This window comes from Salvelinus alpinus, chromosome 9, assembly GCF_045679555.1.
Source record: "Salvelinus alpinus chromosome 9, SLU_Salpinus.1, whole genome shotgun sequence".
NCBI classification, from domain to species: domain Eukaryota; kingdom Metazoa; phylum Chordata; class Actinopteri; order Salmoniformes; family Salmonidae; genus Salvelinus; species Salvelinus alpinus.
Window position 1 is genome coordinate 31,273,234 of NC_092094.1, and position 144,179 is coordinate 31,417,412.

Below are 144,179 nucleotides of genomic sequence, written 5' to 3' on the forward strand. Positions count from 1 at the left end.
AGCAGGGTGAAGTAGGGGCTTCCCGGGGGGCAGCGCAGGGGCAGGCCTAACAGGCAGAGTACAGATATCAGACCTAATGCAGCGAACACAGATCCCAGACCGTAGATGTGGACCTCCCAGGCAAAGCCCCAGGTGGCCAGAGCTGAGTTCCAATCAGAATACAGAGGCACGAAGAGAGGAGGGGTTAGAGACAGAATGGGGCGCTGGGATTTATTTGAGATGATGTCATCAGGGTAAACAGGGCTCCAGGATTGATTTGTGTTGCAGGGTGTGGCCTTGGTCTCCAGGCTGCAGTCGAGGATAGGTGTCTCATTGGTGGCTGACTTAGGCCACACCTCCTCTGGAGACACACCTGTAAAACAGAAACAAAGATGGTTGAAACTGATGCCCAAATCAACTCCTTGCCCCTATCCCCAGATCTGAGGGCTTTCATAGGGTGAAACATCAGCGAGTGTGGTGTAATCTATTGCAAAAGTACATGCTTGTAACTGGGAATCTCTAACTGGGTCAGAGAGAGAGAGAGAGCCAGGGTAGAGAGAGCAAAGGAGGGAAAGAGAGACTGTGTGGGCAGATTAGGTAGTGTTGACCCCATTGCTTTTCTCATTTGTGAACTATTTATAGATCGCAGAAACTGGCACACTCACTAACATTACATAATTTATTACATACTATTGTAGGTGCACATACCCTTTCCATATGTCTGTCCCCTATGATTACATACCATCTGAATGATGTAGACGCTTCTATTCCCTATGTGCCTGCCTACTGCCTCTTCATAGAGAAATACAGTAAATACAGTACAGGAATAGGAGCTCTGTGACAAGACCTCTGGTCCCTCCTCTTCACATGCATGTGTGTGTGTGTAACCGATGTGAAATGGCTAGCTAGTTAGCGGTGGTGCGCGCTAACAGCGTTTCAATCGGTGACGTCACTCGCTCTGAGACCTTGAAGTAGTTGTTCACTTTGCTCTGCAAGGGCCGCGGCTTTTGTGGGGCGATGGGTCCCTCCTCTTAACGATGCTTCGAGGGTGACTGTTGTCTGTGTGCAGAGGGTCCCTGGTTCGAGCCCAGAGAGGGACGGAAGGTGAAACTATTACATTGATGCTGTTCACCCGGATCACTGGTTGCTGCGGAAAAGGAGGAGGTCAAAAGGGAGGTGAGTGTAACCGATGTGAAATGGCTAGCTAGTTAGCAGTGGTGCGCGCTAATAGCGTTTCAATCGGTGACGTCACTCGCTCTGAGACCTTGAAGAAGTTGTTCCCCTTGCTCTGCAAGGGCCACGGCTTTTGTGGCATGAAGGGTAACGATGCTTCGAGCGTGGCTGTTGTCTATGTGTGCAGAGTGTGTCTGGTTCGAGCCCAGGTAGGGGCGAGGAGAGGGACGGAAGCTAAACTGTTACATGTGCGTGTGTTTGTTTTATCTTTATTTTATTAACAGGGAAGTCATGTTGAGATTTAGGTCTCATTTCCAAATGTGCCCTGTACAATACAACACAAATATACACCCTATACCCAACATACAGTTGAAGTCGTAAGTTTACATACACTTAAATACACTCATCAAAACTTGTTTTTTAACCACTCGACAAATTTCTTGTTAACAAACTATAGTTTTGGTTAGGTCGGTTAGGACATCTACTTTGTGCATGACACAAGTCATTTTTCCAACAATTGCTTACAGATTATTTCACTTATAATTCACTGTATCACAATTCCAGTGAGATAGAAGTTTACATACACAAAGTTGACTGTGCCTTTAAACAGCTTGGAAACTTCCAGAAAATTATGTCATGACTTTCGAAGCTTCTGATAGGCTAATTAACAAAGTTTGAGTCAATTGGAGGTATACCTGTGGATGTATTTCAAAGCCTACCTTCAAACTCAGTGCCTCTTTGCTTGACATCATGGGAAAATCAAAAGAAATAAAGCAAGACCTCAAAAAAAATGTAGACCTCCACATTGACCTCCACAAGTCTGGTTCATCCTTGGGAGCAATTTCCAAACGCCTGAAGGTACCACGTTCATCTGTACAAACAATAGTACGCAAGTATAAACACCAGGGGACCACGCAGCCGTCATACCGCTCAGGAAGGAGACGCGTTCTATCTCCTAGAGATAAACGTACTTTGGCGCGAAAAGTGCGAATCAATCCCAAAACAACAGCAAAGGACCTTGTGAAGATGCTGGAGGAAACAGGTACAAAGTATCTATATCCACAGTAAAACGAGTCTTATATCGACATAACCTGAAAGGCCGCTCAGCAAGGAAGAAACCACTGCTCCAAAACCACCATAAAAAAAGCCAGAATACGGGTTGCAACTGCACATTAGGACAAAGATTGTACTTTCTGGAGAAATGTCCTCTGGTCTGATGAAACAAAAATAGAACTGTTTGGGCATAATGACCATCGTTATGTTTGGAGGAAAAAGGGGGAGGCTTGCAAGCCGACGATCACCATCCCAACCGTGAAGCACGGGGATGGCAGCATCATGTTGTGGGGGTGCTTTGCTGCAGGAGGGACTGGTGCACTTCACAAAATAGATGGCATCACGAGGAAGGAAAATTATGTGAATATATTGAAGCAACATCTCAAGACATCAGTCAGGAAGTTAAAGCTTGGTCGCAAATGGGTCTTCCAAATGGACAATGACCCCAAATCATACTTCCAAAGTTGTGGCAAAATGGCTTAAGGACAACAAAGTCAAGGTATTGGAGTGGCCATCACAAAGCCCTGACCTCAATCCTATAGAACATTTGTGGGCAGAACTGAAAAAGCACGTGCGAGTAAGGAGGCCGACAAACCAGACTCAGTTTCACCAGCTCTGTCAGGAGGAATGGGCCAAAATTCCCCTAACTTATTGTGGGAAGCTTGTGGAAGGCTACCCAAAATGTTTGACCCAAGTTAAACAATTTAAAGGCAATGCTACCAAATGCTAGTTGAGTGTATGTAAACTTCTGACCCAATGGGAATGTGATGAAATAAATAAAAGCTGAAATAAATCTTTCTCTCTACTATTATTCTGACATTTTACATTCTTAAAATAAAGTGGTGATCCTAAATGACCTAAAACAGGGAATTTTTACTAGGATTAAATGTCAGGAATTGTGAAAAACTGAGTTTAAATGTATTTGGCTAAGTGTATGTAAACTTCCGACTTCAACTGTATATACATACGCACACACACACACACACACATATATATATATACACATACTACTGTTCAAAAGTTTGTGGTCACTTAGAAATGTCCTTGTTTTTGAAAGAAAAGCACATTATTTGTACATTAAATTAAAACAACATCAAATTGATCAGAAATACAGTGTAGACATTGTTAATGTTGTATATGACTATTGTAGCTGGAAACAGCAGTTTTTTAATGGAATATCTACATAGGCGTACAGACCATTATCAGCAACCATCACTCCTGTGTTCCAAAGGCACGTTGTGTTAGCTAATCCAAGTGTCACGCCCTGACCATAGTTTGCTTTGTATGTTTTATGTTTTGTTTGGTCAGGGTGTGATCTGAGTGGGCATTCTATGTTGTATGTCTGGTTTGTCTATTTCTATGTGTTTGGCCTGATATGGTTCTCAATCAGAGACAGGTGTTTTGCGTTGTCTCTGATTGGGAACCATATTTAGGTAGCCTGTTTTGTATTGTGGGTTGTGGGTTATTGTCTATATGTAAGTTGCCTGTGTCTGCACTTGTCATTTATAGCTTCACGTTCGTTTTCTTGTTTTGTATTAGTCTGTTTAGTGTTTCTCTTCGTTTATTAAATAGAAGTATGTATTCGTATCACACTGCGCCTTGGTCCTCCTCTCTTCCACATTACGACGATCGTGACAGAATAACCCACCATCAATGGACCAAGCAGCGTGAAACGGAGGAACAGCGCTTTGTGGAGAAATGGACTTGGGAGGAGATTCTGGACGTTAAGGGACCCTGGGCACAGGCTGGTGAATATCGCCGCCCAAAAGCAGAGCTGGAGGCAGCAAAAGCGGAGAGGCGGTGGTATGAGGAGGCTGCACGTAAGCGCGGCTGGAAGCCAGAGAGGCAGCCCCAAACATTTCTTGGGGGGGGGCACACGGGGAAGTGTGGCTAAGCCAGATAGGAGACCTGAGCCAACTCCCCGTGCTTACCGTGGAGAGAGAGCGACCGGGCAGGCACAGTGTTATGCAGAGATGCGCACGGTGTCCCCGGTGCGCAGGCATAGTCCGGTGCGGTACATAACAGCACCTCGTATCGGCTGGGCTAGATTGGGCATCGAGCCAGGGGCCATGAAACCGGCTCTACGCATCTGGTCACCAGTGCGTCTCCTTGGGCCGAGGTACATGGCACCAGCCCTACGCATGGTGACCCCGGTTCGCCAGCACAGCCCAGTGCGGGCTATTCCACCTCGCCGCACTGGCCTGGCTACGGGGAGCATTCAGCCAGGTAGGGTTGGGCAGGCTCGGTGCTCGAGACCTGTAGTGCGCCTCCACGGTCCGGTTTATCCGGTGCCTTCTCCACGCACCAGTCCGCCTGTGACAGCCCCTCGCACCAGCCCAGTACCACCAGTGCCTACACCACGCACCAGGCTTCCTGTGGGTCTCCAGAGCCCTGTGCGCCCTGTTTCTCCTCCCCGCACTCGCCCGGAGGTGCGTGTCCCCAGCCCAGTACCACCAGTGCCAGCACCACGCACCAGGCTTATAGTGCGCCTCGGGAATCCAGTATGCCCTGTTCCTTCTCCCCGCACTCGCCTTGAGGTGCGTGTCCCCAGCCCGGTACCACCAGTTCCGGCACCACGCGCCAGGCCTACAGTGCGCCTCGGCACGCCTGAGCTGCCCGTCTGTCCAGCGCCGCCTGAGCTGCCCGTCTGTCCTGAGCCATTAGAGCCATCCGTCAGTCAGGAGCCGCCAGAGCCGCCCGCCAGTCAGGAGCCGCCAGAGCCGCCCGCCAGTCAGGAGCCGCCAGAGCCGCCCGCCAGTCAGGAGCCGCCAGAGCCGCCTGCCAGTCAGGAGCCGCCAGAGCCGCCCGCCAGTCCGGAGCTGCCCGTCAGTCCGGAGCTGCCCCTCAGTCCTGAGTTGCCCCTCAGTCCTGAGCTGCCCCTCAGTCCGGAGCTGCCCGTCAGTCCGGAGCTGCCCCTCAGTCCTGAGCTGCCCCTCAGTCCTGAGCTGCCCCTCAGTCCGGAGCTGTCCCTCAGTCCGGAGCTGCCCCTCCGTCCAGTGGCGCCCTCTAGGATGGTCTTCAGTTCGGGACCCGCTGCAAGGGTCCCCGCTCCAGAGGCGCCACCAAAGCGGGTTATGACTATGGTGGAGTGGGGTCCACGTCCCGCGCCGGAGCCGCCACCGCGGACAGATGCCCACCCAGACCCTCCCCTATAGGTTTAGGTTTGCGGCCGGAGTCCGCACCTTGAGGGGGGGGGGGGGGGGGGGGTACTGTCACGCCCTGACCATAGTTTGCTTTGTATGTTTTATGCTTTGTTTGGTCAGAGTGTGATCTGAGTGGGCATTCTATGTTTATTGTCTGGTTTGTCTATTTCTATGTGTTTGGCCTGATATGGTTCTCAATCAGAGACAGGTGTTTTGCGTTGTATCTGATTGGGAACCATATTTAGGTAGCCTGTTTTGTATTGTGGGTTATTGTCTATATGTAAGTTGCCTGTGTCTGCACTTGTCATTTATAGCTTCACGTTCGTTTTGTATTAGTCTGTTTAGTGTTTCTCTTCGTTTATTAAATAGAAGTATGTATTCGTATCACGCTGCGCCTTGGTCCTCCTCTCTTCCACATTACGACGATCGTGACACCAAGTTTATCATTTTAAAAGGCTAATTGATCATTAGAAAACCCTTTTGCATTATGATAGCACAGCTAAAAACTGCTGTTCTGATTAAAGAAGCAATAAAACTGTCCTTCTTTAGACTAGTTGAGTATCTGATCTCATACAACGCTGTGTACTACTCCCTTCTCAGAACAGCGCAAACTGGCTCTAACCAGAATAGAAAGAGGAGTGGGAGGCCCGGTGCACAACTGAGCAAGAGGACAAGTACATTAGAGTGTCTAGTTTGAGAAACAGACACCTCACAAGTCCTCAATTGGCAGCTTCAATAAATAGTACTCGCAAAACACCAGCCTCAACGTCAACAGTGAAGAGGCAACTCCGGGATGTCCCACAACCACCAGTCCAGCTATGTTTTGCCATTCATCTCATTTACTGTTATTCACATGGAATTCATTCACAGTCTCCCTCAGTTTAGCTGTTTAAGAAGACAGGACAGCAGGGGAGGGAGATAGTGTGTCTGTGACAGAGGAGAGAGAGGGAGTGGTAGAGATGAATGGGAGATGAAGGGGGGATTGAAAGAGGGGAGAAGAGAACGGGGATTGAAGGAGTGGGAGATGAGGAGGCGTTGAGTAAACTGCCCTGTGAATATAAAACAACCGTGTTTGCTGGCAGAATACATACCACACACACACACACACACACACACACACACACACACACACACACACACACACACACACACACACACACACACACACACACACACACACACACACACACACACACACACACACACACACACACACACACACACACACACACACACACACACACACACACTGTGGCACAGAGAAGACACAGAGCAGGCAAGTCCCATCGCTTTCCAACACACACTTCAACAGAAAACATACTACCACTACCATGTACTGCTACAGAGGTATGTACACATTTCCTGACGTCAGAGGTAGCATGTCATGAAGAGAAAATATATAAGGGGATACTCGTCACACTTCCACAGTAAATCAGTTAATTCACCACCAGTGTTGTACAAAATAGAAAAATAGGACAATTATTTCTGATCAATATCCTATTCTTTCTTACTAACATCCTGAGGGTATTGTAAAAGCGGACATATAACTATTAGACGGGAATGGGGGTTGGATTTGAGAAGTTCGTCTTACCTGTGTCTGTTCCTGTATCTGTGAGGTTTTCTGTGTAGTCCTCCAATTCTGAGAAGTCTCCAGTCTCCATCACGATATCTCCTTCCATCATGTCTCTTTGTGGGGTGGCTGGTTGGTCCAGAGATAGCAACCCTTTGTCTGTGGCCAAGGCTATGGGTTGGTCTTGGTTCGGGTCAGTAGTGGAGCCTAGCTGTGCTGTCACTGGGGTTGGTAAAGTAGGCCTAGTGAGTGGATTAAAGCCTGGGGTCTCTGTATAGTCAGAGCGAAAGAGGATGGGTGTTGGTCTACCAATACTATCTCCATTCTGTGGGAGTGACAGATATATCAGAGGAGTCTGTCCATCCTGTGAAGTTATTAATGGGGATCCAGCCTTCTCCCTGGTGTTGCTCTCTTTCAGCTTGTTTTCAGGATCTCCATCCTGGATCCAGTCTGGTAGTCCATTCCTAAATAAGGTCCCAATTGGAGGTTTGATTTCCATCCATGCAGTGACACTGTCTGCCTCTGTGAATCTGAATGTCTCCGGCCCTGTTTGTCTGGGGACAGTTTTAGGTGACTGCTCAGGGCTTTCCAGCAAATCATGGTATTCACCGATAGTTCCTTGAAACTCGTCTGTGTAGTCCTGTTTCTCAGTTTCCTCAGGTTCCAGTATGGAGCCCCTCAGCCCTGGAAACCAACCCAGAGAGTCGGCCATTCTGGCTCCAGCGTTGAGGCCTACCAGAGCCCAGGAGGCCCCTAAAGGGCTGTGTGAAACCTGTACATCTGTCTGTGTGTCTGTGTGTGGGTGAGGTGGTGCCTCTGTGGCCAGGGGGAAGGCATGCAGATGGAGGAGAGGAGTGAGGGAGAGGAAAAGGAGGAGCAGGAAGAGGAGGAGAGAGATACACATCACAACAGCCATAATGGAGACCCTATAGTATAATCTTCTCTGTGTAGTCACATGATGCAGGTAAACATCGCTGTCCAATCGCATGATTCCCAGCGAACTCCTCTTTCACCTCGACCCCACACACCTTATTATCAGCTCACCTGCAGAACACAGACAACACACACCTCAAAGTCAGCATACAAAAAACTGGAGTCATATCCCTCTCCTCCTCCACTAGAAAAAAACATACCCTTCAATGTATGCACGCATACCCCGTTAGATTATTCCATGCCTCTCTCTGCCAATGCTCTCAGGAAGTAGCACAGCAGTCACCATATATATTCCTACATACCCAGCTAGCACATTTGGTTCCTTGGAAATTGTGGGAACCTACGTCTTTGGTTTCCCACTGGTTCTGGGAACGAAGTCATACGTTTCCTGACCGGTAAAGCTGAAAGTTTTTTAAACATGTTCTGGGAACGTTAATTTTTAGGTTGCCGGGAGGTTCTGAGAACATTTTACTATGGATTCCTGAATGTTTTCCTGGGAGGTTTTGTTAATGTTCTGAGAACAGAAATTAGAGGTTATTTTGAGTTTTTTTTGTATAACTTCCATAAAACATTCATGGAATTTTTCAATAGCACTGCTAGCTTAGGTTAACGTTTTGAACTCCAGGTACAGATCGGACACATGGAAATGAATTTGCTTAGGCATTAATAATTTGTGGCACAGCATCAGTGAGATTTGAACCTATGATCTTCTGTTCTCTATCCATGGAAATAGTCCACTGCACCACCAGGATGGAGCTAGTATTTTTTTTAACTCATACTAAGCTGTTCATTTTGGTCTATTCAAACAGACCCCATTTCAAAGGAAACAAGCACTCATTAAAATCAGGTGTGGACAATTAGTGGGCTCGACCAACACACCTGAACACACTTAACAAGATATAGGATAGAGAGAGTTTTGTTGATGCAGAGGACGGAATGTATAGGATTTTCAATATAATAATTAAAAAGTTATTTGAACATTACTAATGTTTTCGTGTCGTTTTTATGGAACGTTTTCTTAATATTCTGAGAACATGACATTAAATAGAACCACAAGAAAACCTGAAGAACATTGTTTCTCAACGTTGTTACATTTTTTGGGGAACATTACTTAAAATAGAACCATGAGGAAATCTGTTGGAAACGTTTTGCTGAAGTATTGAAATTCCAACAGGAGAACATTGTTTCTTCACATTTTCTGAACTAATTGAGAAAATTCTCAATGTCAAACCAGTAGGCGAACAATCCTAGAACATGACAAAAAAATATATTAAATGTAACCATGTTTGAAATGTTCTGTTAAAGTAACGAAATACCAAGAAAATCATGTTATTTTGTCACGTTCCTTAAATGTCCTGAGAAATGTTCCAAAGCCAAGCAACTATCCTGCACCATTCCCAGAACATTGTGGGAAGGTTGTATGAAAAATAACCATAGGTCAACCCCGCCTTCACCAAGTGCTAAGAAATATATGCTGTGTGCTAGCTGGGCACACAGCAACACCAACAATTTCGATCTCTTCCTCTCGATCATTGTCTCTCTTCCTTAACCCTTCACAACTCCCCAAACCCTACCTCAATCTATATCTTCTGGATACACACACACACACACACACACACACACACACACACACACACACACACACACACACACACACACACACACACACACACACACACACACACACACACACACACACACACACACACACACACACACACACACACACACACACACACACACACACAGCCTGTAGTACTCACTGTGCTGCGTCCCTCTGCTCTCCATCAGACAGACAGGAGAGGGAGAGGACAGGTCCCAGCTCAGCCAGACAACATCCCCCTCTGTCCCACACCACGCTCCTGCTGCTTCCGTTGCTGCTGTAAAGATCCCTCCGTCTGTCTGTGTGTGTGTGTTAGACTGAGTTACAGGTTCACTCTTCTCACTCCTCTTCTCAGTATCACTCACACACTCAGTATGCTCCTTCTATCCCGCCCTCCCTCGTTCAAGGGGGTGTGTGTGTCTCTCTCTCTATGATGTGTGTCAGGAATGCATGGTTCCCGTGGATACACCTCACTGGGCAAATAATTCATCAGTGCGGTCTGGTCGTATTATGGGATGGGAGCCAGTGGGGGACAAAAAGGGTTGGCGCACACACACACACTGCAGATAAATATGCCTGTAAGAACGAATCGTTAACAGGAGGGTGGTATTGTGCATAGAATTAACTATCAGATCAATATAGTGTAATGGATGTAATTTGCAGCTGGAGTTGAAACCAACCCTTTCTGTCATGATTAACATAAAAGCAATAGTCAGTGTGAGAGTGAATCCAGTACATCACAAATTATAGAACAAACATCACAAGGAATTTGGAACTTCTTTGTGAGCTAAGAATGCACAACTTGTGATTTTGCATTGTAATGGTGTTAGTTTGGCATCTTCCTTCTGTTATCACACCATCTCTCTCTCTCATGTCTTATATACATACCCACTTCTTGCTCTGTCTTTAACTATCATTATCTCTCTCCTACTCAACATGTTGATGTCATCAGACTCTGATAGATATAGTACTTTATCTCCCTGCGGGGTAAAGTCCAGGCTCCTGTCCTCATTTAATTCCTCTCTGGATACTTTAAAATAGACACTGATCCACATACTGTACCTTGTTAATCTGTGTACATCTTCAATCTGCACTCGGTGACTGTCCAGAGTGGAATAGGACTCCACATATGGGCCATTATGCTGTATCTATATTATAGATCAGCTCTGCTAGTATACGACTGACTGGGGGTTGGATTATGGGTGAGCATAATTGATTACAGCAGTGCATTCACAGGACATGAACCAATACATCTAGCCTCTGTCTATTCAATATCATACATAGATAGAGCAATAACAAACACGCTTTGGTATACAGTATTCCAGTATCTTGAATTTACATTAATACTGACCAAATATCAATTGGATTTAGAGCAATGAAGAATGGATCATCTTCAGCATCAATATCTCCTCCGTCCCTCCTGCTGTTGGTCAGACAATCAGGCAGGTTTATGATATATAAAGCTCTTATTTATCCCTGGCTGTAGTAGATACAGTAGAGCACTCTGTCCCTCCCTTACTTACCCCAGTGAAATATAATACAGGCAGACAGACGGGCAGACAGACAGATGGTTTCATGTGATCACGTGATCTTATGTGAAGTTAATGTCACAACATGTAAAGCAACATGTGATAACATGAAACTACACATGTGAAGACGCGATCACATGTGAAGTGTTCCGAAAACACATGTTTTCACTTGATTTCACATGGGAAATTTCTCGGGAAATCATGTGATTTTCCACATGTGAAATCATATGTTTTTTCTGAAAGGCCAGTGTAAAATGAGATAGAGTTTGGTCTCAGGGTTGTAGCATTATCTGTCCCTGTGGATCAGCAGAATCATTGATCCATAACCAGAGATAGGACCAATAATTTATCAATGATGGATCAATAACAGTCACTAGGACCTGCGCACAGTAGGTCAGCCTGGGGGTGAAGGGTCACAGAGTATTGGATAGTTAGCTGGGGTAAAATACTAACCGGGCATTCAACCAGGGGTGTTCTGTACCACATTTAAAACTGTTCGTCCACTGAGCTAAAGCCCCGAGACTCAACACAAGTCTTCCGGATTCCGACAACAGGTGGCCAAATGTGCTGTAGTGGGTTAGGAGAGCCACACCAGAGCCGACTGACACCCGGTGTGATGACCGCACAGGAAGGCACCAACCAGCCAGAACTAAAGGGGTCCGGAGTGGAACAATGACTGACCAAACACATGATCTCAGCGTTGGGCATGGCAAACCAGTATTGGGCACGCCTCACACTGGCTATACAAACCCCCTACACACACTTAAACACAGGAGGACATACACACACAGGCTTGCACAGGAACACGACACTCGGGAACACAAAAACATACTCACATACACAGCTACACGCACACACACCACGGACACACACACACACATTGTCTGCCTGTATGGTTGCTGAGTCAGGTTTGACAGGGGATGACTTGTCCAAACAATGGGGCAGTGTCCAAATGTCAGTGTGTGTGTGTGTGTGTGTGTGTGTGTGTGTGTGTGTGTGTGTGTGTGTGTGTGTGTGTGTGTGTGTGTGTGTGTGTGTGTGTGTGTGTGTGTGTGTGTGTGTGTGTGTGTGTGTGTGTGTGACTGTGTGTGTGTGTGACTGTGTGTGTGTGTGTGTGTGTGTGTGACTGTGTGTGTGTGTCATAAAGGCAGAAACCCATTTGCATGCACAAGAGATACTATGATTCAGATCATACCTGATCATGAGGATTGTGCCCTCTGCTGCAAAGCGCACTGTAGCAGCCATTTGAATGAATATAATACTCTTAAAACACATGGCTGTTTCAACTATGCGAAAACAACACGTTTAAAATGATCGAGGATAAAAACGTAATAAAAAAGTCATTTTCTGAAGTAAATTTGGGTGCTTGCTAGTTTTGAAGTATTTATGGTTGTGAAATAGTAGTAGTAGCGGTAGTGATGGCAGTAGTAATGGTAGTAGTAATAGTAGTAGTAGTAGTAGTAGTAGTAGTAATAGGGTTTTCATAGTGTAACGACTCTCGTGGGTTGAAGAAGGAGACCAAGGTGCAGCGTGGTAGGCGTTCATGATTTTTAATAAAACTGAACACCGCAACAAAATAACAAAGTAGAAAACGAAAGCGAACAGTTCTGTCAGGCAACAAAACAGCTAAACAGAAAATAACTCCCCACACAACCCAAATGGAAAATCACAACTTATATATGCTCCCCAATCAGAGACAACGATAGACAGCTGCCTCTGATTGGGAACCACACATGGCAAAAACAACAAAGAAATAGAAAACATAGAATCTCCCACCCGAGTCACACCCTGACCTAACCAAACATAGAGAATAAATAAGGATCTCTAAGGTCAGGGCGTGACACATAGGCTACGGGCTAGTTATAGTATAGTGACCTATTCTGGGATGGTTTGTAGGTGTGGAATTATTATAGTGGGTACTATAGCATCATAAGACAAGGAATGTGTTTACGCTCTCAAAATGCTTTAGTTTGAACAATCTTGTCACGCTCTGATCTGTTTCACCTGTCCTTGTGCTTGTCCCCAGCTCCTCCAGGTGTCGTTTATTTTCCCCAGTGTATTTATCCCTGTGTTTCCTGTCTCTCTGTGCCAGTTTGTCTTGTTTGTCAAGTCAACCAGCATTTTTGTTTCTCAGCTCCTGCTTTCCCAGTCTCTCTTTTCTCACCCTCCTGGTTTTGACCCTTGCCTGTCCTGACTCTGAGCCCGCCTGCCTGACCATCTGCCTCCTGTGTCTGAATTTGGGTCTCGTCTTGTGCCCTTATAGTACGAACTGGCCATGACAGACCCAGCAGACTTGGACCAGCTCCGTCACACTGTCTCCCTGCAGGGAGCCATCATTGGGAGGCATGAGGAGTTACTTCGGTACCTTTTGGAAGGGCTTCGTTCCCTGACGGAACGCCACGACCAAGGGTTTAAGGTGATAATGGAGCAAATCCGTGAAGTAGCTCATAGGCAGCATGCCACATCTGAAACCTCCCAACTTCCCAACCACCCAGTAACCTTTCTACTAGTTGTGGATTGGTTCAACCTACCCCGGCTCCCCAAGAACCCTGCTTACCTCCTCCGGAGTGTTATGCAGGTGATCCTGGTACCTGCCGGGCATTCCTTTCCCAGTGCTTCCTCATTTTCGAATTCCCCGGCACCACACCACCTCGTGGCCGGCTATATTCTCTATCCGGGCAGGAGACCAAGGCCATGGAGGAGTTCATAGAGGAGTCTCTGGCTACTGGAGGCATCCATCCGTCTGCATCTCCTACCAGCGCAGAGTTTTTCTTTGGAGAAGGACAATGCGTCCGTGCATTGACTACCGGAGTCTTAATGATATAACGATCAAGAATCGTTACCGCCTACCACTCCTCTCCTCGACTTTCAAACTTCTCCAGGGGGCCACCATTTTTTTCCCAAGCTGGACCTTCGGAATGCCTACCACCTGGTTTGGATACGCAAAGGAGATGAGTGGAATACAACATTTAACACAGCCAGCGGACATTATGAGTACCAGGTCATGCTGTTTGGACTCACCAATGCCACCACTGTCTTCCAGGCCCTGGTAAACAATATGCTCCAGGACATGTGAAATAATTTTGTGTTCGTCTACCTTGACGATATCCTGGTCCTTCAGCGCCTCCTGGAGAACCAGTTGTTTGTGAAAGCTGAGAAGTGTGAGTTCCACCGCTCTACAATCTACTTTCTGGGATATGTCATCGCTGATGGAAATGTCCAAATTGATCCTGAAAAGGTGAAAGTAGTGGTAGATTGGCCTCAACCTAAGTCCAGGGTGCAGTTACAATGTTTCCTGGGGTTCGCTAACTTCTACCGCCGTTTCATTCGGGGCTACAGCACGCTGGATGGTGCTGGAAGAGTGGAGGCACTGGCTGGAAGGAGCAGAACAGCAATTTTTGGTTTGGACTGACCATAAAAATTTGGAATATCTCTGTACAGTCAAGCGCCTTAACTCCAGGTAGGCCCGGTGGGCTTTGTTGTTTTCAAGATTCAACTTCACCATTTTCTACCGCCCAGAGTCCAAAAATGTGAAGCCTGACGCCTTCTCCCACCTATACAGTTCCTCTGCCACACCCTCGGTCGCCAAGACCATTCTCCCTACCTCATGCCCTGCGGCTTCAGTGGTTTGGGGTATTAAAACCCTGGTTAGCAAGGCACAACGTTCCCAGCCTGAACCTGAAGGGCTGACCGGTTGTTTGCCCCAAACTCAGTCCGGTCCCAGGTCCTGGAATGGGCTCATTCCTCCAGGCTGACCTGTCATCCAGGTTCCCGTCGAACCCGAGCTTTCCTCCGACAATGTTTCTGGTGGCCCACAATGGTTCCTGACGTCTCTGCCTTCATCGCCGCGTGCACTGTGTGTGCTCAGAACAAGACTCCACCGCAAGCTCCATCTGGCCTCCTTCAGCCACTACCTCTCCCTCATCATCCCTGGTCCCATATCTCTCTGGACTTTGTCACTGGGCTCCCTCCGTCTGATGGCAACACCGTCATTCTGACGGTAGTGGATCGGTTCTCCAAAGCTGCCCATTTTCATCCCTCTCCCCAAACGACCCTCTGCCAAGGAGACGGCCCAGCTCATGGTGCAGCACGTCTTCCGGATCCATGGACTCCCGGTGGACATTGTCTCTGACCGGGGTCCTCAGTTCTTGTCTCAGTTCTGGAAGGCGTTCTGCACTCTTATTTGGTCGTCGGCCAGCCTATCCTCCGGATTCCATCCCCAATCCAACGGCCAGTCGGAACAAGCTTACCAAGACCTGGAAACCACCCTACAATGCCTGGTCTCAACCAACCCCACTTTCTGGAGCCGGTAACTGGTCTGGGTGGAGTATGCCCGGAACACCCTTCACTGTTCAGCCACGGGACTCTCATCTTTGGAGTGCTCCATGGGGTATCAGCCTCCGATCTTCCCAGAACAAGAGCAGGAAGTCAACGTACCCTCGGCCCAGATGTTCGTCCGCCACTGTCGAAATACCTGGAGAAGAACTCGTGCGGCACTTCTCAAGACCAACTCCAGGTATCATCAACAAAAGGATCGCCGCCGGACTCCAGCTCCCCGCTACCGCATTGGGCAGAGTGTATGGCTTTCCACACGGGACCTGCCCCTTCAGGTGGAGTCCCGCAAACTGTCCCCCCCATTTCATTGGTCCTTTTTCCCATCTCTAGAGTCCTTAGTTCCACTGCTGTTCGTCTCTTGTTACCCCGTACCCTCCGTTTTCACCCTACTTTCCATGTGTCTAGGATTAAGCCCGTGTCTCACAGCCCTTTGTCATCTGTCTCCAGGCCCACCCCTCCTCTCCGTGTCATCGATGGCCATCCGGCATACACGGTAAAACGCCTCCTGGGTGTTCGACCACGAGGCAGGGGTTTCCAGTACCTGGTTGACTGGGAAGGTTACGGCCCGGAGGAGAGGTGCTGGGTTCCCACTAGAGACATTCTGGATACAGCCCTCATCGCAGACTTCCACCGCCGATACCACGGTCAACCAGGTATGCGCCCAGGTAGGACCCCAGGTGGCGCCCCTAGAGGGGGGTTGCTGTCACGCCCTGATCTGTTTCACCTGTCCTTGTGCTTATCCCCACCCCCACCAGTTGTCGCTTATTTTTCCTGGTGTATGTATCCCTCTTTCCTGTCTCTCTGTGCCAGTTTGTCTTGTTTGTCAAGTCAACCAGCTTTTTTGTTTCTCAGTTCCTGCTTTCCCAGTCTCTTTTTTCTCGCCCTCCTGGTTTTGACCCTTGCCTGTCCTGACTCTGAGCCCACCTGCCTGACCATCTGCCTCCTGTGTCTGAATTTGGGTCTCGTCTTGTGCCCTTATAAATCTTAAGGTTTTGGGCTGTGATTTCAGTTTAGAATGTTGAAGCCTGCATTCCGCCATTGAAATGAATAGGGATACAACAAGCTTTAAAGTTCATGAATTATGAATGGTAGAAAAAAGCTGTGTTGATGCCATCTATGTTGAGACAGTCTGCACATTTGGGTTGGTGTTTGTAGCTGAAACGGATCAAGAACAGTGGCAAATAAATGTTTTACCTTTAGTCTATGGAGCTTTAATACAAATGTAAAACGGTTATAGTTCAAAAAATACAAAAGTATCTACAATCTTCTTTACAAACAATCTAAGTTGAGTTTGTCTATACATGTCAATGTTGGCTTGGTGTTTGTAGCTTTAATGGTTCAAGAGCAGTGGCGGATCGAAATATTTTCCATTCAAGCCTATGGAGCTTTTATGAAGATTTAAAATGGTTATAGTTCAAAGAGTATGTGGTATCAAAAGGCTATATACAAGCAACCTATTCCAAGCAACCTGCATGTTTTAAAGTTTGAATGACATTTCTAGCTTAAATAATTGAAGACTAGTATGTGTACCAGTCTTTTTAGCTAACAATCCACTCCTTGTCACTCCTGTCATTTGCCAAAGAAACTGGCTGTTAGAGCTGGAGAACAGAAGATGGCCGACCTTCCACAAGATCGGGTGTCACCTGATTTGCCGCCTTTCACCCATGTGGGCATAGATTACTTCGGCCCCATAGAGGTGAAGCGAGGCCGTGTTCATGTGAAGCGGTATGGTGTGATCTTTACTTGCCTTGGAGTCGAGCTGTCCATCTAGAAGTTGCTAGTTATCTGGATACTGATTCCTGCATCAATGCCCTGCGCAGGTTCATCTGTCGAAGGGGCCCAGTAACAAGTATAAGAACCGACAATGGCACCAACTTTGTTGGAACACACAGAGAGCTAGGAGAAGCTCTGAAAGAGCTGGATCACAACAAGATTCAAAATGAATTACTGAAGGAAGGAGTGACATGGTCATTCAACCCTCCCTCTGGAGCCCACCATGGGGGGGTATGGGAGAGGTTGATCCGACTGGTGAAAAAGATCCTCTATTCAGTCCTTAAAGAACAAGTACTGGATGATGAGGCTTTGCAGACAGCCTTGTGTGAAGTTGAGGCGATTATGAACGACAGACCAATCACTACTGTAACAAATGACCCTAATGATCTAGAACCCCTGACTCCGAACCATCTGCTTCATCTGAAAGCAAAGCCAGTCCTGCCACCAGGATTATTCCAGAGAAGTGACCTATACTCACGAAGGAGATGGAAGCAAGTACCATATATCACTGACCTCTTCTGGAAGAGATGGATCAGGGAGTATCTTCCACTTATGCAGGAGCGGAACAAGTGGAACAGAACTAAGAGAAACTTCAGTCCTGGTGACCTTGTGGTCATCGTCGATGACACCGCCCCAAGGAACTCTTGGCTAATGGGGCATGTGGTGAAGGCTTTGCCAGGGGCCAAAGGTCTTGTCCGGAGTGTCATGGTTAAGACTAAGACCAATATCTTACAGAGACCTATCAATAAACTCTGTCTGCTCCTTGAGGCGACGGAGTGACACACACACACACACACAGTGCTCCATTTTTGAATCACGTGCACCTCTGATTCGTTGATGTCGTACTCTTACATTCTTTGATGTCATACATTTTTTGGACGTCAAACTCTTGACATTTTTTGGAAGTTGAACACCTTTACACTTCAACTCAGACTGAGATCTATGGACTATTTTCCTATATGGCACCTTGTATATTTGTATATAACTGTGAACTGTAATAGTGCTCTGGTATAGAATGTTTTGTGTATTGGCTCTACGTTTGAATATTGAGTAATTGTTGTGCATTCGGTGCAGTCAACAATTAGGGGCCGGTATGTTAGAGCCGATTTGGACATATTTGTATAAAAGACTGAACATACTGAGCTCCATGTACATGTGTGTAAATATATTAAATATTAATGTATATGATGAAATATTAGGTACGTACCTTTATGATTTATATTTACCTGATTGAGATATATTCATTTGTTGTTAGTGTAACTCAGTTTTTGGCCCCCCCTCTTGCCCATTCATTGTACTGTGTTAAATGTGTTAGTATAAAGGCAGGAAGTTGGGCCTTCGGGGGAGGGAGTCCTTGCTAGACGTGGGAGCGGTATAGTTTTTTGACCATACAGACAGGTCATATTATGTATTTGCATTTCAAGTAATCTCTGCTTTAAGTTGATTGGAGAATACTTTTTTGTTAGATATAAGAAGAATAAACATTTTTTGTTGCACCATATCTCTGGATCTCATTGAATGTTTGGCCGTTTGGAAACCTTGAGTGTGGACTGTATGCGTCCGAAACAACCCCGCTTCAGGCTTGGGCAGTGGCTATGGTACAGAGGAAAGGAAGCCACTACACTGGCCTTTCAGCAGTCTCAATGCTAAATATGCAGCCAGCGCAGTAGCTGATTGGTAATTGGAAACAACATTAATCTTTTCCATGACAACTGGCCAGGAGTTGTGCAAAGTTGTTATGCTCTCTCATTGTGTTGTTGTGTGGTCAGTGGTTGGTTGGGTGTGGTCAATAGTTATGTGGATATGGTCAGTAATTGTAGTTGTGTGGTTAGTTGGTTGTGGTTCAGTAGTTATGTGGTTCAGTAGTTGTGTGGATGTGGTCAGTAATTGTAGTTGTGTGGTTCAGTAGTTGTGTTTCAGTAGGGTTGTGGTCAGGAGTTGTGGTCAGGAGTTGTGTGGTTGTGGTCAGGAGTTGTGTTCAGTCATTGTGGTCAGTAGTTATGGTCACTAGTTGTTGGGTGGTCAGTAGTTATGGTCACTAGTTGTTGTGTGGTTCAGTAGTTGTGTGGTCAGTAACTGTGTTGTGTTCAGTAGTTTTGGTAAGTACGTAGGTGTGTGGTTCAGTCGTTGTGGTCAGGAGTTGTGTGGTTTAGTAGTTGTGTGGTCAGTAGTTGTGTGGTTGTGGTCAGTTATGGTCTCTAGTTGTTGGTGGTTGGTTGTGGTCAGTAGTTGGTAAGTATGTAGGTGTGTGGTTCAGTAGTTGTGTGGTCTCTAGTTGTGTGGTCAGTAGTTGTTGTGGTCAGTAGTTGTGCTCAGTTGTTGTGATCAGTAGTTACGGTTGGTAGTTGTGATCAGTGGTTGTGGTCAGTAGTTGTGGCATTATGGTCAGACTTGGTCAGTAGTTATGGCCAGTAGTTGTCAGTAGTTATGGTTCAGTAGTTGTGGTTCAGTAGTTGTAGTTGTGTGGTTGCGGCCAGGAGTTGTGTTCTGTATTTTTTGTCTGTATTTTTGGTCTCTAGTTGTGTTGTTGTGGTCAGTAGTTGTGTGGTTGTGGTCATTATTTGTGTGGCTCAGTAGATGTGTGGTTGTGTTTAGTAGTTGAGGTCTGTAGTTGTGTTGTGGTCTGTAGTTGGGTGGTTGTGGTCAGTAGTTTTGGTAAGTATGTAGGTGTGTGGTTTAGTAGTGTTGGTATGTATGTGTATGGGTCAGTAGTTGGGGTCAGCAGTTGAGGTCTGTAGTTGTTTTGTTGTGGCCAGTAGTTCTGTGGTTGTGGTCAGATGTAGTTGTGTATTCAGTAGTTGTGGTGTTATGGTCAGTAGAAGTGGTCAGTCGTTTTGTGGTTCAGTAGTTGTGTGATTGCGGCCAGGAGTTGAATTCAGTATTTTTGGTCTCTAGTTGTGTGGTTGTGGTTATTAGTTGTGTGGTTCAGTAGTTGTGTGGCTCAGTATTTGTGGTTGTGGTCAGAAGTAGTCAATTGTGTTGTGGTCAGAAGTAGTCAATTGTTTTGTGGTCAGTAGTTGTGATTAGTAGTTATGATCTGTAGTTCAGTTGTTGTGGTCAGTAGTTGTGTGGCTGTGGTCAGTAGTAGACATTAGTTTTGTGGTCAGTAGTTGTGTGGTTGTGTTCAGTATTTTTGATCTCTAGTTGTGTTGTCGTCAGTAGTTGTTTGGCTGTGGTCATTATTTGTGTGGTTCAGTGGTTGTGGTCAGTCATTTTGTGGTCTGTAGTTGTGTGGTTCTGGTCATTAGTTGTGTGGTTCTGGTCAGTAGTTGTGTTGTGGTCTGTATTTTTTGGTAAGTATGTACAGTGGGGAGAACAAGTACTTGATACACTGCTGATTTTGCATATTTTCCTACTTACAAAGCATGTAGAGGTCTGTAATTTTTATCATAGGTACACTTCAACTGTGAGAGACGGAATCTAAAACAAAAATCCCGAAAATCACATTGTATGACTTTTAAGTAATTAATTAGCATTTTATTGCATGACATAAGTATTTGATACATCAGAAAAGCAGAACTTAATATTTGGTACAAAATCCTTTGTTTGCAATTACAGAGATCATACGTTTCCTGTAGTTCTTGACCAGGTTTGCACACACTGCAGCAGGGATTTTGGCCCACTCCTCCATACAGACCTTCTCCAGATCCTTCAGGTTTCGGGGCTGTCGCTGGGCAATACGGACTTTCAGCTCCCTCCAAAGATTTTCTATTGGGTTCAGGTCTGGAGACTGGCTAGGCCACTCCAGGACCTTGAGATGCTTCTTACGGAGCCACTCCTTAGTTGCCCTGGCTATGTGTTTCGGGTCGTTGTCATGCTGGAAGACCCAGCCACGACCCATCATCAATGCTCTTACTGAGGGAAGGAGGTTGTTGGCTAAGATCTCGCAATACATGGCCCCATCCATCCTCCCCTCAATACGGTGCAGTCGTCCTGTCCCCTTTGCAGAAAAGCATCCCCAAAGAATGATGTTTCCACCTCCATGCTTCACGGTTGGGATGGTGTTCTTGGGGTTGTACTCATCCTTCTTCTTCCTCCAAACACGGCGAGTGGAGTTTAGACCAAAAAGCTCTATTTTTGAATCATCAGACCACATGACCTTCTCCCATTCCTCCTCTGGATCATCCAGATGGTCATTGGCAAACTTCAGACGGGCCTGGACATGCGCCTGCTTGAGCAGGGGGACCTTGTGTGCGCTGCAGGATTTTAATCCATGACGGCGTAGTGTGTTACTAATGGTTTTCTTTGAGACTGTGGTCCCAGCTCTCTTCAGGTCATTGACCAGGTCCTGCCGTGTAGTTCTGGGCTGATCCCTCACCTTCCTCATGATCATTGATGCCCCACGAGGTGAGATCTTGCATGGAGCCCCAGACCGAGGGTGATTGACCATCATCTTGAACTTCTTCTATTTTCTTCTATTTTCTAATAATTGCGCCAACAGTTGTTGCCTTCTCACCAAGCTGCTTGCCTATTGTCCTGTAGCCCATCCCAGCCTTGTGCAGGTCTACAATTTTATCCCTGATGTCCTTACACAGCTCTCTGGTCTTGGCCATTGTGGAGAGGTTGGAGTCTGTTTGATTGAGTGTGTGGACAGGTGTCTTTTATACAGGTAACGAGTTCAAACAGGTGCAGTTAATACAGGTAATGAGTGGAGAACAGGAGGGCTTCTTAAAGAAAAACTAACAGGTCTGTGAGAGCCGGAATTCTTACTGGTTGGTAGGTGATCAAATACTTATGTCATGCAATAAAATGCAAATGAATTACTTAAAAATCATACAATGTGATTTTCTGGATTTTTGTTTTAGATTCAGTCTCTCACAGTTGAAGTGTACCTATGATAAAAATTACAGACCTCTACATGCTTTGTAAGTAGGAAAACCTGCAAAATCGGCAGTGTATCAAATACTTGTTCTCCCCACTGTAGGTGTGTGGTTCAGTAGTTGGGTTCAGCAGTTAGGGTCTGTAGTAGTGCTGTTGTGGCCAGTAGTTCTGTGGTTGTAACGACTCTCGTCGTTGGTTGAAGGAGAGGAGGACCAAATTGCAGCGTGGTATGTATCCATATTTATTCGAACACTTATTCAACACGAACAAAAACAATAAACAAAACGAAACCAACGACGCTACAGTCCTGAACATGTGAACCTATAAAACAAAGAATGCAACGAACAGGAACAATCACCCACAAACAAACAGTGAGAACAGCCTACCTTAATATGGTTCCCAATCAGAGACAACGTAAAACACCTGCCTCTGATTGAGAACCATATCAGGCTAGTTAGACAACCCTAAACCAATGAAAACACATAACATGGAATATACCCACCCAGCTCACGTCCTGACCAACTAAACAAAGACTAAACAAAGGAAATAAGGTCAGGAACGTGATAGTGGTTGTGGTCAGCAGTTGTGGTTCAGTAGTTATGTATTCAGTAGTTGTGGGATTGCGGCCAGGAGTTGTGTTCAGTATTTGTGGTCAGTATTTTTGGTATCTAGTTGTGGTCATTAGTTGAGTGTCTCAGTAGTTTTGGTCTGTAGTTCAGTTGTTGTGGTCAGTATTTGGGGTCCATAGTTTTGTGATAAGTAGTTGTGGTGCTGTGGCCAGTAGTTGTGTAATTGTTTTCAGTAATTGTGGTCAGCAGTTGTGAGGTCAGTAGTTTTGAGGTCAGTAGTTGTGGTATTATGGGCAGTAGACCTCTACTGTAAGTCGCTCTGGATAAGAGCGTCTGCTCTTGGCCGGTAGGGATATCCTTGGCTCAGTATGTAAAAATGTAATAAAATGTATGCACTCTACTGTAAGTCGCTCTGGATAAGAGATTTAATGCCTATTTACCCTTTATAGAGTAGGCTCTTCAACTCGCCATTGCTCTATAGGGTTCCCAAAAAGTAGGCTCTTCAACTCGCCATTGCTCTATAGGGTTCCCAATTACTCTTGTATCTAGACAAACGATTTACGATTTAATACCTATACCCGTCGGTTAATACTGCTTGAATATTAATACAGAGTAACTTTGCTTTTTACAATATAAATGAGTTGGCTGTCCAATCCTTTAAATTGTCTTTTGTGTAGAAACTAGACTTGTTCCCCCAGATCTTGGAGTGTCAGAGGTGTTCTCTCCCCTAGGGTTTTGGGTCTAGTTTCTACCTTTTATTCAATATTTGCAAAGCATACACGTCATTACAGTTTCTTTACGTCCTTTCCATAAAACATCAATAATCATCAAAACACTTGAACTCTTCATGCCTTATCTATGTATTACAACAAGCGGTTAATTACCTTAGCGTAGGTTGACTTCATTGGTCTTTAAAGAGTATGCTCTTCAACTCACAATTTCTCTATAGGGCTTCCCAATCACTCAGTATCTGTTTCTCCTGCTAGAAGTTGTACTTTGACTTTTTCTTTTTTTATATATATTTTTTGAACTGATTAGTAACGAGACTGCTTTCGTAGATCAAGACCCTTTGTAACACCTCCAATGCTATTTATCTACTCCGGTTAAGGGGTGGATGTATTCAGCACTGGGAGTGTATAGGGTATTTGTCTCAGTAGGTCTCGCCCAAAAATCAGCCGTCAAAAGATACAATTGTTCTAGAGTATGAAAGTCAGATATTACCTTTTAGGTTGATGGTAGTTTGAAGTATCACGGGTTCAGTGATAAGTCAAGTAGCACTACCATGCCTTCTCTTGGGAAGGCATGCTTCTTATATACTATTTTCCGGGACCAAGTCAGCCTTATCGCTCAGTTACATTCTATTTTTGTAAGCGACTGCGGCAAGCTGTCACTGTGAATATATTACTAGTGACAACGCCTATGCGTCATCTAAGTCTAAACTTTGCATCAATTTAACCCAAACAAACTCTACTGTTGGTCTGGCTTCCTCCTGTTTGATTGATGACTCGCCTTCTGCCTCTGCTGGGGGTGGTGATTGGATGTGAGATATCTCATCCACCAGTCGTTTGTCTCCCACTCAAGAGGCAGAGCCAGTGGTGAAGATGTGGGCGGATCCAGTAAGGGAGGTGTCATCAGAGCCCTTTTTTGCTCTCCTGCATCAAACCCTGACCTGTTCACCGGACGTGCTACCTTGTCCCGTTAGAGGAAATGTCTTTGACATGGGTAGTTAAACAGCTGTATCGTTTGATTGGTATAATATATTTTGGTTCTGAGTTCAGATTTGAAAAGCAGAGAAGTGGATGAAGATGTGATTAACTTTTTGTCTCAGTTGTTGGCAAAGTGGTCAAAGTGAATGAAGATGGGCAAAAAGGACAAAAAGTCTAACCTTCAGTGGCGATTTTAGCTTGTAAATCTTGGTGGGACAAAAAAAACAAAAAAAATGGGGGTTGCATGCCAGCACAGCCACTACACTACACAACACAACACTAACCAATACATTCATTGGACTATAACGGTGTCAAACGGTATCCAAAAACGGTTAGGGCCTACATAAAGCTGTCCCAACAGCAGAGCTTTCTTTTCAGCACCATAGAGTGAATCCTTACACCTGGCTATCAGCGGAGCCTTGTCTGGCAGCAAAACAGTTCATTCAGCCTCATTTACTGCCTTTAAAAAAAGGGTTGGGCAGGCTCGGTGCTCGAGACCTGTAGTACGCCTCCACGGTCCGGTCTATCCGGTGCCTTCTCCACGCACCAGTCCGCCTGTGGCAGCCCCTCGCACCAGCCCAGTACCACCAGTGGCAACACAACGCACCAGGCTTCCTGTGCATCTCCAGAGTCCAGTACGCCCTGTTTCTCCTCCCCGCACTCGCCCTGAGGTGCGTGTCCTCAGCCCGGTACCACCAGTGCCGGTACCACGCACCAGGCATCCAGTGCGTCTCCAGGGTCCAGTACTCCCTGTTCCTGCTCCCTGCACTCGCCCAGAGGTGCGTGTCCCCAGCCCGGTACCACCAGTTCCGGCACCACGCACCAGGCCTACTGTGCGCCTCAGCAGGCCAGAGTCTTCCGTCTGTCCAGCGCCGCCTGAGCTGCCCGTCTGTCCAGCACCGCCTGAGCTGCCCGTCTGTCCAGCGCCGCCTGAGCTGCCCGCCTGTCCAGCGCCGCCTGAGCTGCCCGCCTGTCCAGCGCCGCCTGAGCTGCCCGTCTGTCCAGCGCCGTCTGAGCCGCCCGTCTGTCCTGAGCCGTCAGAGCCGCCCGTCTGTCCTGAGCCGCTAGAGCCGTCCGTCAGTCAGGAGCCGCTAGAGCCGTCCGCCAATCAGGAGCCGCCAGAGCCGCCCGCCAGTCAGGAGCCGCCAGAGCCGCCCGCCAGTCAGGAGCCGCCAGAGCCGCCCGCCAGTCAGGAGCCGCCAGAGCCGCCCGCCAGTCAGGAGCCGCCAGAGCCGCCCCCCAGTCAGGAGCCGCCAGAGCCGCCCGCCAGTCAGGAGCCGCCAGAGCCGCCCGCCAGTCAGGAGCCGCCAGAGCCGCCCGCCAGTCAGGAGCCGCCAGAGCCGCCCGCCAGTCAGGAGCCGCCAGAGCCGCCCTTCAGTCCGGAGCTACCCCTCAGTCCTGAGTTGCCCCTCAGTCCGGAGCTGTCCTTCAGTCCGGAGTTGCCCTCAGTCCGGAGTTGCCCCTCAGTCATGAGCTACCTCTCAGTCATGAGCTACCCCTCAGTCATGAGCTACCCCTCAGTCATGAGCTGCCCCTCAGTCCGGAGCTGTCCCTCAGTCCGGAGTTGCCCTCAGTCCGGAGTTGCCCCTCAGTCATGAGCTACCTCTCAGTCATGAGCTACCCCTCAGTCATGAGCTACCCCTCAGTCATGAGCTACCCCTCAGTCATGAGCTGCCCCTCAGTCCTGAGCTGCCCCTCAGTCCGGAGCTGCCCCTCAGTCCGGAGCTGCCCTTCAGTCCGGAGTTGCCCTCAGTCCGGAGCTGCCCCTCAGTCCGGAGCTGCCCCTCAGTCCGGAGCTGCCCCTCAGTCATGAGCTACCTCTCAGTCATGAGCTACCTCTCAGTCATGAGCTACCTCTCAGTCATGAGCTACCCCTCAGTCATGAGCTGCCTCTCAGTCATGAGCTACCCCTCAGTCATGAGCTGCCCCTCAGTCATGAGCTGCCCCTCAGTTCGGAGCTGCCCCTCAGTCTGGAGGAGTTTCCTCAGTCCAGAGGCGCTCCTCAGTCCGGTGGGGCCCTTTATTAGGGTTCCCAGGCCAAGGTCGGCGGTGAGGGTCGCCGCTCAAAGGACGCTAAGAAAGCGGACAAAGACAATGGTGGAGTGGGGTCCACGTCCAGCGTAAGAGCCGTCACCGCGGACAGATACCCACCCAGACCCTCCCCTATAGGTTCAGGTTTTGCGGCCGGAGTCCGCACCTTGGGGGGGGGGGTACTGTCACGTTCTGACCTTTATTTCCTTTGTTTTGTCTTTATTTAGTATGGTCAGGGCGTGAGTTGGGGTGGGCAGTCTATGTTTGTATTTCTATGTTTTGCTATTTCTGTGTTTGGCCTGATATGGTTCTCAATCAGAGGCAGCTGTCAATCGTTGTCCCTGATTGGGAACCATATTTAGGTAGCCTGTTTTGTGTTGGGTTTTGTGGGTGGTTGTTTTCAGTCTTTGTGTGTCTGCACCAGATAGAACTGTTTCGGTTGTCACTTTTATTGTTTTGTATTTTGAGTGTTCACCTTTATTAAATTAAGATGAACAATTACCACGCTGCGCATTGGTCCTCCGATCCTTCTGACTTATCCTCCTCAGACGAGGAAGACGACAGCCGTTACAGAGCTAGGCTAAAGCACCTGCATTTTGGAGCTGCCTTAAGAACGCAAATAAGAGACCATGTTTGTGTGTGGCGTTTTTAACTGAATTAATATTATTTATTACATTGTTTGCAAACTTATATGTGACGGGTATTCAGGGGCGAATGTGATACAAAACAGGGTAGCGGTATACATTAGGACCATGCAGACGCCTCCGAGAGGTCAGGTAGGCTGTTTGGAGTGTTTATCTGACTGGATATTTTTTTTTTTTTATGTCCCCCTCATTTCTAAAACCAAAGTTGCGCCCCTGCATCTATTAATGCCAAAATAACATGCTCATGTATTAATGCCAAAATAATAACTCTGCCCTGAATGACGCTACTGCAAACTACATATTTGAATACTTATTTAATACTTGTACTCAGATTTTATGTTAAACGCTCTGCAACAAAGCTTTCTTAGTGCCCAACAAGCTTTCTCTGCCATTAACCTTGTTCTGAACACCTACAAAACAAAGGTCATGTGGTTTGGTAAGAAGAATGCCCCTCTCCCCACCGGTGTGATTACTACCTCTGAGGGTTTAGAACTTGAGGTAGTCACCTCATATAAGTACTTGGAAGTATGGTGAGACGGTACACTGTCCTTCTCTCAGCACATATCAAAGCTGCAGGCTAAGGTTAAATCTAGACTTGGTTTCCTCTATCGTAATCACTCCTCTTTCACTCCAGCTGCCAAACTAACCGTGATTCAGATGACCATCCCACCCATGCTAGATAACGGAGACGTAATTCATAGATCGGCAGGTAAGGGTGCTCTCGAGTGGCTAGATGTTCTTTACCATTCGGTCATCAGATTTGCCACCAATGCTCCTTATAGGACACTGCACTCTACACTCCTCTGTAAACTGGTCTTCTCTGTATACCCGTCGCAAAACCCACTGGTTGATGCTTATTTATAAAACCCTCTTAGACCTCACTCCCCCCTATCTGAAATACCTACTACAGCTCTCAACCTCCACATACAACACCCGTTCTGCCAATCACATTCTGTTGAAGGTCCCCAAAGCACACACATCCCTGGGTTGCTCCTCTTTTCAGTTCTCTGCAGCTAGCGACTGGAACGAGCTGCAAAAAACACTCAAACGGGACAGTTTTATCTCCATCTCTTAATTCAAAGACTCAATCATGGACAATGACAGTTGTGGCTGCTTCACGTGTTGTATTGTTGTTTCTACCTTCTTGCCTTTGTGTTGTTGTCTGTGCCCAATAATGTTTGTATCATGTTTTGTGCTGCTACTGTTACAGGTCCCAGTTTTGGGACTGGTGCCGCAGATAATAGTTCCTGTAACACAGGATAAATTATGAAACAGGAGACTCTTTCAAAGGATCTCTCAATTATTTTATTCAACATTCTCTCAAGTGCAAATCATATTTTTCTGTCTTCATTGTATTTCAATGTTTTCTTTTGTTTTCTTTAAAGTGTATTTAATAATTTGTCTCATAAATCCCTGACATGATTTCATAAACATATCAAAAATACATAAATTCACATATAAAAAATATTACAGTTTTTCCCAATTGCTAAAACACAATTTTGCAAACTAGGCTGGTTTTATCAAAATACTTAACACAATTCACAAAACCACACACCCAAACAGCAAAATACCTCATATATCCTGCAAAATGAAGCACTGCAACCAAAACTACATATAGCATTATCAAAATCAAATGTTTGCACGAAATGGCACACACTTCATTCATATTACCAGATTTTTGTCTAACCAACTACACACTGTTGGGCATAATGAAAAGCACTCATCTTTAGTATGCTTTGCCATAATACTCAAATTGTAGAAAATTCTTCAGATGCACAGAAATATTTGCAGATACACACACATGCTGTTGAAACATTTAATTTTTTACCAAACAAGTCAGTGCAACATATCCACAGCAGATATATTTACATTGGACTGAACAAAAATATGCTCACAAAAAAACAGTGAACTGAAAAAGAAAATTGCAGAAAAAATGTGCAGAAAAATATATAGAAAAAAAGAGGCAAGAAAAATAATTATGCAGCATCTTGCCACAACACCTCGTCCACATCACAGGCAATATCTTCCCTTGCCAGACATTGAGGGAAGAAGCACCTTGAGTGCCTTATCCATCCCTGAATCGCCCCCACATCAATCTCATCACATGCCTCTTCCATAGCCTGCACAAGAAGCATGCGCACAAAGGGCTGCCGGTCGTATACCTTCCACCGCCATGCCGAAAAGAACTCTTCTATGGGGTTCAGAAATGGTGAGTACGGTGGGAGGTATTGCACGAGAAATGGTGGGTGGTCAGCAAACCAGTTTTGGACTGGGCTGCACGATGAAAGCTCACGTTGTCCCATACTACAACGTACCGGGTTCTTTGATGGTCTGCATCATTCATACGCTCTGGTGGTATGAGAATGTTGTGGAGTCTGTCCAGAAATGTGAGAATATGGGCTGTGTTGTATGGTCCAAGGATGGCATGACGGTGGAGGACACCATGCGTATTGGAGATGGCAGCGCACATTGTGATGTTCCCACCACGTTGGCCAGTAACATCTATAATGGCTCTGTGGCCAATGACGTTTCTCCCCCTTCTTCTGGTCTTTGCTAGGTTGAACCCAGCCTCATCTATAAAGATGAACTCATGTGGGATTGCATGAGCATCCATTTCCAGTACTCCCTGAAAACAAAGAACAAAAGCAGTCAATATTGTGTTATCCAGTACACTGGGAAACAATGTTGCATGTAGTGTACTGCAGTCAATATTGTACTTACATCCACATATGCTCGTCTGACCTCTGTTTCTTTGAGAGTTTCTCTCAAACGGCACCTTATAAAGTTGTTTCATTCTGATTTGGTTTCGCTTGAGAATGCGAGCCAATGTGGACAGACTGACTCGTTGAATGTTGTTGAATATGGTGTTGTCTTGGATGATGTGGCTTTGAATTTCTCATAATCTGATTTCATTATTTTCCAAAACCAAGTTTACAATGGCAGCTTCCTGTACCCCGGTGAACATTTGGCCCCTTCCTCCACCATGGTTTGCGTCTCTCAGTCCTTTAGAAAAACAAAAAAACAAAAATATAGGTCTTGGACAATGCAGGCTAAAGATATTTCCCCAACAGTAGAGTAAATTCTACAGGAAATTTGTGCAGTTAGTGTATGACATCAGCCATTCATGAAGTAAACAGGTGTCACCCAACTGATACACTATGACATGGGGTGTACTACATAGTGTGAAAGACATTTTGGTTACATACCTGTACTCCAGTCTAAATGTCCGGGTGACACAGGCAACAGTAAAACGGCTCAAGTTGGGCTGCACTCTCTGTCCAGCCTCTTGCATTGTCAGCCCATGGTTGATGACATGATCAACTAAGATTGCTCTGATTTAATTTCAAAGTTGTTGTCTTCTTTGGCCATGAACTCCTCTACCAGCTCTACCCCTACCTCTCACTCTTCCTCCCCCTCTCATTCTCACCCTCCTTCTTCCTCTTCCTCTCTCTGCAACGGCTTCCATTGTTGTTGTGGTCTTTTCATAGTGCTTACTTCCTGATTGAAGTGGTAACAATTAACCGTTGAGGTGTTTGGCCAGGTGGTACATGTATTGGCCAATTAGCTCATGTAGTGTCATTTTGAATGGCAGTGTTTTGAAATGGCAAACATGTGACTTTATGTCAGATTGTTGTGTCTTATGCAGAGAACCGTGTGCAGTGCATTTAAAAAGTGCCATTTTGAATTGCAAAATGTGTGTAAAGCAGAAAATGTGTTTAGACTTTTGGAGACTTGAGAAGAGGTTTTGCTCTGTGTGTCAGTTTAAATAATTGTGCTGTGCATGTCATTTTAGTGTGTTAGCAATTGGAAAAAAATGTAAATTCCAATCCAATTCACATCCTAAAATTCTTTAACATCCCAGTTACAACATTACATTCTCTAAACCCTTAGGATATTGTCATGAGTGTCGTTTTCAAAAATAAAAATGTTCAGGAGTTAACAATTCGTTTTTTGTTGATCAAAGGAATGCACCGCTATCATTTCATTTTACGCTTGCCATTCGTTTTCTGTCTAGTACGAAGTTATACAATTACTATGTAGTTCAAAACCATTACATTCACTTCAACAGGCAAGTTACAAAACTATATTGTGGTATTCAGTATATGTTGTGTATTTTTGTGTATTTTTGCAGTGTATATTGCACTTTATTGTCCTGTATTACAGGATAAATGATGAAACAGGAGTGCATGGATTCTCTTTCAACGGTTCTCTTAATTATGAGAACACACAGGTGCAGAATCGCATATAGTCCCAGTGCAACGTGAACATGTTTCACTGCCCCCTACTGGCCAACAGTTGTATAAATGCCTCGCAATGGCGAAACCTTGGACTGACATTTAAGTAAAAGCATCCTTTCCCAATACAAAGAAACAATACATAAACACAAATGTGATCATACATTTTGTGTGTGTCACACTACCATGTTGTGCTGCTACCATGTTGTGCTGCTGCCATGTTGTGTTGCTGCCATGCTGTGTTGCTGCCATGCTGTGTTGTCATGTGTTGCTGCCATGTTATTCTGTTGTCTTAGGTCTCTCTTGTCGTGATGTGTGTTTTGTCCAATATATATTTTTTCATCCCAGCCCCCATCCCCGCAGGAGGCCTTTTGCTTTTTGGTAGGCCGTCATTGTAGATAAGAAATTGTTCTTAACTGACTTGACTAGTTAAATAGAAAATAAAAAAATAAATACAAATTGGTCCTTGCTATTTGGGATCCCGAGACTTCCAACTCTGACATCACCCCATTGAAGTTGAAATTTAAAATGGTTAAGGTAAAGGTTAGGTAAGGGTTAAGTTTGGGGTTAGGGTAGGAGTTAAGGTTAGGATTAGTGTTTAGCTAGGGACCATAGAATTCTTATGATGGGATAAAGGTCAGCTATTTTGGTCGGGGAGATGGCCAACCATGGTTTGCTAGTGATTTGATAAGATTTTGTATAAAAAATGAATTTGAATAATTTATCAAAACAAAATCAAATCAAATCAAATCTATTTATATAGCCCTTCTTACATCAGCTGATATCTCAAAGTGCTGTACAGAAACCCAGCCTAAAACCCCAAACAGCAAGCAATGCAGGTGTAGAAGCACGGTGGCTAGGAAAAACTCCCTAGAAAGGCCAGAACCTAGGAAGAAACCTAGAGAGGAACCAGGCTATGAGGGGTGGCCAGTCCTCTTCTGGCTGGGCCGGGTGGAAATTATATATAACAGAACATGGCCAAGATGTTCAAATGTTCATAAATGACCAGCATGGTCAAATAATAATAATCACAGTAGTTGTCGAGGGTGCAGCAAGTCAGCACCTTAGGAGTAAATGTCAGTTGGCTTTTCATAGCCGATCATTAAGAGTATCTCTACCGCTCCTGCTGTCTCTAGAGAGTTGAAAACAGCAGGTCTGGGACAGGTAGCATGTCTGGTGAACAGGTCAGGGTTCCATAGCCGCAGGCAGAACAGTTGAAACTGGAGCAGCAGCATGGCCAGGTGGACTGGGGACAGCAAGGAGTCATCATGCCAGGTAGTCCTCCGAGAGAGAGAAAGAAAGAGAGAAAGAGAGAATTAGAGAGAGCATCCTTAAATTCACACAGGACACCGGAAAAGACAGGAGAAGTACTCCAGATATAACAAACTGACCCTAGCCCCCCGGCACATAAACTACTGCAGCATAAATACTGGAGGCTGAGACAGGAGGGGTCAGGAGACACTGTGGCCCCATCCGATGATACCCCCGGACAGGGCCAAACAGGTAGGATATAACCCCACCCACTTTGCCAAAGCACAGCCCCCACATCACTAGAGGGATATCTTCAACCATCAACTTACCATCCTGAGACAAGGCCGAGTATAGCTATAGCCCACAAAGATCTCCGCCACGCCACGGCACTGGAGTAATATGATCAAATTGTTTGGTTCTAGTCAGGATTCTAGCAGCCGTATTTAGCACTAACTGAAGTTTACTTAGTGCTTTATCCGGGTAGCCGGAAAGTAGAGCATTGCAGTAGTCTAACCTAGAAGTAACAAAAGCATGGATTAATTTTTCTGCATCATTTTTGAACAGAAAGTTTCAGATTTGTGCAATGTTACGTAGATGGAAAAGAGCTGTCCTTGAAACAGTCTTGATATGTTCGTCAAAAGAGAGATCAGGGTCCAGAGTAACGCCGAGGTCCTTCACAGTTTTATTTGAGACAACTTTACAACCATCAAGATTAATTGTCAGATTCAACAGAAGATCTCTTTGTTTCTTGGAACCTAGAACAAGCATCTCTGTTTTGTCCGAGTTTAAAAGTAGAACGTTTGCAGCCATCCACTTCCTTATGTCTGAAACACAGGCTTCTAGCGAGGGCAATTTTGGGGCTTCACCATGTTTCATTGAAATGTACAGCTGTGTGTCATCCGCATAGCAGTGAAAGTTAACATTATGTTTTCGAATGACATCCCCAAGAGGTAAAATATATAGTGAAAACAATAGTGGTCCTAAAACGGAACCTTGAGGAACAATGAAATGTACAGTTGATTTGTTAGAGGACAAACCGTTCACAGAGACAAACTGATATCTTTCCGACAGATAAGATCTAAACCAGGCCAGAACTTGTCTGTGTAGACCAATTTGGGATTCCAATCTCTCCAAAAGAATGTGGTGATCGATGGTATCAAAGGCAGCACTAAGGTCTAGGAGCACGAGGACAGATGCAGAGCCTCGGTCTGACGCCATTAAAAGGTAATTTACCACCTTCACAAGTGCAGTCTCAGAGCTATGATGGGGTCTAAAACCAGACTGAAGCATTTCGTATACATTGTTTGTCTTCAGGAAGGCAGTGAGTTGCTGCGCAACAGCTTTTTCAATTTTTTTTGAGAGGAATGGTAGATTCGATATAGGCCGATAGTTTTTTAAATATTTTCTGGGTCAAGGTTTGGCTTTTTCAAGAGAGGCTTTATTACTGCTACTTTTAGTAAGTTTGGTACACATCCGGTGGATAGAGAGCCGTTTATTATGTTCAACATAGGAGTTCCAAGCACAGGAACCAGCTCTTTCAGTAATTTATCTGCAATGTATGTTTGCTAGCCAGACAGTTTTAGAGATTACATGAATTTTTGTAATTCACTGACAATATGCCAACATTCCACTGAAATCAGTTGATAGGATTTAGACAAGTTGTAAATGCAACAAGTACTGATATTGTATCATATAATAGCGCTCACAGCTTTCAAAGAAAACAAAAATGTTGACATTTATGGTTTGTTTGTATATATTTTAGAGGCTATTTATACATAAAATTGCTATGTTTATTTTCCTAACCTGCTACATAAATTATCCTAACCTGTTACAAAAAAGTCAATTCTTGACGTTAATTTGACAAATGCTGGATCCCTTCTAGCTATGGAACGCCGTTTGGGTCTTTGCGTGTCAAAAAACACTATCTGACGTGTCAAATTAGCTTTTTGACCAATCAGGATCTGAATATGACTGCACGTCACATAATAATTTAATGCGTTCATAAATGTTTTACATAGTTATTACACATTGATTACACTATCACTCATATTTCGTATGTCACAACGATTCATCGATAAGTATGCTATGATGCTGGTAAAGTTGTCTTGCGCACCTACAGTGCTAGTCATAAAAAAGAGCTAGCTAGTTCACGGATGTGTAACCGGTGTGAAATGGCTAGCTAGTTAGCGGGGTGCGCGCTAATAGCTTTTCAATCGGTGACGTCACTTGCTCTGAGACCTTGAAGTAGTTGTCTCCCTTGCTCTGCAAGGGCCGCTGCTTTTTTTATTTTTATTTTTTAAATTTTATAAAAACCTTTATTTAACTAGGCAAGTCAGTTAAGAACAAATTCTTATTTTCAATGACGGCCTAGGAACAGTGGGTTAACTGCCTTGTTCAAGGGCTGAGCGACAGATTTGTACCTTTTTACCTTTTGTGGAGCGATAGGTAACAATGCTTCAGGGGTGACTGTTGTTGATGTGTGCAGAGGGTTCCTGGTTCGAGCCCAGTTAAGGGCGGGGAGAAGTATGGAAGCAATACTGTTCTTCCCCAAAAACATTGCAAAACAACATAATCTGTTTCAGTAGCTAGCTAGCTAGGTGTCATCATCTAAAATAACCCTAATTCGTAAAACAGTTCTTATTTGATTAATGGTGATCGGACCCATCTATGTGAAGCTAGCCACAATAAGGATTGGCCACAATAGTGGATTTTGCGGTTAGCCTTCAAAATAAAAGTATGTAATTGACAGTGATGCAAATTAATACAAATAGTATAATTATGCCATAATTGAATAGATCATGCTAAACGAGGTTGGAATGTTTTTTATATAAAATCAACAAAAGACAATAATTTGTTAATTTGGCAAAAATCTGTTGAAATCACACTGGATGTATTATACTTTAGAATTGCATTGGGGGCATACTTATTTCACTGTACAGCCTTACCTATGGATTGTGGATCAATGACATGGGGTATCAGTCTTCTCAGTGACACCCAGAGATCATTAGTAGTTATTGCGGGACTCTGAAACAACTGTGAATAGAGCCACATTTATTGTCAACCTATGTGTATTGAACACTATTCCCGAGTAAAAACAATAATGCGTGGATGTTTTGGAGTCTGATAATTCTGAGGAGGACGTTGGGAAAAAATATCTTGGGTATTGAGTAGACTGATACCCTATTTCATTGATCCCCAATCCTTATTACATGCTGACCAGACCGGACATGTCGCGTGCGCGAGCGTCGCAAAATAAATGTAGAAATTCATGTTATTCAATTATTGCACCCACACTGCTCGCGCGCGCCAACGAGCGTCTGCGACGCCAAGGGTTAAAATAGAAGTCATTCCTATTTCTGACGCAGATCGCGCTGAAAGTCCTGCCTCTCCCATCTCCTCATTGGTTTACAGAAGCAGGTACCCACGTGCCATCTCCTCATTGGTTATACCCACGTGATTGAAAGACAAACTGTTTTGCCGGTAGTCGTGGTAATACTATAAAAGTTTAGATGCGATCACCATATAAGTTCAAAGATGAAAAAGCCTGGAAGGAGGAGAGATGAATAGAAAAGATTCGGTTGGCCATTTTATGTGTGGATTAATTTGGAGTAGAGGACCTTGTGCAGTTCAGGTAAAATAACAACTCAATGTTTATATCCCAGGACAAATTAGCTAGTGTAACAGTATAACTTTAGACCGTCCCCTCGCCCCGACACGGGCGCGAACCAGGGACCCTCTGCACACATCAACAACTGACACCCACGAAGCGTCGTTACCCATCGCTCCACAAAGGCCGCGGCCCTTGCAGAGCAAGGGGAAACCCTACTTCAAGTCTCAGAGCAAGTGACGTAACCGATTGAAACGCTATTAGCACGTACCCTCTAACTAGCTAGCCATTTCACATCCGTTACACTCACCCCCCTTTCAACCTCCTCCTTTTCCGCAGCAACCAGTGATCCGGGTCACGGCACCAATGTAACAGTATAACTTTAGACCGTCCCCTCGCCCCGACACGGGCGCGAACCAGGGACCCTCTGCACACATCAACAACTGACACCCACGAAGCGTCGTTACCCATCGCTCCACAAAGGCCGCGGCCCTTGCAGAGCAAGGGGAAACCCTACTTCAAGTCTCAGAGCAAGTGACGTAACCGATTGAAACGCTATTAGCGCGTACCCGCTAACTAGCTAGCCATTTCACATCCGTTACACTAGCAACAGCAAGCTAGCTAAATAGGACAAATTAGCTAGCAACAGCAAGCTAGCTAAATAGGACAAATTAACTTTAGTTAGCAAGTGCAAGCTAACTAGCTAAATTGCCATACATGTTTAATGCTTTTCGACCTGTCCCCAAATTAATGTCATTGGTTCAGAGTTTGTTTTGATATTTTAACCTGCGTGTCGTGATCGTGTTTGGTGTGGGGGGACAAAATACATTTATGCACGATAGCGCACGCGCGCAGCCGGTTTGGGTTCCGTGTCAACAGGTAAAGCTGTAAAGCGCAATATGAATGTCAATACACACAATATGCTGATTTGGGAGGTGCTTTCACAGTCACACGATAAGAGCTACTACGCTAATATTTGCGTAAACTCTTCACAGTTGTGTTCTGTGCGTGTCACGGAGTAGATTGATAACCCATTGCATTCATTGCTTCACATTCCAATCTTGTTTAACATGATCTAGTTTAAATATGGCATGATTACACCAATTGTAACCCTCGGCATCACTTTTACTTGTATTTTGAAGGGAAACCGCAAATTACACTATTGTGCCTAATCCTTATTGTGGCTAGCCTCACAACACATAACCCGGGGCCTGTTGCACAAAACTAGGATAAGGGATTAAGCCAGGATATCTTGGTGATCCTGGCTCAATTGATCCGTAATCCGGTTGCACTAAAGATGGATAGGGGGCAGGAGGATATGTTATGGTATAAATTACCATGGAGATTTATTCTGTGGAGCTAGCCTGCTCCAGACCAGGCTAAATTCCAGGATCTATTTAATCTCATCCCTAATGTCAGTCAGCAGTCACCACAAATGGAAACCAATAGTTATTTCACTGCTCACTATACATTGTTATCACATATAACTAGACCCACTGTTATTATTTAAACGTTTGTGATCATTAATTTCAATGATTTTGGATAAAAAATGATTTTTAGATGATGTTGCTATCATTAGATAATTTACAGTTTCCCATAGACTATAAGGCTATATATAAAATGATAGAATATTAGGGCCACAGAGGGGAAAAAAACACAAGTCATAATATTGTAACCAGTTGTTTTAAAGGAGGACAGTTGTTAAAATGACAGATGTGGGGCATTTCGTGAAATTGTACTTCAGTATGGTTTCATAAACAAAGACATGCTGATGTGCCAGAATATTAAGTATCACATTGTCATAAGTATCAAAACAATATGTAGCTTTTCTGCAGAAAGAACCAGCCTCATAAATTTATGACTTTATCCTTTTTCTTCAGTGTGGCCCTAGTACTCTGTCATATAAACAAATACACATTCCATATGAATATAAAAACACAATGTGTAACATTATGTTCCTTTATTGAATAAGGACAAAACAAAGCAGGTAAACCATCAGCTCCTTTCGAAACTGAAGTCACAGTGACTCTACAAGATGGAAAGCACAGAATCCAAGCATATTATACAAAATGATACATACACATTCAAAGGTCTGTATATAACACACCCTGCATGTCTGCACACTAAAATAAATGCAGGACAAATCCATACACATCAACTGAACAGACAAATGAATGGATGCAGTAGCCTCCCTGCAGCCTTGTATTACACACAGTATACCGCACAAACATCATAAGAGGCCAAATTCGTCAAAAAACGAACCCAAAAAAACCCAAATTCCTCTGCCACCGCAGGACATATTTAACCAAAATTGAAAGCACACATACTAACTAAAATAATTCAACACATATTGGTCCCTCAGCAGCCGACCACTGTCGTCATCAGGGAAGATTGCCGGATTGTCCCAGTCCATGGCTGGTGGCACTCTGGGGGCCCTCTCCTTCCTCAGGCAGGCCACATTGTGGAGGACAGCACAAGCCACAGTAATATCACATGCCCTAACAGGGCTGACCCTTAATTTGTGAAGGCAGTGAAAGCGTGCCTTCAGGAGGCCAAAGGTCATTTCAACTCTGGCCCTGGTCCTGGCATGGGCATGGTTGTAGGCCTGCTGTGCTTCCTGGGGGTCTGTGAAAGGTGTCAGGAGAAAAGGCTGGCAGCCATACCCCCTGTCTCCCAGCAACACACCAGAGAATTCACCTGTCAACACAAAATCTCATCATTACTACCTCATAAACACAGTGATATTCTTGACACAGCCATGATGGTTATAAATAGGGGTTGTGTGGCTTACCTTGTGATAGGCACTGATAGATTTCAGAGGCCCGAAAGATTCTGGAGTCATGGACTGAGCCAGGCCATTTTGCCACAACATTGCTGATCACACAGTCAGCATTGCAGACCATCTGAAATCATAAGATGAGGAATATTACACCAATCAATGCACATCACTGGCAATGCAGAGTGTTCGTCAATGGACAATATCAAAAAGTTATGTTCACCTGAACATTAATGCTGTGAAAGGATTTCCTATTCACAAAATCGGCCTCATGGCCACCTGAGGGGGCTTTTATCCTTATGTGTGTGCAGTCCACTGCACCAATGACATTGGGGAAACCTGTCACACAAAGTAATGAGTATCCTACTATGTGTTAACAGTTGTCCTGTAATTTGTAGATCCTCTTACCTGCAATCCTATAGAACTCCTCTTTGATGTCACAGAGTCTTCTGTGGCCAGGGAAGGAGATGAAGACATCTGCTAATGCTTTGATAGCCAGACACACACTCCTTATTGTGCGGCAAATTGTGGCCTTGTTCAGCTGTTCTGCATCCCCCACTGAGTACAGGAAGGCTCCACTAGCAAAAAAGCGCAAGGCCACACAAACCATTTGCTCCACACTCAGTGCATGGCTCCGTGCAGTGCGGTGCTTAATCCTGGGACCCAGTAGTCTGCATAGATACCTGATGCCATCTGCAGAAAACCTGTATCTTTCATATAGATGGTCATCAGGGAAGGCCAGTGGGTCCAACCGGTCCCTGAAGACCCTTTCTCGCCTGAAGGCTCTCCTCAGCACAAGTGCTTCTTCATCCACCACATCTCGCACGAATGGGCATGCCATTGTCAGAGCAGAAAGGAACACACAATTTTGGGCCTTCATATAGGCTAGTGGCCACACCTGGTGCTGGGGGGGTGGGCAAAAGAGGGCGATGCCTTATAACGATGACTTGGTTGTACTGATTGCTGGGAAAATAAAAAAAACCTTAGAAAGATGCCACCGTCCTGTGTGCTCACAATAAGAGCTCATATGTCATGGCTCACTTGACTTTACGAGAATATACCTAATTTTTATTTTGAGCTGTGTCATCTTCTTGGAGCTGGGGGAGGAAAGAAAAATAATGATTAATACATTTGTGTTACAGTTAGCATACAGTGTACATTGAAGGCATATCTCACCTCCCTCTCAAGTTTTTTTATTTCAAGGTCCAGTTTCCTAATTGTCCTCTTTTTTATTTCGGACTCCAGTGCAAGATTTTCCATCTTTTTCTTCTTGTACTGAATGTCTATGTCTGCCAGTTCTATTTGGCGCCGGAGGTGGTTGCCATACAACTTTCTGATAGCTTGTGAGCTCTGTGAACACAATACAATTAGCGCAGCTGGAATTTGGCAGGATGTGGTGTCCTTTTATTAATACGCACTATGTTGCCAGGCTGGTTTTCCCACTGTATAGCATCTGGGTCCTGTAAAAGAAATTAGATTTTTTGATTTTGATGAGGACTCCTCACCATTGTAGAGTAAATAGTACTTTCACAGTCTTAACATGATACCTCATGCCTTCTGGAATCCAGAGAGATGGTCTCCTCCTCATCATCGTCTCCATCATGTGCTGTTGCTGCTGCACTGGGGCCTTCACCCTATCACATTTAATCGGATTCATATTGAAGCTAGTAGACAAGACATGCCAGGCCTACAGTATGCCTTTGATGGAGTACTCACTGGATCAGCATCGTCTGGTGCTTGTGCTGGTGGCTCTAACAGGAACACAGTGCTGCCAGACACTGCAAGGCAATAGGTAAACCAAAGTCAGACAGTCCAAATTGATTCAATATGAATGTGGTTGTATCCCATGTAGAGATGGAAGGACATACCTTGAATGAAGCGGGTGGCATCTTGGGAGGAACCTATGCTCGTCTCTTTCCCCCCAGGGATCCCCTCTAAGACGGGCCTGCCTTTATTTAGCTCCAAGGCCATGTCCTCTGCTGGGGTAAGGTCAGCCTTTGGTGACCCACCACCCGTGCCTTGTCTGTGGGTATTCTTTTTCACTGCTAAAACAGTACAGACAATGTGTGAGCAGGCACCTTCTGGGTACAATATATGCTTGTGCTTTGTTAAATATTAGTCAGGGACCATACCATTCTGCAGAATGTTCTTGTATTTGATTTTGACCTGCTGCCATGTCCGTTTTGGCCCGTTCATGTTTAATCTACACACACACACACACACACACACACACACACACACACACACACACACACACACACATTTAATGGAGTCACACTGCAAAAAATTACTTGGTATTTTTGTCTTGTTTTCAGTAAAAATATCAAAAAATTTATCATAGCTTTATACAGTGTGATGGAGTTACTTTACACAATTTCACTCATATCTGCAGTGCATTTCAATTAAAAATTTAACCGTTTCATAATTACAGTACAACTGCATTTTTGGAGATGTGAATTAAATATTTGAATTGTAATTGTGATGTTTCAGCGGAGCGGTGAGTGTGTAATTGTGCACTACTTACGCATTCAGGCGGTCTGCAATACTTTGCCACGCTTTTTCTCTTTGCTTTATCACTGTGGCGGTGTTGCCTTTCTTCTTAATTATATCTTTTACCTCCTCGTATGCCTCCATGAGGATTTGTGCTTCCGACGGGGAAAAGTACGCGGTTCTAGTTGCCATGGTAAATCAGTTAATCTGTGATCTGTGGCGGGGTCTATTTGAGTGAGCCGTGAGCGCGCACCTATCCAGGATTGGTTTCACCTGGCTTAATGAATCCGTGTCTGCTCATCCTGGCTTGGTCTTTGTGCAACCAATTAAGCCTGGACGCACATGTTTTGGCTTCATTGAGCTCAGCTGAGTCATTTATCCCGGATGTCTTAATTCTACTTTTGTGCAACAGGCCCCCGGTCCGGTCGAGCTTCACTAGCCAGATGAAGCTAGCTGGCTGCTTTTAACGTTATCTTTAGGCAACGGGGTTAATAAGTAGCTGGCTAGCTATTTATTTTCATGAACAGGAGTTCAATTTCAATAGGCGAACAACAAGTTGCTACCTAGCTAATACTTACTCACAAGGATTCCTACATCATTGCTAAGAATAATGAAAAGGACTGCAGTTTCTACTGGTCATTGTTTTCAGTCTGGTTCTATTGGTGCTAGCTAGGTACCAAACTAAAGCTAGCTAGCTAACCCAGGAGTTGCGGTCGAACAAATAATGCTTTATTACCAACGCGGTATTGTAAACACATCGTTCGTGGCCTGTGTTTGCTTGTTTGCAGACATTTTTGTACAGCTTTGACAGTGTTACTGATAGTAGTGGTGGCGCTTGGTTTGCACGTGCAAATTCAGAACACACAACATTCTATAATAGAGCTGTGTTATTTGACGTGTATCTTTTTTGGCGTTCCATATTACACCAGCTCTCGAAGGTGCCCTGACGTAGTCACGTGGGTCACGTGTCAGCCAGGTTTAATTGAACTATTCAAGGCAAATTACAAGTGGCTTTGTTTGGATCAAAATTAGAGTGCTCATATAACCAGGGCATGAATAATGGGTTATGTAGCTCGTTGTTTAAATTCGCTAACCATCAGCGCCCCCATTTTGATGTAGGCACGATTTCACCGGCTGTGCTGCTGATAGTAGTGGTGGCGCTTGGTTTGTACGTATAAATTCAGAACACACAACATTCTATAATAGAGCTGTGTTATTTGACGCGTCAAATGTATCTTTTTTGGCGTTCCATATTACACCAGCTCTCGAAGTTGTCCTGACGTAGTCACGTGGGTCGCGCGCCAGCCAGGCTTAATTGAACTATTCGAGGCAAATACAAGGGGCTTTGTTTGGATAAAAATTAGAGTGCTCATATAACCACAGCATGCATAATGGGTTATGTAGCTCGTTGTAGTGATGGGTCGTTCGCGAGCCGACTCGCATATCAGAAGAGCCGAATCTATTTATATATATATTTAAAAAAAAGATATGAATAATCAAAAGATTTAAATGAATAGAATTAACTTCTTCAAATAACGAATGGATGTTGTTTAACGAGAGAGCAACTGGGGATGCAGCATGAAGGAATCCCTCAGCAGATGCCATAATGGAGGTCCGATCCTATTTGGAGGAGCCCCTCCAAAGATCTGCAGATCCTCTGAGCTGGTGGAAGAACAAGGCCTCTGTCTACCCACGGCTTACTAAAGTCATGACAGGGAGACTCTGCATTGTGGCCACATCTGTTCCCTCTGAGAGGGTCTTCTCAAAAAAGGGACAAACAATTACTGAGAGAAGAAACCGCATCAGCCCCTCGAATGTGAGGCAGCTTGCAATTCTGAATGCAAATCTCTCATAAAAGCAAAATATTGTCAGCATTGCTGTGTGCTGCTGGTTATAACATGGCAATAAAGAAGAGCGAGAAAATAGGGACGTTTACTGTTTTAAGTGGGATGCAGCAGTTTTGCACATTGTTATTTATTTTTCTTTGATATGGTGCAATATTATATTATTATGTTCAGATTGTATTCGTTTTGAATTGTTGCATTTATATGCACTTTGTTTATTTACATTAAAAAACGTATACTTTAAATGCACATGTGTAATAGCATCCTTATTTTTTACATTTATTTCAATTTGTGGGATGCTGCAGTTTTCCAATTTCTTTTTCTTTGATATAGTGCAATATTCTATTATGCTTTTCAGATTGTATTAGTTTTGAATGGTTAGATTTAAATGCACTTTGTTTATATACATTAAAAAGTTATACTTTAAATATAAATGTTTAATAGCATTCTTTTTCATAACAAACCAATGCATTTTAAAATACATTGTGGTTAAGGTCGAGTATGATTTCATTTAATAATTTAATTATAAATGTTTTAACACCAATCATAGTCAAACTATCGCAAACTGTTTGACTTGAAAAATACAAAACATATTTTTTTTAAAGAGCCGTTTGGGAGCCAAAAGAGCCGGCTCTTTTAGGTGAGCTGAGCCGAACGAGCCTGCTCACTGAAAAGAGCCGGAATGCCCATCACTAGCTCGTTGTTTAAAATGGTCTAACCATCAGCGCCCCCATTCGGATCTAGGCACGATTTCACCGGGTTGTCTAAGATATATAACCCCTTTTGTGTGGGTTTGTGACATGTCTCTGAGTACTTTTTCAAATACGTTTTCACAGGTAAGGAAAGTTCTTATGATAGCTAGCTAGTAACATTCCTAAGTGTTGATGTCAATGCTGTATACATGATATGATATATAGCCTTTTGCAACATAGGCAGCTAGCCCGCTAACTACCGATAGTAAGATAACTAGCTAAGTTAGTTTTTCCAGTTTGACCGCTTGATCATACGATTTAAAGTGTTTTTTGAGTTATTGAATTAATCTCGGCCACATTGACCATTAACATGCCTTTTAAAAATATGGAACGATCCATTTTCGTTCATTTGGCCAGCTACCAGCTTTTTAAAAATGATATCAGCTAACCTTTGGTTGTGTTTGCACATGACTGTGTTCTTGAGAAAGTCAGGGGTACGATTTCCCCTTGACTCTCAGACACATTGAACTGTTAAGAGCCCCGATGCTCAATCTGAACACTAACACGCGTCCTTTGCCTCACGGTTTTGGATGCATACGGAGTTTATTTCATATCAGTGAGGAAAAAAATGTATAGATTTTTTAAAATTTAAATTAGTTATCTAGTATGCTCCGAACACCTGCGTGTAAGCTAACTCTGGAAGTGTAGCAGAAGTGTAGTTTGAGGAACTAATAGCTATATGGATCTGTGCAAAACGGCTACAGTACAGTGAGTGTGTGTGTATATATATTTATCTGAAGGATTATTTCTCGCTGAAAGATAAGGGCCATATGTTTGGAAAGCCATATTACAAGCAATGATTATTGACGTTTCTAAACATTAAAACACAGCGTCGGGATTGTAGTTCACGAGAGTCAGTGGTGGGCGGAGCTAATGACTGAACTTTAGGAAGAAGGCAGAATGTTGTAGGCTACGACTAGCCCAATAATGGACTAAAGGAGCCTAACGTTGCTCCTTATAGTCCAAGGACATTACATGTTCCGTTTAAAGGCGAATTGGTTCTAGAAGACAAAACAGTCAAATGCACCATCTAAATATCTCATCAAAATCATTTTCCAAATGCAGTGGTGTAAAAATAAAGTACTACTAAGTCGTTTTTGGGGTATCTTTACTTTACTATTAATATTTTTTGGCAACTTTTACTAACCTACATTCCTAAAGAAAATCAAGTACTTTTTACTCCATACATTTTCCCTGATACCCAAAAGTACTCATTACATTTTGACAGAAAAATGGTCCAATTCACACACTTGTCGAACATCCCTACTGCCTCTGCTCTGACGGACTCACTAAACACAAATGCTTTATCCGTCATTAAAACAAATTACATTTTGCCGTCTAGTTTGCTAAATATAAGGAACTTGAAATGATTTATACTTTTACTTTTGATACTTAAGTATATTTGAGCAATTCCATTGACTTTTTGATACTTAAGTATATTTAAAACCAAATACTTTAAGAGTTTTACTTCAGTAGTATTTTACTGGGTGACTTTTACTTGAGTTGTTTTCTATTAAGGCATCTTTTCCACCACTGCCCAAATGTAAGTACACTGTTTTAACGCCATTGCAGCCAACAGTATTTTTCAGTGACAACACGTTTCGGGCGTCCGTCTTCCGTTTACACACGTGTTCGGAGATGCAGATAGCTAATTAGCATAGGTAGCTAGTCCACTCGGTCTTCCGTCTGTTTTCTGTAAACAACCGCTGTAATATGGAAGTGTGGGAAACCTAACCCTATAAAGGTGTGTATCAATTGAATATATATATATATATTATTTCCCCCTTTATGAAAGATAAGGTCCTTATACTTCCAAACCCTATCTGTAATGTTGCATGTTTAAACAGCAAATCTGTCTGCAAAATATTTTTCTTCCCCTTCCAGACCAAAGCCTTCACCACAGTTGCCTCACCTCCAGGCTCCCTAACCCTGCACTCTGAATCCCTGCTGTCACCATGCAAGCCCGTAGGGTCACCGTTCACCGCATCAGCAAGACCATCACCTTGTACCTGAATGACACAGCCTCACCTAAACCCTCCCCTGGCCCTCTGTCTGCCCTGAACGATGCAGCCAGTACCTCGCCATCCCTAGCCCTTACCTCTGCCCCAACCAAGCCCCTGCTGCTGATGCTGCCCTGGTTGGGGTCGCGACCTCAGGCTGTGGCCAAGTACTGTGAGATCTACTTCCGTACAGGCTTTGACGTGCTCATAGTGGAGAGTGCGGTGAGGAAGGGACAACGTTCATGGGTGGAAAAGCTGTAACCATTTAAACATTCTGTTTAGAATGCTCCTCTCTATGGTCTCCTTTTTCTCTAAAATACCTCTCATATCCCCTCTCCTCTACCCTAGGTGAGTCAGTTCCTGTGGCCTCGCTGGGGCCTGGACTACGGGGCGAGGGTACTAGATCTCCTGCAGAGTGACCTCTTTGTGTCACGCCCCCTGCTCGTGCACGCCTTCTCCATAGGAGGGTACACCTTCACCCAGCTGTTGGTGCATGTGTCCCGCGACACACAGAAGTACTGTGGCTTCACTCAGAGGATCAGAGGCCACATCTATGACAGCCTTGTGTTGGGCTCACTGGAGAGGATGGCTACAGGTGAGTCTGGGGGACAGGGGTTACCGTGAGCGGATACCGACCAGGTGTAACACATCTGACAGCCTAGCATTGTCTAGTATAGCCTGGTTAGAGGTTATAAAGCTAACCAGTGAGCTGATGTTGTCCTTTATCCTCAGGACATTTATACTGAACAAAAATATAAACGCAACAATTTCAATGATTTTACTGAGTTAGTTCATAAAAGGAAATCAGACAATTGAAATTAATTAATTAGGCCCAAGTCTATGGATTTCACATGACTGGGCGGGCATAGGCCCACCCTCTTGGGAGCCAGGCCCAGCCAATCCAAATGAGTTTTTCACCACAAAAGGGCTTTATTACAGACAGAAGTACTCCTCAGTTTCATCACCTGTCCGGGTGGCTGGTCTCAGACGATCCCGCAGGTATGGAAACCGAATGTGGAGGTCCTGGACTGGAGTGGTTATGCGTGGTCTGCGGTTATGAGGCCGGTTGGATGTACTGCCAAATTCCCTAAAACGATGTTGGAGATGGCTTATGGTAGAGAAATTAACATTAAATTATCTGGCAACAGCTCTGGTGGACATTCCTGGAGTCAGCATGCCAATTGCACACTCCCTCAACTTGAGACATCTATGGCATTGTTGTGACAACTGCACATTTCAGTGGCCTTTTGTCCCCAGCACAAGGTGCACCTGTGTAATGATCATTCTATTTAATCAGCTTCTTGATATGCCACACCTGTCAGGTGGATGGATTATCTTGGCAAATGAGAAATGTTCACTAAAAGGGATGTAAACAAATTTCTGCACATAATTTGAGAGAAGCTATTTGTGCGTGTGGAAAAATTCTGGAACCGTAGGACCAACACTTTACATGTTGCGTTTATATATTTTTTGTTCACTACATTTTTTCATTATCTCCTCAGGTCTAGGTAAGAGCCTGTTCCCCTGGCTGGAGAGCCAGGTGAAATGGGCCAGTATGCTCTACTTCAGAGCCTTCAAACACCACACAGTCGACTATTTCAACAACGGCATTGATGTCTTCTCGAATAACCCTGTCACCGCACCCGCCCTCGTCTTCTTCTGCCAGAACGACGCACTGTGCGACCCGGAGGGCATGGAGGAGATCATCGCCTACTGGAGAAAACGAGGGATGGCGGTGACAGACCGGAAGTGGGAGGAGTCAACACATGCAGGTCACCTGAGACGACACCCCCAGGAGTACCTGTCTACCTTGGAGTCCTTCCTAAAGACTCTTGGTATGGTCCCTCTCAAGGCCAAGATGTGACCCTAGGCAGGACCCACACAGCTGTGGTCCGGCCCAGAAACAATCCCTAACCCTATCCACTACCCCTTAGGCCCTCAGCACGGCCCCAAGCAAGGCCAAGTGACAACAGGGCACAGCTGTGGTCCAGTCCAGAAATAGCCTCTAGCCACTACCCCCTAAGCACTCAGGACCCCCTCAAGACCAGGATGTGACTGCAGGATGTGACAGTTTGCACTTCACTTACCTACAAGTTCCACGTTTGAGTACTCTAGGTATAGTGGGGACTTATTGTATACAGTTTTACATTCTTGAAAAACATTCAATTAACTCTTGTTTAGTAGACTTTTCGCAAAAGGAGTCATTGTTTAGATGTTTCGGAATTGTACCAGAAATGTCATGTGATATAGCCTCTGCATTACGTAGGTTACGTAGTGCTCTGAATACCAATTTCTAATAGTATCCACTTCATTTTCAAACGCTTTTAAACACTGAAGCCAAACTTCCTCCACATTATCATAATGTGTATGCGCGCGACTAGAGATCCCTGCATTAGCATGTTTCTGTAAGCTGATCAATCCTGAAAAAATACCCCATATTGCTGGCCTGCTAATGTACTTGGACCTTGAAGGCTAAACATTTGAGGAAAAAAAACAATTGATCCAAATGATTGTCCAATCAGGCAGGCTAGATGCAATCAATTTGAAATTAATATGCATTCAAAACGCCAGGCTTTTGAGCAGTTATTCAAATGACATAGGCTTTTCACTGCAGTCTACAGCCTAGACTAGAGTTTTGTACTCACTTGAAAACAATAACATTCTTCATTACATTGTGTTGTAGGCTACATTTCTTGTCCCTAAAAAGCTGAAACTATAGGGTAGCTTTTCAAGCTGGTACCAGGGGACTGGGAGGGAGGGCACTCAGCGCATCCTCGGGAGCACACTCAGCGCAGCCTCAGGAGCACACTCAGCGCAGCCCCGGGAGCACACTCAGCGCAGCCCCGGGAGCACACTCAGCGCAGCCTCAGGAGCACACTCAGCGCAGCCCCGGGAGCACACAGTGTAGGCTACCTATGATTTTGTTATCTGATAAAAAAATTATATTTTGTTGTGTACATTTACGGGATATATTCACTGCAGTATTGAGCTAATGAATTATGGGCTAATATGCATTTGCTTCTAATTTAGGCTATAGTCTACATCCCAAGCCTGCCTGTCTTTGTTCTGTTGCGCAATTACGCACCTGGCCTCTCTGCTGCATGGATGTTCCTCTTAAATCTTGTGGAGTCCCAGGAAAAGCAAGACTACAAAAGCTTGTTGGACACTTACAGTTGAAGTCGTAAGTTTACATGCACCTTAGCCAAATACATTTAAACTCAGTTTTTCACAATTCCTGACATTTAATCCTAGTAAAAATTCCCTGTCTTGGGTCAGTTAGGATCACCACTTTATTTTAAGAATGTGAAATGTCAGAATAATAGTAGTGATTTATTTCAGCTTTTATTTATTTCATGACATTCCCAGTGGGTCAGAAGTTTACATACACTCAATTAGTATTTGGTAGCATTGCCTTTTAAATTGTTTAACTTGGGTCAAATATTTCGGGTAGCTTTCCACAAGCTCCCCACAATAAGTTGGGTGAATCTTGGGCCATTCCTCCTGACAGAGTTGGTGTAACTGAGTCAGGTTTGTAGGCCTCCTTGCTTGCACAAGCTTTTTCAGTTCTACCCACAAATTGAGGTCAGAGCTTTGTGATGGCCACTCCAATACCTTGACTTTGTTGTCCTTAAGCCATTTTGCCACAACTTTGGAAGTATGCTTGGGGTCATTGTCCATTTGGAAGACCCATTTGCAACCAAGCTTTAACTTCCTGACTGTCTTGAGATGTTGCTTCAATATATCCACATACTTTTCCTTGCTCATGATGCCATCTATTTTGTGAAGTGCACCAGTCCATCTTGCAGCAAAGCACCCCCACAACATGATGCTGCCACCCCCGTGCTTCACGGTTGGGATGGTGTTCTTCGGCTTGCAAGCCTCCCCCTTTTTCCTCCAAACATAACAATGTTCATTATGGCCAAACAGTTCTATTTTTGTTTCATCAGACCAGAGGACATTTCTCCAAAAAGTACGCTCTTTGTCCCCATGTGCAGTTGCAAACCGTAGTCTGGCTTTTTTATGGTGGTTTTGGAGCAGTGGCTTCTTCCTTGCTGAGCGGCCTTTCAGGTTATGTTGATATAGGACTGGTTTCACTGTGGATATAGTTACTTTTGTACTTGTTTCCTCCAGCATCTTCACACGGTCCTTTGTTGTTCTGGGATTGATTTGCACTTTTCGCATCAAAGTACGTTCATCTCTAGGAGACAGAACGCGTCTCCTTCCTGAGCGGTATGACGGCTGTGTGGTCCCGTGGTGTTTTATATTTGCGTACTATTGTTTGTACAGATGAACGTGGTACCTTCAGGCATTTGGAAATTGCTCCTAAGGATGAAACAGACTTGTGGAGGTCTACAAATTGTTTTTTCTGAGGTCTTGGCTGATTTCTTTTGATTTCCCCATGATGTCAAGCAAAGAGGCACTGAGTTTGAAGGTAGGCCTTGAAATACATCCACAGGTACACCTCCAATTGACTCAAATGGTGTCAATTAGCCTATCAGAAGCTTCTAAAGTCATGACATTTTCTGGAATTTTCCAAGCTGTTTAAAGGCACAGTCAACTTAGTATATGTAGCTTCTGACCCACTGGAATTATGATACAGTGAAATAATCTGTCTGTAAACAATTGTTGGAAAATGTACGTGTCATGCGCAAAGTAGATGTCCTAACCGACTTGCCAAAACTATAGTTTGTTAACAAGAAATTTGTGGAGTGGTTGAAAAAATAGTTTTAATGACTCCAACCTAAGTGTATGTAAACTTCTGACTTCAATTGTATTTAAACTACTAATAGCCTATTGGATGAGAGATATACACTTGCTCTTGCTGAATATAAAGTAGTTACAGCATTAAGAATGTGTGGGGAGTTGGAAAGGTGAAGCACATATTTTCCAATAGGCCAATCTTAACACTGGGCTACATTCTGACAAAATACATCAAGAGTGGCCTGCTAATGTACCTTTCTGGACCTTCTAAACTGTTAAGAAAAGACCTAAATGGTTGCATAATCAGGCCTAGGCTGTTGGCCTATGCAGTTATTTCGACATTAAATAAAACAGGACATTTGAGAGGTTATTCAAATTAGCCTACATCACTGCAGATTATAGCCTATGGACAAGAATTGTGTACTCACTTGGTAACAATAAAAAATCCTCATTGCACTGTGTTGTAGCCCAGGTATAATAATACAGTCTAAAAACATAAGCTTTGCGTGCCATGGGGACAACAGCGCAGCCTGGAGGAACGCGCAGTACAGATCTTCCATTTCATAATCTGTGAACCTTTTTTTTTCTTGCACTTTGGTAAATCTTTAGTTTATAGCGCTAATATCTAGGTAATATGCACAACCGGCTATAGCAGGAGTAGGCAACCCTGGTCCTGGGTGCCGCGGGCACTTCATGTTTTGATTTAACTGACCTGGAAGACCAGTTATGTTGAATTTAGGCAGTCATTGAACTGATCAATTAGCTTAGTTGGTCTGGTGTGCTGCCTAGTTGGAACACAATCCTGCAGTACCTGTGGATTGTTGAGACAAAGTACATTGGTGTGCTAACTTTTGTCCGGTTATTATGATAACGTTGTTGCACCGATGCATTATTTGCAGTTTTCACTATGACAATGAACATACCCTGCATTGAATGATCTGAACCAGTGTCTGTGCGTTAGAGACTCCATGAATGGTTTTGTTAACACCTTTATTAATAGGCAGCGTGCAGTATGATGCATTGATCAGTTGATTGACGTAGGACTGCAGAATGAAAAACGACCCTCTTTTCTCTAGTGTGGATGCTCACAAACGTTTTATAGATATGTAGCCTATAGTTATGGGCTTGGTGGATGGCCCTTAACGCTGGCGCGACACAACTAATGTTATCACAGCAGAACTAGCCTAGTAGGTCTAGCTAACGTTGGAGAACTTGGATGAAATAAAAATACACTTATACTTGTTTACTTTTATACTATATCAATTTACTCTTGCAAGTTTGCCACCGGCGCCCTGCAGTAGGAAAGTAAAGCGGAAGTCGAATCATCACTTCTGCTGTGTGGCTGTGCTCATAACAACGTTTGAAATTGAGGTGGACAGTGCAAAGTGTGTTAAATTACTTTTTTATTATGACGTGCTAACACTACATAACTTGTGTTAAATAATCTATGCAATCTTATTAAAATTGTTCAATGGATTTATACGTTATAAGTTTGTCTTGTAAAAGATATGCATACAGAGTGGTATTGTTGGTTATGTAACTAATGAAGAGGACTTTCTCAAACACAACCCAATGAGCGAGCCCCTCCAGTTTGCCAAGAGATTCAAGGACAAATGGGCAGACAGTCTCTAAGCTGAACATGCCATAATTGTACAAAAAATGACCTATTATTTGGGTGACTATGACCTATGTCCTCTTATGATAATCTGCCTTATAAAGCCTTAAGAACACATCCTTGTGTAAACTTTAATATCCAGCATAATACTGCAAACACTAACACTTAGTAACAAAAGCAACATGAATGCTGAGACAGAAGAGCAAATAGGCAGAAGGCGAAAAAACGTAATGACTGATATGCAATTCGCTTACACTGGTGGTTCTCAGAGAATGTATCTTTACACATATTTCCCTGCGCATACAGACTTGTTTTGAAGATCATTTAGAACAGGGGTGTCAAACTCATTCCATGGAGGGCCTACTGTCTGCTGGTTTGTTTTTTAATTTTCAATTAAGACCTAGACAACCAGGTGAGGAGAGTTCCTTACTAATCAGTGACAATCATATCTGTACAAGGGAGGATCGAAAACCCAGACACTTGGCCCTCCATGGAATGAGTTTGACACCTATGATTTAAAAATACTCCATTGTTCCTTATCAAGCAGTTATCAACTTGTTTTCGTCTTACTTGACAAATCCCATAGTTTAGCCTGACTATTATCAGACAGATGCAAGATTGCTTTGTTTCACTATATAGATTTCAATCTGTCGCCAATTGGATGGAAATGTGAATACTCTAGAATCTGCATATTTTCTCACCAGTGGTGTTTTCCCAAAATTGACCTTTTCTCTTAAGTTTTCATGTACTGAATAAAAATCTAAAGTTCAATATATTTCCATCACATTTTCAATTCTACCGATAGTTTTGTCACAAACTGCATTAAATATAAAATGTGCGTCTTGGCACGTGTGCTCCAGCCAACATCTCGCAGATGCTGTGCGGGTATAGTCCACATCAAGGGCGTCTAACTCATTCCATGCAGGACCTAATGTCTACTGTTTTTTTTCTTCCCCCCTTTCAATTAAGTCCTAGACTACCAGGTGAGGGGAGTTCCTTACTGATCAGTGACCTTAATTCATCAATCAAGTACACGGGAGGAGCGAAAACTCGCAGATATTCGGCCCTCCATGGAATGAGTTTGACATGTGGTCTATATGATGAATATTATGGATAAGAGTGAGAATTTTTATTTATCACGTCAAAAGGCAGCTAAGCATCGATCATGTCACCAGAATAAGACCTTTGATATGTATTGGAAAGGAGCATCAAGATCCCAGTGAACTTTCACCACCCTGTGAAGTTTAACATATTGCATCAGTAGCCTAATAAACTGCATGGTTTCCCGAGTCGTAGTGGGAGGACCACACACCATATCATCGCGGGACTCCAAGTTTACTTCGATATGATGGTTATTATATACATATTTGCGCATAAAGGACGTTCCACCGCCATTTCTTGCATAATTTTAAATGCGGATGACACATTTCAGTTGAAGGCATTCAGTTGTACAACTGACTAGGGATCCCCCTTTCCCTTGATTATTTTTACCAACACAAAAAGATCCCACCGTGTCGAACGAACAAATAATCTGTTGGCATTTATAAAATTGTTTCCATCACAGCTGTCATAATTTTAATAGAGTATGACTTTACTCGTATAAAAACTGAATGGAAACGTGGTTTATGATACATTTTCCAGACATGATTAGTCTCCTGTTTATATAGAAACGTAATTTATATTTTGCGTCAGTCTTACCCACCGTTCTATATTAACCAATCAAGTAGCAGTCTTGTTTGACAATCAAATGAGGAACACTAGAACAGGGGTCTTCAACCTTTTCTTGCCCAGGGAAACCGGTGACCCAGGGACCCCCATATGTTAGCAAAAATAAATAAATAAAATGACATCTTGTGTTATCAGGTGAATGATAATGGCAAGGAGAAGTTATCAACATTTTAAAATTAATAGATTTGGTAGATAGTTTTTTTCAATATTTTGACCTGTGAAGGTGTGTGAATCTCTAACATAGCCTATTAGCTAGAAAGATAACTCCAAACACATTTTTGCTAAGAGCAGCTGTTTAGCTGGTTAAGCAAAGGTTAGCAATGTATTGACAAAAATGTATACCCAAGTCAAGAAAGCTTACCAGCAGCACTTGCTTCACTGGTAGCCTATTCGCGGGTGCTTTTTTGAAGCCTATGATACTCCAGTGAGTGTAATTTGCTTAATATTAGGAGTTGAAGCCTTTAGAAGATATTATCCTCTTTTCTACTGTAGGTATGTAATTCAAAAACATGTATTGTTGTTGCTAGTGATATTCATATAAAATCCACTTGTTTTTATATATATATTTTCACCGTCCTCCTGCATTACCTTGGACCCCAGGTTGAATACCCCTGCTCTAGGACCTCCTAAATCTACGGGTATATAATAAATACTCGTATTATCATCCCTGTGTGTATTCTCCTGTGTACATCGCAGTGAAGTTCTGATTGTCTTTGCCGTTCTTTAAAAATAATTATTTTGTTAAGACATACTGCAACTCTTCAATGCAATGTTTTCCAACAGATGTGCCATTTTACTTCAACTGGATAAGTAATTAATTGAGATGAATTTGTCAATGTTACCATTAGTTGATTTTTCTAATATTTACATTAGATTTAAACTGGAAAGATGACAAGTTGACAATGGACAAGATCTTTACATGTTTTTTCCCTCAAGATTTAGCCAATTCTGTCAATTTGTTTTAGTCAAACCTTTATGTTCATGATCCGCCAGTACTGTAGGTCCACCGTGAACACTTGTATTAGAGCTATTGTCATACAGTCTATTTTTGGAAAGCTGGAAACCACTAGACTCGTTTTTGGTCGGAGTCAGGGTTTTGGATGAATGCTACTTGGGAAATCTGTTTAACGTCTCCAGGAAAATCTGGAATGTGTTGGAAGAAAGTGTGGTCAGTGAGAGTCACAAGAAGTGGTCTTATTTAGATTTTTTGTGTGTCTGCGGAGCAGAAGAAGCGTGTGTTAAGACTCAAAAAGATATGGAGTGGAATGTTTCCTGCATGGGTTTTCGTAGCAGGGTGCCGATCAAGGGGGTTATTTCTGGAGTGGTGAAAGAAATAAAGGCAGAGGATATAACTGAAGAATCGATGGAGTGGTTGGTGCTCGTCAATTGACCTGCATGGTAACAGTAGATGGAGAAAAGAAGTTCACTTCCTCTATGCTACTCTTTTTTGATGAAGTCTCTCCCTTCTCATATAAAGTTATTAATGAGATACCCTGTAAGAGCTTCTGTGCACAAGCCCCTTCAGTGTCATAACTGTAAAATATTTAGTCAAGTGTGTGCAGAAGGAAAAAATATTGTATGCCAGATGAAGGGAAATGCTGCAACTGTGGATGTGAACATGCGCCTGAATTCTTGGGAGTGCCCTGTTAGGGTGAAGGAGAATGAGGTGGCAAGGGTAAGGAGTGTTTCCTATCTGGAGGTGGTGAGAAAATTTGGAAGGAACGGGTAGCGGGGAAGAAGCAACGGTAGTAGAGCCACCAAGACCAGTGAAGGTTTCTCATCAATCGAGGGATAGTGAAATGCTACATGTTAAAAAGGTGTACTTTGTATTATTTATTGTAATGGTCATAAACTGTACAGCACAAGCGAAAAATAAGTGTAAGAAAATTGGAATCATTGAATGCCGCTGAACATTTTGTGGGACTTTTGATTTCACAGCCGAGGCGGTGCAAGAAATCCTGTAGGTGAATGTAGCCCCATCACAGGCCCTTGAGCCTGTGTATTTTGGAGTGGACTGTGATTGTTTAAACATCATACTTCTTAATTATTTTAATGTTTTTTAGTTGACGTGTTTTATTTTGTATTATGTTTTTCCCCCTTTCCTGGAATGTTTTTTGTTGTTGTTTCTTATTCAATACCCAGTCCAGTTGATGGCGGTAATGCACCATTAACATTGGATTCCAACCGCCGTTAAACCCCATCGAAGAAGGACTCGAGGACCAGAGTTGGGAACCACTGCCCTAGTAGCTTTGCATGATACACGCACAGTTGCAGTAATGCTCAGACTAGTTTGTTGGCTCACTACTACCATGCGGAATAAGAAGACTTGCTGGTGTCGATGCCATATCTAACTGTTTAATCCTGAATGCTGATTGGTTAAAACCGCATTCCAGACGGTGTCTATTCCAGAAGTTACGACCAGCGAAATCTACAATGTTAAAATGCCTATTTACTCTGTTCCATCTGACTGCGCAATCCACTGTCTCATCAACCCAGCCAGGCACTTTATAAACTTGATCTCCACTATAAAAAGTATCTAGACATTATCTCACATTTATTTGAGACGTTTAGTTTAACTGTATGAAGCTTGCTGTATGTTTCTCTGACGTTTGTATCATTGTTTCAATATTCAAATTCTATCTCCTGCTGTCCCATAGTAATGAACATGTCGGGAGGCAGTGTTTCTCAGCCGGTCGAAATCATGAATCAACTGGCATCATTTATATGGATATATGCAAAGTAATTTCAATAGAAAAAAGGGCAAACTAAACTAAGTGCAGCTAGTTTTCAGTCTTTCCAGCTTCAGTTTGAAAAGATTGTGTTAAATGTGTTGTTGGCTATCTCCTCTGAACAATGAGAGCACATTTTCTATGCCAGGTGAAATTGCGCCTCATTAGCTCATTGTTATGGTTGTGTCCAAATAAATGTCACTAGAAAACAGCTTATGCAAATGCGGCTACTGTTCTAGCTGCAGTGTTTGACGTGACTAAGTTAGCCGTAGTTGGCTAACTAGCAAGCGATGGATAAGAACGTTGCGAGCCAATATGACAATGGAACGTTTAGTACGAACGACTGGGTTGCGTCTATAGATACAGAAAAAAAAGACTGAACGACTGGGTCGTGTCTCTGGCAACCAAACTGATAGAAGGAACATCCAGCCGGCTTGGGTAGCAACCCTAGATTTGTGTCGGGAATTTATCTTGTGGAAGGATGAAATAGTATGAATAAATTCATAAACATAACGTTAATGAAAATGTCAAACATTATTTGAATATGTTGGTAACTCGTTGTATAAAAGTGATAATGCCCTCAAAGCCAGTGTTTGAAGGATATATATTTGTATGTTGGAGTGGACTGTGATTGAAGAAGTATGTTTTTGTAATTTAAAAAAAATATATAAAAACATACTATTTCAATCACAGTCCACTCCAAAATACATATACATATATCCTCCAAACACCGGCTTCAAGGGCATTATTACTTAAACCAAATCAGCCACCGGGCTTCTCCATGCATCGTGCCGACAGAGATAAACACCTCTCTGGGAAGAGGAAGGGCGGGGGTGTATGCTTGATGATTAACGACTCATGGTATAATCATAACAACATACAGGAACTCAAGTTCTTCTGCTCACCCGACCTGGAATTCCTTACAATCAAATGCCGGCCATTTAACCTACAAAGAGAATTCTTGTCAGTTATAGGTCACAGCTGTGTACATTCCCCCTCAAGCAGACACCAAGACGGCTCTCAAGGAACTTCACTGGACTCTATGTAAACTGGAAACCATATATCCTGAGGCTGCATTTATTGTAGCTGGGGATTTTAACAAAGCAAATTTGAGAACAAGGCTACCTACATTCCATCAGCATATTAATTTCACCACACGCAGGGGCAATACACTCAACCACTGCTACTCTAACTTCCACGATGCATACAAAGCCCTCCCTTCGGCAAATCCGACCACGACGCCATCTTGCTCCTACCGTCTTATAGGCAGAAACTCAAACAGGATGTACCAGTGACGAGAACCATTCAACACTGGTCTGACCAATTGGAAGCCACGCTTCAAGATTGTTTTGATCACGCGGAACTGGAATATGTCCTGGTTAACCTCAGAATAACATCACGCTTACTCGGTGAGTGAGTTTATAAAGAAGTGCATTGGAGATGTTGTACCCACTGACTATTAAAATCTACCCTAACCAGAAACCGTGGATGGATGCCGGATTTCGCTCAAAACTGAAAGTGCGAACACCGCGTTTAACCATGGAAAGAGGTCTGGGAATATGGCTGAATATAAACAATGCTCCCTCCGCAAGGCAATTAAACAAGCGAAATGCTGGTACATGAACAAGATGGAGTCGCAATTCAACGTCTCAGATACGAGACGTATGTGGCAGGGTCTACAGGAAATCACGGACTACAAAAAAGAAACCAGCCACGTCACGGACACCGACGTCACGCTTCCAGACAAACTAAACACCTTCTTTGCCAGCTTTGAAGATAATACAGTGCCACCGTCGCAGCCCGCTAATAAGGACTGCACCCCCCCCTCTCCGTGGCCGAAGTGAGTAAAACATTTAAACGTTTTAACCCTCGCAAGGCTGCTGGCCCAGATGGCATCCCTAGCCGCGTCCTCAGAGCATCCGCAGCCCAGCTGGCTGGTGTGTTTACGGACTAATTCAATCGCTCCCTATCCCAGTCTGCTGTCCCCACATGCTTCAAGATGGCTACCATTGTTCCTGTACCCAAGAAGGCACAGATAACTGAACTAAATGACTACCGCCCCGAAGCACTCACTTCTGTCATCATGAAGTGTTTTGAGTGACTAGTCAAGGATCATATCACCTCCACCTTACCGGCCACCCTAGACCCACTTCAGTTTGCATACCGCCCCAACAGGTCCACAGACGAAGCAATCGCCATCACACTGCACACTGCCCTATCCCATCTGGACAAAAGGAATACCTATGTAAGAATGCGGTTCATTGACTACAGCTACGCATTCAACACCATAGTACCCTCTAAGCTCATCATCAAGCTGGAGGCCTGGGACTCAACCCCGCCCTGTGCAAATGGGTCCTGGACTTTCTGACGGGCCGCCCCCAGGTGGTGAAGGTAGGAAATAAAATCTCCACTTCGCTGACACTCAACATTGGGGCTCCACAATGGTGCGTGTTCAGCCCCCTCCTGTACTCCCTGTTCACCGACGACTGCGTGGCCAAGCACGCCTCCAACTCAATCATCAAGTTTGCAGATGACACAACAGTAGTGGGCTTGATTACCAACAACGATGAGACAGCCTACAGGGAAGAGGTGAGGGCACTCGGAGTGTGGTGTCAGGAAAACAACCTCTCACTCAACGTCAACAAAACAATGGAGATGTTCGTGGACTTCAGGAAACAGCAGAGGGCGCATCCTCCTATCCACATCGGAGGGACAGCAGTGGAGAAGGTGGAAAGTTAAGTTCCTCAGCGCACACGACACAGACAAACTGAAATGGTCCACCCACACAGTGTGGGGAAGAAGGCACAACAGCGCCTTTTCAACCTCAGGAGGTTTTGGAGCAGTGGCTTCTTCCTTGCTGAGCGGCCTTTCAGGTTATGTCGATATAGGACTAGTTTTACTGTGGATATAGATACTTTTGTACCTGTTTCCTCCAGCATCTTCACAAAGTACCTTGCTGTTGTTCTGGGATTGATTTGCACTTTTCGCACCGAAGTACGTTCATCTCTAGGAGACAGAACGCGTCTCCTTCCTGAGCGGTATGACGGCTGCGTGATCCCATGGTGTTTATACTTGCGTACTATTGATTCCATGATGTCAAGCAAAGAGGTACTGAGTTTGAAGGTAGGCCTTGAAATACATCCACAGGTACACCTCCAATTGACTCAAATTATGTCAATTAGCCTATCCGAAGCTTCTAAAGCCATGACATTATTTTCGGGAATTTTCAAAGATGTTTAAAGGCACAGTCAACTTAGTGTATGTAAACTTCTGACTTACAGTGAAATAATCTGTATGTAAACAATTGTTGGAAAAAATACTTGTCATGCACAAAGTAGATGTCCTAACCGACTTGCCAAAACTATAGTTTAACAAGAAATTTGTGTAGTAGTTGAAAAACGAGTTTTAATTACTCCAACCTAAGTGTATGTAAACTTCTGACTTCAACTGTAGTTGTTGGGGAATTGTTAGATACTACTGCACTGTCTGTACTATAAGCACAAGCATTTCGCTACACTCGCATTAACATCTGCTAACCATTTGTATGTGACCAATAAAATGTGATTTGATTTTACTAACCGTCGTTCCGATCTGCATCACAAATAAAAGTTTAGGATGCTGCTTGTCTCCCACAACTTTGTTACTATGCCTAACAGGCGCGTGTGAGCAGTTCCCGGGAAAACACATTGCTTGTCGGATCTGTCTCCAAGTTGTGGGAGTGAATCAACATCCCAAACGTTTATTTGTGACGCAGGTCGGCGCGGCGCTCAGTCAGATTTGGTCGGCAGTCAGAACTGGCATCAACACCGGAATCACCGATGACAACTTCCGTACAATTAGAAGATGGCTGCTTTGTTGAGAAAATGTGTATTTACCATTTAGCTACTCGCGGTTACCATTCTTTCATACAGTTTTTATATTATAATAATTGTATCTATGTCTTGGAAGTGAAGATTAGAATTCGCTGGGGAGACAATAACGTTACTTTTGAAAATACCGGAAAGAAAGTTGCCAGTTAGCTCCATTTGACGTTGGTTGACTGGCTAAAAAAAGCAACAGTTATCAGACGAAACTAGCTAAAGATTAGTACATAATAAACAATGTCAGCGCTAACAATTTTCGTCCAGAGTCTGCCAGTAGATGCATCTAACGACCGCTTGGAGGAGATATTCTCTGAGATTGGACCTGTGAAGCACTGTTTTGTTGTCAAGGAAAAAGGTGAAACAGCTACTAACTTAGTTAGCTAGCTTCTTATGGCTGCAAGCCCGATATCGGGACCAATATGACAACAGCAAGTCCAAGTGCAGGGCGCCAAATTCAAAAACCAGAAATCTCATAATAAAAATTCCTCAAACATACATGTGTCTTATATAATTTTTAAGGTAATCTTGTTGTTAGTCCCACCAAAGTGTCTGATTTCAAATAGGCTTTTCAGCGAAAGCACTACAAACGATTATGTTAGGTCACCACAAAACTAAAAAATAATCATAGCCATTTTTCCCAGCTAATGATAGCTTCACAAAAAACAGAATAGAGATAAAATGAATCACTAACCTTCGATTATTTTCATCAGATGACACTCATAGGACCTCATGTTACACAAAAATGCGTGTTTTGTTTGATTCAATTCATATTTATATCAAAAAATCTGAGTTTACATTGAGGCTACAAGATTCCCTAAATGCAAAAACATCAAGTGACTTTGCATAGCCCATCGTTTCAACATGAATACTCATCATAAATATAGATGATAATACAAGTTATACACATTGAATTATAGATATACCTCTCCTTAATGCAACCGCTATGTCAGATTTAAAAAAAACTTGATTTTAAAAAACTTGAAAAATAATTGCACGCTATAATCTGAGACGGCGCTCAAATTAGCATATCACAGCTGCAAAGATAGCGTCACTATAAACAATAAAATATATTATAAATATTTCATTACCTTTGTTGGTTTCGATCAGAAAGCACAGCAGGAATCCCAGGTCCACAATAAATGTTTGTTTTGTTCGAAAAAATCCGTTATTTATGTCCAATTGTTAGCGCGTTTGGTAAACATATCCAAATGCTAATTCTGGTCAGCTTCATATCGGACAAAAACTTGATAAGTGTGCTGGGAAGCTGTGGTTAGCCTTGAGCGAGAACAGTGTGCTTTCTATGCAGGTGCAAATGGCTCAAACAATGTTACAGAGCTGTCTGACCTCAGTCTCTGGGGTGTGGGAGCGTAATCTACACAGCAACAGCGCCGGACACCAAGGAGCGCCAAGAGGCTGGGACCAGCCTGAGCGCCGGCGATAGGCTGAGCAAGTTTAAACCACGCTCAGCCTCTACTGTGATAGGCCAACAGACGGGTTGGAACTACGTCTATCACAGTATAAGAACAGCTGTTTACTTACATCCTGCCAGTTCTCTGTTCTGCCCTGTGAGGTGATACAGAGAACCCGTATATACGAAAATTGCATTTACCATTTATCGCTTGAGTTTAATAAAAATACTTAAAGTATATTCGGTGACTCTGAATCATATTTTGTCCTGATACCAGATTTGAATTGACGCAAATCCCTTATAAGACCATGTCCTGCTTTGTAATAATATTAAAGAATATGTGTGAAAAAACAACTCTGACACATTGTCCCTACAGGAGAAGACAAATGTCGGGGGTTTGGATATGTCACCTACTCCATGGAGGAGGATGCACAGCGCGCGGTTAGAGAGGTGAAAGACTATGATGGACAGAAGATCAACGTGTCGGTGGCCAAGAAGAAGGGAACAACCGGTATAAAAAAAAAACTGTGTATGCTTAGCTGTTATTTAGCTAGATGCCTTCCTTACATTTTTTATGGTGAAATTAGAGGATCAAACATTTGTGGTCTTGTCTTCTACACAGCTACAGGACCAAAATAACCAGTTTTACAAAAAGAACATACATCTCAAGGAGCTTTAAAGAAAAACCGAAGGAAAGCAAGACTGATCATCAGGAATCTCAGTTTCAAGGTTTGACACACACACACACAGACACAGACAGACACTAGTGATGCGGGGGCCAGCTTTTCACCTGCCCGCAATTGCTAACAACCCATCCACAACTGCCTGACACTGTGATACAGTTACAATCTGAGGTCTGCACCCAGGGGTGGATTTAGGCATAGGCGACATGGGCAGCTGCCCAGGATGGCATGAGGCGCCTGCACAAAAACAATATATATATATTCCAAATGGTGACATTTGCGCGATCGATTTTCTATCGCTCATTTGCACGTCATGTCAATGATATCATGTCACCGTGTGGGACTGTAGGTCAATTAACTTTGTCGGAGTTGGTGCCCTGATTCTAGGTTGTGAGCTAGAGAGTGGGGGAATCTATCAAATAGTGCACCTCTAACTTTGTACGGTACTAATGCATTTAGTAATGCAATTCATTTCTATTTGTCTTTGTTTCTACTTTTTGATATTTGAGTCTTTTTGTGTATATTTTTATGTTTATATCGTTTTTTAAATGTTATGATAAAAAAAAAAAAGTGTTTTCCAAATGTCTGAATAAAATTACAATTAGTGCAGAATTGTGTTTTTTTTTGGGGGGGGGGTTGCCCAGAGAGCCATACAAGCTAGAACCACCACTGCCTGCACCTAACTATAACCTGCAAATATAGAAAATGCGCTGCACAGTCAGAGATGGCCAAATTCATTTTTGATGGCATTTTTTTAGATAAGCTTATGTTTTTGCTTATCGTTTCCAACATTTTAGGCTTAGTCAACTTGTCTATAATTAGATACATGCAGCTTCTCTTCTGTCATTACTTCGTCCCCTAGAACACTAAATAAACCCTTGCTCACCAGAATGTCATAAATTTATATAATCTATAGTTTTTTTCTTTCCTCTTTCATCTCTGCTTCTCTCCCGCAGCAAAGATGTTTATGGACCAGGGAGAAAATGCAATAAAAATAAGCTGTACAAGTTATTCTATGCTAAATTCCCAAATGGCATCAGTGACCGGTTTTAAGGAAGTTAGTAGCTGTTAAAACGACCCAACATGTTTTTGATAAGATTACAGTTTGACTCGGATGCATATTTGATGATGCTGATGAAGATGACGCCTTTTCCAGATGGTCCCTAACCGCTCATTTATTATCTCTAGATGCTGAAAGAAAGATCATATTTCCTCACTCCTGATCCAGAGTAAAAATGTTACATTTGGTGTATAATTTTACTGCAAGAAATGCTTAATTCTGAGTTAATATTATTTTAGACATTGTGAGAGGTTGAATTTGTATAGCGCTTCGAAATCATCATACATTCTTCCTCTTTTTACCACTTAATTGAATCTTTCCCAATCATTAGTATACTGTTCTGGCCCTCCCTTCTATTTATTTTCAACTCTCCATTTCGCAGCTTTTCTCTTATTGAATGAAACGCTGCCCTTGTTGCCTCAGTGGATCATCGTTAACTTTTTCTGCTCAAGTTCCCCAAAGCGTTTCGCATTTGGTGTGTATTTGGTGCACGCTACAGTTAGGCTTGAAGTTTAGGCTTAGGCTACGTACCAACAGCAGATAAAAAATTATGAAAGATTAACCTAAATGTAGCCCATAGATATGATTGCACAATAATTATACTAAGTGTACAAACCATTAGGAACACCTGCTCTTTCCATGACACAGATTTGACCAGGTGAAAGCTGTGGTCCCTTATTGATGTCACTTGTTAAATCCATTTCAATCACTGTAGATGAAAGGGAGGAGAAAGGTTCAAGAAGGATGTTTAAGCCTTGAGACAATTGAGACATGTATTGTGTGTGCCATTCAGAGGGTGAATGGGCAAGACAAAATATTTAAGTGCTTTTAAACGGGGTATGGTAGTAGGTGCCAACCGCACTGGTTTGAGTGTGTCAAGAACTGCAACGCTGCTGGGTTTTTCACACTCAACAGTTTCCCGTGTGTATCAAGAATGGTCCACCACCCAAAGGACATCCAGCCAACTTGACACAACTGTGGGAAGCATTGGAATCAACATGGGCCAGCATTCCTGTGGAATGCTTTCGAAACCTTGTGGAGTCCATGTCCCAATTAATTGAGGCTGTTCTGAGGGCAAAAGGGGTGAAACTCAATATTAGGAAGTTGTTCCTATTGTCTTGTTCACTGTGTACATTTATGGATTTTTAATGCATTGTTTTCTCTTTATTCAACCCGCCCGCCTCCCACCCGCCCTTCAGCCACACAATATTTAATTGCCCTAAACCTGCCCACTCCGCTGATATAACCCCAGGGATTGTGGGTTACAAGTCAACCCTTGCATAACTAATACACACAGACAAACAATCTTTCCCTTTGGCCTCCCCTTTGTGCGAGGATGCTTTGTCTGCAGTTAGTTGTTAATGTTTGTCTTGTGTTCCCACAGTGCTCTGAGGATGATCTGAAGCTTTGCCAAGTTTGGGACAGTTCTGGAGGCTAACATCCCCCTTAATCCAGGTACAGACTTCAACTTGAGAGAATCACCACCCAACCACACTAAGCACTGTTGAGCCTTTGTGGATTTAGTTGTGCAAAGACAACTACAGACTAGAGTCAGTAACATGTTTTCTATCTGGTGTCTGACTATTCCTCACTCTGTTTACCTTCCCGTGTGTATTTCATCAGATGGATAGATGCGGGGCTTTGCGTTTGTCCAGTTTAAGAACGTCTTGGAGGCAGGAAAGGCCTTGAACGCAATACACCTAAAGGAGATCAAAGGTGAGACACCTTAACCCGGTGTGTGTGTTAGGAATTGAAAACCTGGTCAAGGTGTGGAGAACTGCTAGATGAAAAGTATAAGGGGAACAACTTCTTAATTATAAGTTGAATTGACAGAGACAGACATATGTATATGTGAAGACAGATATGTTCCTCTCAGAGGTTTGCAGCAAATCTCTCAGGGCTGATCTAAATACTCTAGCCATATCTGTTTGTTGTTTCACGCTTCCGTGCCCGGTGCCAAAACATTTGATCAAGGTGGAGACCTTGGGGTTGAATAGACTATACACTTGAAACATCTTAATCATTTAAGGCCACCTATGGTTATGGCTCAGGGGCCCAGATACCATTTACTGAGGCCTGCTTTACGGTGACCTCTGGCCTGGGAGAGGGTACCCAGAGGCCAAATCTCAATAGGGAATAATCATCAGAAAATAGCATTCTTAACAGTGTGTGTGAGACCTTTTTCTGCCCTGTGAATATCTCTGATAAAGATGGGGCACATCTCAATAGTCTACTGTGGCTTCATCAGCTGCAATCAAGTCATTCTGTCCTTTACAGGAAGGCAGGTAGCTGTTGATTGGGCTGTGGCTAAAGACAAGTTTGTCGCTACTCAGCCAGGAGCTAAGAAAGAGGAAAAGGTCACAGCAGAGAAACCGGCACCTGAAAGTGACTCTGAAGAGGAGGAGGAAGAAGTAGAAGATAACAAGTATGAGCTTTTGCTGTCTTTTTAATCTCTTTCTGCATGTCCTCAGTTTGAGATGGGCTGTAAAGATGTAGACCTTGACATGGATGTAATTAAGAAATAAGGCATGAGAACCTAGGGATTATCGTGTGAATAACTGCCGACTAAGGGCTGTTCGAAGACTCAACACAGCTCGGGGGGTCAGGGCAAACAGCCCAAAGGAGGGTGTTATTCACTATCATTCCTGTTTTAGAAAATGGTTACCAACATATATTTTTAAAGATGAATTACATGTTTTCATAAATGAAAATGAGCAAATTTGTTTCATTTCGTCCTTCCACCAGACGATTTAGTCCTGGCAAAAGCCAGTTGTTAATTCTGAGATTCCGAAGTAGCTAGCCAAACAAGCTTTGTCTATTCCAAACATTCTAAGCAAAATAGGTTGCCATGCAGGCTAGCTACTTCTTCTTTGCTAGCTAGCCAACTAAAGCTAACACACAATCAAATCAAGCAGCTGAAATGACAACAGACATTTGTTTTATGTTTCTTTCTATTTCCAGTTCTTTTGATATATCCATTAAAATGATCCTGATAAATGTATTCGTCTGGCTCAGAGATTGTCAGTCATGTTTATTCTCTCCTATGGAAGGGTGGAGATTGCCCCAAAAAACTGTAACGTTTTTGCACATGTCAGAAAAGCAAGCAGCAAGATTTAGACAAACCCCAACTGTTGCAAACCAAATGCTAGCCTAGTAGAATGAGTTAATAATGTGTCAACTTTTTTCCAGGGTAGATTAAGTTTATAAATTGCCTGGCTGGGCTGTAGGACAGTGAATCTGCATTGATAATTCAAATTGAACTGTTAACAGGCAGTTTACCAATTAGGATCCAAACAACCCATTTTATGTCTAAATTGGTCTTCTTTGGCCAGTCTTTGGTTCTGAGGACTGGAGTATTGCAGCCAGGATATTGTTGAAGTGTTGTGTTTAATAGTTATTCTTTCTACGAAGTCAGCTCTAAGTCAGCTCAGCATCCAGACACCCCGTCAGAGGAGGAGGGTGTTGAGGAGAATGACGATGCAGAGTCTCAGGAGGCAGATGACGATGACAAAAGTGATCTTGGGTCTGATGAAGATGACGATGAAGATGATGACAGTGAGGATTCTGGTATGAAACGGTTGTCTTTTCTCTTGATGAAATATCAGTCAGTATGTTCCAGGTTGCCCTCTGTTTGAACCCCTCCAACGCTCTGGCTCTCGCTCTCTCTGGCTCTCGCTCTCTCTGGCTCTCGCTCTCTCTGGCTCTCGCTCTCTCTGGCTCTCGCTCTCTCTGGCTCTGGCTCGCTCTGGCTCTCTCTGGCTCGCTCTGGCTCTCTCTGGCTCTGGCTCTCTCTGGCTCTGGCTCTCTCTGTCTCTGTCTTTGGCTCTCTCTGGCTCTCTCTGGCTCTGCCTCGCTCTGGCTCTCTCTGGCTCTGGCTCTCTCTGGCTCTTGCTGGCTCTGGCTCTCTCTGTCTCTGGCTCTCTCTGTCTCTGTCTTTGGCTCTCTCTGGCTCGCTCTGGCTCTCTCTGGCTCTGGCTCTCTCTGGCTCTGGCTCTGGCTCTCTCTGTCTCTGTCTTTGGCTCTCTCTGGCTCTCTCTGGCTCTGCCTCGCTCTCGCTCTCTCTGGCTCTGGCTCTCGCTCTGGCTCCTGCTCTGGCTCTGGCGCTGGCTCTCTCTGGCGCTGGCTCTCTCTGGCGCTGTATCTCTCTGTCGATCATGCAGCCAAGAGAAAGCCCCTCCCATCAGACGTCAATGAGGGAAAAACCATCTTTATCAGGAACCTGTCGTTTGATACGGAGGAGGAGGGCTTGGAGGAGGTGTTACTGCCGTATGGAGAACTGAAGTACCTCCAGATCTGCCTACACCCTGACACTGAACACTCTAAAGGTATAGTCCTGGCTCCAACACAACCTCACTCTCTCTCTAGCTCTGTCCCCTGCCCAAACTTAAACAATGACATGAAGTGATGCCAGTCAGATAGTAGATGTCTACATGTTAACATTGAATCATGACTGTGTTGGTTGGTAATGGTTGTTGACTGTGCTCTGTTGTCTGGTCAGGTATTGCCTTTGCTCAGTTCAAGTCTAAAGAAGCAGCAGAGAAATGCATTGCTGCCGCGGAGGACGAGTCAGAGGTGAGACGGAATAGGATAAATTACTCATGTATTCTTCAGGTACATCGCTTCTGATGAGCTCTGAGTTGCTGTAATGTATGTTTGGGGGTAACATGTTTGTCTGTCTTAGAGCGGGGGTATCCGTGTGAATGGTAGGAAGCTGAACATCGTAGTGGCGGTAAGCAGAGAGGATTCCGTCAAACTGAAGGACAAGAAGGTCAAAACACATACAGGGACCAGGAACCTCTACCTGGCTAAAGAGGGATGTAAGTTACACCTCCTTTCTCCTCCCTTTTCCTCTCCTCTCCCCAACCCTCCATCGCATACCTCTTTCTCTCAGTGATACTGGCAGGAACTAAGGCAGCTGAGGGTGTTCCAGCATAATATAATCAATAATTTTGCTCTTAACCATCTTACATATAAAACCTTATTTGTTCATGAAGCATTGTGAATAACTCACCACAGGTTAATGACAAGGGTGTGCTTGAAAGGATGCACATAACTCTGCAATAATTCCAACCACAGTCTGTGCATGTATTTAGTTTTCATGCTAGTGAGGGCCGAGAATCCAATTTCACATAGGTACGTGGTTGCAAAAGGGCATCAGTGTCTAAACAGCGAGATTTGCCAAGGCAGGATACTCTGAGCGCAGCCCGATCCAGAAATCTGGCAGTGGCTTCTGATTACATTTTCACAGAACCGCTTGTTGCAATTTCGATGAGGCTCTCTTCAGGGATGCAAACTAGTCACCTTTCGGCAAAATTCGCTGTTTTGAATCCAAAATAGGTGACCTACGTGATTCGTGTAGATCTGATGAGAAAGGTTTTGGAGGGAGGGGGGGGGCTTTGGATCAGACTACTGGCTGTAAGCGAACAAGTGATGCGCGTTTGGAGCAATACTGGCTGTATCCAAGGCTCAGCCAATCGTAACAGCAGAATGCAGGATGAGACTAAAGAGAGAAGAGACCAAACTGCCAATTACAGCACCAGCGCGTGCTCTGGAAAGACAGCAGAGAGTAGAAAGGCAGTTTTCCATTTACATCAGCTCGTCTCCTGAACGATAACGAAGAGGTAGGTGAGAAGCCTGACCACGGAGAAAGGGGTGAGAAGGTGATGAAGCATACTTCATGAGCTGTAACCGAAAAACAACTGGCATTTGGAAGGTTTGAGGTGAGGGAGAAAGTGTGGTGGAACAAGTATTGTTAGCATTTTAAGTAATGTTATCTTGCTAGCAGGATCAAATTCTCCATTAGCTAAGTTAACCAGAGAAACCTATAGAGGTGAAAGGAACAGCACACACTTTCCCTCTTTCTCACTTTTTCAGTACAGTGGATAAAGATAGGTATGCCATGTGTACTCTGCCTGAAAGAGATCAATTATGCCAACAAAAGGGCCTCATACTCTGCTGCTGGCACATGGTACATTTTCTGCCTGTGGACATCTGTTCTACAATGTAGTAACCTCCAGTGTAGCCCAAAGATATTGTTTTGTTGAACTTGACAGTACCACGTGTGTGAGTGAGGGGGGATTATTACATTTTTTTACTTGGTGAACGTTATTTTTGCACACATGTAGCCTTGTGCACTTGATCGATGTCTACTATAGTGGCCTCTATAATAGAGCAAAAATAGAATGGCTGTTTGTTTCATTCTATTCCTACTTTAGAAGATTTTTTCCCCCAAGTGCAATATTTAGATGTGTGTGTGGTCACACGCGTTCTATTATAAAGGCTGTCATGGTATCAAGCATTCTATTATAAAGGCTGTCATGGCTAACTGCAATATTAGTGTATTGTTTTTTTCTCAAGACTTGAGTGTCATTTGCAGTAAAGTCTAGGCAACATTTTTTTTTTTTAGCTGTGAGTTGGGTTCACATTAACCAATTTTTATTTTACACCCACAGACTGAGCATGTAGATCATATTCTTTGTTGTTTAATTAGTTAAAACTTGCATTTTCCCCTAGCAGGGATTTTTAGCATGTTTCAGTGCAACAAAAAAGTGTCACCTTTTGGGCCCTCACCAGTTTGCATCCCTGTCTCTTGTTCAGATATCGGTAGGTGGACTGGAGGCAGGGCATGAAAGGGATAACAAATCCAGTTGTTTGTGTGATCTGTTTCAGGAAAGTACCTGCGTAATTTCGCACCCAACTCACTCAGATGCTTCGCTATATCACATTTGACATTGTCCATAAGCTTGAGTTCATTTGCACATAAAAAATAATACGATGATGGAAAGACCTGTGCTGTCCTTGTTAATGCAGACAGGGAAGTGCTCCAACTTCTTAATTATAGTCTCAATTTTGTCCCGCACATTGAATATAGTTGCGGAGAGTCCCTGTAATCCTAGATTCAGATCATTCAGGCGAGAAAAAACATCACCCAGATAGGCCAGTCGTGTGAAACTCGTCAAAGTGCAAGTGGTCAGACAAGTGAAAATTATGGTTAGTTAAGAGAACTTTAAGCTCGTCTCTCAATTAACATTTTTTTTTGTCAATACTTTGCCCCTTGATAACCAGCGTACTTCTGTATGTTGTAAAAGCGTTACATGGTCGCTGCCCATATCATTGCATAGTGCAGAAAATACACGAGAGTTCAGGGGCCTTGCTTTAACAAAGTTACCATTTTACCTGTAGTGTCCAAAACGTCTTTCAAGCTGTCAGGCATTCCCTTGGCAGCAAGAGCCTCTCGGTGGATGCTGCAGTGTACCCAAGTGTCGTCGGGAGCAACTGCTTGCACGCGTGTTACCACTCTACTATGTTTTCCTGTCATGGCTTTTGCACCATCAGTACAGATACCAACATGAGCAGCAGCAACGTTTGGCTTCATACGGACCATTAGTGGAATTCCCACGAGAGGGTAACAGTTAATGTGATTGGATGTTAATTATTTGACTAGGCTACCTGTATTTGACATTGTGTTGTTATTTCGCTGAACACTAGATGGTTTTATTTTATTTTTGGCAGTGAAACGAGGCTACTTAGGCGAGAGAAAAAAACTCACCCAAATGTATAGCCCCGTTGGAAAATATATATTGACTGTTTGAAAATGTGAAGGAAAAAAACAATATTTTTACACAATCTTTAAAAAAAATGAATCACATTTTTATTTGGCATACCCCAATGGCATTGCAACCCAGTTTTGGAATACCTGCTCTGGGTGAACTATTAGTGACCACCAGGTAGCACTACAGTGCCTTCAGAAAGTATTCACACCCCCTTAACTTTTTGTTCTAATGGTTTCTTCTTCCTCCTCTTCTTCAAAGTCACTTTCAGGTGCCACATTTTTTTGTTTTACAGCCTGAGTTCAAAATGTATTAAATTGACCCACCCATAATGTCAGTGTAATTATGTTTTTAGAAATGTTTACAAATTAATAAAACATGTAAAAGCTGAAAAGTCTTGTCAATAAATATTCAACCCCTTTGTTATGGCAAGCCTAAATAAGTTCAGGAGTAAACATCTGCTTAACAAGTCACATAATAAGTTGCATGGCCTCACTGTGTGCAATAAGTTTTTAACATAATTTTTGAATGACTACCTCATCTCTGTATCCCACATATAAAATGATCTGTAAGGTCCCTCAGAAGAGCAGTGAATTTCAAACAGATTGAACCAGGAAGATCAGGGAGGTTTTCCAATGCCTCACAAAGAAGGGCACCTATTGGTAGATGGGTAAAAAAAATGATAAAGCAGACATTGAATATCCCTTTGAGCATGGTGAAGTTATTACACTTTGGATGTTGTATCAATACACCCAGTCACTAAGATACATGCGTCCTTCCTACCTCAGTTGCTGGAGAAGAAGGAACCCGCTCAGGGATTTCACCATGAGGCCAATGGTGACTTAAAACAGAGTTTAATGGCTGTGATAGGAGAAAACTGAGGATGTATCAACAAAAAGAATGAACACTGTACAGAACAAAAATATTCCAAAACATGCAGCCTGTTTACAACAAGGTACTAAAGTAATACTGCATAGCAAAAGTGTTATGTTTGGGGGCAAATCCAAAACAACACATTACTGAGTACCATTTTCCATATTTTCAAGCATAGTGGTGGCTGAATCATGTTATGGGTATGATTTGTAATCGTTAAGGACTGGGGAGTTTTTCAGGATGAAAAGAAACGGAATGGAGCTAAGCACAGGAAAAATCCTAGATGAAAACTTGGTTCAGTCTGCTTTCCACTAAACACTGGCAGATTAATTCACCTTTCAACAGGACAAAAACCTAAAACACAAGGCCAAATCTACACTGGCCTTGTTTACCAAAAAGACAGTGAATGTTCTTGAGTGGCCGAGTTACAGTTTTGACTTAAATCTGCTTAAAAATCTATGGATGTCTAGCAATGCTCAACAACCAATTTGACAGAATTTTTAAAAGAATAATGGGCAAATATTGCACAATGCAGGTGTGGAAAGCTCTTCAAGATTTACCCAGAAAGACTCACAACTGTAATCGCTGCCAAAGGTGATTCTAACATGTACTGACTCAGTTTTTTTTTTTTTTTATACAAATGTTACAATTTTTCTTTCTCTTTGACATTTCAGTATTTTGTGTAGATTGTTGATGAAAAAAATGACATTAAATGTGGGAAAAGTAAAGGGGTGTGAATACTTTCTGAAGGCACTGTATTGTCCTATAAAGCTGCCCTGTCCATGTTGAATGGCCTTTAATTTCTCTTTACAACCTCTTTCCACAATTGTCTCTTTGTTTACCATTTGCTTCTCTCCCCCTTTCTTTTCCTCACCATCTCTATCTGTATGCCCCCTCTCTCTCTCGCTATCTCTCTTTCCAGTGCAGGGTGATGTATGATAAGAAGCCAGAGCGGGGTCAGGTGTTAGGCCGGTCGCTAGGTTACGGCTTTGTTCAGTTCCAAGATCATGAACACGCTCTGAAGACACTACGACACCTCAACAATAACCCTGACATCTACGGAAACACCAAGGTGTGTTTGTGTGGCACTGTGTCTTTGTTGATATATCTGTGTGTGTATGCATGTCCTCAACCTTGTACTCGACAGAGTGCAGCTGTGTTTGAGAGGGTGAATGGCAGGTTATGTTTCAGGATGTTGTCTTTGGCTCTCAGTAGCTGATAACAATATTGCGTCTGGACTCAAACATCCTAGTCATCAATATTTATTGTTCCTGAGGAATGTAAAGAGAATGTTGAATTGCACGTACACACATTTGGTTTGGCAACCTACAGCATCTGATCAATATTGACGGTCTTGCTAAATGATGAGAATGTGTTATTGAGAAGACTCTTCACTTTTTTTTTTTCTTGAGTGATTTACTTTGTCTGTCTACAGAGACCCATTGTTGAGTTCTCTCTTGAAGATGGGAGGAAGCTGAAGATGAAAGAAATGCGACAACAACAAGTCAAGGTGTGTCTTCTCTGATGTTTATGTTGGTGTGTGCTGATGGTTAAGATCAAGAGTAACACATTTTCCTGTCTCCATGGTTTCCAGGAGCGTTTTAAGGGGCGTGGCCCTATGGGAAGAGGGAAGATGCAGCCGCAGTCAGGAGGCCGGCTTGGGCCTCAGAAGGGTGTGTCTAAACCCCAGAGTAACATGGTAACAAAGGAGGGGTCAGCGAAGACCCAGACACAGTCGGCACCATCCGGTCAGGGCAGAAAGGATGGAGGTATGACGCTCTACATTTCTGCCCTAACCCTGAATATAACACACACACAGCTGGAACTGCAAATGTTTGTCATTTTTAACATTTCCCTCGTTTTCTGTGTTCTTTTTGCTTTTTGGTTGTCGCTGATATTTCCTTCCATTTCTTTCTCTCTCGTCTAGTACCTCCCCCCCAGCCACAGGCCAAGGCTCAGACCCAGCAACAGGCCCAGAAGCAGGGCCGGCAGTACTCAGGCTTCCAGACCACCTCAGTTCTAGAACACGTAGAACTGGAGGATGGAAAGAAACAAAGGAAGGTTCTATCCCTGCCCTCCCACCGTGGCCCAAAGATAAGGTAATACACACTCACACTCACACTCACACATACACACAGTACCTATCACATTGTAACCCATACTACATGGTATAATTTTGGTCCTGCAGGGCGCGTGATAAGGGGAAGCCTGCTCAGCCTAAGATGCCCAGGATCGGTTCCAGCAGGAGAGAGCGACAGGGAGGAACGTCACTGGAGAAACTTACACAGGTATGCACACAAACATTACCCATGTCTGCATGTCGTGGCCCCAAGATCATGTAGTACATTCGACTGTCTTCATTGGTTTTCCAGAGTACTAAAGGGGCCAAGAGGCGGTTTAGGAGCCGAGAGGATGACCGCTTTGACAATCTGGTTGAAGAATACAAGAGGAAACTGATGGGCGGCAACAAGACTGCAACCATCAAGAAGAACAAGTGGTTCAACAGTTAAGTGTGTGAGATGCCATTTTTTGGCATAACCAAAGAAACCTTTCCTTATGTTGGTTTCGACATCATTTACATTTTGAAACAAAGATTTATGATGGTTGAAATGTTGGTGTAACATTCACCCATGAACTGTGTAGAATAGAGTCCAGCATATTACTGTCCATGTATGTCTGTGTCCTCATGTTATACACAACTTGTGGTGTGCCATCACAGTGGTAAAAGGTGGGGTGTCCGAGTAGTCACTTCCTGAATTAACTCTGACAGAGGTGTGAAGCAGTGTTAAAAAACAAAACAATGTGTGGGTTTGTTTAGTACGACAAACATGTTCAGAACAGATGCTGATGTTTTACTCTACTTTGCTTTATGTTCATGTTAACTATTGGTGAATAACAATGTAAAGAATATCAGAGATTTGAGAAATGTAAATGACTGACATTTTTATTAAAGAACTTGCAAAGACGGAGACAGTTTTAGTTTCTCTATATTTCATATGTTAAGTGATCATCTGTGATATAAGAAAATGTTAATGTATCGATACATTTTGGAAACACCCACACAATGTTCATGTGTAATGTTTGATATACATGTACATCTTCACCCCATGTACCTCTCCCACCCACCCATTTCTGGACATGTTGATGTACTCTGTGTAAAGGTATTGGTGTGTTCAATAAATGGTCATCTTTGATCAAGGTAATGTTCTACCTTAGACCAGTTTCTAGAGTTTGGGAAATGTTGGATAGTAGAAACACTGTCACACCCACACTGTTGATGGCATATTTGGTAATGTTTGCTGACCCTGTTCTTCTCACCCACGTACTGGCCTAGTCAAGGGGAAATTCCGACCCACGTTAAGTGCCTGTAAATGGAAGGTAATTCACTTGTTTATGTACTTTTCTCTGTATTCTTTAACTTAAAGGAAAACAACACCTAAAAAATATATTTAGCTATTTTTTTCATTAGGCCATTGTTGACATAGACCCAAAATGTTTTGCTTGTCAGCAATCAAGTTTAAGATGCACTATATATACAAAAGTATGTTGACATCCCTTAAACATTTGTGGATTTGACTATTTCAGCCACATCTTTGCTGACAGGTGTATAAAATCAAGAACACCGCCATGCAATCTCCATAGACAAACACTGGCATTAGAATGGCCTTACTGAAGAGCTCAGTGACTTCCAATGTGGCACAGTCATAGGATGCCACCTTTACAACAAGTCAGAATACAAAATCATCCCGTGTGAAGCAAAACACAGGATCATTTGATGCATCATACAGGGATGATTCCTGTATTTTGAAAGTTACGTATCTTGAATACATGACAGATCCATTTGGCCATTCGAACAACAGTGCGCTAAAATTCTGTGTTCAGCTTAGCAGCTAGCTAGCCAAGCAGAGAGGTAGCTAGTTATTTTTGCTTTACATAGATAGCCTGGCTTGCTGATATTTAGGCCAAGTCAAAAAGTGTACCCTGTTTCAGGTGCATGTATTTCACGACACTCGTTGGTTACAACAAGTGGCAACTTTGTTTCATCATGGAATTGTAGAGGCACAGTTACCGTGGAAACATTCAACGGCATGTCTTGTGTTCTAGATCTGAATGCCCGTTTTTAGTCAGCTGTTGTACAACAAACATTATACAACTGGCTAGTTTTAACTTTTCATGTCAACTGTTATTTCTGAACTGGCCTTCATTACCTGACGTCTAAACTCTAAAAAATATATTTAAACAGATATGACTATTGTAACGACCCTGGGTTTATAAGCGCGGAAATCGACTCTGCTGCACGAGCATGCTTTTGCGGCACAGTCGATAGCGCGCCGGGCCTCGGGTTAGAAGGTCGAGGGTTTGAGACCTGCTCCCTGCTGTTTCATTACACTGGTGTCAGAAGTGACACCGGACCTTGCATCCACGACAGTGCGTGTGCTTGGCCGGTGAGCGCGTTCCTGTAAAACGTAGAGTCGCAAGCTAGCGTGAGGACGCGCTCTTTGAAAGGAGGGAGTAGTGTAACGACCCTGGGTTTATAACCGCGGATATCGACTCTGCCGTTCGAGCATGCCTCGGGCTAGAAGGTCGAGGGTTCGAGACCTGCTCCCTGCTGTTTCATTACACTATTTTTCTGTCATGACAGGAATTAATCGACATCAATGCCTGGCAAGCCTGTGTTTCTAGCCCAACCATTATCGAGTATTGGCGCAGAATCAGATCGTTAAGCACAGACTTCATCAAAGTACTTTTGACATGTCTGTTCCATCATTGTTTCCCTTAGCTGGCCAAGAATAAAGTTTTAGCTATCGAATAAAAAATTAGACCTAGCCCAAAATACATGTCTTGCGTGTATGAGACTGTAACATGACATTATATTGAATGGTTGGACACATTCAATCTGCCTAATAACCTCCTTGTCCAATGATTAAACAAATCATTGGGGAGCCTGATTGGTGTTACTTTTTCCCCAGCCCCAGATAACAGACTTGACTCCAATAATCAACTTATCATGGTCTTCAGTTTAGAATGCAATTAGTTTAATCAGATGTGATTAGTTATAGGGCTGGGGGAAAGTGTGATACCAATCAGGCACCAGAGAACAGGAGTTGCCATTCCTGATCTATGTCTACATCTGAGCTCGAGACATTCCAGAATCAATTGCTCATGTTCACAATTTGCTTTCCCTTCTCCAGCCTGAGGCTGGAACCCTGCTGGCAGACTTGATGGTTCACGGGAAGTGTGAAAACCTACAGAATACTCAGAATTGTTGTTAAAAGTGGTGGGCCTACAACCAAACATGTAAAAAAGGGAAGTTTGTGTAGGCAACAAAAAACTTGTGTGAGAAATAGTACTTGTGCATTCTTTATCTAGTACAGTTGAAGTCGGAAGTTTACATGCACCTAGGTTGGAGTCATTAAAACTCGTTTTTCAACCACTCCACAAATTTCTTGTTAACAAACTATAGTTTTGGCAAGTCGGTTAGGACATCTACTTTGTGCATGACACAAGTCATTTTTCCAACAATTGTTTACAGACAGATTATTTCACTTATAATTCACTGTATCACAATTCCAGTTGGTCAGAAGTTTACATACACTAAGTTGACTATGCCGTTAAACAACTTGGAAAATTCCAGAAAATTATGTAATGGCTTTAGAAGCTTCTGATAGGCTAATTGACATAATTTGAGTCAATTGGAGGTGTACCTGTGGATGTATTTCAAGGCCTACCTTCAAACTCAGTGCTTCTTTGCTTGACATCATGGGACAATTAGCCAATACCTCCAAAATTGTAGACCTCCACAAGTCTGGTTCATCCTTGGGAGCAATTTCCAAACGCTTGAAGGTACCACATTCATCTGTACAAACAATAGTACGCAAGTAAAAACACCATGGGACCATGCAGCCGTCATACCGCTCAGGACGGAGACGCGTTCTGTCTCTTAGAGATGAACGTACTTTGGTGTGAAAAGTGCAAATCAATCCCAGATCAACAGCAAAGGACCTTGTGAAGATGCTGGAGGAAACGGGTACAAAAGTACCTATATCCACAGTGAAACGAGTCCTATATCGACATAACCTGAAAGGCCGCTCAGCAAGGAAGAAGCCACTGCTCCAAAACCGCCAAAAAGCCAGACTAAGGTTTGCAACTGCACATGGGGACAAAGATCGTAATTTCTGGAGAAATGTCCTCTGGTCTGATGAAACAAAAATAGAACTGTTTGGCCATAATGACCATCGTTATGTTTGGAAGAAAAAGGGGGAGGCTTGCAAGCCGAAGAACCACATCCCAACCGTGAAGCACGGGGGTGGCAGTATCATGTTGTGGGGGTGCTTTGCTGCAGGAGGGACTGGTGCACATCACAAAATAGATGGCTTCATGAGGATGAAAAATTTGGTGGATATATTGAAGCAACATCTCAAGACATCAGTCAGGAAGTTAAAGCTTGGTCGCAAATGGGTCTTCCAAATGGACAATGACCCCAAGCATACTTCCAAAGTTGTGGCAAAATGGCTTAAGGATAACAAAGTCAAGGTATTGGAGTGGCCATCAAAAAGCCCTGACCTCAATTCTATAGAAAATGTGTGGGCCGAACTGAAAAAGCGTTTGCGAGCAAGGAGGCCTACAAACCTGACTCAGTTACACCAGCTCTGTCAGGAGGAATGGACCAAAATTCACCCAACTTATTGTAGGAAGCTTGTGGAAGGCTACCTAAAATGTTTGACCCAAGTTAAACATTTTAAAAGCAATGCTACCAAATACTAATTGAGTGTATGTAAACTTCTGACCCACTGTGAATGTGATGAAAGAAATAAAAGCTGAAATAAATCATTCTCTCTACTATTATTCTGACATTTCACATTCTTAAAATAAAGTGGTGATCCTAACTGACCTAAAACAGGGAATTCTTACTTTTAAATGTCAGGAATTGTGAAACTGAGTTTAAATGTATTTCAAATACATTTATAAAGCCCTTCTTACATCAGCTGATGTCACAAAGTGCTTTACAGAAACCCAGTCTAAAACCCCAAACAGCAAGCAATGCTGGTGTAGAAGCACGGTGGCTAGGAAAAACTCCCTAGAAAGGCCAGAACCTAGGAAGAAACCTAGAGAGGAACCGGGCTATGAGGAGTGGCCAGTCCTCTTCTGGCTGGGCCGGGTGGAGATTTTAACAGAACATGGCCAAGATGTTCAACTGTTCATAGATGACCAGCAGGGTCAAATAATAATAATCACAGTGGTTGTCGAGGGTGGAACAGGTCAGCATCTCAGGAGTAAATGTCAGTTGGCTTTTCATAGCCGATCATTCAGAGTATTTCTACTGCTCTTGCTGTCTCTAGAGAGTTGAAAACAGCAGGTCTGGGACAGGTAGCATGTCCGGTGAACAGGTCAGGGTTCCATAGCTGCAGGCTGAACAGTTGAAACTGGAGCAGCAGTACGGCCAGGTGGACTGGGAACGGCAAGGAGTCATCAAGCCAGGTTGTCTTGAGGCATGGTCCTAGGGCTCAGGTCCTCCGAAAGAGAGAATTAGAGAGAGCATACTTAAATTCACACAAGACACCGAATAAGACAGGAGAAATACTCCAGATATAACAGACTGAACCTAGCCCCCCGACACATAAGCTACTGCAGCATAAATACTGGCGGCTGAGACAGGATGGGTCGGGAGACACCGTGGCCCCATCCGACGATACCCCCGGACAGGACCAAACAGGCAGGATATAACCCCATTCACTTTGCCAAAGCACAGCCCCCACACCACTAGAGGGATATCTTCAATCACCAACTTACCATCCTGAGACAAGGTCGAGTATAGCCCACAAAGAGCTCCGCTACGGCACAACCCAAGGGGTGGCGCCAACCCGGACAGGAAGATCACGTCAGTGACTCAACCCACTCAAGTGACGCACCCCTCCTAGGGATGGCATGGAAGAGCACCAGTAAGCCAGCGACTCAGCCCCTGTAATAGGGTTAGAGGCACAGAATCCCAGTGGAGAGAGGGGAACCGGCTAGGCAGAGACAGCAAGGGCGGTTCGTTGCTCCAGTGCCTTTCCGTTCACCTTCACACTCCTGGGCCAGACTACACTCAATCATAGGACCTATGACTTAAAGGTTGAGACCGAGTCTGCGTCTGTCACATGGGTAGGCAGACCATTCAATAAAAATTGAGCTCTATCGGAGACAGCCCTACCTCCAGCTGTTTGCTTAGAAATTCTGGGGACAGTAAGGAGGCCTGCGTCTTGTGACCGTAGCGTACGTGTAGGTACAGTGGGGAGAACAAGTATTTGATACACTGCCGATTTTGAAGGTTTTCCTACTTACAAAGCATGTAGAGGTCTGTAATTTGTATCATAGGTACACTTCAACTGTGAGAGACGGAATCTAAAACAAAAATCCAGAAAATCACATTGTATGATTTTTAAGTAATTAATTTGCATTTTATTGCGTGACATAAGTATTTGATCACCTACCAACCAGTAAGAATTCCGGCTCTCACAGACCTGTTAGTTTTTCTTTTAGAAGCCCTCCTGTTCTCCACTCATTACCTGTATTAACTTCACCTGTTTGAACTCGTTACCTGTATAAAAGACACCTGTACACACACTCAATCAAACAGACTCCAATCTCTCCACAATGGCCAAGACCAGAGAGCTGTGTAAGGACATCAGGGATAAAATTGTAGACCTGCACAAGGCTGGGATGGGCTACAGGACAATAGGCAAGCAGCTTGGTGAGAAGGCAACAACTGTTGGCGCAATTATTAGAAAATGGAAGAAGTTGAAGATGACGGTCAACCACCCTCGGTCTGGGGCTCCATGCAAGATCTCACCTCGTGGGGCATCAATGATCATGAGGAAGGTGAGGGATCAGCCCAGAACTACACGGCAGGACCTGGTCAATGACCTGAAGAGAGCTGGGACCACAGTCTCAAAGAAAACCATTAGTAACACACTACGCCGTCATGTATTGAAATCCTGCAGCGCACGCAAGGTCCCCCTGCTCAAGCCAGCGCATTTCCAGGCCCGTCTGAAGTTTGCCAATGACCATCTGGATGATCCAGAGGAGGAATGGGAGAAGGTCATGTGGTCTGATGAGACAAAAATAGAGCTTTTTGGTCTAAACTCCACCCGCCGTGTTTGGAGGAAGAAGAAGGTTGAGTACAACCCCAAGAACACCATCCCAACCGTGAAGCATGGAGGTGGAAACATCATTCTTTGGGGATGCTTTTCTGCAAAGGGGACAGGACGACTGCACCATATTGAGGGGAGGATGGATGGGGCCATGTATCGCGAGATCTTGGCCAAAAACCTCCTTCCCTCAGTAAGAGCATTGAAGATGGGTCGTGGCTGGATCTTCCAGCATGACAACGACCCGAAACACACAGCCAGGGCAACTAAGGAGTGGCTCCGTAAGAAGCATCTCAAGGTCCTGGAGTGGCCTAGCCAGTCTCCAGACCTGAACCCAATAGAAAATCTTTGGAGGGAGCTGAAAGTCCGTATTGCCCAGCGACAGCCCCGAAACCTGAAGGATCTGGAGAAGGTCTGTATGGAGGAGTGGGCCAAAATCCCTGCTGCAGTGTGTGCAAACCTGGTCAATAATTACAGGAAACGTATGATCTTTGTAATTGCAAACAAAGGTTTCTGTACCAAATATTAAGTTCTGCTTTTCTGATGTATCAAATACTTATGTCATGCAATAAAATGCAAATTAATTACTTAAAAATCATACAATGTGATTTTCTGGATTTTTGTTTTAGATTCCGTCTCTCACAGTTGAAGTGTACCTATGATAAAAATTACAGACCTCTACATGCTTTGTAAGTTGGAAAACCTGCAAAATCGGCAGTGTATCAAATACTTGTTCTCCCCACTGTATGTACGGCAGGACCAAATCGGAAAGATGGGTAGGAGCAAGCCCATGTAATGCTTTGTAGGTTAGCAGTAAAACCTTGAAATCAGCCCTTGCCTTAACAGGAAGCCAGTGTAGAGAGGCTAGCACTGGAGTAATATGATAACATTTTTTGGTTATAGTCAAGATTCTAGCAGCTGTGTTTAGCACTAACTGAAGTTTATTTAGTGCTTTATCCGGGTAGCCGGAAAGTAGAGCTTTGCAGTAGTCTAACTGTAGAAAAGGCCCATGGAGTTGGTGGAATAATCCTTTAATTCATGGCCACTTACTCAGCTGGGCCACGGGCGCTTTATTAGGTCAGGTGGCAATGACCGACAGATCTCATCCACATAAAAGGAGGAAAACGGCATCGCCTGATCTCGCTGCTTTCTCTTCCTTAACTCCGTCTGCTCGAGAAGTTCTGTGCGTCCATGAATCCACGTAAGTCCACCGACTCTGTTACCTTTCATCTGAACTATCTGTAGCGATCGGGAGAGTGGGCCATCAGTTATTGTTTATAGTTATTATCGCGGAGCGCGGCTTGGAGCGCACGCTTCAAACATATGGTGTAATGTGAATTGTAAATGATCGCGGCCATACGGATCCGCATAGGCCAATTATGCAATCGATATGGTTAATATGTAATTAAATTAATTACATGTACACATGGGAACAATTGAAAGGGTGAAATGAGAAACGTCATTGTTTGCTAACTGATCGACTTTGATATCAAACTAAAGGGGATTATAGATTGAATGACCATTCACTGTTTGTATTTATTTCATGATTATGATAAATAGTTAAGAGCCTAAATGACTCACGGGTGATTACTATTGACTTCTTAATGAACTGGATTGTTGAATTCCCTAATTATGTTAATAATGAATGATTGTTATGATTTGATCTTTGTGATTATGAATTTTATTGGATACATGTTATTTGTTTCCTTTGTTATGCAGCACAGACTACTCAGTAAATATACCACTTTATGGTTAAAGGAATTCCTGCCTCAGTCTCATCCATTCTTCTGTCACCTGACACATGACCACCTGTTCACCTTCACTGTCAGTCATCCTACCTGTCCAGCTACCCACACAGATTCCACTAATCTTTCACTAACCTAGAGGTGACAAAAGCATGGATACATTTTTCTGCATAATTTTTGGACAGAAAGTTTCTGATTTTTGCAATTTTAGGTAAATGGAAAAAGCTGTCCTTGAAACAGTCTTGATATGTTCGTCAAAAGAGAGATCAAGGTCCAGAGTAACGCCGAGGTCCTTCACAGTATATTTGAGACGACTGTACAACCATCAAGATGAATTGTCAGATTCAACAGAAGATCTCTTTGTTTCTTGGGACCTGGAACAGCATCTCTGTTTTGTCCAAGTTTAAAAGTAGAACGTTTGCAGCCATCCACTTCCTTATGTCTGAAACACAGGCTTCCAGGGAGGGCAATTTTGGGGCTTCACCATGTTTCATCAAAATGTACAGCTGTGTGTCATCCGCATATCAGTGAAAGTTAACATAATGTTTCCGATTTACATCACCAAGAGGTAAAATGTATAGTGAAAACAATAGTGGTCCTAAAACGTAACCTTGAGGAACACCGAAATGTACAGTTGATTTGTTAGAGGACAAACCATCCACAGAGACAAACTGATATCTTTCTGACAGATAAGATCTAAACCAGGCCAGAACTTGTCCGTGTAGACCAATTTGGGTTTCCAATCTCTCCAAAAGAATTTGGTGATTGATGGTATAAAAAGCAGCACTAAGGTCTAGTAGCATGAGGACAGATGCAGAGCCTCGATCCGACGCCATTAATTAAAACTTCTTTGGGCTGCAATCCCTACACAGGTACACTTATGACAACATCCAGCTCGAAGTGCAGGGCGCGAAATTCAAAATCTAGTTTGTTAAAATATTTAACTTTCACACATTAACAAGTCCAATACAGCATATGAAAGGTAGACATCTTGTGAATCAAGCCAACATGTCCGATTTTTAAAATGTTTTACAGGGAAGACAAAATATGTAAATCTATTAGCTAACCACGTCAGCAAAAGAGAGCACTTTTCTAACACCATCAGTTTTTACCTCCATCACCAGCTATCACTAATTCGACCAAATAAAGATATATATAGCCACTAACCAAGAAACAACTTCATAAGATGACAGTCTGATAACATATTTATTGTATAGCATATGTTTTTTTTGAAAAATGTGCATATTTATGGTATAAATCATAAATTACATTTCAGCTACAATCAGAAATTGCACCGAAAGCAGCCATAACATTTACAGACACCAACATCAAATACCTAATTACTCCTCATAAAACATATCTGAGAAATACATACTGTGCAGCAATTGAAAAACAGGATTCTTGTGATTCCAGACAATATTTCCGATTTATTAAATGTTTTACAGCGAAAACAAAATGTAGCGCTATATTAGCATAGCCACATTAGCCAGACACACTTGGGCGCGCACGACCAGTTGACATGCACGACAGATATATGAAATAACATTATAAATTGGGTCTTACTTTTGCTGATCTTTCATCAGAATGTTGATCAGGGTGTCCTTTGTCCAGATGAGTCGTTGTTTCGAGTCAGGATGGCAACTTTCCCTTCTCACTTAGCATTGGCACTGGTCGACTGGCACGGATTTGTCCAACGTTAAAAAAGTCAGAGACCGAAACACGGCAAAACTCCCGAAAAAAATTCTAATAATCTGATTAAACTATATTGAAAAAACATACATTACGATGATATGGTCTCATTTATCAAATAAAAACCCAGCCGGAGATTGTTCCCGTCCAAAACAGCAGCAAAACAGAACACAATATCACTCCCAAGTCGCGGGCTTCAGACTTCCGGAAGTGGTCGGTCACGTCAAAGAAATAGCTCTTATTCAACCTCTGAACAAGATATTCACTAAATTTCTTCTCTCATACCCTCTTGACACCCAGAGCAAGGCGTACGGAGTGTACGTAGGGTCTTACGTATAATGACCATGTATAGGCATAACGTTGAAGCGAGCATAGATTTCTGACATTCTACTTCTTGGTCAGGGAAAGTGCTGCCAAATGACTTCTGTACCACTCAGAGAAAAAATTAGAACGGTTTTAGAAACTAGAGATTGTTTTCTATCCAATATTAATATTAATATGCATATTGTAAGAGCAAAAATTGATTAAGAGGCCATTTGAAAATTGGCACATATTTTCCAGTTTTTCCAATACGCCCCCTGCAGCCATAACAGGTTAAAAGGTAATTTACAACCTTCACAAGTGCAGTCTCAGTGCTATGATGGGGTCTAAAACCAGACTGAAGCGTTTCGTATACATTGTTTGTCTTCAGGAAGGCAGTGAGTTCCTGCGCAACAGCTTTTTCCCAAAAAATTGAGAGGAATGGGAGATTCGATATAGGCCAATAGTTTTTTATATTTTCTGGGTCAAGGTTTGGCTTTTTCAAGAGGCTTTATTACTGCCACTTTTAGGGAGTTTGGTACACATCCGGTGGATAGAGAGCCGTTTATTATGTTCAACATAGGAGGGCCAAGCACAGGAAGCAGCTCTTTTAGTAGTTTAGTTGGAATAGGGTCCAGTATGCAGCTTGAAGGTTTAGAGGCCATGATTATTTTCATCAGTGTGTCAAGAGATATAGTACTAAAACACTTGAGTGTCTCCCTTGATCCTAGGTACTGGCAGAGTTGTGCAGACTCAGGACAACTGAGCTTTGGAGGAATACGCAGATTTAAAGAGGAGTCCGTAATTTGCTTTCTAATGATCATGATCTTTTCCTCAAAGAAGTTCATGAATTTATCATTGCTGAAGTGAAAGCCATCCTCTCTTGGGGAATGCTGCTTTTTAGTTAGCTTTGCGACAGTATCAAAAATACATTTTGGATTGTTCTTATTTTCCTCAATTAAGTTGGAAAAATAGGATGACTATTTGGCTAAGGTGTATGTAAACTTCCAGCATCAACTGTAGATATCAATAATAAGTTATATCCGTGTCACCGTAGACTACACTGCTTTCATCCTTACCTCCAAGCGTTTATTAAAATTGGATAATTTTTGGATGCCGACAGCAGTCGCACCATTGGAAGATATAGCTTGTACTGTAGCCTACAAAAGCCTATTCCTGCTCTTTTCCCGCTATCCATCAAACACATTTGGTGTGTCATCATAGTGGTCTCTGACTTGTGGTCAGAAATTTAAACTTGCGCCTTTTTTCAATGCTGATTTGAATGTCATTGTGAAAACAGGGAAGTTTTTTCCGCAAACCACCTTTCTGAATATAAAAGTAATCCGTAATCATCTAGTTTTTAAAAAGTATCTGCAATCTGATTACAATATTTTTGCTGGTAACGGATTACAGTAACCAGTTTTTTTGTAAAACCCTTACATGTAATTCGTTAGACCCCCAGGGCCAGGACTGAGCAGCCCAGCAGCTAGGGACTGCCTGAATATGTATCTCCCCTGACTTGGCATGTTTTCAATACAGACTTCTTTTTGTCATACTGTATTCCATATAAGGCATCCAGATCTTATGAAAGTTGCCCAGTATACCCTTAGTCTGGTAATAAATCAAATCTAGTGATACATAACTTGATATTGTGCCATCCATTATGACATTGCGGGAGGATAACCAACATTCCAGTTAATGACAATGCATTTCTTAGATGATTGTTATCAAACAAAACTGTGTAACCAGTCTCCAGTATCAACATTACAAGTATCAACATTACAAGCAAACAAAAACAGGGAGAAGAGAGAATCTGTAGACATGCTGAGATAAAATATATACTCATCCAGAATTTAGCCAGCCTTTGCAAGACCATAACATATGCAAATATATTCCCTTTTGTGTTTTACACTTCCACCAGAGGAATGACATTTCTGAGTGCATTTTATTCAGTTACACTGGAATATATACTGAACAAAAATATGAATGCAGCATGCACCAATTTCATTGATTTCACTGAGTTACAGTTCATATGAGAATTAGTCAATTTAAAGAAATTCATCAGGCCCTAATCTATGGATTTCACATGATTGGGAATACAGATACGCATCTGTTGATCACAGATACCTTTAAAAAAATGGGTCACACAATGGGCCTCAGGATGTCGTCACAGAATTTTTGTGCATTCAAATTGGCATCGATAAAATGCAATTATGTTCGTTGTCCATAGCTTATGCCTGCCCATACCATAACCCCACTAACATCATGGGGCACTCCGTTCACAATGTTGACATCAGCAAACCGCTCGCCCACACAATGTGGCTGTGGTTGTGAGGCCGGTAAACAACTTTGTGCAGAACATTTGAAGGAGATACGTTTTTTTGTGCAAATGAAACATTTCAGGGATCTATTTTTCAGCTCATGAAACATGGGACCAACACTTTACATGTTGCGTTTATATTTTTGTTCAGTGTAGTACGTTTTATGGATGGTTTTAAACAGCAGTAATTTATGTCTGAGATTATATGAACATGACTGGGCATTCTATCATATCTGTATCCATTCATCATCATCAATAGCTTCTAACAAGTCTTCCTCACATTTGACATGCTTTGTGTCATTGGGAAATGCCTCTATCAACCCTTGTTACAGTTTGGAAATCAATTTTGAAGTTTTGTCAGGCATCAATTTTGAAGTTTTGTCAGGCTGCCTTAAAATAGTTCCAATCTTTGAAGCATCTGGCTTGTCCGGTGTTTGCTGCACAGAGAGATTAAAGTGTTGTGTCTGCAAAAATTCACCTCAGGTCAGTCACAGACTGGTCTTCCCTGGTTGCCTGACTCTGCTGAGACCCGTCATTATCTGATCCTCCTAAGATGAGGCATGACAAAGAATGACCTTGGTGTACATTTATGCATTATATTATCCAATAATATAATCAATGGTTTAATAATTGAAATTACTATTATTCCCAGATCCCAGATTGTAGCATTAAGCTGCTGTCCTGTAGCTACTGTAGGTCTATCCATCAACTGAAGATGGAACTTTGTATAATTTTATATTGTTAATATATATATCGTTAATATACTGCAAAATTCACATAAGCTCCATAGACCTGTCTTCCCTGACTGTCTGATCCTACACCTGTCACCATCTGATCCTGCTAAGACATGATGTTCATAGTGTTGTGTATTGACGGTGCACCACGACAGTGAAGCCTGTAGAGCTGTTTATTACTGTGTCAGTGTTAAAAGTGGGGAATTAGCTAGGGAAACTAACAAATCAATAACATTACATTGTTATACTGATTCTAATAAAAACTCACATTGCACCAAATAAAAATCACAATTATCGGTCTTCAATTATTTGGCCGCTGGTTTCAGCGTTTGATTCGGGCCTATTGTGAATGAGGCAAAAATAATACTTACTTTTGGCCATCTCTCTCTCTAATTGTACATCTAGCTAGCTAATTCATTCACCTCAGTCAAGAGGGGATGAAACATAAGCCAACGTTACATGTTAGTTACACTACTAGCTCAGCACTGGGAATAAACCGTTTCGTTTTTTTTCTCTTGTTAGAAATAGGGGGCGCCCTTTTCACTTTTGGATAAAATCGTGTCCAATTTAAACGGCCTCATACTCTGTCCTAGATCATATGATATGCATATTATTATTACTATTGGATAGAAAACACTCTGAAGTTTCTAAAATATGCACATTTTCGAACAAAACATAAATGTATTGTATAACATGATATCATAAGACTGTCATCTGATGAAGTTGTTCAAAGGTTAGTGATTAATTTTATCTCTATTTGTGGGTTTTGTGAAAGCTATCTTTACGGTGAAAAAATGGCGTTGTGTTTTGGGCTATTGTGGTGAGCTAACATAAATATATGTTGTGTTTTCGCTGTAAAACATTTTAAATATCGGACATGTTGGCTGGATTCACAAGACGTTTGTCTTTCATTTGCTGTATTGGACTTGTGATTTCATGAAATTATATTATATTATATCCCTGTGGCGCTAGGCTAGGCTATGCTAGTCAGCGTTTCTGATGAGAATGATCCCGGATCCGGGATGGGTAGTCCAGAAAGGGTAAAAACAGCAGTTACCTTGCCAGCTACATCAGTCAACTAAAGAGTACCCAGTTTCTGCTCTGCTTGCTTTTACAACTGTGAGAAAGAGTGCAACACAAACACTGACAGCAGCTGCCTCTGTTCAACTCTTCTGTGCTGGTCCAGCCAGCCTTTCGGAAGCTTTGCCTTCACTCAGCCTGTCCGCCCGCTCTGTGGTGTACGCACAGTCCTAAATCCAGCTGTCTGAAACCGCCAAACAGCCTACCTGACCGCTCTAAGGCGTCTGCATAGTCCTAAAGTACACTGATGCTGTTTTTGGTATCACAGTGCAATGATAAAACTGGGGGGGAGAAAAATGCAATTTCAGAATGTGGGGGGTCATGACCACCCCGTCCCCAGTGAAAGTTGCGCCCCTTCTGAAAGCACTGAATGGTCTGAGCCAGTATCTGTGTGTTAGAGACCTCATGAATCTTCTTGTTGTTACCACCTTATTCATAGGCAGCGCACACAGTAGGATGGGTCGATCAGTTGATTAACCTCTTTGTCACGTTCTGACCTTAGTTCCTTTTTTATGTCTTTGTGTTAGGTTGGTCAGGGCGTGAGTTGGGGTGGGTAGTCTATGTTCTTTTTTCTATGTTGTTGTATTCCTGTGTTTGGCCTGGTATGGTTCTCAATCAGAGGCAGCTGTCGATCATTGTCTCTGATTGAGAATCATACTTAGGTAGCCTGTTTTCCCCATTTTGGTTGTGGGTGTTTATTTTCTGTGTAGTGTCTGTTCACCTTGCAGAACTGTTTAGTTTTCTCCTCGTTGTTATTTTGTGTAGTGTTCAGTTTTAAAATAAATTATGACGAACACTTACCACCCTGCATTTTGGTCCTCTTCTCCTTCAGCAGATGAGAATCGTTACACTCTTGAAGCTCGGGGGCAGAATATTTATGTTTGGAAAAATAACGTTCCCGTTGTAAGCTGCCTATTTCTCAGGTCCAGATGCTAGAATATGCATATAATTGACAGAGTAGGATAGAAAACACTCTAAAGTTTCCAAAACTGTCAAAATATTGTCTGTGAGTATAACAGAACTGATTTTGCAGGCGAAAACCTGAGGAAATCCAACCCGGAAGGGACTTCTATTTTGAAAAATCACTGTTCCATTGCTTGCTTTTCGTCCATTTAAAGGGATATCAACCAGATTCCTTTTCCTGTGGCTTCCTCAGGGTGTGAACAGTCTTTAGACATAGTTTCAAGCTTTTATTTTGAAAAATGCCTTACAACCTGGAATTAAAATAGATTTTTGGGAGGTTTGTATCATTTGATTTACACAACATGCCTACCACTTTGAAGATGCAAAATATTTTTCATTGTGAAACAAACAAGAAATAAGACAAAACAGAACTTGAGCACGCATTACTATTTGCCTCCCCAAAGTTAATACTTTGTAGAGCCACTTTTTGCAGCAATTACAGCTGCAAGTCTCTTGGGGTATGTCTCTATAAGCTTGGCACATCTAGCCACTGGGATTTTTGCCCATTCTTCAAGGCATAACTGCTCCAGCTCCTTCAAGTTGGATGGGTTCCGCTGGTGTACAGCAATCTTTAAGTCATACCACAGATTCTCAATTGGATTGAGGTCTGGTCTTTGAGTAGGCCATTCCAAGACATTTAAATGTTTCCCCTTAAACCATTCACGTGTTGCTTTAGCAAAATGCTTAGTGTCATTGTCCTGCTGGAAGGTGAACCTCCGTTCCAGTCTCAAATCTCTGGAAGACTGAAACAGGTTTCCCTCAAGAATTTCCCTGTGTTTAGCGCCATCCATCATTCCTTCAATTCTGACCAGTTTCCCAGTCCCTGCTGACGAAAAACATCCCACAGCATGACGCTGCCACCACCATGCTTCACTGTGGTGATGGTGTTCTCGGGTGATGAGAGGTGTTGAGTTTGCGCCAGACATAGCGTTTTTCTTGATGGCCTAAAAGCTCAATTTTAGTATTATCTGACCGAGTACCTTCTTCCATATGTTTAGGGAGTCTCCCACACGCCTTTTGGCAAACACCAAACGTGTTTGCTTGTTTTCTTTCTTTAAGCAATGGCTTTTTTTCTGGCCACTCTTCCTTAAAGCCCAGCTCTGTGGAGTGTACGGCTTAGTGGTCCTATGGACAGATACTCCAATCTTCGCTGTGGAGCTTTGCAGCTCCTTCAGGGTTTTCTTTGGTCTCTTTGTTGCCTCTGATTAATGCCCTACTTGCCTGGTCTGTGAGTTTTGGTGGGCGGCCCTCTCTTGGCAGGTTTGTTGTGGTGCCATATTCTTTCCATTTTTTAACAATGGATATAATGGTGCTCCGTGGGATGTTCAAAGTTTCAATGTTCAAATATTTTTTTATAACCCAACCCTGATCTGTCCTTCTCCACAACTCTGTCCCTGACCTGTTTGAAGAGCTCCTTGGTCTTCGTGGGGCCCCTTGCTTAGTGGTGTTGCTATCTCTGGGGCATTTCAGAACAGGTGTGTGTATATATACTGAGATCACGTGACACTTAGATTGCACAAATGTGGACTTTATTTAACTAATTATGTTACTTCTGAATGTAATTGTTTGGACCAGATTTTATTTAGGGGCTTCATAGCAAAGGGGGTGAATACATATGAACGCACCACTTTTCCGTTTTGTTTTTCTAAACAAGTAATTTTTTTCATTTCACTTCAACAATTTGGACTATTTTGTGAATGTCCATTACTTGAAATCCAAATAAAAATCCATTTAAATTACAGGTTATAATACAACAAAATAGGAAAAACGCCAAGGGGATGAATACTTTTGCAAGGAACTGTATGCCCCCTTTATTTATCCTACGGTTCTGACTTGGTGTACAGGGAGAACACTGTAAGAATGGCCTATGTTCTGAATTCTACAGCTGTACATTTCAAAAGTGCTGAACAAGTAGGTATATTGACTACGTCCATCCTAGCTCGTGTATAAATGTCTTAATCGAAATGATGGATTGCCTCTTATCTGCTTGTCGTCCCTTTATGCCATAGTTTGAACATCTCAATTGTCAATAGAAACCACATTTGTTTAAGCAAGTCAGCCTGATGAGGCTGAATGAACTGTTTTGCTGCCAGACAAGTCTCCGCTGATAGCCAGGTGTAGCAGTGGTAAGGTGTTGGGACTGCTGTTGGGAATCTGCTGTTAGGACAGCTTTATGTAGGCCCTAACAGTTTGTGGGCACCTTTTGTCACCATCATAGTGCAAAAATGTATTGTTTAGTGCTGTGTTGTCTAGTGGCTTTGCTGGCATTCACCCCCCCCCAAAAACATTTTGTTTGCCGCACCAGGATTTACATGCCAGAATTGCCACTGCTTACGTTAGCTACCTTTCTGGCTGACAATGTTAATCTTTTTTATTACAATATAAAAATGAGAAATCTAGCCGGTGTCGAATGTTTCTAAAATGGAATTGAGTTATAATCAATCTTGTCCATCATTGTAATTGCATTGGCATCCACAGTCTCAAACTTCTCAAATCTGTTGGGTTGTCACTAGTTACCACAGCCACAAAGTCTTAGAGCAGATGTTGACGTACCTATGAGAGGGGTTTCTGGGAAATTGAGTTCTATCTAGAAAATAGACTGTATTCTAGCAAGAGGGGTCTACAAACACACCTGTACACACACTTACCTAGTGTAATCTATCTGCAATATTAAAGCTGATCTACCCCCTAAAAATAAATATATATTATGCAGTGCAGCTTTAATGATATATATATATATATATGCCCAGACTTTTCACAATATGTTTTACATTTTGTATCATGTAAAATAGTAGCCACTATCGGTAGCCACTGTCAGTTATACCTGTCGTGTATTGATGTGACATACTGATATATGATGTCACCACATCAGTAAAGGAATAGGGGACTTGTTACATGGATAGTGATGAAGTAAAGACATGTTGAAGTTTAACTCTGAGTCTGGTTGATTTAGTTCAGTATAATATCCTAACTTAGCACAAGTTGTAAGTATAGGATTGAACAATGGTGACGAGGATAACTTTTGAAAACAATAGTTAAATCTGAAAAGTGAGTTAGTGTGGTCAAGATAGAAAACACTGTGCCAAAGTGTTCACGGATGGTAAAGGATTAATACTATCCGGTGACATTGATGCGGTTACAAAACAATGGAGGAGAGCTTTGCTTCTACATCATGCTCAGACAGATGTGCAACACTGAAAACTGGTGAGACAGTTCAGCAATTTCTTACTCGTCTTTGACAAGTAGCTAAAGATTGTGACTTTGCTGGAGATAAAGACAGTCGTATTGGAGATGCCATACGGAATCTGTGCGCAGAAAACTATTGGAGGAGGGCCCTGGGCTAACAGGGCCCAGGGCAAATACCCGCCATGCATGTGAGTACAGATGCTAAAGATAAAGAAACTGTGCATCGTGTTTAAAAGGAAGGAAAAGACATCAGAGAAGGTGTGCTATCGTTGTTGATGTGCAGATAATTTTACCAATATTTTTTAAAGGACCCTGCTTGTCCAGCACGAGGGCAGACCTGCAAGAAATTTAATAGGAAGGACCATATTGAAAAATGTGCAAGACCAAAGGTTACTCGAAACAGATTGTGAAGTATGTTGATTCAGATGAACAAAACTGCACCAATGCATTTGTGGTAAAAGAGAACTGTAACTCAGACAGGATCACGTTCTCAGTGGGAGGGGTCAATTTATTAATGTTAATTGACTCTGGGGCCACGAGTAACATAGTAGATGAGAGCACATGGGAAATGTTGAAAGGCAATGAAATCAGGTGCCGTTGATCACTGACTGATAAAAAGCTATTTGCATGCTCATCAAGCAAGTGGGTGTTGACATAGAAGCAGTGACAGATGTAAAAATGCAGATAAAGCAGCAATACCCCAAGTTGTTTGAAGCGGTGGGTAAACACAAAGCAGATAAACCTACATGTGACACCAGTAGCACAGGCCCTTAGGCATGTACCATTCCACCTGAGAGCAGCTGTGGAGAAAAAGATAGAGGAACTACAAAACATGGACTTAATCGAGAGAGTGGATGGTGCCACACCATGGGTGAATCCGGTAGTGGGAGTGCCAAATACAGACAGCGACATAAGACTGTGTCTGGACATGAGACAAGCGAACACAGCAATCATACGTGGAAGTTACCCAATCCACACAGTAGATTCACTTTTGCAGGGAATGAAAGGGTCTGTAATGTTCAGTAAACTGGATGGGGCTATCATCAATTGGAGCTAACAGCAGAGTCGAGAGGCATAGCGACGTTTGCAGTGCATAATGGGATATACAGATATGAAAGGCTCATCTTTGGAGTTTCATCGGCGAGCGAGCAGTATCAACATGAAATCGCAACAGCACTGGCAGGCATCGAGGGGGTGGAGAACATATCAGATGACATCATCGTCCACGCCCCAGACAAGGAAACCCATGACCAGCGGCTACATGCTGGCCTCAATAGGCTGGAGAACTGTGGGCTGACTCAACTCAGAAAATGTCAGTTCAACATGGACACATTGGTGTTCATGGGCATGTAACTCTCACAGCAGGGCATTGGGCCCACAACTGAAAGAGTGAGAGCAGTGGTTGAGGCCTGGGAGCCTGACATTCCAATTCGGACCGGAACAGAAAAAGGCATTTCAGACATAAAAATAGAAACTGTCTGAAGCCGTGACACTGGTGTACTTTGACAAAGACGATCCCACAAAAGTAATAGCAGATGCAGGACCAGTTGGCCTAGGAGCTGTGGTCATGCAAGAACGACACAGATAAATGGTTCCAGTATGTTATGTGAGCAGGAGTCTGACAGAGTGTGAATGCAGATATTCACAAACTGAGGGAGGCCCTTGCATTGGTTTGGGCTTGTGAAAGGCTTCACCCGTACGTATACGGCAGGGAATTTGATCTAGTGACTGATCATAAGGCGCTTGAAGCTATTTTACAGTCCTCGCTGGGTGGGTGCTGAGACTCCAACCCTATGACTTTTGTGTTGTCCACATACCAGGGAAAAACATCATCGCTGACCCTCTGTCTCGTCTAATTGGAAAGACTGCAGTGAAAGACTCACACACACATGGAGCAGAGGAGTATGTGAGATTTGTGGCTGTGAACGCAACTCCAGATGCGAGCTGCCCAGTGACACAAGCCTACCAGACGAGCTAAATTACTTCTATGCTCGCTTAGAGGCAAGTAGCACTGAAACATGCATGAGAGCATCAGCTGTTCTAGACGACTGTGATCACGCTCTCCGTAGCAGATGTGAGTAAGACCTTTAAACAGGTCAACATTCACAAGGCCGCGGGGATAACCGGGACGTGTACTCAGAGCATACGCTGACCAACTGGCAAGTGTCTTCACTGACATTTTCAACCTGTCCCTGACTGAGTCTGTAGTACCAACATGTTTCAAGCAGACCACCATAGTCCCTGTGCCCAAGAACATGAAGGTAACCTGCCTAAATGACTACTGACCCGTAGCACTCACGTCTGTAGCCATGAAGTGCTTTGGAAGGATGGTCATGGCTCACATCAACACCATTATCCCAGAAACCCTAGACCCACTCCAATTTGCATACCGCACCAACAGATCCACAGATGATGCAATCTCTATTGCACTCCACACTACCCTTTCACACCTGGACAAAAGGAACACCTATGTGAGAATGCTATTCATTGACTACAGCTCAGCATTCAACACCATAGTGCCCTCAAAGCACATCACTAAGCTAAGGACCCTGGGACTAAACACTTCCCTCTGCAACTGGATCCTGGACTTCCTGACAGGCCGCCCCCAGGTGGTAAGGGTAGTTAACAACACATCCGCCACACTGATTTTCAACACGGGGGCCCCTGAGGGGTGCGTGCTCAGCCCCCTCCTGTACTCTCTGTTCACTCATGACTGCATGACTCCAACACCATCATTAAGTTTGCCAATGATACAACAGTGGTAGGCCTGATCACCGACAACAATGAGACAACCTATAGGGAGGAGGTCAGAGACCTGACCGTGTGGTGCAAGGACAACAACCTCTCCCTCAATGTGATCAAGACAAAGAAGATGATTGTGGACTACATGAAAAGGAGGCCCGAGCACGACCCCATTCTCATCGATAGGGCTGTAGTGGAGCAGGTTGAGAGCTTCAAGTTCCTTGGTGTCCACATCAACAACAAACTATCATGGTCCAAACACACTAAGACAGTCGTGAAGAGGGCACGACAAAGTCTATTCTCCCTCAGGAGACTTGAAAAGATTTGGCACGGGTCCTCAGATTCTCAAAAAGTTCTACAGCTGCACCATCGAGAGCATCCTGACTGGTTGTGTCACTGCCTGGTATGGCAACTGCTCGGCCTCTGACTGCAAGGCACAACAGAGGGCAGTGTGTATGACCCAATACATCACTGGGGCCAAGCTTCCTGCCATCCAGGACCTCTACACCAGGCGGTGTCAGAGGAAAGGCCTAAAAATTGTCAGACTCCAGCCACCATAGTCATAGACTGTTCTCTCTGCTACCGCACGGCAAGCTGTACCGGAGCGCCAAGTCGCGGTCCAAAAGGCTTCTTAACAGCTTCTACCCCCAAGCCATAAGACTCCTGAACAGCTAATGAAATGGCTACCCAGACTATTTGCACCCCCCCCTCTTTTATGATGCTGCTACTCTCTGTTTATTATCTATGCATAGTCACTTTAACTCTACCTACATGTACATATTACCTCAATTACCTCGACTAACCGGTGCCCCGCACATTGATTCTGTACTGGTACCCCCTGTGTATAGCCTTGCTATTGTTATTTTACTGCTGCTCTTTAATTATTTCAACCACCCAAAATTTGTTATCTATTTTTTACTTAACACTTATTTTTCTTAAAGCTGCATTGTTGGTTAAGGGCTTGTTAGTAAGTATTTCACTGTAAGGTCTAAACCTGGTGTGTTCGGCGCATTTGACAAATAACATTTGATTTGGGAAGTGGAGGAAGCATCAGCTACAGATGAAGAGCTAAGTGATGTGAGAAATTCTATTCAGAGTGGGTGTTATAGCAAATTAACTGTGTGTAATTAATTAATCCTAAGGGGAACACACATTGTTTTGCCACAGTCGGTCTCTAGCCTTCGCTCACCAGGGACATTGGGGCATTGTAGGCACAAAACAACATCTCAGGAGTAAAGTATGGTGGCCGGGCATGGACACGGCTGCAGAGAGACACGTCATGCCATGGTTGTCAGATTGTAGCGCGACCAGTTATGCCAGAACCGCTGAGACCCCCAGCACTACCTGATGGGCCGTGGCAGGACATCACCACTGATCGATACTACTACAGCAGATATTATGAATATGATATCATGCAATCTACTACTGCAGAAAAGGTGATAGATAGTCTGGAGACTGTTTTCAGTCATCATGGTCTACCATTAACAATCGATCTGATTGTGGCCCACAGTACATGTCATCCCAGTTCCAGAACTTCTGCCAGGAAAATGGGATACAGCATGTAAAAACTATGCCAAAATGGGCACAGGCAAATTGTGAAGTGGAGTGGCAAAATGCCTCACTTATGAAACGGATTTGCATTGCACAAGCTGAGGGACTGGACTGGAAGCGGGAGCTACACAAGTACGTGACTGTCTGACGGTCCATTGATCCCTCTACCACGGGAAGGAGCACAGCGGAGCTCCTTTTAAAAAGGAAAATGAGGGGGAAACTTCCGGATATAGCTACACAACAGAGTGACCTGGAAACATGGGACTGTGATTCAGAGCAGAAAGGGAAATCCAAGATCTATGTAGACAACCATCGCAGAGCCAAACACTCGGACGTGGACATCGGTGACCAGGTTCTCCTAAAACAGGACAACAGAAAAGTTCACAACAACCTTCAACGAGACACCGCACACTGTGGTCAGTAAGGAGGGAAACAATGTGTTTGTTCAATCTCCAGCCAAGTATTCCAGGAATATGACATTTGTGATGAAAAATACAATTGATGAGCCAGATCCACAACCAAAGGACTGAAAGAGACTGTGGAACATAGTGCTACTCTGTGACATTACATAGAGACTATCTGTGAGGGATCACCACAAAGACCTCAGACACCCAAGCCAGTCAGGCATCACAGACAAATGAAACTGCCACAGAAGTAAACAGACTTTGTCATTCAGTGGCGATTTTAGCATGCAAATCTTGGTGGGGCAAAAAAACTAAAAGTGGGATGCGTGCCAGCAAAGCCAATACACAACACAACACTAAACAATACATTATTTGCACTATAACGGTGACAAACGGTGCCCACTAACTGTTAGGGCCTACATAAAGCTGTCCCAACCGCAGAGTCCCAACAGCAGTCCCAACACCTTACCACTGCTACAACTGACTATTAGCAGAGCCTTGTCTGGCAGCGAAACTGTTCATTCTGCCTCATTTACTGCCTTTTAAAAAAACATGGCTGACTTGCTTAAACGAATGTGGTTTCTACTGACAAATGAGATGTAAAAACTATGTCATAAGGGGATGACAAGCGGATAAGAGGCAATCCGTAATTTCGATTAAGACATATAATGAGTGAGCTAGGAAGGACGTAGTCAATATAACTATTTGTTCAGTACTTTTGAAATGTACAGTGATAGAATTCAGGACATGGGCCGTTCTTACAGTGTTCTCCTTGTACACCAAGTCAGAACCGTAGGATAAATAAAAGGAGCATATAAGCAGACAATGAAAGCACTTACAATATTCGATGGTTACATTTCTCAAAAACAGGTTATAGGCTACATGTGCACCACCAAGTCAGAACAGTAGGTGAATTGAAGAGGTGAAAATAGATCAAATGATTAGGCTGAGGCACGTGGGCTACTAACAGCTTTCTACACAACAGACACTTAGAATTACTTTCAGTATACATATCTCCCTGGTATACATATCTCCCTGGCATATTACATAATTTATGCAGCAGCATACAAGACATTTTTGGACGCACCTTGTTGTGCTGTGCTCACTTGAACAGAAAGGTGGCACGACGGTCCTTCGTGGGCAAAGTTTGTCATCTCTGGATTTATGGTGCTTTCAAGACAAATGGGAAATCAGAGAAACATTTTTTTGAATCATGATGACGTCAGTGATCTTCAGGTCGTAACTGTAGAAAGAGGCTGGAGTTCCCGATTTAGACTTGGGACCACAGGGTCGTTCTGCCCCTGAACAAGGCAGTTAACCCACTGTTCCTAGGCCGTCATTGAAAATAAGAATTTGTTCTTAACTGACTTGCCTAGTTAAATAAAGGTAAAATAAACATCCATCCACTGAATAGCAGGCTAGTGATTGCTTTACGATTTCCAACTTGTTGTGTAATGTTTATGGCCAATGAGCACCGATACGTTTTATCTATAATTTCTCTTCATTATAAAAAGGATTTGCTAGTAGATTTTCGACTTGATTCACGATGACTGCTATTTAAGAAAGCTACTGTAGATATAACGTGATTTGACTGCATTTTATATATGGCCAATAACATTGAGCCTTCTCGGATGGGTACTTGTAATGTAACTCTATGGCAGGACCCAAGGGGCTTGAATTTTTTAGCTCTGCCCTTAGACTTGGCGGTGACGTATGACATAGTGTCCCCATGAGTGACAGAACACTGAGCCAATCACGGCGCAACGCTTTTCGTATTCTGCTGGCTTGCCCCACCACCACAAAGCATTTTGGAGCTGCCTTACTCAAAAAAACAAAAAAGACACCGTGTCTGAATGTGGCTTTATTAACTCAATGATATATATATATATATATATTGTAACGGTCCTGACCTGTTTTATGTTGTTTTTGTATGTGTTTAGGTCAGGGCATGTGTTTTGGGTGGGCAGTCTATGTTATCTGTTTCTATGTTGGTTGTGGTTGCCTGGTATGGCTCTTAATTAGAGGCAGGTGTTTTGCGTTCTCCTCTAAGAGTCATATTTAGGTAGGGTGTTCTCACTGTTTGTTTGTGGGTGATTGTCTCCTGTGTCGTCGAATGTATGTACCATACGGGACTGTTTGGCTGTTCGTTTATTTTGATGTCGTCTGTTTCCTGTCCGTGAGTTTACGTTTAGTTATGTAAGTTTATGTTCAGGTTTCGTCAACGTCGTTTTCTTGTTTTGTATATTTGAAAGTGTTTTGTTTCGTGTTGCCATCGTCGTTAATAATAAAGAGATGGCCTATTTCCCTACTGCTGCATTTTGGTCTGATGATCCTTCTCTCCTCTCCTCGTCCGAGGATGAGGAGAGCGACAGCCCTTACATATTTTTTTTTTTACATTGTTTGTAAACTGATGTGACACGTATTAATCCCAAAATAACATGCAAGACAGGCAAGCCCCCCCCCAAAAACGGACTCTGCCCCACCTGCCCTGAATGACGGGTCGCCACTGTTGTCATTAAATAATTATCCTGCACGGCAAGAGGTAAAGAAAACCAGTATAAACTGAAAAAGGACAAGTACAAAAGACTAATGCGAAGACTCTGAAGGAGTTATGTTGTGAAAAATGTGCAGAATGTTTTGTTACAAAAAAATCTAAATAAATAGATGATATTAACACTTTTGTTTTGCTTAGAAGTAAGCTTAAAAAGGAAAGTCCATTAGGAGAACAGAAATAATAAGATATTGAACATATTTAAGTTATTTATTGGTAACACAAAGGTTGCTATACAGGGAAAGAAGGAGTGTTGTGTATGTCATGTTGACATCGAAGTTCATATCCAAGTAAAGGGGGGATGTCGTGTATTGATGTGATACATGATGTCACCACATCAGTAAAGTAGTGGGGGGGGGGGCATGTTACACACAGTGATGGAGTAAAGACATGTTGAAGTTAACTCTGAGTCTGGTTGATTTAATTCAGTATAATATCCTAACTTAGCACAAGTTGTAAGTATAGGATTGAACAATACCCACATACATTTATAACTGTTACTGACTTCAGTGTTAGTTTCCGTACATTTTGCATCATTCCACATTGCTTGTTTACATTTCTTTCCTCTGCCACGTTTGTGTGGTTGTTCCTAAGGATAGCTGGCAATAGTGGATCATATTAGGCTAATGTATTACAAGTTGTGCAATCATTTAGGACATGTAGGTTTTAGGATTATGTTAGACATTGCCCAGACAAACTCTGAGCCAGGAGTAAAATCAACTCATAAAAGTATCTCAGCTGGTAATCATGAAAGTCTGAGGTATTGCAAAGGAAATCTAGTGATGACGCTAATTGACGAAGTTGCAAATGATGGGTGAATGTGACTGTACATCAAATGTGGCAATGGTAATACTTTTAATTGAATTTTCGCATTACACGATCACTTTGCCTAGTCCTAATTATTGCCGAAAATGCTGAGTGTACAAAACAATAGGAACACCTTCCTAATATTTAGTTGCATGCCCTTTGCCCTCTGAACAGCCTCAATTCGTCAGGGCATACACTACATGTCACGCCCTGATCTGTTTCACCAGTCTTTGTGATTGTCTCCACACACCTCCAGGTGTCACCTGTTTCCCCATTAGTCCCCGGGTATTTATTCCTGTGTTCTCTGTTTTTCTTTTGCCAGTTTGTCTTGTCAAGTCAACCAGCGTGGTTTTTCCGTGCTCCTGCTTTTTCCTTATCTCCGTTTTTCTAGTCCTCTGGGTTTTGACCTTTGCCTGCCCTGACTCTGTGCCCGCCTGCCTGACCATACTGCCTGCCCTGACCTTGAACCTGCCTGCTACTCTGTACCTCCTGGACTCTGACCTGGTTTATGATCTTTTGCCTGTCCACAACCTGTCTCTAGCCTGCCCCTTGGATTGTAATAAATATCAGAGACTCTAACCATCTGCCTCCTGTGTCTGCTTCTGGGTCTCCACCTGTATCGTTATACTACAAGGTGTCGAAAGCGTTCCACAGGGATGCTGGCCCATGTTGACTGCAATGCTTCCCACAGTTGTCACAGTTTAAACCTGGAGCCTGGAGCACAGTTCACTTTAGACTGGACCATTGTCATCACAGTTTCATGATTAGTGAGGATTATTAGGGTAGATTTATAGGACCATATTGTACAGTTTTCTCACCTTCCAATATTTCATGGAATATGGCAAATTTCAGGATACATTTTTTCATTCATCAATATATTTTGTGCGTAAAGTCTCTCCAAACCTATTTAAAAAAAATATTATTCATAAATACTTTCCTAACCCTAAATAATCTACAAGATCACAGTATTTTTAAATCTACCAATTGTTGCTGAAAAGGAGATAAAAGTATGTGTTACATGTCTTTCTTTCATTGATCCTTAATATTCTGGATAATACTCTCCACATGTTCCAGTGAGTTTGTCGAGAAAATTCGAATTAAAGGTACACTCAATTTAAAGGGATGGCTTTAGATAAACGTAATGAAAACCCTATTGAATGAAAACTCCAAGAGAACATCTGTTGGCCAGCAAGTGAGAGGGTTTTCAGCTGTTTAATAAAATGTATTCAGAGCGCTCAAGGGAACCACGCATGCAAAGCCATTTACTCAGCTGCATAAGGTAAGTCTGAATACCAACTGCTGAGAAGTGTGTAGGATCAGGCCCTATGTCGGGCCCTATGTGTATCAAAGGATTCATTTGATGAAGGAAGACTGATAAAAACAGAATAATAGAAAAGGAAACCATTTTATTAAATAGAGTTTTTCATATCATCCAAGATTAAAAAGTTACATAAAATATAGTACAGTATAAATATTTTTTTTTACCAGGTGAGTTGACTCAGCACACATTCTCATTTACAGCAACGACTTGGGGAATAATTATAGGGGAGAGGAATGAGCCAATTAGAAGCTGGGTATGATTAGATGGCATATTAGACAGCCAGATTGGGAATTTAGCCAGGACCCCTACTCTTACAGTAAGTGCTATGGGATCTATTACTGACCACAGATAGTCAGGACACCTGTTTAACATCCCATCCAATAGATGGCACCCTACACATGACAATGTCCCCAATCACTGCCCTGGGATCTTTTTTTCAGATCAGAGGAAAGAGTGCCTCCTACTGGCCCTCCAACACTACTTCCAGCAGCATCTGGTCTCTCATCCAACAACCCACCAGGACCAACCCTGCTTAGCTTCATTGGCAAGCCAACAGTGGGATGCATGATGGTATGCTGCTGGCATAAGTGCTAATACTGTTAAGAAGAGAATGAGTTGGGATGTGTTCAGTGAGGAATAATATTCAGAACATTGTATATAGAAATGTAATGAAATAGAGCTGACATGACTCACTGCTCTTCAGGATAGACAATCATGTGTTCTATACAATGCATTTCTATCTGAATGCAATGTAACGTTGTCATTGAGAATCCATCTTGGAATGTCATTGAGAACTGATCTCGCCCCCCCCTCTCTCCCCTCCTTCCCTCTCTGTCACTGCTCTAACATCAAAACATCTGGTTTCCTGGCAGAGGCTGTCTTAGCTTTCAGGAAAACCTCTCTGTGAGTATGATGACATCACTACACACATGCAGTCTAGTCCTCCCTGGAGCAGGCAGCATTACGCAACGTGTGTGTGTACATTCTGCAATACAGCTGATTCAATGCTTAGTAAACACTTCCCCCTGTGCCACTGACTGACGGGTGTATAATGCTACAAAACAAAGCTGCTTATTTTTCTCTTCTTCATAGAAATAAATATAAATAAAGATACAGTCCTTGTCTAAATAATACAATATAAAATGTCTTAATAACTTAGCGGGAGATGGTGACAGTGGGATGACCTACATTTTGGAGAATCTTCAGACACTATGACCCCACTGTCCAGTCTTGCTTCAACTCATTCTAGGATTTCAGCAGATCACGAGTTGATCATAGTTCAGTTACTCAGTGACAGTCACTGTCAGTAACAGTTGTTCAGCATGGCACAAACTGATCTGAGTTCAGTTGCTCAGTGATGATCAACATTAGTAACAGTAATTCAGCTGATCCAGGTTCAGTAGTAACCGACCGAGGTAGCCCTTGAGTCTGTTTAGCGCAACTGGACCCACACTCAGACCATACTTCCTGGTAGTGTCTTTCAGAGCCTCTGACAGCCCTCCCTCTCCTGTCTGTTTCTGCTGGTGGCCTGGGCAGCGTGATATCATCCAGTTCTCCAGCAGACCCCTCATAGTGGAGGTGTCTTCCACCAGCTGTTTGAGGTCTGCCCAGTCTAGGAAGAGCAGTAGATCCTGGTAGAACCCCATGGTCTCCACTATGGAAGGCAGACTTTCTATATGCTGATCTACTGCAGCTGCAGGGAGAAAAGGGTCCATGCCCTCGATTAGGTTAGGAGATATATCCAGCTGGAGGAAGAGAGAAATGTGATTAATATACAATTAATGTAAGCTATACATGCTGTTACTTTGTTTAATTCGTCAACAAGCTAAAGACTGCATAAATCAGTCCACTAATGATTGACTGACTGGATGACTGATTGATAGATTGGTTGATTACCTTTTTGATCCTAATCACCATGGTTTGAGCAAGGTCTTTGACCTTGGTCCTCACTACATGCAATGAGAGTGAAGCTCCCGCCCCCACGCTGAACAGAGCCAACAGAGAGGACAACAGGAGGGCCATGGAGCAGTCCATATCTGTAGTCTGGATGAATGGGCGTATGTGCCTGAACGTGTGTACCTGTGTCAATATGTGTGCAGGTTTGTGTCTAGAACCTGGTGGTTTCTCTGTGTTTATATAAAGAACAGCACGGGTACTCCTGTAAGAGAGAATATATACATAAGCAGGTTGTTCTACTGTGGTCTGTTGTGGAGCACACATACAATTATCCACTTTAATAATATACATCTGATAATATTTAAAGTCTAAACTTCAATGTAATGTTTTGGTTGGAGATGAATGTTTGTTTTAGACAAATCAATATTTGGCAGAGGGTCAGCGGTGAAATCCCCACTTAGAGAGAACAGCCTGCCCTCTGATAAATAGACTACAGATAAGACTCACTGTACTACCCCCATCCTACTGAAAACAGACAGAAATCAGTCGATCAGGTTTATCTGATCTACTTGGCTTGCTGAATATTCCACATGCTTCCTTTCAAATTTTCTCTAAAGTTTAAAGGAACTTTTTTTAAAGTAAAAAGTAAATTTTAAAATAACTGGCACGTCACTTCATGAAAGACAATCAAACCAAACCATGCAGTACAGACAAGATAAAGTTTAACCACATCACCTGCTCAAATCTATACATATGATATCGGTAGCACATACTAACACAACAGAGAGAGAGAGAGAAATGAGAAAGGATAATAGACAGAGAAAGAGTGAAAGTGTTATAGAGAATGATAGAGGTAAGATGGAGAGAGTGAAAAAAGGAAGTGTAGAGGAGAGTGGAGAGTGTATCTTACCTCTTAGGGTTTGTGTATGTGTCACTCCCAGGCTCCATCAGGGCTTCTCTTATAGCTGAGGGCAGTTGACTCATCTCTTACTCACCCTCACCTCGCCTGCATCCCCCCCTTACTCAAACCTCTCCCCCCCACAAACCTCTACCCAAGAGTCCCCTGGTATGGTAGGCAGGCAGGTTCAAAACATAACACACATACACACAGATATGTTGTGTATTTGCTGATTGTGTGGTAATCTGTCAGAGGTTGTCACTGCCTCCCTGTTCTCTGTCTCATCTCTCTGTGGATGGAACATTTACGTGTTTGAAAAGTAGGGTGTTCCCTGGCCCACGAGCTCATATCCATACGTCTGTGTGTGTGTGTGTGTGTGTGTGTGTGACTACAATACGTGAGTGTCTGTCACCATTAGGCTGGTCCCTATCTCATCGATGCATGTCTCATTGATTCGTACGAGAGAAACGGTTAATGTCATTACAGGGTGATTGAGTACTGCAACACCCAGAACATGGGGACAGGAGGGAGCAGATCAGTGTCTGATGACTGGAGGGTCTGATTATAGCACCGCTTGAGGGACACTGTTATGGTGCCAGAACTCTGGTCATACAGCCCTGGTGGTCCCAGGGACACTATTACAGCAGCCCTGGTCACAGCCCTAATGACCACAGCCCTACTGGTCACAGCCTTTCTGGTCACAGCCCTACCAGTCCAACCAGTCCAGTCTGAGGAAACAGTCTAGAATCCCAATCTGAGAAAGTGGAGTGATCACTCTGATATCATTTCACCAGAGATGCCAAAACATACGCACAAACACATAGGTATTTATGCACGCACATACGCACGGATGCACGCAAGCACAATCTTCTCCACCCCTTAACAACATCATTACTTCCCATTAATTTTGCTCTAATTGTTAGGGCTGTATATGTTCTGGGAACACTTTTGTGAAATAGTTATATATTTGATGTTCAGGACAATTTTTTGTTTATTTTATTTATTTATCCTTTATTTTACCAGGTAAGTTGACTGAGAACACGTTCTCATTTGCAGCAACGACCTGGGGAATAGTTACAGGGGAGAGGAGGGGGAACAATGATCCAATTGTAAACTGGGGATTATTAGGTGACCGTGATGGTTTGAGGGCCAGATTGGGAATTTAGCCAGGACACCAGGGTTAACACCCCTACTCTTACGATAAGTGCCATGGGATCTTTAATGACCTCAGAGAGTCAGGACACCCATTTAACGTCCCATCCGAAAGACAGCACCCTACACTGGGGGATATTTTTTTTTAGACCAGAGGAAAGAGTGCCTCCTACTGGCCCTCCAACACCACTTCCAGCAGCATCTGGTCTCCCATCCAGGAACTGACCAGGACCAACCCTGCTTAGCTTCTGAAGCAAGCCAGCAGTGGTATGCAGTATGCAAGCCAGCAGTGGTATGTTTAGACACAGGTCTGTGTTTGGAACACAGGAAGTGAAGAGAGAGAGAGTAAAAGAGAGTTGAGAGAGAGCAAGACAGAGAGAGAAAGAAAGAGCAAGATAGAGAGAGGGTTTGAGAGAGAGAGAGAGAGTAAAAGAGAGTTGAATGAGAGAGAGGGAGAGAGAGGGAAAGAGTAGGTTTAGAGGGAGAGAGAGTAAATGAGAGTTGAGAAAGAGAGAGCGAGAGAGAAAGAGAAAGGAGAACTTATCTCCATTTCCAGTTCTCTGTTTTCTCTGTGTCTCTCGGGACACTGACGGGGTGGGGGGAAGGAGGGAGGGACGGAGGGAGGGAGGAGGGGTTGCTTTCCGTGCGTAAACAGGAATCACACAGGAATCTGGGTAGGAATATGTCCAATGGCCTCACACACTTACTGTAACTCTGGACACACGTCACACACATACCTCGGACACACGTCACACACATACCTCACACACATACTCTAAATGTTAATAGTCCAGAAAGTGGGAATCCGGGAGGAGTGAAGAACAGCCATTGTAATGTTGTAATTTACAGGCAAAGTTCAAATGGCGCCAGAGAGGATGTGCTGTTTTGCTTGTTTTTTCGTATTAATTGTAACTCATTTTGTACATAATGTTGCTGCTACTGGCTCCTATGACCAAAAAGAGCTTCTGGACATCAGAACATCGATTACTCACCTCGAACTGGACAAAGACTTTTTATTTAATGACGGGACATTAAAAACTCTCAAATCTTATGTTTCACTGAGATGTGGCTGAACGACGACACGGATAATATAGAGCTGGCTGGCTTCTCCGTGCATCGCCAGGACAGAGCAGCTACGTCTGGTAAGATGAGGGGCGGGAGTGTGTGTCTATTTGTCAATAACAGCTGGTGTGCGATGTCTAATATTAAAGAAGTCTCGAGGTATTGCTCGCCTGAGGTAGAATACCTCATGATAAGCTGTAGACCACACTATCTACCAAGAGAGTTCTCATCTATATTATTCGTAGTTATCTATTTACCACCACAAGCCGATGCTGGCACTAAGACCGCGCTCAATGAGCTGTATAAGGCCATAAGCCAGGGACTTTAATACAGGCCAACTTAAATCAGTTTTTCCTCATTTCTACCAGCATGTCACGTGTAACCAGAGGGAAGAAAACTTGAGACCACCTTTACTCCACACACAGAGACGCATAAAAAGCTCTCCCTCACCCTCCATTTGGCAAATCAGACCATAATTCTATCCTACTGATTCCTGCTTACAAGCAAAAACTAAAGCGGGAAGTACCAGGACTCGCTCAATACGGAAGTGGTCAGATGATGCAGATGCTACGCTACAGGACTGTTTTGCTAGCACAGACTGGAACATGTTCCGGGATTCATCCAATGGCATTGAGGAGTACACCACCTTAGTCACCAGCTTCATCAATAAGTGCAGACAGATTGACAGATGATGCAATCTCAATCGTACTCCACACTGCCCTTTCCCACCTGGACAAAAGGAACACCTATGTGAGAATTTTGTTAATTGACCACAGCTCAGCATTCAACACCATAGTGCCGACAAAGCTCATCACTAAGCTAAGGACCCTGGGACTAAACTCCTCCCTTTGCAACTGGATCCTGGACTTCCTGACAGGCCACCCCCAGGTGGTAAAGGTAGGCAATAACACATCTGCCACGCTGATCCTCAACACTGGGGAACAGTGTTTAGTCCCCTCCTGTACTCCTTGTTCACCCACGACTGCATGGCCAAGCACGACTCCAACACCATCATGAAGTTTGCTGAAGACACAACAGTGGTAGGCCTGATCACCAACAACGATGAGAGGAGGAGGATAAGGAGGAGGTCAGAGACCTGGCAGTGTGGTGCCAGGACAACAACCTCTCCCTCAACGTGATCAAGACAAAGGAGCTGATCGTGGACTACAGGTTAAGGAGGGACGAACAGGCCCCCATTAACATCGAGAGTTTCTAGTTCCTTGGTGTCCACATCACCAACGAACTATCATGGTCCAAACACATCAAGACAGTTGTGAAGAGGGCACAACCACACCCTCAGGAGACTGAAAAGATTTGTCATGGGTCCCCAGATCCTCAAAAAAGTTATACCGCTGCACCATCGAGAGCATCCTGACCGGTTGCATGGCATGGCAACTGCTCGGCATCTGAACGTAAGGTACTACAGAGGGTAGTGCGTATGGCCCAGCCAAGCTTCCTGACATCCAGACATATATACCAGAGGAAGGCCCCAAAAATGTTCAAAGACTCCAGTCACCCAAGTCATAGACTGTTCTCTCTGCTCTCGCACGGCAAGTGGTACCGGAGAGCCAATTCTAGGCTAGGATCATATATATACTTTTTTTCACTTCAGTTTATTTAGTAAGCATTTCACGGTAAGGTCTACCTGTTGTATTCAGCGCATGTGAGAAATTTCATTTGATTTGATTTGAGTTATGCAATATTGTACTATTGTGACAATCAACACTGATTAACCCAATGTGTTAGCAATGTAGCAGAGGTATGCAATGCATAAACCTCAGATACTGTCACCTGGTAGAACTGAGATGAAAGGTGCTCTTTATAATGAACGTGTTTTAGGTAATATTGAGGTAATGTTAACATAGCTTGGGGGAATAAGAGATTTGAAAGTCTTAGTTTTATAGAAAATATGTCACCAATTACTGTTCCAAAAAGAAAGTATAGAAATAAGTCAGATCCTTTACCTAATGGTATGCTCAAAACATTTTGAAAGCACAGGGCTTGTGCAACGTCATTTTTGTCTTACAGGAATAATATATACAGTACCAGTCAAAAGTTTGGACACACCTACTCATTCAAGGGTTGTTCTTTATTTTGACTATTTTCTACATTGTAGTAGAAATGAGTGAAGACATCATTGAGTGAAGACATCAAAACTATAAAATAACACATATGGAATCATGTAGTATCCAAACAATTGTTAAATAAATCAAAACATATTTTATATTTCAGATTCTTCAATGTAGCCACCATTTGCACTGAACAGCTTTGCACACTCTTGGCAAACTCTCAACAAGCTTTATGAGGAATGCTTTTCCAACAGTCTTGAAGGAGTTCCCACATATGCTGAGCACTTGCTGGCTGCTTTTCCTTCACTCTGCGGTCCAACTCATCCCAAACCATCTCAATTGGGTTGAGGTCGGGTGATTGTTGAGGCCAGGTCATCTGATGCAGCACTCCATCACTCTCCTTCTTGGTCAAATAGCCCTTACACAGCTTAGAGGTGTGTTTTGGGTCATTGTCCTGTTGAAAACCCAATTATAGTCCCACTAAGCGCAATCCAGAGTGGATGGCGTATCGCTGCAGAATGCTGTGGTAGCCATGCTGGTTAGGTGTGCCTTGAATTCTAAATAAATCACAGACAGTGTCACCAGCAAAGCACCCCCACACCATCACACCTCCTCCTCCATGCTTCACAGTGGGAACCACACATACGGAGATCATCCGTTCACCCACTCTGTGTCTCACAAAGACACGGCGGTTGGAACCAAAAAGCTCAAATTTGGACTCATCAGACCAAAGAACAGATTTCCTCCGGTCTAATGTCCATTGCTCGTTTTTTGGCCAAAGCAATTCTCTTCTTCTTATTGATGTTCTTTAGTAGTGGTTTCTTTGCAGCAATTAGCCTATGAACAGTTGATGTTGAGATGTGTCTGTTACTTGAACTCTGTGAAGCATTTATTTGGGCTGCAATCTGAGATGCAGTTAAAACCTCTTGACACTACAGGGGGTGCTGTTTCAACTTGGACATTTATCGTTCCCAAATTAAACTGCCTCGTACTCAATTCTTGCTCGTACAATATGCATATTATTATTACTATTGGATAGAAAACAATCTCTAGTTTCTAAAACCGTTTGAATTATGTCTGTGGGTGAACCAGAACTCTTTCTGCAGCGAAATCCATGACAGGAACTGCGAAGGTCTGAAAACGAGGCTCTGTTCTCAGATCAGTTTAAAGCTCTGTATGTATCCTATGGGTCGACATGAACTGCACCCGCCTTCCCCTGGATGTCAGTAACCAATGAGAAGTGGAATGGAGTGTCTACGTAGTTCTCAGAGCTTATAAAAGGCCAAGGAACGAAGTGCGCTCTCTTTTCGTCGTTCGTCATTGCGCAAAGCAAGACCTCAAGATGGCATTTTGAAACGCTCAGTTATTGGCCTTAGCTATATCCGTCTGTAATTTAATTCGATATAGGTGTTAGAAACATCATAACGAAGTTATTTTAAACCGAGTTATATCAGTTTATGCGAGTATATTGCTATTTTCGGAATTTCCTTAGTATTGCGTTTTGGGGATTTGGGAATGTTGTGGCCACATAGCTATTGTTAGCTGCTAATTCCGAAGTTGAAGACGACGTTTTACAACCAAGCAACGATTATTTTGGACAAAGGACACCTTGCCCAAGATTCTGATGGAAGCTCGTCCAAAAGTAAGAACTATTTATGATGTTATTCCGTATTTATGTGGAAAAATGTAAACGCATTTGTCCGCCGTTATTGCGGCACTAGTCTGGCTGTAACGCACACTGTATGTCTAGTAACGTTAATTTTTAAAATCTAACTCAGTGGTTGCATTAATAACTAATGCATCTTTCATTTGCTGTCCAACCTGTATTTTTTAGTCAATCTAATCGATAAATAATCGTAAACTTAGGTGCCTTTCCAAGATGGCGCCGGCCAGAATGCATGACCTGTTGCCACTGATCACATTGTATAACAACGATTTGTGCTGCTAAATATGCACATTTTCGAACAAAACCTATATGCATTGTGTAATATGATGTTACAGGACTGTCATCTGACGAAGTATATCAAGGTTAGTCCAAAATTATATATCTTTTGCTGTATTGTTACGATCGCTAACCTGTGCTGCTGGTAAATTGCTTGTGTTTCTGGCTATTGTGCTAAGCTAATATAATGCTATATTGTGTTTTCGCTGTAAAACACTTAAAAAATCTGACATATTGGCTGGATTCACAAGATGTTGGGCTTTCATTTGCTGTACGCTGTGTATTTTTCAGAAATGTTTTAAGATGAGTAATTAGGTATTTGACGTTGGTCTCTGTAATTATTCTGGCAGCTTCGGCACTATTTCAGATTGCAGCTGCAATGTAGAACTGTGATTTATACCTGAAATATGCACATTTTTCAAAAAAAACATATGCTATACAATAAATATGTTATCAGACTGTCATCTTATGAAGTTGTTTCTTGGTTAGTGGCTATTTATATCTTTATTTGGTCGAATTAGTGATGGCTACTGATGGAGTAAAAAACTGGTGGAGTAAAAAAAGTGGTGTCTTTTGCTAACGTGGTTAGCTAATAGATTTACATATTGTGTCTTCCCTGTAAAACATTTTAAAAATCAGAAATGATGGCTGGATTCACAAGATGTGTATCTTTCATCTGGTGTCTTGGACTTGTGATTTAATGATATTTAGATTTACATTTACATTTACATTTAACTGACGCTCTTATCCAGAGCGACTTACAAATTGGAAAGTTCATACATATTCATCCTGGTCCCCCCGTGGGGAATGAACCCACAACCCTGGCGTTGCAAGCGCCATGCTCTACCAACTGAGCCACACGGGACCTGTGGGACTAGATGCTAGTATTTACTTGTGACGCTATGCTAGGCTATGCTAGTCAGCTTTTTTACTGTGGGGGGTGCTCCCGGATCCGGGTTTGGGAGGAATTAGAGGTTAACTCTAATGAACTCTGGGTTTTCCTATCCTGTGGCGGTCTACATGAGAGCCAGTTTCATCATAGTGCTTGATGGTTTTTGTGACTGAACTTAAAGAAACTTTGAAACTTAAAGAAACTTTCTGTATTGACTGACCTTCATGTCTTAAAGTAATGATGGACTGTTGTTTTTTGTCTTTACTTACTTGAGCTGTTCTTGCCATAATATGGACTTGGTATTTGACCAAATAGGGCAATCTTCTGTATTCCACCATATTCCACTTTGTCACAACACAACTGATTGGCTCAAACACATTAAGAAGGAAAGAAATTCCACAAATGAACTTTTAACAATGCCTGTTAATTGAAATTTATTCCAGGTGACTACTCATGAAGCTGGTTGAGAGAATGCCAAGAGTGTGCAAAGCTGTCATCAAGGCAAAGGGTGGCTACTTTGAAGAATCTAAAATCTAAAATCTATTTTGATTTGTTTAACGCTTTTTTGTTAATATATTTTTCCATATGTGTTATTTTATAGTTTTGATGTCTTCACTGTTATTCTACAATGTATAAAATATTTAAAATAAAGAAAAACCCTTGAATGAGTATGTGTGTCCAAACATTTCACTGGTACTGTATATGAGGAGAATGCTGAAGTCTACCTATCCATTGATGTAAATATATCCCCAAACTGATTCCCAGATCTTCCACTAGATTGCGGTAAGATATCACGTTACATCTATTGGACACTTGAAACCAGCTGCATCTGGTTTGGATGGTGAGTCACTGTTCAAGATTCTTATGACCTTCCCAGCAGTACGATTTGAGTGTGTTTTTCAAAAAGACAAGGGCTGTAGCTTTCAAATGAAATACCAGATCCAAAACAACCTCTCAGCGTTTAACAGGTTTAATCCATGCCAGCTGGGATAATGACCGAATGAAAGAAATGTGGTGGATATCTTCAAAACATTTACCTTATACGTCAAATAGTTCTGGGAAAGGTAATAAACTGAGACCCAGTGACTGTATTTTAATCAGGAACATGATACCATCATAAAGAATAAAGTTATTGTTTTTTTAAAATAAAAACAAAGCATGGAAAATCCAGTCTTGTGCAACTTCTCTCTTCGACTTGAAAGTACAGACTCTGGGCTGCATCTCACTCCAATTTTTTTATTTTTTATTCCACTGTTAAAAAATAACAGGAATCAGAACTGGATTGTGTAGGCAATAGCTTCTAACTTCACCGCATTTGAATACCCACCTGTCACTTGATGTAAATCTTGCGGACTATAATCCAATTTTCACATAATGCAAGTAAGTATCAGTGTGTCAATCAATGTAGGTAATCATGTAGCTCTGACCCTAAAGGTATCCTAACATGCCACTACTATGACAGGTCATGTCAACTAAACTATATGTCAAATGACATCAATGATGATGTCAACTTGACATTGAAAATGACATTACATAATGACTGGAACAAACATATATAAATATCTATTCATGTTTATCTCACTTGTCATGTAGTCTCATGATCATAATAATATATTTATTTTATATTGCGCTTTTCATTATACAGATAATCTCAAAGACAATTCAAAACAAAAAATTAATGTACATGTAGTTCTTAGGTGGACAATGGTCTTCAACAGAGGCTGGCTCTATGATGGTGCCTCATGCACCCCTTCAAATACCCCTTGCACTATTGTTTCCACCTATCCAGTCTGTCAGATCTGTAAAGGAGCTAGGATAAATGAAGGGACCAACTCTCTGGAATGAGATACAGCTCTGGGCATCTGACCAGGGCTGCGGGCACACACAGTTTAACTGGAAATTAAATGTTGTGATTGGCTGCTGCTACTGTTGATTCAGGAAGTGCCCCTGCTTTCTCAGTAAGTGTGTTGGATAGTGTCAGGCAGTGCTGGACAATAAAATAAAAACAAGGTTGGGTAACACTCCCTGGCGTAAACGTAGCTATTGATGTGATGAATATGTCCAAGGCAGTTTTCCTACCATCATGATGGGGAAACGGGATGATGAATTGACTGGTTGTGTTTGCCCAGTGTTGCTCAGCTTCATCTCCTTTTGTTTTACAACTCCTCAGAGAAGGATCAGCAGAGAACCAGTCTGTCACTGCAGGGAAACCATCAAAAACATCACAAGCTTGACTGCATGGAGCTGGACATGAGCGCAAGCTGTGCAAGTAAGATGGTGTGATGGTGCAGGTTTTTGTTTCAGCCCAGCTCTAACACAACTGATTCAACTTAACAAACTAACCATAATCTTCAATTTAGACCAGAATGAGTTGAACAAGAGTATAAGTGGTGTGCTGGAAGAAGATCAGTCTTGGGTTGGGACACTCTCTTATCCTGACCGGAGGACTGCTGGTCCTCATGCATAAAGCATGATGGTAATGTTACGCGCACACACACACACACACACACACACACACACACACACACACACACACACACACACACACACACACACACACACACACACACACACACACACACACACACACACACACACACACACACACACACACACACACACACACACACACACACACACACACACACACACACACAAAGCCAGTTGACCTACTTCTGCAGTTTATGGAAATACCTACAGATAGTGTATTACTGGAAGGGCTGTGGCCAGCCTGGAGTAACATGGAAAACCAAGCATTCCCAAAAGCAAGACTTGGCAGGATGAGTCAGAGGCATTCTTGGAATTCTGAATTAGCTCAGCTCTGTAGGTCATCTGATGGAGGGATAGATGTTCCATATAAGAGACCCCCTGGTGAGTAACGCTCACAGTCCTGAGTGTCCTATCAAATCACCAACACACTGAGTCTGCTGTCTAGACAACACTGTGGTACACTTTCAGAAAAAAGGGTTCCATAGGAGAACTATTTGAAGAACCTTTTTGTGTTCCAGGTAGAACCCTTTTGGGTTCCATGTAGAACCCTTTCCACAGAGGGTTCTACATGGAATCCAAAAGGCTGCTTTCTACCTGTAACCAACATGGGTTATCCTATGGGGTCAGCCGAAGAAACCTTTTGGAACCCTTTGTGCCAAAACACAAAAACAGCCAGAACTATTGTGTCAGAGCAGAAAAAAATAGATTATTCTGGCATTGGACTTTGAAACCCAAGTTTACCAGTATGAACTGCACATGAAGAAAACAATTAGAAATACAGAACTGATATAAGGCAATTTTGTCCTTTATTGAAACTGGAAAGTACACTCATAAAAAAAGTTATAGGGTTCTTCAGGTTGTCCCCATAGGGGAACCCTTTTTGGTGCTAGGTAGAACCCTTTACACAGGGTTCTACTGAGAACCCTCTTTACATGGTTCTACCAAGAACCCTTTTATTATCTAACGGTTCTTCCTAGAACCCTCTATGAATGGTTCTACCGAGAGCCCTTTTATCTTTGAAGGGTTCTACCTTGAACACTCTATGAACGGTTCTACCAGGAACCCTTTTATCTTATGATATTTTTAAAATGAAACACTTTACCACAATATGTTAAATACTGTAAATCATAAGGCTTTTCTTTGAGTGTAACGATCCTCTTCGTCTGATGGAGAGTAGTCAAGATCGGACCAAAACGCAGCGTGGTAAGTGTCCATGTTAATATTTATTTTAACTCAGAACACTAAGACAAAATAACAAAAATAGACCAACACGAAACAGTTCTGTCTGGTGCAGACACAGAGACAGAAAACAACTACCCACAAACACAGGTGGGAACAGGCTACCTAAGTATGGTTCTCAATCAGAGACAATGAATGACAGCTGCCTCTGATTGGGAACCATACCAGGCCAAACACATAGAAAAGGACAACATAGAACAAAACATAGAATGCCCACCCCAACTCACGCCCTGACCAAACCAAAATAGAGACATAAAAAGGATCTCTAAGGTCAGGGCGTGACATTGAGGGCCTATTCATACCCTAACATAGTGGTCTGAAACTCTTGGTTTACAGGCCAAATCAGGCCTGCAAGTCATATTATGCTGGCTTGCAAAGTGATGTGTAATTCCTATTGGAATCTAGCCAAAGTAAGGATATCCATCACTTGGAATTTTGAATCACCCGCAACCTACATTCAGAATGACTGTCAGGGTAGGGAAGATTGATTACAGAGACTACCTAAATCAGGGATGGGAAACTTTGATGGGGGGGTGGGAGCCACAAAACACTTCTGAACTCATCTTGAGGGACCGCAGTGGCTCACAGGTCTGCATACCCACATCCATACTCACACATGCCGTCAGAGCCGGCCCTAGCCTTATGATGGCCCTAAGTGCAATTTTTGGGTGGAGAGAAAAATGTGCAGTTGTACAGCATATTTCCTTCATTTCTACACATTTTGCCATAGGGTGGTGTCACGACTTCCGCCGAAGTCGGTCCCTCTCCTTGTTCGGGCGGCGTTCAGCGGTCGACGTCACCGGCCTTCTAGCCATTGACTTTTCATTTTCCATTTGTTTTGTCTTTGTCTTACACACCTGGTTACAATCCCCCAATTACTTGTTAATTATTTAACCCTCTGTTCCCCCATGTTTGTTTGTGAGTGATTGTTTCTTGCATTGCGGTCCGTTATGTGTGGCCTTGGATTTATTGACGTGTATTGTATATTTGTTGAGTAAATTGCGTACATTACTCTTATCTGCTGTCCTGCGCCTGACTCATCTACACCAGCTACACACAGACGCATTACAGGTGGATAGAAATGTTGCTGTTTTTAATATGATACTGTATCTGAATGATAGTGAATAACAAAATTAATGGGGGCCCACTGGTCAGTAATTTGACCACGATCACTACAAGTTTACATAGCTGGCTAGATAGCTGACTCACTGTCAGTGACTGACATAACAAGAGAACAAATTCTGATGCACAACCAAATTTCTAAGTTGCACCTTCTGTATTCTACTATTTTATTTCACGGGTCCCGCGGGCCACCTGTTGCCCATCTCTTCCCCTAAATATTATAAACTGGAAAAACCATCTCAGTTACGGGTGCAATAAATCCACAGCTCCTTCGGAAAGTATTCAGACTTTTTCCACATTTTGTTTTACGTTACAGCCTTATTCTAAAATGGAAACAAATGGAAATATCACATTCACATAAGTATTTACTCAGTACTTTGTTGAATCACCTTTGGCAGCGATTACAACCTTGAGTCTTGGGTGTGACGCTGCAAGCTTGGCACACCTGTGTTTGGGGAGTTTCTCCCATTCTTCTCTGCAGATCCTCTCAAGTTCTGTCAGGTTGGATGGGGAGCGTCGCTGCACAGCTACAGTTGAAGTTGGAAGTTTACATGCACTTAGATTGGAGTCATTAAAACTCGTTTTTCAATCACTCCACAAATTTCTTGTTAACAAACTATAGTTTTGGCAAGTCGGTTAGGCCATCTACTTTGTGCATGGTAAAAGTATTTTTTCCAACAATTGTTTACAGACAGATTATTTCACTTATAATTCACTGTATTACAATTCCAGTGGGTCAGACGTTTACTAAGTTGACTGTGCCTTTAAACAGCTTGGAAAATTCCAGAAAATGATGTCATGGCTTCAGAAGCTTCTGATAGGCTAATTGACATCATTTGAGTAAATCGGAGGTGTACCTGTGGATGTATTTCAAGGCCTACCTTCAAACTCAGTGCCTCTTTGCTTGACATCATGGCAAAATCAAAAGAAATCAGCCAAGACCTCAGAAAAAAAATTGTAGACCTCCACAAGTCTGGTTCATCCTTGGGAGCAATTTCCAAACGCATGAAGGTACCACGTTCATCTGTACAAACAATAGTACGCAAGTATAAACACCATGGGACCATGCAGCTGTCATACCTCTCAGGAAGGAGACGCGTTCTGCCTCCTAGAGATGAACGTACTTTGGTGTGAAAAGTGCAAATCAATCCCAGAACAACAGCAAAGGACCTTGTGAAGATGCTGGAGGAAACAGGTACAAAAGTATCTATATCCACAGTGAACGAGTCCTATATCGGCATAACCTGAAAGGCCGCTCAGCAAGGAAGAAGCCACTGCTCCAAAACCGCCATAAAAAAGACTGACTACAGTTTGCAACTGCACATGGGGACAAAGATTGTACTTTTTGGAGAATTGTCCTCTGCTTTGATGAAACAAAAATAGAACTGTTTGGACATAATGACCATCGTTATGTTTGGAGGAAAAAGGGGGAGGCTTGTAAGCCGAAGAACACCATCCCAACCGTGAAGCACGGGGGTGGCAGCATCATGTTGTGGGTGCTTTGCTGCAGGAGGGACTGGTGCACTTCACAAAATATATGGCATCATGAGGATGGAAAATGATGTGGATATATTGAAGCAACATCTCAAGACATCAGTCAGGAAGTTAAAGCTTGGTCGCAAATGGGTTTTCCAAATGGACAACGACTTCAAGCATACTTCCAAAGTTGTGGCAAAATGGTTTTTAGGACAGCAAAGTCAAGGTATTGGAGTAGCCATCACAAAGCCCTGACCTCATCCTATAGAGAATTTGTGGGCAGAACTGAAAAAGCACGTGCAAGCAAGGAGGCCTACAAACCTGACTCAGTTACACCAGCTCTGTCAGGAGGAATGGGCCAAAATTCACCCAACTTATTGTGGGAAGCTTGTGGAAGGCTACCCGCAACGTTTGACCCAAGTTAAACAATTCATAGGCAATACTACCAAATACTAATTGAGTGTATGTACATTTCTGACCCACTGGGGATGTGATGAAAGAAATGAAAGCTGAAATAAATCGTTCTCTCTACTATTATTGTGACATTTTACATTCTTAAAATAAAGTGGGGATCCTATCTGACCTAAGACAGGGAATTCTTACTAGGATTAAATGTCAGGATTTGAGAAAAAAATTGTTTAAATGTATTTGGCTAAGGTCTATGTAAACTTCCGACCTCAACTGTATTTTCATTTCTCTAGAGATGTTTGATCGGGTTCAAGTCCAGGCTCTGGTTGAGCCACTCAAGGACATTCAAAGACTTGTCCCCAAGCCACTCCTCCGTTGTCTTGGCTGTGTGCTTAGGATGGTTGTCCCGTTGGAAGGTGAACCTTTGCCCCAGTCTGAGGTCCGGAGCAGGTTTTCATCAAAGATCTCTCTGTACTTAGCTTCGTTCCACTTTCCCTTGATGCTGACCAGTCTCTCAGTCCCTGCCACTGAAAAACATCCTCACAGCATGATGCTGCCACTACCATATTTCACCATAGGGATGATGCCAGGTTTCCTCCAGACGTGACGCTTAGCATTCAGACCAAAGAGTTCAATCATGGTTTCATCAGATTAGAGAATCTTGTTTCTCATGGTCTGAGAGTCGTTAGGTGCCTTTTGGCAAACTCCAAGCGGGCTGTCATGTGCCTTTTGCTGAGGAGTGGCTTCTATCTGGCCACTTTACCATAAAGGCTTGATTGGTGGAGTGCTGCAGAGATGGTTGTCCTTCTGGAAGATTCTCCCATGTAGAATTAGTTCATGTTCTAAAACAGATGTTTTGCTGCCATCTACTGGACTAGACCAGAGTTGTTGAAGGCCTCAGCACAGGTATTAGACAGATATTGGTCAGATCAGGTCCAGGAGGGGCAACCGGTCGTCTGGAGCCACAGTGGCTGGTGGTTTGCTTTACTCCCCCAGGTGTGACCAACAGGGTTTGAACCTGGGGCTCTAGTGTGCTAGAAAAGGGCAAAGGCTATATAGTCGTTACACTGGCTCTTTCTTCATTGATCCATTAATGGCACAAACTCATCTGTTTTCCCAGGTCTGCCATGTATTTGAACTATTCCACAGCTAGCACACCTGATTCAACTTGTCAACTAATCATCAAACCCTTGAATAGGTGAATCAGGTGAGCTAATTCAGGGCTACAACAAAATTGTGAAACATCTGGGGTCCCCGTGGAGAGGTTTGAGAACCACTGTTCTACTGTACTGGACAACCAAAACAACCCTCTGACATCATTCTCACATGCTTACCTGTAGCATCCCGTTCTACTCTCACACACACACACACACACACACACACGCACACGCACACGCACACGCACACACGCACACCCTGATTTAGCCCACGGCAGTAAAAAGTTAAATATAAAAGCACTAAACCTCCCCATAAAAGTTTCACTTATACAAAAGTTTTACTTGAACTCAAAATGGTTTTCAAGTAGATTACTAAGAAAATCTCATCCCTTGTTTAAAAATGGCCTTCTTGTCTTTGTGCAAATTGCCATTTCGAAACCTTGTTCAAAGTATCTCTCATTGTCAAACAAGCAATGCATATCTGGTTACAATTTCAATTTCATCCCTCAGAAAAGAGAGAACAAATACTACAACAAATATTATGGTTGAACTCAAATGTACTGGTTGATTTATGGAAACAATGTTTGAGAAGGGTATTTTTTTTCAAATGATATTGTAAATTGGAATGCTAGAATTATGTTTTTCATGGAGCTGTCGTAAATTTATGGGAAGGTCTGCTCAATCCAGGATTACAATTGATTACAGCACTACACCAAAAAGGACAAAAACTTGCAGAGGAACAAAAATAGCATAAATAGGAAAGTATACCATTTTCATTTGATTTTGTTGCGAGGGTACAGAATCAATAGGCCATTTAATCTGGTATTATCCTCAGGTAGCCTGTTTCTGGTCTCAGGTTGAGGAATGGCTGAAAAAGCATAACATTATTCTAAACTTGAGCGTAGGAATAGTATTGTTAGGAGATTTGGAGGGACCTGGTCAGTCAATCGCTAACATACCAATACTCATAGTAAAACTATTTATCTTCAACTCACAATCTGTGGATTCTATTCGACTAGAAAGATTAAAATTGTAAGTTAAACACAGCATAGTTGAAAGATACTGTATATGGCCGTTAAAATCAGAAGAGGGTGGCCAGCAGAGATAGGTGGGATGGGCTGAAGGAAACCGAAGGTTGGGATGTGAAACTGGAGAAAAGTGGGAGTGAAGTTGCTGGCTGGCAGATAGAATGATGGTCAAACATAAAGTAAAAAATTAAGTTTAAAAAAAGTAAAATAAAGTTTAGACACTAAAAAGGAACTTTTGCTACATCCAATGCCTGTTTGCTTGAGGCTGATGCCACTCAAGTGCTTGAACGTGTGTACACATGCACACACTCGCATTCAAATGCACATGCATAGACACGCACGCACACACACACATACATGTAAATAGTGCCACACATGCACAAAAACACACACAGTTGGCCTTGCTGTTTACATTTTTATTGTCCTTGATGTCTTTTGTTTTTCTACTGAACAAAAATATAAACGCAACATGCAAAGTGTTGGTCCCCTTTTGCATGAGCTGAAATAAAAGATCACAGACATTTTCCATACGAAAAAATAGCGTATTTCTCTCAAATTATGTGCACAAATTTGTTTACATCCCTGTTAGTGAGCATTTCTCCTTTGCCAAGGTAATCCAGCCACCTGACATGTGTGGCATATCAAGAAGCTGATTAAACAGCATGATCATTACACAGGTGCACCTTGTGTTGAGGACAATAAAAGGCCACTAACATGTACAGTTTTGTCACACAACACAATGCCTAACATGTCTTAAGTTTTGAGGGAGTGTGCAATTAGCATGCTAACTGGAGGAATGTCCAACAGAGCTGTTGCCAGAGAATTGAATGTTAATTTCTCTTTAGAGAATTTGGCAATACATCCAACCGGCCTCACAACGCAGACCACGTGTAAGCAATCCAGCCCAGGACCTCCACATCTGACTTCTTCACCTGTGGGATCGTCTGAGGAGGGGGAGGGGGGATGCTGAGGAGTATTTCTGTTTGTAATAAAGTCCTTTTGTGGGTGAAGAAATCCTTCTGATTGACTATGCTTGGCTCCCCAGTGGGTGGACCTGACACATCAGGTGGGTAGTTGCTTTGGTTGGGTTGGAAGGGGATGGTGGCTTGGAGGGGGAGGTTTTTCAGGGGGGACTGTGGGGTGATCTTGGATGATTGGGGGCAGTGGGTGGCCTGGCGGTTGGGAGCATTGGCCCAGTGGCGGAGAGGTCACTGGTTCAGGTCCCCAAGTCGACTGGGTGGGGGATCTGTCGATGTGCCCTTGGGCGGGGCGGTTGACCCTGGTTGCTCCTGTGGGTTGCTCTGGATGGGAGTCTGCTTGTCACGATCGTTATATGGTGGAAGAGAGGAGGACCAAGGCGCAGCGTGATAACAATACATCTTCTATTTATTGAAGACGAAAATGAAGAACACTTAAACAAACTACAAACGAACGAAACGCTATAAACAAATAGTGCAGACACAGGCAACTAACATAGACAATAACCCACGAAATACCCAATGAATATGGCTACCTAAATATGGTTCCCAATCAGAGACAATGATCAACAGCTGCCTCTAATTGAGAACCAATCTAGGCAGCCATAGACATACAAACACCTAGACTAGACACTGCCCCATAAACATACAAAAACCCCTAGACAATACAAAACACATACATCCCCCATGTCACACCCTGACCTAACTAAAATAATAAAGAAAACAAAGATAACTAAGGCCAGGGCGTGACACTGCTAGATGACTGGAATTTAATGTAAATGTTGAGAGGCTTCACTGCAGGTAGACTGTATGTTTTAACATTTTATTTAAATTTAATTAAAATAATTATAATTATAACTCCATACCCAAATCTAAATTTTTCTCTATTTTGCTATTTTATTTGTTAATAAAACTTTTGAACTTGACATAACGCTTTCTTCATTGACATGTAGATGTTATTGAAATTATGTATGGTACAACAACCAAAAAAATAAGTATTTTCAACATCTGTAAAATAGGTATTCTCCAAAATTACTTCAATGTCTTTTTAACATAACTTTGCTTACTAGGACACACACACACACCTGCGCCTTTGCGTTCCATAACATTGTAGAGAATAGCTTGTGATGCTAAGGTCGACTGCAGATGCTTTTTGGGGTAAGGGCTTCCTGGGTTGAGGTGTGTTAACAGCAAGCCCAGACCGCAAAAAGATCTGAAGAGGACAAAGAGGTCAATATCACAACACGGTCACGGCGGTCCTCTCAGCACCTGAAACATACAAACACACGTAAGACCTTAAAAACACACGTGTGAATATGAATAAATAAATGAATGAATGAATGATAAAAATGAACGAATGAACAAATTAATTAATTAATTAATGAACAAAATGTGATGCTGGGTAGTGTGACCCATCCTTTACAGGATTAGTATTAAACACCCATTTTATATACAGTACCAGTCAACGTTTGGACACACCTACTCATTCAAGGGTTTTTCTTTATTTTTACAATTATTTTCTGAATTGTTTTATTTTTTATTTTATTTTATTTCACCTTTATTTAACCAGGTAGGCCAGTGGAGAACAAGTTCTCATTTAGAACTGCGTCCTGGCCAAGATAAAGCAAAGTAGTGCGACAAAAACAACAACACAGAGTTACACATGGGATAAACAAACATACAGTTAATAACTCAATAGAAAAATCTCTATACAGTGTGTGTAAATGTAGTAAGATTAGGGAGGAAAGGCAATAAATAGGCCAAATTGGCGAAATAATTACAATTTAGCATTAACACTGGAGTGATAGATGTGCAGATGATGATGTGCAAGTAGAGATGCTGGGGTGCAAAAGAGCAAAAATAAATAACAATATGGCGATGAGGTAGTTGGGTGGGCTATTTACAGATGGGCTGTGTACAGGTGCATTGATCGGTAAGCTGCTCTGACAGCTGATGTTTAAAGTTAGTGAGGGTGATATAAGTCTACAGCTTCAGGGATTTTTAAAATTCATTCCAGTCATTGGCAGCAGAGAACTGGAAGGAAAGGTGGCCAAATGAGGAATTGGCTTTGGGGATGACCAGTGAAATATACCTGCTGTTGCGCTTGCTACGGGTAGGTGTTGCTATGGTGACCAGTGAGCTGAGATAAGGCGGGGCTTTACCTAGCAAAGACTTATAGATGACCTGGAGCCAGTGGGTTTGGCGACGAATATGAAGCGAGGGCCAGCCAACGAGAGCATACAGGTCGCAGTAGTAGGTAATATATGGGGCTTTGGTGACAAAACGGATGGCACTGTGATAGACTACATCCAATTTGCTGAGTAGTGTTGGAGGCTATTTTGTAAATGACATCGCCAAAGTCAAGGATCGGTAGGATAGTCAGTTTTACGAGGGTATGTTTAGCAGCATGAGTGAAGGAGGCTTTGTTGTGAAATAGGAAGCCCGATTCTAGATTTAATTTTGGATTATAGATGCTTAATGTGAGTCTGGAAGGAGAGTTTACAGTCTAACCAGACACCTAGGTATTTGTAGTTGTCCACATATTCTAAGTCAGAACCATCCAGAGTTACGATGCTAGTCAGGCGGGCGGGTGTGGGCAGCGATCGGTTGAAGAGCATGCATTTAGTTTAAATAGCATTTAAGAGCAAATGGAGGCCACGGAAGGAGTGTTGTATGGCATTGATGCTCGTCTGGAGGTTTGTTAACACAGTGTACAAAGAAGGGCCAGAAGTATACAGAATGGTGTCGTCTGTGTAGAGGTGGATCAGAGAGTCACCAGCAGCAAGAGCGACATCATTGATATATGCAGAGAAAAGAGTCGGCAAAATAATTGAACCCTGTAGCACCCCCATAGAGACTGCCAGAGGTCCGGGCAACAGGCCCTCCGATTTGACACTCTGAACTCTATCTGAGAAGAAGTTGGTGAACCAGGCGAGGCAATCATTTGAGAAACCAAGGCTGTTGAGTCTGCCGATAAGAATGCGGTGATTGACAGAGTCAAAAGCCTTGGCCAGGTCGATGAAGACGGCTGCACAGTACTATCTTTTATCGATGGCGGATATTATATCGTTTAGGACTGTCACACCCTGGCCTTAGTTATCTTTGTTTTCATTAGTATTTTAGTTAGGTCAGGGTGTGACATGGGTTAGTATGTGTTTTTGTATTGTCTAGTGTGGTTTGTATGGTTGAGGGGGTTTCATAGAGTAGATGGGGTTGTGTTCAGTGTAGGTGTTTAGAATTGTCTATGGTTGAGTGTAGTTGTTTAGGAAAGTCTATGGTTGCCTGATTTGGTTCTCAATCAGAGACAGCTGGTTATTGTTGTCTCTGATTGGGAGCCATATTTAAGGTAGCCATAGGCTTTAGGTGTTTGTGGGTAATTGTCTATGTCAATGTTCTATGTTGCATGTGTGCACTAGTTCATTATAGCTTCACGATCGTTTGTTGTTTTTTTGTTAGTTTGTTGTAGTGTTTCGTGTCGTGTTATTTCATCTTCGTTGTTAATAAAGAGAAGATGTATGCTTATCACACTGCGCCTTGGTCCGTCTCTCCACACGATCGTGACAGAATTACCCACCACAGGATCAAGCAGCGTGACAAGCGGCAACAGGAGCAAGGCATCAAGGATTCTTGGACATGGGAGGAGATATTGGATGGAAAGGGACCTTGGGCTCAACCTGGAGAATATCGCCGTCCCAAAGCTGAGCTGGAGGCAGCGAAAGCAGAGAGGCGGCGATATGAGGAGGCAGCACGGAGGCAAGGCTGGAAGCCCGTGAGTACTACCCAAAAATTTATTGGGCGGGGGCTAGGAGGTAGTGGGCCGAGGGCAGGTAGGAGACCTGCGCCCACTTCCCAGGCTAACCGTGGAGAGCGGGAGTACGGGCAGACACCGTGTTACGCAGTAGAGCGCACGGTGTCTCCTGTACGTGTGCATAGCCCAGTGCGGGTTATTCCACCTCCCCGCACTGGTAGGGCTAGATTGAGCATTGAGCCAAGTGCCATGAAGCCGGCTCTACCTATCTGGCCACCAGTGCGTCTCCTCGGGCCGGCTTACATGGCACCAGCCTTACGCATGGTGTCCCCGGTTCGCCTACATAGCCCGGTGCGGGTTATTCCACCTCCCCGCACTGGTCGGGCGACGGGGAGCATTCAACCAGGTAAGGTTGGGCAGGCTCAATGCTCAAGGGAGCCAGTACGCCTGCACGGTCCGGTATTTCCGGCGCCACCTCCCCGCCCCAGTCCAGTTCCACCAGTGCCTACACCACGCACCAGGCTTCCAGTGTGTCTCCAGAGCCCTGTTCCTCCTCCACGCACTCGTCCAATGGTGCGTGTCTCCAGCCCATTACCACCAGTGCCTACGCCACGCACCAAGCCTCCTGTGCGTCTCCAGAGTCCTGTGCATCCTGTTGCTGCTCCCCGCACTAGCCCTGAGATGCGTGTCCCCAGTCCGGTACCACCAGTTCCGGCACCACGCACTAGGCCTAATGTGCGCTCCCAGGGTCCAGTATGCCCTGTTCCTTCTCCCCGCACTAGCTTGAAGGTGCGTGTCCTTAGCCCGGTGACTCCAGTTCCGGCACCACGCACCAGGCCTACAGTGCGCCTCATCCGATCTGAGCCATCCGTCTCCCCAGCGCCATCTGAGCCATCCGTCTCCCCAGCGCCATCTGAGCCATCCGTCTCCCCAGCGCCATCTGAGCCATCCGTCTCCCCAGCGCCGTCTGAGCCATCCGTCTGTCCCGAGCCATTAGAGCCGCCCGTCTGTCCCGAGCCGTCAGAGCCGTTAGTCAGTCAGGAGCCGCTAGAGCCATTCGTCAGTCAGGATCTGCCAGAGCCGCCAACCAGACAGGATCTGCCAGAGCCGCCAACCAGACAGGATCTGCCAGAGCCGCCAACCAGACAGGATCTGCCAGAGCCGCCAACCAGACAGGATCTGCCAGAGCCGCCAACCAGACAGGATCTGCCAGAGCCGCCAACCAGACAGGATCTGCCAGAGCCGCCAGCCAGCCATGAGCAGCCAGATCCGTCAGCCAGCCATGAGCAGCCAGATCCGTCAGCCAGCCATGAGCAGCCAGATCCGTCAGCCAGCCATGAGCAGCCAGATCCGTCAGCCAGCCATGAGCAGCCAGATCCGTCAGCCAGCCATGAGCAGCCAGATCCGTCAGCCAGCCATGAGCAGCCAGATCCGTCAGCCAGTCATGAGCCGTCCAGCCAGGATCCGCCAGAGCCGTCCAGCCAGGATCCGCCAGAGCCGTCCAGCCAGGATCCGCCAGCCAGCCAGGATCCGCCAGAGCCAGCCAGCCAGGATCCGCCATTCAGTACGGTGCTGCCCCTTATCCTGGTGCTGCCCCTTATCCTGGTGCTGCCCCTTATCCTGGTGCTGCCCCTTATCCTGGTGCTGCCCCTTAGTCCGGTGCTGCCCCTTAGTCCGGTGCTGCCCCTTAGTCCGGTGCTGCCCCTTATCCCGGTGCTGCCCCTTATCCCGGTGCTGCCCCTTATCCCGGTGCTGCCCCTTAGTCCGGTGCTGCCCCTTAGTCCGGTGCTGCCTCTTAGTCCGGTGCTGCCCCTGAATCCAGTGGGGTTAAGTTGGAGGGTGGACATTTGGAGGAGGCTACGAAAGCGGGTAGTGACTATGGTGGGGTGGGGACCACGACCAGTACCAGAGCTGCCACCATGGACAGACGCCCACCCAAACCCTCCCATAGACTTTATGCTGGTGCGTCCGGAGTTCGCACCTTAAGGGGGGGGTTATGTCACACCCTGGCCTTAGTTATCTTTGTTTTCATTAGTATTTTAGTTAGGTCAGGGTGTGACATGGGTTAGTATGTGTTTTTGTATTGTCTAGTGTGGTTTGTATGGTTGAGGGGGTTTCATAGAGTAGATGGGGTTGTGTTCAGTGTAGGTGTTTAGAATTGTCTATGGTTGAGTGTAGTTGTTTAGGAAAGTCTATGGTTGCCTGATTTGGTTCTCAATCAGAGACAGCTGGTTATTGTTGTCTCTGATTGGGAGCCATATTTAAGGTAGCCATAGGCTTTAGGTGTTTGTGGGTAATTGTCTATGTCAATGTTCTATGTTGCATGTGTGCACTAGTTCATTATAGCTTCACGATCGTTTGTTGTTTTTTTGTTAGTTTGTTGTAGTGTTTCGTGTCGTGTTATTTCATCTTCGTTGTTAATAAAGAGAAGATGTATGCTTATCACACTGCGCCTTGGTCCGTCTCTCCACACGATCGTGACAAGGACCTTGAGCGTGGCTGAGGTGCACCCATGACCAGCTCGGAACCCAGATTGCATAGTGGAGAAGGTATGGTGGGATTTGAAATGGTCGGTGATCTGTTTGTTAACTTGGCTTTTGAAGACTTTAGAAAAGCAGGGTAGGATAGATATAGGTCTGTAACAGTTTGGGTCTAGAGTGTCACCCCCTTTGGAGAGGGGGATGACCGCGGCAGCTTTCCAATCATTAGGAATCTCAGACGATATGAAAGAGAGGTTGAACAGGCTAGTAATAGGGGTTGCAACAATTGCGGTGGATAATTTTGGAAAGAGAGGGTCCAGATTGTCTAGCCCAGATGATTTGTAGGGGTCCAGATTTTGCAGCTCTTTCAGAACATCAGCTATCTGTATTTGGGTGAAGGAGAAGTGGGGGGGCTTGGGACAGTTGCTGCGGGGGGTGCAGAGCTGTTGGCCGGGGTAGGGGTAGCCAGGTGGAAAGCATGGCCAGCCGTAGAAAAATGCTAATTGAGATTTTTGATTATCGTAGATTTATCGGTGTTGACAGTGTTTCCTAGCCTCAGTGCAGTGGGCAGCTGGGAGGAGGTGCTCTTATTCTCCATGGACTTTACAGTGTCCCAAAACTTTTTGGAATTTGTGCTACAGGATGCAAATGTATGCTTGAAAAAGCCAGCCTTTGCTTTCCTTACTGACTGTGTATATTGGTTCCTAAATTCCCTGAAAAGTTGCATATCGGGGGGCTATTCGATGCTAATGCAGTATGCCACAGGATGTTTTTGTGCTGGTCAAGGGCAGTCAAGTCTGAACCAAGGGCTATATCTGTTCTTAGTTCTACATTTTTTGAAAGGGGCATGCTTATTTAAGATGTGCAAAGGGTGGCTACTTTGAAGAATCTCAATTATAAAATATATGTTGATTTGTTTAACACTTTTTTGGTTATTACATGATTCCATATGTGTTATTTCAAAGTTGGATGTCTTCACTATTATTCTACCTTGTAGAAAATAGTAAAAATAAAGAAAAACCCTTGAATGAGTAGGTGTGTCCAAACTTTTGACTGGTACTGTGAAAAGAGTGTCAAAATTATACAGATGTCTGTTATTATATTTGGGTGTGCTTGAATCCTCTGAACAGGGATTTTAGCTCAAGTCAATCAACAGGACTCTTGAACAGAAGCATGAGAAAATATTTATATGTAGATGCTGGATCACAGGTAAATAAGCCCCAAGAGTTTGACAGGTTTAAAGAGCTAATAGTGTCTCAGGTGGATGACAGGAGAAGAGAGTACATTTTCCCTTGAGCAAGTCACTTCACCCTTATTGCTCCTGAATGTCGCTCTGGATAAGAGCGCCTGCTAAATGTCTAAAATGTAAATGTAAATGAGAGAAGAGAGGAGAGGAGAAAAGAGGAGAAGAGAGAAGGGGAGAACAGGTGGAAAGGAGAGGAGAAAAGGAGAGGAGAAGAGAAGAGGAGGAAAGGAGAGGAGTGCTGCAGGGCGTGCAGGCTTTAATTCCAACCCTAGATCTGGAGAGACACAGGGCATGCAGGCTTTAGCTTCAGCTTAGTCCTGAAGATATACAGGGCATGCAGGCATTAGTTCCAGCTTAGTCCTGGAGAGATACAAGGTGTGCAGGCTTTTGTTCCAGTTTAGTCCTGGAGAAATACAGAGCATGGAGGCTTTAGTTCCAGCTTAGTCCTGGAGAGATACAGGGCGTGCAGACTTTAGTTCCAGCACAGCACTAACACACCTAGTTCAATAAATCTCAGTATGTTTGGTCAAAAAAGTTACATATGTACATAGTGCTTATTTAAAATGAATGGACATTAACCCTGAAGTTGTCGATAACTGTAGGTTTTTTAGTACAGACCAGCTAGCCAGATACTAAACCTGACCATAACTATACATATAGAGGTTAAATCAAAACAGAACTGAGTGTAGAACCGCGTTTGGCCTGACAGCAGGATTAACAGATACAGATCAATAGGATGGCCAGCTAACATCCATGTATTGTTTATAAATAAAGTGAAAATAACACTTAATTACTTAGAAAAATAATGTTTTAAAATATCTTAAAATCTGTGCTGTTGGGTCAGAGCAAAATGAGCTGGCCAAACGACGCTGCTTTAGAAAACACTTCCTTAGCCCAGTGGCATATTAGGCCTATCTACCATAGAGGACGGCGCGAGGACAGTATGGGAGATGTCCATGGTGCTGAAACCAAAGCAGCCCACCAGTCACGCTGGTGAACACCCAAAATCGCTTTCTCTCTCTCTCTCTCTCTCTCTCTCTCTCTCTCTCTCTCTCTCTCTCTCTCTCTCTCTCTCTCTCTCTCTCTCTCTCTCGCTTACGCACGCACGCACACACACACGGAACACAACAACGGTAGAAACAAACCAATGATTACTATTGTGTCACACTAGTATTCTGCGTGTGTATGGTGCGTGTGCGTGAGTGTGCGTGCTCCTGGTCACATGCGTCTCTGTCGTGGAAAGAGGTTGCGATTTGAGTCAATGTCCTGTAGTGGTCTACAGTAGTCCATGTTTACACCACCCAGACACCCCTTCACTTTTGGGAAATGGATATAAAATAAATACACTTAAATACACAAAAATCCTGATTATAAACGAAAGACAAAATTGAACAAGATACACCAAACTCTATTTTCTAAAACCATAGGATTGGATGTTGTCGAAATTAAAGACAGATCCACAGGAGGCTAGCTATCAAGTGAAAGTTTTCTGATAAAACGCACACATTCAACATTTGTCACACGATTCAACGTCGCTTTTTGCTCTGTGCACGCGGCAGCTGCATTTGGAGAAACCATGGCGTGCACGATTGGGGCTAGACCCAAATAGCTAAATTGCTATTCTTACATACGTCGCCTATGCCAAAATGATGCAAATTAATAAAAACAAATGTTGAATCAGTGTTGTCAGACTGGCTTCATAAAGAGGGAGGAAAGAGCACTGTGGGAATGTATTTTCTTCATGACTAAATGACAGACCGATGAAACGCCATATGATAGAGGGGATGAGAGGAGGAGAGGAGAGATGGACAGATTGAGGGAGGAGAGGAGAATGGTGGGAGGAGAGGATAATGAGGGAGGAGGTGTAGAATGGTGTATTACCTTTCTCTGGGTGTAGATGCATGGTCTATGTACTATTTCAGATGAATCCCCTGAGAGCAAAAGCAAGAATCTCGTAACTCGGTCCGTCATCAGGGACATCACCGAGGGAACCACTTCGCGTCTACCAGTGAAAAATCGAAATGATGAATGCACAAGGCTATTGAAAAAGAAAACCCGATACAAATAATGAGGCTGAAAGCATTATTCCAGAAAATGTTAAGATGTAGGTATCGATCCCACAGAGCGGTGTGGATATATTGAGAAATCGCATCCAACGGACAGACGCATCCCTCACTATCGGGGTGGCGACATTATGCCACCTCTGCCAATATTTTATTTTTGCATGAATGAATGAATGAATGAATGAAGCAGCGTCTATTTTCGTTGCAAAATATCATGTATGGTTCCATCTTTGGCATATTTTCCTTCGTTTCTGTAGCTTAAACAATACTGAAAAATAAAACCCAAATGGAACCCACCACCAGTCAATTCCTCTAGTCAATCGGCGATTGACCCGCATTGACGTCATTGCGTCATTAGGTCTCCCCTGGAAACACGGGGCTCCTATAAATAGAATACATAAATTCCACGGTGCGCGAAGTTGGCTTGGCTAATCGAGGAGTGACTATTTGTATCAAATCTACAACCCCCTCCTATGATTCCTGAGCAATATTACTCTCAAGGACGAACTGATCACGACTCACGGCTATTTTTAGGAACCGGGAAAGAGAGGGGTTGAAGCGAAATAGCGATAGAGAGAGCGAGAGAGACCTTCGTTTGTCTTCCTCTCCGCCCCACTCCCCATCTCTCCTGTGGCGGTAAAACAGAAACAGCGCTACGGGATGTACTGTAAATAGCACTGAGCGGTCATCCATCCAGCCAGCTGGGGAGAGGAGACCCTGTAACAGAGAAAGAGTAGCCCTACTCCGGTCAAAGAGCCCCTGAGCATCCCGCTGTAGTATGGGGCTTAGAGAGGGAGACCATACTAGATGTATAACATTGACCACTGAGCACTATAGCTAGAAGACTACACTCTGGAGGGTGGGGTGGCCAACCCTCCTCCTGGATAGCTACCCTTCAGTAAGTCTTTGTACCAGTGTGCGGGTCGGGAAGTTACTCAGATCCAGACTCATTGTGGAGAAGAAACCACCGAGTTTCAAAACCCAGAGGCACAACATTGTGAGACTTCTGGGAACGCGTGTGAAACAGACCAAATAAAATAAAATAAAATGTTATTAGTCACATACATATATAGCAGATGTTATTGTGGGTGTTGCGAAACGCTTGTGTTCCTAGCTCCAACAGTGCAGCAGTATCTAACAATTCAGAACAATACATACAAATCTAAAAGTAAAATAATGGAATTAAGAAAAATATGTCGGAGTGGCATTGACTAAAATACAGTAGAATAGAATACAGTACATACATATGAGATTAGTAAAACAGTTTGTAAACATTATTTAAATATTACTAAAGTGACTAGTGTTCCATTATTAAAGTTGCTAGTGATTCCAAGTCTATGTATTTAGGGCAGCAGCCTCTAAGGTGCAGGGTTGCATAACCGGGTGTTAGTCGGCTAGTGATGGCTATTTAACAGTCTGATGGCCTTGAGGTAGATGTTGTTTTTCAGTCTCTCGGTCCCAGCTTTGATGCACCTGTACTGACCTCGCTTTCTGGATGATAGCGGGGGGTGAACAGCCCGTGGCTCGGGTCGTTGATGTCCTTGATTATCTTTTTGGCCTTCCTGTGACATCGGGTGCTGTAGGTGTCCTGGAGGGCAGGTAGTTTGCCTCTGGTGATGCGTTGTGCAGACCACACCACCCTCTGGAGAGCCCAGTGGTTGCAGGGTTTGCAGTTGCCGTACCAGGCGGTGATACAGCCTAACAGAATGCTCTCAATTGTGCATCTGTAAAAGTTTGTCAGGGTTTTATGGGACAAGTCAAATTTCTTCAGCCTCCTGAGGTTGAAGAGGTGCTGTTACGCCTTCTTAACCACACTGTCTGTGTGGGTGGACCATTTCAGATCGTCAGTGATGTGTACGCCAAGGAACTTGAAGCTTTCCACCTTCTCCACTGCTGTCCCGTTAACGTGGATAGGAGCGTGCTGCCTCTGCTATGTCCTGAAGTCCACGATCAGCTCCTTTGTTTTGTTGACGTTGAGTGAGAGGTTATTTTCCTGGAACCACTCTCCCAGGGCCCTCACCTCCTCCCTGAAGGCTGTCTTGTCATTGTTGGTAATCAGGCCTACTACTGTTGTGTCATCTACAAACTTGATGATTGAGTTGGAGACATGCATTGCCACACAGTCATGGGTGAACAGGGAGTACAGGAGGGGGGCTGAGCACGTACCCTTGTGGGGCCCCTGTGTTGAGGATCAGCAAAGTGGAGGTGTTGTTTCCTACCTTCACCACCTAGGGGCGGTCTGTCAGGAAGTCTAGGACCCAGTGGCACAGGGCGGGGTTCAGACCCAGGGCCTCAAGCTTAAACTTCTTGTCAATAGGGGGGCGCCATTTCGACTTTGTAAAAATTCGTTCCCAAATTAAACTGCCTCGTACTCAATTCTTGCTCGTACAATATGCATATTATTATTACTATTGGATAGAAAACACTCTCTAGTTTCTAAAACCGTTTGAATTATATCTGTGAGTAAAACAGAACTCAAGTTGCAGCTAACTTCCAGTCAGGAAGTGAGAAATCTGAAATCGATGCTCTGTTCCAGGGTCAGTTTATTAAATTGCATGTGATCTATGAGTCGACATGCACTGCATACGATTTCCTCTAGATGTCAGTAAGCAGTGAGAATTGGAATGGTGTTGCTAGGCAGATCTGAGGCCATATGAAGGCTCATGGAACCGGGGGTGCACTCTTTTCAACGTTCGTCATGGCGCAAAGGAGGACCTCAGGATGGCATTCTGAAAAGCTCTCGTTATAGGCCTTAGATATATCCGGCTCTGATTTTATTCGATATAGGTGTCATAATGTAGTTATTTTAAACCGAGTTATATCAGTTTATATCAGTATATTGCGATTTTCGGATATTTCTTTGTGCTGCGTTATGAAGAGTTGGGCACGTCTGGGCCAAATAGCTAATGTTTGCTGCTAATTCCTAAGTTGAAGACGGCAATCTACAACCGAGCAACGATGATTCTGGACAAAGGACCACTTGCACAAGATTCTGATGGAAGCTCATCAAAAAGTAAGAACTATTTATGATGTTAATTCGTTGTTCTGTTGAAAAATGTAAAACTATTATTCGGCCATTAATTTCTGTGCGGTCTCACTTTAGCGCACGCTGTATGTCGTAGTAACGTTAATTTAAAAAATCTAACACAGCGGTTGCATTAAGAACTAATGTATCTTTCATTTGCTGTCCAACCTGTATTTTTTTGTCAAGTTTATGATTAGTTATTGATTAGATTAGGTGCCTCTCCCAAGATTTCTCCCGACATTTTGTTGGCAGCTTGGCTACTATTCTCATTGTATAACCACGATTTGTGCCGCTAAATATGCACATTTTCGAACAAACAATATATGTATTGTGTAATATGATGTTATAGGACTGTCATCTGATGAAGTTTTGAGAAGGTTAGTGAAAAAATGTATATCTTTTGCTGGTTTATTCGCTATCGCTAACGTGCATGAATCAATGCTGCTGTGTGGTTGGCTATTGTAGTAAGCTAATATAATGCTAAATTGTGTTTTCGCTGTAAAACACTTAAAGAATCTGAAATATTGGCTGGATTCACAAGATCTTTGTCTTTCATTTGCTGTACGCTGTGTATTTTTCATAAATGTTTTATGATGAGTATTTAGGTAATTCACGTTGCTCTCTGTAGTTATTCTAGTTGCTTTGGTGAGAGTTGTGATGGTGGCTGCAATGTAAAACTATGATTTAAACCTGAAATATGCACATTTTTCGAACAAAACATATGCTATACAATAAATATGTTATCAGACTGTCATCTGATGAAGTTGTTTCTTGGTTAGTGACTATTTATATCTTTATTTGGTCGATTTTGTGATAGCTACCTATGCAGGAAAAAAGTTGTGGAAAAAAAAAGTTGTGTCTTTTGCTATGGTGGTTAGCTAATAGAAATACATATTGTGTCTTCCCTGTAAAACATTTTAAAAATCAGAAATGATGGCTGGATTCACAAGATGTGTATCTTTCATTTGGTGTCTTGGACTTGTGATTTCATGAACATTTTATTATATGATATCCCTGTGGCTTTAGGCTAGGCTATGCTAGTCAGCTTTTTTGATGGGGGGGATCCCGGATCCGGGTTTGTGACTCGTTAGAGGCTAACTAACCTCTTCTCCAGATGGGATAGGGCAGTGTGCAGTGCGATGGCGATTGATCGTCTGTGGATCTATTGGGGTGGTAAGCAAATTGAAGTGGGTCTAGGGTGTCAGGTAAGGTAGAGGTGATATGTTCCTTATCTAGCCTCTCAAAGCACTTCATGATGACAGAAGTGAGTGCTACGGGGCGATAGTCATTTAGTTCAGTTACCTTTGCTTTCTTGGGTACGGGAAAAATGGTGGACATCTTGAAGCAAGTGGGGACAGCAGACTGGGATGGGGAAAGATTGAATATGTCGGTAAACACTCCAGCCAGCTGGTCTGCGCATGCTCTGAGGACGTGGCTATGGATGCCGTCTGGGCCAGCAGCCTTGCGAGGGTTAACACGCTTAAATGTCTTACTCACGTTGGCCACGGAGAAGAAGAGCCCACAGTCCTTGGTAGCGGGCCGCGTCGGTGGCACTGTGTTATCCTCAAAGCAGGTGAAGAAGGTGTTTAGCTTGTCTGGAAGCAAGACGTTGCTGTCCTCGACATGGCTGGTTTTTCCTTTGCAGTCTGTGATTGTCTGTAGACCCTGCCACAGCCGTTGAATTGTGAATCCACTTTGTCTCTGTACTGACGTTTTGCCTGTTTGATTGCATCACGGAGGGAACAGCTACACTGTTTGTATTCGGCCATATTCCCAGTCACCTTGCCATGGTCAAACGCGGTGTTTCGCGCCCTCAGTTTTGTGAGAATGCTGCCATCTATCCATGGTTTCTGGACTGATCAGGTTTCAACAATCACAGCGGGTACAACATCTTCTACACACCTACCGAAGAATTCAGCCACTACATCTGTGTATTTGTCTATGTCATTCTCAGAGGCCACCCGGATTCCGATTGGTCAGATTAGCACCGAATAGACCTTAGCACGGGTACTTCCTGTTTGAGTCTCTGCCTATAGGAAGGGAGGAGCAAAATGGAGTCGGGATCAGATTTGCCAAAAGGAGGGCAGGGGAGGGCCCTGTAGGCATTCCGAAAAGTTTAGTAGACGTGAGCCAATGTTTTCCCAGCGCGAGTACTACAGTCAATGTGTTGGTAGAACTTTGGTAGCGTTTCCTCAAATTTGCTTTGTTAAAATCCCCAGCGACAATAAATGCAGCCTCAGGATATGTGGTTTCCAGTTTACGTAAAGTCCATTGTAGTTCTTTGAGGGCCGTCGTGGTATCGGCTTTGGTTGGAATGTACTATAACCAAAGATAATTATCTTGGGTGGTAATACAGTCGGCATTTGATTGTGAGGTATTCTAGGTCGGTTGAACAAAAATACTTGAGTTTCTGTATGTTATCACAATCGCACCATGAGTTGTTAATCATGAAACATACACCCCCGCCTTTCTTCTTTCCGGAGAGTTCTTTATTCCTGTCCGGGCGATGTACTGAGAACCCAGCTAGCTGTATTGAAAGGGACAGTATATCCCGAGAGAGGCATGTTTCCGTGGAACAGAGTATGTTACAATCCCTGATGTCTCTCTGTAAGGAGATCCTCGCCCTGAGCTCGTCTACTTTATTGTCAAGAGACTGAACATTAGCGGGTAATATACTCGGAAGCGGTGGATGGTGAGCACGCCTGAGTCGGATTAGAAGTCCACTCCGAACACCTCTTCTCTGCCCGCAGTGTTTTGGAGCAGCCTCTGGAATAAGTTAAATTGCCCTGGGTGGTTCAAACAAAGGATCCAATTCAGGAAAGTTGTATTCCTGGTCGTAATGCTGGTGAGTTATCGGCGCTCTGATATTCAAAAGTTATTTCCGGCGATATGTATTAACACAAAAACAATTCTGGGCTAATAATGTAAGAAATAACACACAAAAAATCTAAATACTGCTAAATTGCTTCGGCGCTAGAAGCAGAGCTGCCATATCTTTCGTCGCCATCTTACATAGGATCAGGCCGGGGTTTGGGATTTGAGAAGTCAATGAGAGAAGTGCAATTTATTTTCTTAGTTGTTCATTTTTTCTAAATCTAATGGCCCAACCTATATTTGAGCCAATGTCTTTAAGTAGGTAAACATGTTATGAATCCAACATTTTCATTTTCGTCAAAAACAACTTTATATCAAAGGAGTGCCTTTGATTTGATGGCCTGCACATACGCAGTTTGGCATGAGAGGACCGTTAGATTCGATGACGTGTTTCTACGCATGAGCTTTGCTAGCCAAAGTCGCCATGACATCACCTACAAGTGTGATGAGGATTTCTATTGGAGAAGCAATTTTAGCCTATCTTTATACTGTACTGTCTTTGAAGAAACTAACATCCGTGGGCGTGGTATAGCGTTTGGTCAGAGCAAGTAGTCTGGGTAGCCAGGTAAGTCTAGGTTGTGCATTCAGGAGAGAGCTGCACTTTAACTACTGATGCCATCGACTGGTGCTTTAGGAGAACTGCATTAAATACAGTGCAACTAATGTCATGACGCACAGTGGGAAGGTGTAGAGAAATATCGGAGCAGCTCGCGGGGGGAGGGGGGGTGTAGGAGAGGGGCTGTGAGGAGGCAGAGCTGTCATCTGAACACAGTGAACACAGAGGAGCAAAGGACAGTGAAACAGCACTAGGTGGCATTATCCTGTGACCATGTAGACTTATGCCAGCACAGTGAACAGCACTTTTGGAGGAAGATGATGTTACTTTGTTACTTTCTGAACCCAAAGTTGGGTTGTTTAGCAGCGAGTCTAAGTGTGTTTTTAATGTCTTCATTTTGGTTCCATATGGTGCAGCAATAACACAGAGGGGTGTCTGGGGAGGCATCAGGAAGAAAATAACAACAGCCATATCCTCCCTCAGCCAAAGAAATTAAAAGCAGCCGCTGGCAGCCATTACAGGTCCTGACGGTACGCAGTTTCATCCCAGCCCATAGTAAATCACAGCAACTAGAGACACGCAGACTGAGATGGCTTTATGTGCTGTTTTATCTACACATATACTGATTTAGCACCTCCTCAATCTTGGCAGAGGAAGAGAACCATCATCTTCACCTGGTGACATCGTGCTCTGGTAAATACTTTATTTGTTTGTGTTGAATTGTGTTGTTGTTAACTGGGGGAGAGATGTGGCAATATCTCTCTCTCCCCCTTTTTTAGATGTTTGTCCAAATGTGACTGCCACAAGTGAGAGGTGATAGGCACATAGACATATTACGTCTGGTTTAAAATGTCAAAACCTTGCAAGGTAAAACCTTGATGTGTATTTTCATTTCATTCTGTTATATTATGTATCTGCCAGTTCTGACTGCGTTATTTTCACTGTCAAAGCTAAAATGTCCGCCATTGTATTTGTGGTGGACTATCCCTTTAAGAAGGTATGTCCCTTGAAGAAGAGGAGGTCAGTTTGAGGAAAGGTTTGGTGTGTACCTGGCTGAGGTTCTTTTTCTGTGGACAACCTTTTAAGCAGCCTAGATGAACCATTCAGAGGGAGTAATTGTTGCTCATTATTGTTCATTTTTACTCCTGCGACAAAGGATTCCTATGTGGTTGGTTTTGGAGGATGTCATGAAATTGTACCTGTTGTAAGGAAATCTCCACCAGGCTGAATTTCCCTCTTCCTCAACCATCCGGTGCGATCTATCCTGTTGACTTTTGTGACTTGCTTTATTGGATTACTTACATTTAGGCTTTTTGAAGGGGGATAACACATTTAGGCTTTTTGAAGGGGGATTACACATTTAGGCTTTTTGAAGGGGGATAACACATTTAGGCTTTTTGAAGGGGGATAACACATTTAGGCTTTTTGAAGGGGGATAACACATTTAGGCTTTTTGAAGGGGGATAACACATTTAGGCTTTTTGAAGGGGGATAGCACATTTAGGCTTTTTGAAGGGAGATAACACACTGGCTTTTTGAAGGGGGGTAACACATTTAGGCTTTTTGAAGGGGGATAGCACATTTTGGTTTTTTGAAGGGGGAATTCACATTTAGGCTTTTTGAAGGGGGATAACACACTGGCTTTTTGAAGGGGGGATTACACATTTTGGCTTTTTGATTGACTTTGGGACTATTTTTGTTCGGATTCTATTTGAACATTCTGAACTTTATTTTGGGTCTATTTGAATTGGTTTTGTGGATATGACAATATATACTTATTTTGCTCACCTTCGAAATTTGGTCTGTCTTGCTTTGGTCACTCTCATATGAACACAGTATTTCTTTGAACTTTAGTATTGTAGCAAGATTTGAGATCCAAGTTGATTCTTACACAAGGGGGTCCCTATGTTTCTATAATATGTATAAGCATATTTTCCTTCCTGTTTCCTGAAGTTTTCCTACAGTGCTTTCTGATACAGAGGCTGCTTATAACTGTATCAATCAGCTGGTTAACCATCCAGTGCCATACAGCCTCCTGGTGGCCAAGATACACTACTACAACATACCCGTTCTTCTCTTTCTGCAGCACTGTCTGCACGTCCACATAGTCAATAGAGAAGCAGTTCTACAGTCTCCACTGAGCTTTCACTGCTTTTTCCTGGTCTAATTACTGGTCAGGATTTGATTTACACATTGGGTGTGCCCTAATTTGTTATTTATTTCCATTGTATTATTGTTTTCATTTTTTGTATTGTACACTTGGAGCCATTGACCACATTACCTCTCACCCTGAGGACCAACTTGTATTGCCAACTTGTATTGTCTACCATGCCGTCTCTCATTGAGACCACCAGCTGTAGAGTTTTCTCCCTAATTGTCTTTCCTATGACCTACATGTACATGTCCAATCCCTTTCTGTCGGTGTTCTGATGAAGGCCATTGATGGCAGAAACGTCAAGCTTTTTGCCTTCGCCAGGTGCCATGCCATTTTGTATCTACTTATCAATATGCCAATTTTTTTGAATTTTGGCCTTATAATGAGTACTTTCAAAAGGTGGACATGAAAATGTCAAAAACTTAATGTAAATGTATATTTTCTTTAGTTTAGTATACAAGGCTCTCTACATTGAATCACACATCATTTAAAATACCATTTCATAGAAAATGTTGCAAGCTGGACTATATGTACTAACTTAATTTGAAGAGATGGTGATTGGGTCAAAATAGGCATTTGGTGATTGGTAGGCTAAAATTCTGTGTACTTGTCTTTAACTGCTATTTCCTGAAAGTCAACCTATTTTCTGGGAAAAATGTGCCAAAAATAAATGTTGTTTTTAGTATTTTACAGATAGAAGGATGAAAAAAGTGTTTATCCATAATCTGGTCTGAGTAAGTGTGTTTTAACAAAATTAAAACAAAATTAAACCCAAATACTTAGGCTGACTTCATCCAGTGTCCAGAAAAAGGGATTTGTGGTATATGCACATATTTAATGAATATAACCTAATGTACATATTTGATACAATATTTCAGAAATTGTAATACAAATAAGTGTTATATTTGTGTCTACATTCAACTGGTAAAAGTTAATCGTGTTATGATTAAGAAAAAACAACTATTAGGGTGTGGTGTCTTGAATAAAACATTGAGTTAACACAGGGACAGTCCAGCACTTCTGTATCCGTCTGTTCTCCCTTCCACTCTCTCCTTCCTCGCTCCTTCTCTCCACTCTCTCCTTCCTCTCTCCCTCTCTCCACTCTCTCCTGTGTCATGCTGAGTGTGTGTGTCTGTCTCTCTAACAGCGTTTTAATGGCTCCACAGGGGGAAATAGACTGCTTCATTTTCAATTAGACACCGACTCACATTAACGCTGCATATTACAGAGAGGATGAATACTGCAGCCTGAAGACAGGATAACGCTGAGTATGCAATGCACACACACACACACACACACACACACACACACACACACACACACACACACACACACACACACACACACACACACACACACACACACACACACACACACACACACACACACACTCACAGGCGTTCGCATGCGCAGGTGCACGCACACGCACACAACCACACAAACATACACATTTCAGCAAATGACCAGAACTCTCAGTCTACTGGAAACCCTGTTTGGGAACTTGGGCTGTCAGTGACTGAATAAACACAGAATTTACCCTTAATGATGCTTTCTCAGGTTAGTTTCATTAGAACGGCCCAGGGCAGAATGTATTAGAGAGGAACTTCATTCATTACCTGGAGAGAAGAGGCCAATTGAGTTAATTGTTTCAGGGTTTAATTAGTATGTAGAATAGCTATTGATTTCTGCTGAATGAGAATGTCTAATTGTATCTGCGGAGTCATTACAGATAAGGATAATCCAGTCATCACATACACACACTCTAGTGATGCGCGGGTTGACTCCTAACCCCCAGTCCCCTCGGTTATATGTGTGGGGATGATGGTTTAGGGGCGGGTTGAATAAGAGAAACAATACCTTAAAAATCCATAAAAGTATAATTCTTAAGCAATTTATATAGGCTACATTGAGGTTTTCCTTCATTATTATAGGCTGGTATCTGGTATTAGTGCATAAACCTAAAATTTAGGGCTTAACTGTACACACACCAAATCACCTACACAGCCAATCACAAAATAATGCTTTTGAGAATGGGCAGACAAAGTTCACTCAATTCAGGGCAGAAAAAGTTCACGTCAATCCATCGAGGCAAAAGGGACATTGTCGAAGTTTAATTCAATAAGGCAAAAACTGCGAAAGGAGAGTTTGAAATAAAAATGGAGGGCCAGAAAAGTATGGAGCCCCTTACACGCTGACCACACCGCTCTCGTGTGCACGAGCGTTGCAAAATAAACTTACACATACATGTTATTCAATCATTGCACCCACACTGCTCGCACGTGCCAACGAGCGTTGCCAAGCAGTAAAAATAGTCAGTTCTATTTGTGATGCTGAACGCGGTGCAAGTCCTGCCTCTCCCATCTCCTCATTGGTTTATAGAAGCATATACCCACGTGCCATCTCCTCATTGGTTATACCCACGTGGGTGATTGAAATATGAACTGAGGTTGGTCGGTCAGTTGTGGCAATACACCTTATTATGAAAGTTAGATGCCAATCGCCATATAAAGTCCAAAGAAGAAAAAGCCTGGAAGCCTCATGGTGGAGAAAAAAACCCCAGCCAGGCTAGTCCATTCCCTTGGATTTTTTTATCCATTCCCTCAGATTTTTGAACCGTTCAATCATGTTTTATTCGTTCCCTCTTCTTCTTATGTAGGCTACCATGATGGTTCCACTTGGCCATGACATATTGCAGCCTAAATGTAATCCTATTTAGTTAATTACATGTTTCAAATGGTGATCGTCACTGACCATTCAATCACTTATTTCCAGTTCGTCTTTCATTCCCTCAATTTATTCATTCAATTACCTTCCTTTGGATCTCCCCTGCAGATTCCAGTGCATGTGATTACTGCTTATCATGGATCAATCAGAGTTAAATGAATTGTACTTCAATCTGGGTTTGATATACAAAGATATTCTTCACGTTTTGAGTGTTAAACAACATTCTCAGCCTAGCAACTCTGATATGTTTCCTGTGCCAGCATGGCCTGACAACTTGGCAGAAACTGTACAGTTTATTAGAGTCACGCTACAGGGCTCTGGGGCTTTGCATGGGTACCGGTGGATGTACAATAAGTGCAAAGAAAGGGGGTGGCAAGCACGGAAAGAAGACATACGCTTAATTCTATCCACACTTTACCCAACCGGCATAGAGATTCGAATGAGCAGATGACTTAGAAGGCGGGCATACTTTGCAAAGGGGCCCAACTTTGTGTGGTATGTTGATTCCTATGATAAATTTAAACCGTTTGGGATCTGCATTAATGGTGCCATTGACGGGTTCTCAATAAAAATAATCTGGCTCAACGCATACAACACCAGCAGCGACCCCAAAGTTATTGGTGGCTATTTCCTTGATACGGTTGGGGAAGTGGGGGGCTGTGACCGCATTGTAAGAGCAGACATTGGGAGGAGAACAGTTGTGTCCGGGACATGCAATGGTACTTACAATGCAATAATGATGATGCATATGGTGGTGAGAGAAGCTTCTTATGAGGTCGATCCATCAGCAATCAGAGAAACTAAAGCTAGTGGGGGTTTCTGCGTAAAGTGTGTGTTGATTTTTGGCTTGAGCACCTCCATAGACTGAAAGATCATGAAAGGTGATTTCAACGGGGACTTCTTGGAGAAAAACATATTGCTGTCCTGCTTCCTGGGCTTGGTACAGGTATGT

At 43.2% G+C, this 144,179-nt stretch overlaps 4 protein-coding genes, 1 long non-coding RNA gene and 1 pseudogene across 11 annotated transcripts in view; 2 read left to right on the forward strand and 4 right to left on the reverse strand.

The window, feature by feature from the left end:
* Positions 1-9,932, reverse strand: part of LOC139584643 (proline-rich transmembrane protein 4-like) — a 14,552-nt gene extending 4,620 nt beyond the window's left edge. The window contains exons 1-3 of the mRNA XM_071416725.1: positions 9,615-9,932; positions 6,940-7,962; positions 1-352 (exon numbers count right to left, since the gene is read on the reverse strand). The exon at positions 1-352 is cut by the window's left edge and continues 4,620 nt beyond it. Coding sequence (XP_071272826.1) covers positions 1-352; positions 6,940-7,906 — 1,319 coding nt within the window. The 5' untranslated portion in view covers positions 7,907-7,962; positions 9,615-9,932. The remainder of the gene's footprint in view (positions 353-6,939; positions 7,963-9,614) is intronic.
* Positions 9,933-37,879: 27,947 nt separating this feature from the next.
* On the reverse strand, positions 37,880-41,642 carry LOC139584644 (putative nuclease HARBI1). 6 transcript variants are annotated; one of them, XM_071416727.1, is made up of 12 exons: positions 41,256-41,641; positions 40,864-40,934; positions 40,600-40,776; positions 40,448-40,509; positions 40,279-40,365; positions 40,150-40,191; positions 39,908-40,081; positions 39,793-39,828; positions 39,140-39,694; positions 38,955-39,070; positions 38,747-38,858; positions 37,880-38,652 (listed from the first exon to the last, which is right to left on the reverse strand). In XM_071416727.1, exons 9-12 carry the CDS (start codon positions 39,609-39,611, stop codon positions 38,282-38,284), a joined length of 1,071 nt encoding a protein of 356 aa, XP_071272828.1. In that variant the 5' UTR covers positions 39,612-39,694; positions 39,793-39,828; positions 39,908-40,081; positions 40,150-40,191; positions 40,279-40,365; positions 40,448-40,509; positions 40,600-40,776; positions 40,864-40,934; positions 41,256-41,641; the 3' UTR covers positions 37,880-38,281. The 6 variants fall into 6 exon arrangements, with proteins under 6 accessions (XP_071272828.1, XP_071272829.1, XP_071272830.1 ...); XM_071416728.1 differs by lacking the exon at positions 40,150-40,191 and having other exon boundaries at positions 41,256-41,642; XM_071416729.1 differs by lacking the exon at positions 38,955-39,070 and having other exon boundaries at positions 41,256-41,361.
* Positions 41,643-43,785: 2,143 nt separating this feature from the next.
* Positions 43,786-51,994, forward strand: LOC139584645 (transmembrane protein 53-A-like). The gene is made up of 4 exons (XM_071416733.1): positions 43,786-43,901; positions 45,702-46,039; positions 46,166-46,412; positions 47,320-51,994. The coding sequence occupies exons 2-4, from the start codon at positions 45,773-45,775 to the stop codon at positions 47,679-47,681; spliced, it is 876 nt and encodes a 291-aa protein (XP_071272834.1). The 5' UTR covers positions 43,786-43,901; positions 45,702-45,772; the 3' UTR covers positions 47,682-51,994.
* An 8,441-nt stretch (positions 51,995-60,435) lies between these two features.
* LOC139530942 (RNA-binding protein 28-like) lies at positions 60,436-75,230 on the forward strand (annotated as a pseudogene).
* Positions 75,231-102,613: 27,383 nt separating this feature from the next.
* On the reverse strand, positions 102,614-105,469 carry LOC139584646 (uncharacterized). Of its 2 annotated transcripts, XM_071416735.1 has the most exons (3): positions 105,355-105,469; positions 104,445-104,706; positions 102,614-104,293 (listed from the first exon to the last, which is right to left on the reverse strand). In XM_071416735.1, exons 1-3 carry the CDS (start codon positions 105,426-105,428, stop codon positions 103,916-103,918), a joined length of 714 nt encoding a protein of 237 aa, XP_071272836.1. In that variant the 5' UTR covers positions 105,429-105,469; the 3' UTR covers positions 102,614-103,915. The 2 variants fall into 2 exon arrangements, with proteins under 2 accessions (XP_071272836.1, XP_071272835.1); XM_071416734.1 differs by lacking the exon at positions 105,355-105,469 and having other exon boundaries at positions 103,785-104,293; positions 104,445-104,901.
* A 16,311-nt stretch (positions 105,470-121,780) lies between these two features.
* LOC139584648 (uncharacterized) lies at positions 121,781-123,616 on the reverse strand. The gene is made up of 2 exons (XR_011676801.1): positions 123,442-123,616; positions 121,781-122,761 (listed from the first exon to the last, which is right to left on the reverse strand). It is a non-coding gene; the product is annotated as an uncharacterized lncRNA (long non-coding RNA).
* Positions 123,617-144,179: the final 20,563 nt, after the last annotated feature.

Excerpts from the sequence above, each read along its gene's own strand:
- LOC139584646 (XM_071416734.1), bottom strand. The coding sequence starts at position 104,795 with ATGTATATTATTAAAGTGGATAATTGTATGTGTGCTCCACAACAGACC. Across the intron at positions 104,294-104,444 it reads TGGTGATTAGGATCAAAAAG|CTGGATATATCTCCTAACCT; the intron begins GTAATCAACCAA and ends CTCTTCCTCCAG.
- LOC139584644 (XM_071416728.1), bottom strand. The coding sequence starts at position 39,611 with ATGAAGGCCCAAAATTGTGTGTTCCTTTCTGCTCTGACAATGGCATGC. Across the intron at positions 39,071-39,139 it reads GGAGTTCTATAGGATTGCAG|GTTTCCCCAATGTCATTGGT; the intron begins GTAAGAGGATCT and ends TTTGTGTGACAG. Across the intron at positions 38,859-38,954 it reads TTCACAGCATTAATGTTCAG|ATGGTCTGCAATGCTGACTG; the intron begins GTGAACATAACT and ends TTATGATTTCAG.
- LOC139584645 (XM_071416733.1), top strand. The coding sequence starts at position 45,773 with ATGCAAGCCCGTAGGGTCACCGTTCACCGCATCAGCAAGACCATCACC. Across the intron at positions 46,040-46,165 it reads TGCTCATAGTGGAGAGTGCG|GTGAGTCAGTTCCTGTGGCC; the intron begins GTGAGGAAGGGA and ends CCTCTACCCTAG. Across the intron at positions 46,413-47,319 it reads ACTGGAGAGGATGGCTACAG|GTCTAGGTAAGAGCCTGTTC; the intron begins GTGAGTCTGGGG and ends TTATCTCCTCAG.